Below are 144179 nucleotides of genomic sequence, written 5' to 3'. Positions count from 1 at the left end.
CAATACTCAAGCATATCAATAAGCAACCATGTCTTTCAAAATATCAACACTCACTACTGCAGGATGCTGCTAATGCGACACTACGATCAGAGACCCTTTGAGGAAACTTTGTGCGATGCATTAATCGTAAATGGTGATGTAAAAACGTCAAAAGAGATGCAAAACGTTTGCGATGAAGGATACATCAAACACAGTTCATATTTTAGTAGCGTGTGTGATGCAGGGCAAACGGTTTAGTTGAATTAACTGTTTGCAATGAGGCAGAACAGAAGAAACGGGCAGCCAGATGAAGGCGTGTGTGATATATGGCATACAGTTCACTTGGATAAATTGTTTGTGATGAGGCGGAACAACAGAAACAGGCAGCCAGATGAAGGTGTGTGTGATATACGACATACAGTTCACTCGGATGAACTGTTTGTGATTAGGAAACATAGAAGAAACGGTCAGCCAGATCATGGTGTGTGTGATATATGGCATACGGTTCACTCGGATGAATTGTTTTCGATTAGGCAACGCAACAGAAACGGTTCAGCCAGATCAAGGTGTGTGCAATGGAGGGCATACATTTCATTCCGATAAACTGTTTGTGTTGAGCCAAGAGAACAGAAATGTTTCACATAAACAGGATGTGTGTAATACACGGCAAACATCCAATTACATAGGTGGCTCATACACACATGACATTTCCACACACCAAAGTAAACTATTACATGCATAATTAACTAGGATAAACGATCATGTGATCATCTACTTCTTGTGCTAGCTCGATGTTCCTTCTATGCTAAGTTTCCATTAATTGATGGCGTTTTATGAACACGCCACCATTTCTCGGCATTTCCTCACCGGTTTCTCGCCACCCAGCGATATTGCACATAAACCTAGGCGGCACGCAACGCATGGAGGCAACAAGCGCAGTGTATAGCAATTCCACCTTTTCAAAGCATGCCAACCCACCAAAGCGCCGCCCCTGCCATCAACCTCGTCGATGAGGAAAACAAGAAGGCGCCACGGCCCGTCGAGGCCGAGGCGCTCCCCGGCAACGCTATGGACGACGACGTGATGCGTGTCATCGCCAGGGTTGAGTAGACCCTTGGTGCATGGCGCTTCTGCGCCGCGGATCAAGATAGGCATGTCAGCACCGAGAGGCTGCAGCTCGCCACACAACATGATCGATGGTGCGCCGCAGAGCAAGCTAGGCGAGTCCGTGCCGATAGGCTATGACTCGCTGCACGGCAAGACCGTTGGAGCACCGCAGAGCGATAGGCGCGGTGCACCGCACAGCAAGAGCAGATCCATCGGCGCTTGCCTGTTGTCGACAGGGTGTCGCAGGTGGGTATACGTCCAGTCATTACCCCCATTCCTCGCCAGGAGTGGGCAGAGGCCCTTTGCGCCGTACTTGCACCAGAGGCCGGCCGCGCCGTAGTTTCACCGGACACCCACCGTGCCGTTCGCATGGGTCACGCCGTTCACCTTGTCCGTGGCCCGCTCGATGCCAACGCGCTAGTCGCTAGGCTCGACCGCCTCCTTGGCCTAGGTGTCCACCTGGGCGCAGTAGAGGAACATGGTCGTCGCATCCTCGAACTGGTGATCTCCGATGAAATATCCAACTTGGAGCTCGAGATCGTGCTCCAGATGTATCGCGGGCATGTTGATCGCTTGGACGAACACCTGCACGAGTTCAGGTAGATCCAAGAGCTACCATAGGCAAGGGCTGCTGGTCATGGTCTCATGGACGCACTTTATTTTGTTGTGTCGTTTCGACGTGGATCGATATGTATTCACAACAATCATAATATTGCTCTGTTTCAATGTGTGTACTCTATTTTCCATTCTTATATGTTCTGTTTCAATGTGTGTATTTATGCTTTCCATTCTGTATATGTGGATGATAATAACTAGATACAAATTAGCATACAAAAACAGATAGAAAATGGAATTCATAATATATATTAATTGTTCATTAGTTCATCACAGAATATATATAATATCATCACATATACGTGATGATACTTAACTACTAGGTACAATGCATAAAATTGAAAACGAACAATACTAAAACTAATAATCCCTCATGGGGGCAGTATTCCGGTAGCCCCTCGCCAGCAGCTCCCTGGTGTGCGGCATCTTCCTAGCGCAGAGGCAATACTCCACCTCCTTCGTCTCGCAGCGTTTGACGTACCGATCTGCCTCTTGCTGGTGGACGATCTTGCCATTTCGTTGGGCGCCCACCGGAGCTCCTCGTCGGTGGCACGCTGGAGCTTATCGGCCCACCTCCATGCAGCGATGATGCGCCTAGCGCCTTTGACCTTCCTCGCGAAGTACCCGTCTTCGTACACCTCCTCCGCACGACGAGGCGCCCGCCCCCAAAGCTCCACCGCCTCCTTTTTCCAAGCGGCATCACGGTCTTCACAGGTCGCCTGATACCTGGCTTCCTCCTCCGCCATCTCCTTCTTGTACGCCACTTGCCTGGCTTTCTCAGCCGGCGGCAACGACTTCCGCATACAATGATTGTACTGGCCCAAAAACCACTCCAAAGTTGGGGGGTCCAGTGCAACCTCGTCCGGCAGTGCGTAGGGGTCCTCCTCATCGCTGCTCTTCGACTGAGCGTCCTCGGGCGACGGCACCACCTCATCAGCACGTGGGAAGATCGGCAGCGCCATGGCCGAGATTTGAGAGAGAGAGAGAGAGGGCGAGCGAGGGAAGGATATAGATGAGAATGCAGGCGGGAAGACGTGAGCAATGTAGTATTTATTGGCGGCCGGAATCTAGATCGACGGGAACAGTACACATGCCGGTCGCCGAAATTTACGAGTACTGGTAGTTTGAATTACATGCGATTCCCGCAGCAAAATTCGTGTGTGAACTTAATAGCTGACGGTTTCAAATACATAACCGTGTCTGATTAATAACCCGCGCCACTCACCTTCCAAATAGCGAGGTGCGCAATAGAGTGCCAATCGCATGGGGGTCGGTTGTCTTGCCAGATCTTTACATTTTATTTTTTGAACACTAGATATTTACATCATCTGATGATTTTTCAATTTTTTGGAATTTAAATGCCATGGCACTCCATGCATGTGTCCAGTCCGTGACACCAATATGTTTGAAAATTCGTTCCAATTTACTGCACATGGAATTAACTCGCACACAAGTACACAAATATTTTTTTCAAGCCGTTATGGTTAGCCGATGCATGTAGATGTAGTCCAAATTTGGATTACGGTCATTAAATGGCTAGAAAATCACTTAAATGTCTTAAAAAGGTCAAATGACCCCTGAAATTTCCAAATTTTGACATGACAGTTGTATTAGTGCATGTTAACTGTAGAAATTTTTTGAAGCCCATAAGAGGAAGCTATCGCCCGTTTGTCATCAAACATGCATTGTTCCCCCTCGAAACAACGAGCCTTCTAGTGAGTTGCTCCGGTTTGTGAGGGGTGTGTGTCCAAACTTTCATCAAACATGCCAATTATTTTACCACATCATCTTGGTGGCATGACATTACGTCAAGCAAGGTTTCATGTGTTTTTGATCATTTTTTTAATTTTTTGGAATTTGAATGGCATGGCGCACCATGCATGTGTGTCCAGGCCGTGACACCAATATGTTTGAAAATTCCTTCCAATTTACTGCACATGAAATTAACTCACACACAAGTACACAAAAATATGATTTTTCAAACTGTTATGGTTAGCCGTTGCATGTAGATGTAGTTCAACTTTGAACTACGGTCATTAAATGGCTAGAAAATCACTTTAATGTCTTTAAAAGGTCAAATGACCCCTAGAATTTTCCAAATTTTCACATGATAGTTGTATTAGTGCATGTTAAACGTAGAAAAAAATTGAAGGTCATAAGAGGAAGCTATCTCATGTTGGTCATCAAACATGCATTGTTCCCTCTCGGAACCACGAGTCTTCTAGTGAGTTGCTCCAGCTTGTGAGGGGTGTGTGTCCAAACTTTCGTCAAACATGCCAATTTTTTTACCACATCATCTTGGTGGCATGACATTACATCAAGCAAGGTTTCATGTTTTTCTGATCATTTTTAAATTTTTTTGGTATTTAAATGCCATGGCACTCCATGCATGTGTCCATGTCGTTACACCAATATGTTTGAAACCTTCTAATTTACTGCACATGTACTAGTACAGCGAGGTGCTATACAAACGGTTTTTAACCCCTTTCTGTGATGGCATTTGGAACTGTCGCCTAGTGAGTGACTGCGATAGGGGGTCCTTCCCACACGACCCAGAAACCGTCGAGGATATGCCCTCGTGGCACACACGCTCGGAAAAATGAGGTCGTGTGCGATTGGCGAGCGATCAAATACGGTTATACGTACAGTAGTGCTAAAAAAATCAATTATACAAGCGAAATCATTTCCGGTCATAAGTTCATCCCACATAGTCAGTCCCCGCTAAACGTTTCCGTTCGTATATACATCCCACACAGTTTCTCCAGGGAAAATGTTTCTGTTCGCAGGTATATCACACACAATTTTCCCCGTTAAATCGTTTGTGATAACGTTTCCATTGCACACGGTATTAACAATTTTATCGTTTGGGTTGTTGAATGCATCATACACGGTGCGTAGAAGAAACGTTGTGACAAAGGCTGTCCATCACACACAGTTTTTATGTGGTAAACTTTTGCGCCAGGTGGCCTAACGCAAATAGTTTTCAAGAGGATGTCGTGTGTGATTGTTCATTAATCCAACACGGTTTATTCCAAGAAACTGTGTGCGTTGCCTGAGGTCATCGCCCACGATGTTTTCTCAATAACTGTTTGCAATAGAAAAACCCAATTAGCTGGCTAATTATCCTACTATTAATAATCCATTTATTAATCCAATTGACATTTCATATTAAGCACACAATATATTTCATTTTCATAATTGAAATACATCAGAGTACAACATCATATACCTTCAGCACTCAGCTACCCCATTACACAACTGCACCAACACCAAGTTTCACATGCAACATCTATAACCTTTCAAAATTAGCATCGTAGATGGTACATAGACATATGTATCTCATCTGGAAAACTTTTCAAGCAGAAGGCGAATATTGAGCCTTCATTGATGTTGAAGGTCTTTGCAACTTTAGGCCAGTGCCTGTTGATGATTGACCGTCCATCCTTCGTCCTCTTCAGGAACACTTCAATATTGAACCGTGGGTGTTGTATGAATACCTTCCTCGCCTCCTGACCATACAGGTGGTTTGAGAGGTAATAATCCGTGAACTGCTTTGGAAAGGCCTGAAAACAAGGATGTGCATAAATATCTTCCCTATATTGGAAATGGGGCAAAGGAAAAAAATGCAAGGTATAATAGTTAGTACCATCCTGTAGTGAACAGATGTCTTCTTCATTGTGCAGACAAAGATCTTGCTGTTTTTTGTCGCTAGTTTCTTTATCCTAACAATCTTTCTGAGTTTCTTGACTTGACTGATATTCACGGACAACTCATTTCCCCATATGCAAAAAGGGTTGAACAGTGGGTCAAAACCACTGACAGCAGGACCTACATGTGCAAGACCAAATTGTCAAAAACCTAAATATTAGAATGGTTGCTGCAATTGCACAATAATGTGCTATTAGACAAGGGACCATGCATGTGCAAACCTCGATTGTAGACCTCAGTGCTTCCCATTGTTTCCCTGCAACACATATAAGGTAGTTACTGATCAGGTTAAGTGAGGGTTCACATGCTATTAGTAAAATATGTTGATGAAAAATAAGCACATTGCGGATTCATCAGATTAATTCAAACCACATGGAAAACCCATTTATCCAAACCAAGCATGATTAAGAACTAGGAAATATAGCAATTTTATATGTTTCTCATGTATTAAGTGCAGCCAAATTCGATTATTCCTCACATGCACAACAATACAAAATTCTACCCACGACAATTGGACATCGCATTACAGAATTGAACCAAGCAGTTAACTAAACACCACAACAAATCAACCAAACATTAACTGAGCACCACATTGCACAATATAACATACCCCTAATAGAAGATCAGATAGTTAACCAAACCAAGCATGCTTAACAACTTGGAAATATAGCAATTGTATTTGTTTCTCATGTATTTAGTACAACCAAATTCGATTTATTTCTCACATGGTTTACAATAACAGAATGCACCCACAACAATTGAACATCGCATTGCAGAATTGAACCAAACTGTTAACTAAACACCACAACAAATGAACCAAACGTTAACTGAGCACCACATTGCACAATGTATAACATACTAGAAGATCAAACAGTTAACCAAACCAAGCATGCTTGACAACTTGGAAATATAGCAATTTTATTTGTTTCTCATGTATTTTGTAAAGAAAAATCTGATTTATTTCTCACATGGAAGAAAATACAAAATTTCACCCTGAAGAATTGAACATCACATTTGCACAATTGAACCAAACAGTTAACTGAACACGAGAACTAATTAACCAAACAGTTAATAAGTGAGCGCCACATTCCACGACATATAGAACATATACACTAGAGCAACAAATTGCATGGTAAAAGTAGATAGCACAATTCACTAGAATTTGTTAAGGAAAGGCAATAGCTAGAAAACTGAACATGGGTCCTTATAGTGAGCTAATAAGATAAGCTACTCCTCATTGTCCGAGATATCAATGATGATTGGCTCCTTGGACATGGAAGAGGGCGAGGCCTCCGCATCGTGGGTGCCCTCGTCATAGTGGTGAGTTGCCTGAGCCGCTCCAGGCACCAACATGCTGGCTCTCGAGTTGAGGTAAGCACGTGCACGCTGAGAAAACACCTCATAGTCTTCGTCAAAGGCACCGAGGGTGGCCTCGAGAAAACGCCATGAACTGTCGTTTAAAGCAGCCAACCGCGTTGCGGCGTCGGCGTGCGAGGCATCGACGGTGGCCTCGACAGCGAGGTGCTCCTCCAAGATCTGGGGGTCGGGACGAATGGCAGCCATCGCGACCTCATCCGTGCGTGCGGTCGCGATTTGCTTCTCCGCTGCCAAATGCTCCATGAGCTCCTGGCTATACTGCGTGCCCCATGGCTTAGGGCAGTGCTTATTTGGTGGAGGGGTCCGTGATTTGGGTGGAAGGTGTTGCACCGGCAGTCGAGGCATGTGGGATGTGGAAGGAGGAGGATGGGGGTCGGGTGTGGATTACCTGCCTGGATAGACGAGGCTGAGCAGCGTGAAGGAGGGTCACCAGCGACGAGGCGGCACTGCAAGCAAGGAGTGAAGGTTTCAACTTGGAAGGAAGGCGGAAACAGGGGCAATGTGGCTTTTGGTAAGGGGGAGGGGCGGGGAGGTAGATATTTCTGCGGAAGCCGCAAATTTTGAATCGGTTCAGCGAAAACACTGGCGGGCAAAGTGTCAGAAGACACGGTCCCTTATTCAGAACTGTGTACAATATGTGAACATCACAAACGATTCAGATAGCTTAACCCGTGTGTGATGAGTTTGAACATCAAAAATTTGAACTGTGTACTATACACCGACAGTGCTCCAGGATATTTTGTACTACATCTCACACGGTTGGTGATAATAAATTGTGTGCGATCTACTTGATTTTTCGTCTTGATTTGAATTACATAACGGGGTCATGGCTGCAAAGGATGGTGTTTGAATTGCTAGAACTTTTATCTGCAGTGAACATGCAACTATAGGTGTGTCATAAAAAAATTGGAATTATTTAGGGTTCGTTTGGACATTTTTATACATTAACTTGGTTTTCTAGGCATTTCAGGTGCACAATTCAAAATTAAACTACATGCGCATGCTCCAGTGCACCAAAATGGGTTGTAAAATGATATATGTGTCCATGGGTTGATGCTTATGTCCGATTCAAGAAATGGGGATGAATTTCAAACACCACGGCACCGTGGCTCTCCAGAGCTTCTCTCACAACAAGCCTGATGGTTTCGGTATCAACATGCTGGGGTAAAAAATATTTTTCCCATTTCGGGCAGGTTATGGTATAAGCTTCTCGCAAACCAGAGCTTCTCTCACAACAAGCCTGATGGTTTCGGTAGGGAACGTGCCACCTTGGGGGACGAAACGATATCTGTTGCCTCTTCTTACTTAATTTTTTTTTCTCATGTCAACATAGAACAACAGGAGTGTTGTGCAATTTTTGGGATTTTTCGGGGTTCGCTTGGACATTTTAATACATTAACTGAGATTTCTATGCATTCATGTGCATAATTCAAATTTTAACTACATGCACATGCTCCAGGGCATATAAACGGGTTGAAAATCAAATGTGTGTCCTTCGTTGCAACCTTAGGTCCCATGCAAGAAATGGGAATGAATGTCAAACACCTTTGCCACCGTCACTCGACCACTAACATTGGGATACATGGTTTTAAAATTCTAGTAAATTGAAAACTCGTCTGAAATTCATGAAACTTGACATGCTATCATGGAACGGCATCAACATGCAGTGGTAAAAATATTGTCCCATTTGGGGCAGGTTGGGGTCTAAGCTTCTCACAAACCAGAGCTTCTTGTAACAAGCCTCATGGTTACAGTAGGGAACGTTTCACCTTTCTGGACGAAATAATATCCATTGCCTCTTCTTGATTTCAAATTTTTCTCTAATGTCAACATAGAACAACAGGAGTGTTGTGTTAAATTTTGGAATTTTTTGGGGTTCGTTTGGGCATTTTTATACATTAATTGAGTTTTCAACGCATTTCGGTGCATAATTCAAATTTGAACTATAGGCACATGCTCTAATGCATATAAATTGGTTGAAAATTCAAATCTGTGTCCTTGGTTGCATGCTTAGGTCCCATACAAGAAATGGGAATGAATGTCAAACATCCTGCCACCATCACTCGGCCGCAAACATTGAGATACCTGTTTTTTAAATTCTAGTAAATCCAAACTCGTCTGAAATTCATGAAACTTGGCATGCTAACATGGAGCGGCATCAACATGTTGTGGTAAAAAATTTGTCCCATTTGGGTCAGGTTTGGGTATAAGTTTCACATAAATCAGAGCTTCTCACAACAAGCCTGATGGTTTCGGTAAGGATTTCACCTTTCTGGACGAAACGATATCCATTGCCTCTTCTTGATTTCAATTTTTTCTCAAGTGTCAACATAGAACAACAGGAGTGTTGTGTTAAATTTTGGAATTTTTCAGGGTTCGGTTGGACATTTTTATACATTAATTGAGTTTTCAATGCATTAATGTGCATAATTCAAATTTGAACTACAAGCACATGCTCTAATGCATATAAATTGGTTGAAAATTCAAATATGTGTCCTTGGTTGCATGCATAGGTCCCATGCAAGAAATGGGAATGAATGTCAAACACCCTGCCACCGTCACTCGGCCGCAAACTTTGAGATACCTGGTTTTTTAATTCTAGTAAATCCAAAACTCATATGAAATTCATGAAACTTGGCATGCTATCATGGAGCGGGATCAATATGTCGTGGTAAATTTTTTATCCCATTTGGGGCAGGTTTGGGTATAAGCTTCTCACAAACCAGAGCTTCTCACAACAAGCCTGATGGTTTCGGTAGGGAACGTGCCACCTTTGGGGACGAAACGATATCCGTTGCCTCGTATTGCTTTCAAAAAAATTCTAGTGTCAACATAGAACAACAGGAGCGTTGTGTTAAATTTTGGAATTTTTCGGGGTTCGTTTGGACATTTTTATACATTAACTGGGTTTTCTAGGCATTTTATGTGCATAATTCAAATTTGAACTACATGCACATGCTCGAGTGCATATAAATTGGTTGAAAAAACAAATCGGTGTCCTTGGGTGCATGCTTAGGTCCCATGCAAGAAATGGGAATGAATTTCAAACACCAGGGCACTCTTGATTGCCGGAAAAATGTTGAGATACTTTGTTTTTAAATTCTAGTAAATCCAAAACTCGTTTGGAATTCATGAAACTTGGCATGCTATCATGGAATGGCACCCGACACGTTGTGGTATTTTTTGTGTCCATTTTGAGAGAAGGCACACTCGAATAACAGACAACAAAGGCATTTTGAAACAAATAGCTGCCACTGTAACATCTCAAACGTTTTGTATAATTTAAATCATGTGCGTTTTGTTAACCATTCATCTAACGCCATGCCTCACTCTTTTAATGGCTAGGAGGTGCCGTGCGGACAGGTGCTTGACTAAATGGGAGGCGTGCGAGTTGTACTCCAATGCGCAGGCTCACCGGGTAGCGTGGGAGCTGTATGCCGCGCGGGCTCACCGGGAAGCGAGCCCTTTGACTTCCATGGCCGCCCGCCTTGCTCGCATCCTCTCCATTAATGGCACCCAAGCCGCAGTTTAATATGGTTTTTAAATATAAAACACTCATCACAAATGTTTTAGTTAGAACACCTGTATGCAAACCGACAGCTTCCGCAGGAAGCCAAGGGAAAATGTGTCGAGCAAGATTTGTTCAGCTCTTGATCGCAATCGTTTTAGATAGAACACCCGTATGCAAAGTGAGAGCTATGGTCTTCCCCCCTTAAGTCAAGGGAAAATTTGCAGCGCAGGATTTGTGCATCTCTTCAACACAAACGGTTCAGATTGAATACGATATACAAAGCCAAACTTCGGCGCTAAGCCAGGAGAAAATGTGCCGAGCAGGATTTGTAGATCCCTTCAACGCAAACGGTTATTTTGGATGACCCGTGTGCAACCACGTACAAACAATTTGGTAAGATTTGCATCTATCATATTGGGTATGTTGCCATTTGTCAAACTGGAAAGATTGACATTTGTTGATCTAGTAACATTGCCATTTGTCAATCCTTGTAACACTGCGATTTGTCAAAATATGCAGCTAAAAATCACTAGCACTATATAATTTTTGCAACTAAAATTTAGTAATTAAGCATAGATTTCATTCATAGATTAAGAAGTTGTTCTTAATTTATACAAACAGTTCAACTGGACAGCTGAACCGACCAAACTTTTCCCCAATTGTTGCCAAGCACGCACTGAAATAGCTAGTTCAACTATATATACTAGCTAATTTTAAGTACGTTGTATAGTTCCACCACATCTATAGTCAGATGAACTGAAGAAAATAGTCCCTAAATACTACTACTATGGAGGGGCTTTGTACTACTTCCGGCAGCCTCTCCTCTGCCGACCACGCTCAGTAAGAGGAAGAGGAGGAGGGGCCTACCGACGAGCTGGACAACTGCAATACGGTGCCTGGCGCTGCTGCACCTTCAGCGACGCTCACCTCGAACGCCCTCTGCCGCTCCAGACGACCCCTCTCGAAGCAGCCGGACAGCTCATAGATCTCCTGATTCCTCGCCTCTGCATCAGCGTGTGCTGCGGCCACGACTGCGGTAAGGCTCTTTGCGTGCTCGACAAGGCGCTCCTCCTCCCATAGGAACTCAATGTAGCGCGCAAGGTCGCTGACGCACGTGCGTGCCTCCACCTCCGCCTCCCTCCTTCGGGTGGCGGTGGCAGAGCGGGTGATGATCCCGGCGGTCGACGGTGGGCTGGCGGCCACGGTGGCCGACGATGGGGTGGCGGCCACGACCACCACCTCCCGCCTTCAGGCCGCGGTGGCGGAGCGGGTGATGGCCACGGTGGCCGGCAGTGGGGTGGCGGCCATGACGGCCACCTCCCGCCTTTGGGCCGCGGTGGCAGAGCGGGCGATGGCCTAGGCTTTCGGCGATGGTGTGGCGGAAACGGCGGCCGGCAACAGCCGTCGACGGGTAGCGGCGGCGGAGGGTGTGGTGGGTGTTCCGCGCACACCCAGCAGGGATGCCACACGCACTACACTACGCAGGGGACTGCGCCGCTGCCGCGGTGTAGCCTCCCAGCTGGAGTTGTCCTCTAATGACAGCGGAGTGGTTGAGCGACGAAGATGGGCCGGTGCCATTGGCGATTATGGGAGAAGCAGACGAGATAAGATACAGGGAGGGAGGGGAAAATGTGACGCGGGACTCGCCGGGCATGAGGGTTTATATAGTAGGCTGGTAAGCATTGGGATTTTGGGGGATTTCGAGTCGGGAAGGAAGCTTGCACGGGAACCTGCGCAGGAATGGGCTCACCACCGTTTGGCCAAAAGAACGCCCCCGCATGCTGCTCAAGCTTGCGCTCAAAGCCGTCTGCGGTAGCGGGGTGACAAGACGTGCGAGAGGAGGATGAAAGGACACGTACACATACGGTTAATAAAAAACTTTTGTGATTTAATTACCTACTATACCCCCGTCCTGGTTTATAAGTAGGATTTAACTAATAAAATACGAATGCATGTCGCCAAAGCTTGTATCATTGGATTCGTATTTGAACATAGTTTCCAGTTATATAATTTTTGTAACATGCATTAACATTTTGTTGGTTAAATTTAAGGTTATATACCAGCAAGCATTTGCCCACAACACACACGGCCTATTCCATCACAAACAGCTCGGATGGATCAACTGTATGCCACGTATCGCACATGCAACTCTAATCTTATCGTGCTTGATGTCTCCGACATCGCACGCACAGTTCGTCTTATTTGCCACGTATCACTGTGCCGGCCTCTGCTCGCGTCCCTCGGCAAGCTCTGCTCGCTGTTAGGCGCCGCAGCGTGCTGTGCTCGTCGTTAGGCGCCGCGGCGCGCTCGGCTTGTGGACAGCTTTTCCTTGCATATTCAACTGCTATATGCATATATATATATATATATATATATATATATATATATATATATATATATATATATATGGCTGCTCGCCGTTGAGGCGACCGTGGAGCGCTCTGCTCGCGTCCCTCCGCGCGCGCTCTGCCATCGATTGGGCCTGCACACGATCACGTCAGGGGCCCCATATGCATGCGGTTGCGCCGTGCGCGTTGCCACGTGATGTAGTTACATGCGGAACGATGGAGTTACGTGCTGAAAATTAGAACTGCCATCGGGGCCTGCCGATATTCCAGGCCGTCCGGCTTCCCCTTTAATTCCCGCGGCCATTATAACCTTAGTCTCTTCAACCTTTCAATCGCGCCCCACAACACAACAAGCACACCCATGACGACGCATAGAGAGGGGATGTCTAGCGGCTCTCTAATGGAGTTCGGCGAGCATAAAGTCGAGACCCACGCGAGGGAGACGGATCTCTCGGTGGTGTACACCATCGACCCGGCCGTGGTGGATGACTACATCAACACCGTTGAGCAGTATTGCTTGCTCGAGACAAGTACAAGGTGGTCGGCATCGACCTCCAGTACACCGCCGGTCATCCCAAATAGATCAGAAGGTTGTCATCACCCAGTTGTGTGTGCACCATCATGTCCTCATCTACCACTACTGCATGGCCACAGAGCCTTCAGACCGTTTCGCCAGGTTTGTCAATAGCACCGACTACAAGTTCGCTACGGTGGAAACTACCGATGATGTAAAAGCGCTCAGGGTTACGGGCTTGGCCTGCGAGAACCTTGTCGAAATTCGTGAGCACTATAGGGTCTGGGGCAGCACGAAGAAGGACTCCCTGGTTGAACTCACCTCGGCCATCATCGACCCATACTACAAAAGATGAAGCAGGATGCCAGCAGAACATGTCCCTTATCCTGGCATGGGGCCTGGATGCGGCAACTGGATGAACCTCACCTCAGGTTCGCAGCCAAGAGCATGTACACATGCTACGAGATGCACAGGTGGATTGTTGACATGAGGAAGTGCCTCGTTACCCAAATCGATGAGGCCGGATCGAGCCACAAGCAGAGCAAGCATCACAAGAAGTAGATGATGATCAGATGATCATTTATCCTAGTTAATCATGCATGTAATATATAGTTTACTTTGGTGTGTGGAAATGTCATGTGTGTAGTAGCCACCTATGTAATTATGCATGTAATAGATTACTTTGGAGTGTGCAAATGCCATGGTTGTAATAGCCACCTATATAAGTGGATGTTTAATTTGGTTATGCAACCATGTCCTTATAAGTGTGTGTATATATATATGTTCTTGTTCTGTATGCAATCCCAACGCACAAAACACACGTCTTATTAGCAGCAATCGTCGGTGTTATTATTGGTCTTCGCACACATTTCTGATTACAGACCTGTTTGTCGCGTATCACACACATCTTGTTATATTGAACCATTTCTGTTCTCTTGTCTCAACGCAAACAGTTCATCCGAGAGAACCCCATGCCGTATATCGCACACACCTTGATCTGGCTGACCATTTCTTTTGTGTTGCCTAATCACAAATAGTTCATCCGAGTGAACCGTATGTTGTATATTGCACATACCTTCATCTGGCTGCCCATTTCTTTTGTTCCTCCTCGTCGCAAACAGTTAATTGAACTGAATCGTATGCCCTGCATTGCATACGCAACTAAAATCTGAACTGTGTTTGATGCATCCATCATCGCAAACGTTTTGCACCTTTTTGACGGGTTTTTTACACCACCGTTTGCGATTATTGCATTGCACGCAGTTTCGTTGAAGGGTCTATGATCGTAGTGTCGCATTAGCAGCATCCCGCAGTAGTGATGGAATTAACTCGCACACAAGTACACAAATATGATTTTTCAAACCTTTATGGTTAGCTATTGAAGGTAGATGTAGTTCAAATTTGAATTACGGTCATTAAATGGCTAGAAAATCACTTAAATGTCTTTAAAAGGTCAAATGACCCCTAGAATTTCCCAAATTTTCACATGACAGTTGTATTAGTGCACATTAAATGTAGAAAAAATTGGAAGGCCATAAGAGGAAGCTATCTCCTGTTCGTCATCAAACATGCATTGTTCCCTCTCGGAACCACGAGCCTTCTAGTGAGTTGCTCTGGTTTGTGAGGGTGTGTGTCCAAACTTTCGCCAAACATGCCAATTTTTTTACCAAATCATCTTGGTGGCATGACATTACATCAAGCAAGGTTTCATGTGTTTCTGATCTTTTTTAAATTTTTGGAATTTAAATGCCATGGCACTCCATGCATGTGTCCAGGGCGTGAGACCAATATGTTTGAAAATTCCTTCCAATTTACTGCACATGGAATTAACTCGCACACAAGTACACAAATATGATTTTTCAAACTGTTATGGTTAGCCGTTACATGTAGATGTAGTTCAAATTTGGATTGCGGTCATTAAATGGCTATAAAATCACTTAAATATCTTAAAAGGTCAAATGACCCCTGAAATTTTCCAAAATTTGACATGACAGTTGTATTAGTACTACAAATTTTCTAGTACATTTAAAACACCATCCGTTTCCACTTTACTCCAAATTCATCTTTCACAGCTAATAAAAAATATCAACATCACTCACAGTTTTTGTAGGAACCGTTTGCGATGAAAATTCGTGGGTCTATTTAAGTCTTCCTCCTTAAGCTTCGCCGGCTCGTCTGCTCCAGTGCCGGCAACCCCCATCCATGAAACCCAATCCCCATTCCCGCAACCCCTTCTTGCAAAGATGACGCCGTGGAAACGCTTCGTGAAGGCCCATACGGTGGCCGCGTTCTCCTCGAGCGCTGCCGCCTACGCCGGGAGCGCGGCCGCCTATGCCAAGAGTGCCACCGCATCCGCATTGAGTGCGGTCACATCTGCCGAGAGGGCGTCTGCGGCAGCCGATAGGCAGCCGCAGTAGCCGAGACGGCTGCAGCAGCTGCTGCGATGGCGGCTGCAAACGCCAAGAGCGCTCGAGCTGCCGTCTGTGCCGCCGATGTTGCCCTGGCCCGGGTCAAGGCCATCTACGCCAAAATCGAGGACGCACATGCCAAGATATTCAAAGCCACCTCAGAATCCAGCGGTGGCCATGGAGCACCTACTTCCTCATGAGATCGCTGGGCGGGAGCTGGAGATGCAGGAGGCGGCGGAGATCGAGGAGCGTCAGGAGGAGGAGTTGCACGTGGCCGAGGTCGAGGTAGAGAAGAGTCTGTCCGTCGAGGAATCGGCGGTGGATTACCAACGCGAGCTCTGGCACATCCACTACTACGAGTACTACAACCTTGAGGGCGGCGCCGAGGACGAGGACGAGGACGCGCTCGACTTCAGCAGGGGGGACGCGGAGTCCACCAACGGCAGCATGTCGCCAGGACAAGTCATCGATGTCTAATCTCACACCGGCGATGCATAGGCCGGCACGGCGGCGGCTTTGTTAAAATTATGCGTACTTAGGCTTTGTTTTTAATGCTGGTCTTTTGTTAGAGCAATGTTTAGGTCAACTGGCTCTGTTTAATTACTAAAATTGCTTGATTCAGTAAGTGTGGTGTGTGTGCTATACACTCTTTTGTGTGCCCAAATTAGCAAGCGATGTTAAATTATGCAATGACATGGATGAGGACGGTACCCAGGGAAATTTCCACCAAAATTTGAATTATCAAACTCATAAAATGCGCGTAAAGCAGAAGAATCATTTGTGATGCACACAATCATTCAAAGTGAATGGTGTCCGGCGGCACCGTGCGCAAAGTTTTCCTCCACATTTTGAGACATCGCAACTACGCAAACAAGAATATATTTCTGACGAGAAAAACGGCAAACGAAAAAGAGGGCGAATAAAACGACATTTTTTGTGAAGTGGGGGAGATGAAAACGACAGGCAAATGGCAAATAATGTAAATTGCAAGGAGATGATATTTGTGATTAGGAACCTGATAGATGTAGATGATGTCTCCCTGGCAACGGCGCCAGAAATTCCTTTCGATGTCGCTTGAACTACGTCGGTATTTCCCCAAAGAGGAAGGGATGATGCAGCACAGCTACGATAGGTATTTCCCTTAGTTATAAAACCAAGGTATCAATCCAGTAGGAGAACCAAGCAACACTATGTAAACGGTACCTACACACTAAGAACAAATACTTGCAACCCAGTGCGTAAGAGGGGTTGTCAATCCCTCCATGGTAAAAAGATAGATTGTTTTGTGGTAGATTGGATAAATAGATCTCGATAAAATGCGAAATAAAATAAGTAACAAAAAATTGCAGCAAGGTATTTTTGGGTTTTTGGAATAATACATCTGAAAATAAAAGTGGCAAATAATAGATCGTAAAGCATATATGATAAAGAATAGACCCCGGGGCCGTAGATTTCACTAGTGGCTTCTCTCAAGAAATAGCACACGGTGGGTAAAAAAATTACAGTTGGGCAATTGATAGAACTTCAAATAATCATGACAATATCTAGGCAATGATCAATATAAAGGCATCACGTCCAAGATTAGTACACCGACTCCTGCCTGCATCTACTACTATTACTCCACACATCGACCGCTATCCAGCATGCATCTAGTGTATTAAGTTCATGGAGAAACAGAGTAATGCAATAAGAACGATGACATGATGTAGAAAAGATCTATTCATGTAGTAATAGACCCCATATTGTTATCCTTAATAGCTACGATCAATACGTGTCTTGCTGCCCCTTCTGTCACTGGGAAAGGACATCGCACGATCGAACCCATCACAAAGAACCTCTTCCCATGGCGAGAAAAATCGATCTATTTGGCCTAACTAAACCAAAGATTCGAAGAAGAAATACGAGGCTATAAATAATCATGCATATAAGAGATCAAAGAAGACTCAAATAACTTTCATGGATAAAATAGATCTGATCATAAACTCAAAGTTCATTGGATCCCAACAAACACACTGCAAAAAGAATTACATAAAATAGATCTCCAAGAGACCATTGTATTGAGAATCAAAAGAGAGAGAGAGGAAGCCATCTAGCTACTGCCTACGGACCCGTAGGTCTACAATGAACTACCCACGCATCATCGGAGAGGCACCAATGAGGATGATGAACCCTCTGTGATGGTGTTTACATTGGATCTTGTGGTTCTGGAACTTGCGGCGGCTGGAATTGTGTTTCGTCCACTCCGCTAGGGTTTTCGGAATATTTGGGTATTTATAGGGCGAAGACGCGGTGCGGAGGCCATTGAGGTGGGCACAACCCACCAGGGCGCGCCTGGGCCTTTAGGCGCGCCCATGTGGGTTGTGCCCCCTGGGGGCTCCCCTCTGGTACTTCTTTGACCCATATTGTTCCTTCTGGTCCAGAAAAATTATCCAAAAAGTTTCGCTGCGTTTGGACTCCGTTTGGCATTGATTTCCTACGAAGTAAAAAACAAGCAAAAACAGCAACTGGCACTGGGCACTATGTCAATAGGTTAGTCTCAAAAAATGATATAAAGTTGCTGAAAAATGATTGTAAAACATCCAAGAATGATAATATAACAGCATGGAACAATCAAAAATTATAGATACGTTGGAGACATATCAGTGGCCGTCGTGGCCGCCACCCCACAGTCGGCCATCCTGGCCATCACCCGCTCCGCCACCGCGGCCCCAAGGCGGGAGGTGGTCGTCGTGGCCACCACCCCACCGTCGGCCGCCGTGGCCGCCACCCCACCGTCGACCACCGGGGTCATCACCCGCTCCGCCAACGCTGCCCGAAGGCAGGAGGTGGAGCTGGAGCCCCGCATGTGCGTCAGCGACCTTGCGCGCTACATCGAGTTCCTGCGAGAGGAGGAGGAGTGCCTGGTCGAGCATGCTAAGAGTCTTACCACCACCGTGGTCACAGCACACGCCCCCGCAGAGGCGCGGAATGAGGAGATCTACCAGGAGTCCCGCGGCTTCGAGAGGGGTCGTCTGGGGCGGCAGAGGGCGTTCGAGCTGAGCGTCGCTAAAGGTGCAGTAGCAATAGGCACCGTATTCCAGTTGTCCAGCTCATCGGTAGGCTCCTCCTCGTTTGCCTCTTACTGAGCGCGCTCGGCAGAGGAGAGACTGCTCGAAGTAGTACAAAACCCCTCCGTAGTAGTATTTAGGGGCTATTTTGTTCAGTTCATCTGACTATAGATGTAGTTCAACTATACTACGTACTTAAAATTAGCTACTATATATAGTTGAACTAGCTATTTCAATATGTGGTTGGCAACAATTGGGGAAAAGTTTGGTCGGTTCAGCTATCGAGTTGAACTATTTGTATAAAGAATGACTGCTTAATCAATGAATGAAATCTATACTTATTGAATTTCAGTTGAAAAATTAGATAGTGCTAGTGATTTTTAGCTGCAAATTTTGACAAATGGCAAGGTTACAAGGTTGACAAAGGGCAATCTTACTAGATCAAGAAATGTCAATCTTTCTAGTTTTACAAATGGAATTGTACCCAATATGACATATGCAAATCTTACCAAATTGTCTGTACGTGGTTCCACACAGGTCATTCAAAAAAACCGTTTGCGTTGAAGGGATGTACCAATCCTGCATGCCAGATTTTCTCTTGGCTTAGTGGCGAAGTCTCGCTTTGCATATCGTCTTCAATCTGAACTCTTGCGTTGAAGAAATGCACAAATCCTGCGCGGTGAATTTTCCCTTGGCTTACTGGGGAAGACCATAGCTCTCACTTTGCATATGGGTGTTCTATCTAAAACGTTTGCAATGAAGAGCTGCACAAGTCCTGCTCGGCACATTTTCCCTTGGCTTACTGGGGAAGATGTCGGTTTGCATACGGGTGTTCTATCTAAAACGCTTGCAATGAAGAGATGCACAAATCCTGCTCAGCACATTTTCCCTTGGCTTCCTGGGAAGCTGTCGGTTTGCACACTGGTGTTCTATCTAAAATGTTTGCGATGAGTGTTTTATATTTAAAATCCATTGACTTTTTTAAAATCGTTTGATAAGTCTGTACATTGAGAGAGAGCGAGAAAACGCAAGTTTTTTCAAACCATATCTTTCATTCAATCACACTGCGAATTTATATTCATACAATCGAGATACAGTATTAAACCAAAAAAACAAATTCTGGCGGCGGAGGAGGCGGCCGCCCGGCGTTGTCGTTGTCGTCCTCCGGGACGCCATTGTTGAAGTCTTCAAGGCAGCACATAATGTTCTTCACTTGGGAATGAAACATCCCGTCGTCGCGCGATCGCGGTCGGGGCGCGGAAGGACGGCAACTCATGGCGCTGCGAGGTAGTGCTACTTCTTAAGCTTGCGTTGATTTTTTCCTTGAAGAGGAAAGGGTGATGCAGCAAAGTAGAGATAAGTATTTCCCTTAGTTAAGAACCAAGGTATCAATCCAGTAGGAGGCACAAGCAAGTCTCCAATATATGCATCTGCACAAACTAACAAACACTTGCACACAACGTGAAAAAGGGGTTGTCAATCCCTTCACGGTCACGAACAAGAGTGAGATCTAATAGAGAAAGGTATAAAAGATAAATAAAAGAGCAAACTAAAGTAAATATAAATTAATTGCAGCAAGGTATTTTTGGGTTTTTTGGTCTATAGATCTAAAAATATATGATGGAAAATAGACCCAGGGGCCATAGGTTTCACTAGAAGCTTCTCTATTGAAAGAAAACATACGGTGGGTAAACAAATTACTGTTGAGCAATTGATAGAAAAGCGCAAAGTTATGACGATATCTAAGGCAATGATCATGAATATAGGCATCACATCCGTGACAAGTAGACCGACTCCTGCCAGCATCTACTGCTATTACTCCACACATCGACCGCTATCTAGCATGCATCTAGAATATTAAGCTCATAGGAATGGAGTAACACCTTAAGTAATATGACATGATGTAGAGGGATAAACTCAAGCAATATGATGAAAACCCCATCTTTTTATCCTTGATGGCAACAATACAATACGTGTCTCGCTACCCCTACTAGGTCACTGGGTGAGGACACCGCAAGATTGAACCCAAAACTAAGCACCTCTCCCATTGCAAGAAAAACCAATCTAGTTGGCCAAACCAAACCGATAGTTCGAAGAGAAATACAAAGATATCTTAATCATGCATAAAAGAGTTCAGAGAAGACTCAAATAATATTCATAGATAATCTGATCATAAATCCACAATTCATCAGATCTCAACAAACACACCGCAAAAGAATATTACATCGGATAGAACTCCAAGAACATCAAGGAGAACATTGTATTGAAGAGCAAAGAGAGAGAAGAAGCCATCTAGCTACTAGCTATGGACTTGTAGGTCTGTGGTAAACTACTCACGCTTCATCGGAAGGACAGCAAGGTTGATGTAGTGGCCCTCCGTGATCGAATCCCTCTCCGACAGGGTGCCAGAAAAGGCCCCAAGATGGGATCTCACGGGAACAGAGGCTTGCGACGGCGGAAAAGTATTTTGGTGGACGCTTCTGATGTTTGGGGAATATGTGAGAATATATAGAAGTGATTTTAGGGTTGGAGGACTCCCGAGGGGCCCACAAGCCCTCAGGGCGCGCCCTAGAGGGTTGTGGCCTCCTCGGGGCTCTTCTGGCCCTCTCTCCAAGTCACGTAGGTGTCTTCTGGTCCAAGAAAAATCATCGTAAAGTTTTATTCCGTTTGATATTCCTTTTCTATAAAAGTTCAAAACAAGGGAAAAAACATAACACTGGCACTAGACTCTAGGTTAATAGGTTAGTCCCAAAAATAATATAAAATAGCATATTAATGCATATAAACAATCCAAAACAGATAATATAATAACATGGAACAATAAAAAATTATAGATACGTTCGAAACGTATCAGGTAGCGGTCGACGGCGGCTTCCCATGACGCTGAGGGGGGCAGGCGCACGGGTACGGGCGCGGCGGGTGCAGGCAAACGCACGGGGACCAGCGCCGCGGTGGGTGCAGGGGCGCGTGATACGTCTCCAACGTATCTATAATTTTTGATTGTTCCATGCTGTTATATTATCAATCTTGAATGTTTTCTAATCATTTTATAGTCATCTTATATCATTTTTGGTACTAACCTATTGACATAGTGCCAAGTGCCAGTTGATGTTTCTGCATGTTTTTTACATCGCAGGAAATCAATACCAAACGGAGTCCAAACGCAGTGAAACTTTTTGGAGATTTTTTTGGATCAGAAGACAACTAATGGGCCGGAGAAGCACCTGGGGGCTGCTCCGAGGGGAGCACAACCCACGAGGGCACGCCTGGAGGCCCAGGCCAGCCCTGGTGGGTTGTGCCCACCTCGGGTGCCCCCCGGACCGCCTCTTTACTCTATAAATACCCCAATATTCCAGAAACCCTAGGGGAGTCGAAGAAAATCAATTCCAGCCACCACAGAGTCCAGAAGCACCAGATCCAATCTAGACACCATCACGGAGGGGTTCACCACTTCCATTGGTTCCTCTCGGATGATGCGTGAGTAGTTCATTGTAGACCTTCGGATCCGTAGTTAGTAGCTAGATGGCTTCCTCTCTCTCTCTCTTTTGATTATCAATACAATGGTCTCTTGGGGATCCATATGATGTAACTCTTTTTGCGGTGTGTTTGCTGGGATCAGATCAACTTTGAGTTTATGATCAGATATATCTTTTTATATCCATGGAAGTTATTTGAGTTTCTTTGATCTCTTATATGCATGATTGCTTATAGCCTCGTATTTCTTCGCCGATATTTGGGTTTGGTTTGGCCAACTTGATATATTTTTCTTGCAATGGGAAGAGGTGGTTTGTAGTGGGTTCGATCTTACGGTGCTTGATCCCAGTGACAGAAGGGAAACCGACACGTATGTATCATTGCTACTAAGGATAAAACGATGGGGTCTATTTCTACATAAATAGATCTTGTCTACATCATGTCATCGTTCTTATTGCATTACTCCATTTCTCCATGAACTTTATACACTAGATGCATGTTGGATAGCGCTCGATGTGTGGAGTAATAGTAGTAGATGCAGGCAGGAGTCGGTCTACTAATCTTAGACCTGATGCCTATATAATGATCATTGCCTGGATATCGTCATGATTATTTAAAGTTCTATCAGTTGCCCAACAGTAATTTGTTTACCCATCGTTTGTTATTTTTCTCGAGAGAAGCCACTAGTGAAATATACGGCCCCGGGTCTCTTTCTCATATTATTTTCCTTTGCGATCTATTTTCCTTTGCTTTTAATTTCAGATCTATTAAACCAAAAATACAAAAATACCTTGCTGCAATTTATTCTTATTTATTTTATTTGGCGTTCGATCTATCAATCTACTACAATTTATTCACGTTCGTTTGCCAATTTCTGGCGCCGCTACCCGAAAGGGATTGACAACCCCTTTTACACGTCGGGTTGCGAGTATTTGTTATTTGTTTGCAGGTGTTGTTTACGTTGTGTTGCTTGGTTCTCCTATTGATTCGATAACCTTGGTCTCATAACTAAGGGAAATACCTACCGCCGTTGTGCTGCATCATCCCTTCCTCTTCGGGGAAATACTAACGTAGCTTCAAGCCGCATCAAAGGAATTTCTGGCGCCATTGCCGGGGAGGATCTTTAACATATACCAGGTTCCTAATCACAAATATCATCTCCTCGCAATTTACATTATTTGCCATTTGCCTCTCATTTTCCTCTCCCCCACTTCACAAAACTTTTTGCTCACCCTTGGCTTTGCCTCACCCTCATCTTGGCATCTAGGCGCTTCCTCGGCGGACCAGGAGAGCACCGACACCATCATCGAGGAGGTCGCCATGGATGCTGAGGCCGAAGCCAACAAGATCGCCGCCGAGGAGGCCGCCAAGACCGCCAGCGAGGACGCCGCCAAGGGGCCGGCCGGGGAGACTGGCAAGGCCGCTGCCGAGGAGGCCGGCAAGGGGCCTGTCGGGGAGGTCGGCAAGGCCGCTACCGAGGAGGGGATGGTCGATAGCCAGCCTTCCTCCTCTGCTGCCTCCGGCTCGGGCAGGTACCTGAGGGTGAGCGATGATCTGTTCGTCCACCTCCCAGGGACGGCGAGCACCAGGGCGCCCACCAAAGGGGAGGTGTTCGACGACGAGGTGCTCGCCACCGCCGGGCTTGAGGTTGTTGACGAGCCGAGCGCCGGTGGCGGCGGTTCCCAGGAGGAGGATCTCCTTCGGGCCATTAACGCCAACTTCCAGAAACTCCGGGCGCTCCACCGTGCTCGCCTGGACAAGGCCAAGTCCAGGATGGCGGCGGTGGACAAGGCGGAGGCGGACCTCGAGGGGCGCGTCGCCGAGACGCAGGCTTGGTTTCGCCAAGCCCATGAGGAGCTGAAGGTTTCCCAGGACCTGCTGGCCGAGCGCAAGCTGGAGCTTGTCATGAAGCAGGCCAACATCGAGAACGCCCAGGATGAGGCGAGGGAGCAAGCCACCAAGGACGAGGCTGCCCGGCACCATCACCAGGCCGAACTGAACTCCCAGGAGGAGGATCTTGCCGCCCGTGAGGAGAAGCTTGCCGCCACACTCCGCGCAAGGATGAGGAGATCGGGAAGCTCGTCGCGCAGCGGACCCAGGAGCTGGAGCAGAAGCACAAGGAGGCGCTCGATGCTCAAGCTCTGGTCCATGCCAGCAAGGTGAAAGAGCTAGAGGTGGAACTAGACGGGCTGAAAGAGCAGGCTCTGAAGGTGGCGAAGGAGAAGGACACGCTCAACGGTGCCCTAGTGGAGGCGCAAGGCGCAGTCCTCGGCAAGGCTGAGGAGCTCTCCAAGGCCAACGACTCCATAAAAGACCTTAAGCTGAAGCTAGAGGGTCTCGAGGGGACGCTCTCGAAGGTCAGGGCCCAGGAGGAGACCCTGACCAAAAATCTGGAGAAGGAGAGGCAGCTGCGGAAGAACGAGGCCGCCAACCACGAGGATTTTGTGAAGGGCGAGAATCTCTGGATCAGCTGCCTCGCCGACGTCGCCGGCAGGATCACCACGAAGCTGGCCGCCATGGGGATGCCAAACGTGAGGTACGTCCCGGAGCCGAACATGAGTTCCAACGCCAAGTTGACCCTATTCTTCGAGGGTGTTCTCGGAGCCCTGGAGCAGTTCCGCTCCAACCGGGCGGCCTCTTTGGCCGATGAGGCCCGGAGGCTTTGCCGGGGTGCCATGACCAAGGTCCTCACCAAGGTGGCGTACTGGAACCCCAACCTCGACTTTGACGCCGCGCTGGAGAGCTTGCCGGAGGGCGTGGACCTCGCGGCGCTCGATGAGCGTATCGAGCCCATCATCAGCCGCGTCGACGGAGTTTGGAGGATCGAGGGCCAGCGCCGGGACTAGGCACCCCGTTTCTTATCACCGCTACGAGTTCAAAACTGATACGTCCATTTTGCATCATGCTTTTATATCGATATTTATTGCATTATGGGCTGTTATTACACGTTATGTCACAATACTTATGCCTATTCTCTCTTATTTTACAAGGTTTACATAAGGAGGGAGAATGCCGGCAGCTGGAATTCTGGGCTGGAAAAGGAGCAAATATTAGAGACCTATTCTGCACAACTCCAAAAGTCCTGAAAGTCCACGAAAGTTATTTTTTGCAATAATAAAAAGTATTGAGCGGAAGAAGTACGTTAGAGGGGGCCCCACCTGCCACGAGGGTGGGGGGCGCGCCCTACCCCCCAGGGCGTGCCCCCTGCCTCGTGGGCCCCCTGTTGGCTCTCCGGTTGCCATCTTCTGCTATATGAAGTCTTTCGTCGAGGAAAAAATCATAAGCAACCTTTCAGGACGAGACTCCGCTGCCACGAGGCGGAACCTTGGCGGAACCAATCAAGGGCTCCGGCAGAGCTGTTCTGCTGGGGACACTTCCCTCCGGGAGAGAGAAATCATCGCCATCGTCATCACCAAAGCTCCTCTCATCGGGAGAGGGCAATCTCCATCAACATCTTCACCAGCACCATCTCCTCTCAAAACCCTAGTTCATCTCTTGTATCCAATTCTTGTCTCCAAGTCCGGGATTGGTACTAGTAGGTTGCTAGTAGTGTTGATTAGTCCTTGTAGTTGATGCTAGTTGGTTTATTTGGTGGAAGATCATATGTTCAGATCCTTTATGCATATTAATACCCCTCTGATTATGAACATGAATATGTTTTGTGAGTAGTTACGTTTGTTCCTGAGGACACGGGAGAAGTCTTCCTATTAGTAGTCATGTGAATTTGGTATTCGTTCGATATTTTGATGAGATGTATGTTGTCTAGCCTCTAGTGGTGTTATGTGAACGTCGACTACATAACACTTCACCATATTTGGGCCTAGAGGAAGGCATTGGGAAGTAATAAGTAGATGATGGGTTGCTAGAGTGACAGAAGCTTAAACCCTAGTTTATGCGTTGCTTCGTAAGGGGCTGATTTGGATCCATATGTTTCATGCTATGGTTAGGTTTACCTTAATACTTTTGTTGTAGTTGCGGATGCTTGCAATAGAGGTTAATCATAAGTGGGATTCTTGTTCAAGTAAGAACAACACCCAAGCACCGGTCCACCCACATATCAAATTATCAAAGTACCGAACGCGAATCATATGAACGTGATGAAAACTAGCTTGACAATAATTCCCATGTGTCCTCGGGAGCGCTTTTCTCTATACAAGAGTTTTTCCAGGCTTGTCCTTTGCTAGAAAAAGGATTGGGCCACCTTGCTGCACTTTATTTACTTTTGTTACTTGTTGCTCGTTACAAATTATCCTATCACAAAACTATCTGTTACCATTTATTTCAGTACTTGCAGAGAATACCTTGCTGAAAACCGCTTATCATTTCCTTCTGCTCCTCGTTGGGTTCGACACTCTTACTTATCGAAAGGACTATGATAGATCACCTATACTTGTGGGTCATCAAGACTCTTTTCTGGAGCCATTGCCGGGGAGTGAAGCGCCTTTGGTAGGTGGAATTTGGTAAGGAAAAATTTATATAGTGTGCTGAAATTTACTGTCACTTGTTACTATGGAAAGTAATCCTCTGAGGGGCTTGTTTGGGGTATCTTCACCCCGACCAGTAGAGCAAAGAGTTGCTCCTCAACCTACTGAAAATGAAAATGTTCCCTTTGAAGTTCCTTCGGGTATGTTAGAAAAACTGCTAGTTAATCCTTTTGCAGGAGATGGAACAAAGCATCCTGATGAGCACCTAATCTATGTGGATGAAGTTTGTGGATTATTTAAGCTTGCAGGTATACCCGATGATGTTGTTAAGAAGAAGGACTTCCCTTTATCTTTGAAGGGAGATGCATCGACATGGTATAGGCTATGTGATCATACTGGGTCATGGAACTACAAACGATTGAAATTGGAATTTCTTCAGAAATTTTATCCTATGCATCTTGTTCATCGTGATCGCAATTATATATATAATTTTTCGCCTCGCGAAGGAGAAAGCATTGCTCAAGCTTGGGGGAGGCTTAAATCAATGTTATATTCATGCCCCAATCATGAGCTCTCAAGAGAAATAATTATTCAAAGTTTTTATGCTCGGCTTTCTGATAATAATCACACCATGCTCGATACTTCTTGTGCTGGCTCTTTTATGATGAAGACTATTGAATTCAAATGGAATTCATTGGATAGAATTAAACGCAACTCTGAAGATTGGGATCTCGACGAAGGTAAGGAGTCGGGTATGATACCTAAGTTTGATTGTGTTAAATCTTTTATGGATACCGATGTTTTCCGTAAATTTAGCACTAAATATGGACTTGACTCTGAGATAGTAGCTTCTTTCTGTGAATCTTTTGCTACTTATGTTGATCTCCCCAAGGAGAAGTGGTTTAAATATCATCCTCCCATAGAAGTAAAAGACTATCACTTATAATGATCCTGTTGTTCCTACTTCTTATGTTGAGAAACCACCTTTCCCTGTTAGGATAAAGGATCATGCTAAAGCTTCAACTGTGGTTCGTAAAAGCAATATTAGAACTTATACACCTCCTGAGCAAATCAAAGTTGAACCTAATATTTCTATTGTTAAAGATCTCTTGGCTGATAAAATTGATGGGCATGTTATTTATTTCTGCGGTGAAACTGCTAGAATTTCCAAACCTTGTGCTAAAGATAAACATAGACTTGTGGTAGGCATGCCTGTTATTTCTGTTAAAATAGGAGATCATTGTTATCATGGCTTATGTGATATGGGTGCTAGTGCTAGTGCTATACCTCATGACTTATACAAAGAAATTATGCATGAAATTGCACCTGCTGAGATAGAAGGTATTGATGTTACCATCAAACTTGCTAATAGAGATACAGTATCACCCATTGGAATTGTTAGAGATGTTGAAGTCTTGTGTGGGAAAACTAAATATCCTGCTGATTTTCTTGTTCTTGGTTCCCCACAAGATAGCTTTTGTCCCATTATATTTGGTAGACCCTTCTTGAACACAGTTAATGCTAGGATAGACTGCGAAAAGAGTGTTGTTACTATTGGCTTGGGTGATATGTCTCATGAGTTTAATTTCTCTAAGTTTAGTAGACAACACCGTGAAGAGGAATTACCTAGTAAGGATGAAATTATTGGTCTTGCTTCTATTGCCGTACCTCCTAGTGATCCTTTAGAACAATATTTGCTAGACCATGAAAATGATATGTTTATGAATGAAAGAAGGGAAATTGATGAAGTGTTCTTTAAACAGGAACCCATTCTGAAACACAATTTGCCAGTTGAAATCCTAGGGGATCCTCCTCCACCCAAGGGTGACCCCGTGTTTGAGCTCAAACCATTACCTGATACTCTTAAATATGCTTATCTTGATGAGAAGAAGATATATCCTGTTATTATTAGTGCTAACCTTTCAGAGCATGAAGAAGAAAGATTATTGAAAACTCTGAGGAAGCACCGTGCTGCTATTGGATATACTCTTGATGATCTTATGGGCATTAGTCCCACTCTATGTCAACATAAAATAAATTTGGAAGAAGATGCCAAACCAGTTCGTGATCATCAACGACGGCTGAATCCTAAAATGAAAGAAGTAGTAAGAAAGGACATACTAAAGCTCCTGGAGGCAGGTATAATTTATTCCGTTGCTGGTAGTCAGTGGGCAAGTCCCGTCCATAGTGTCCCTAAGAAGGGAGGTATTACCGTCATTCCTAATGATAAAGATGAATTGATTCTGCAAAGAATTATTACAGGTTATAGGATGGTAATTGATTTCCGCAAATTAAATAAAGCTACTAAAAAGGATCATTACCCCTTACCTTTTATCGATCAAATGCTAGAAAGATTATCCAAATATACACATTTTTGCTTCCTAGATGGTTATTCTGGTTTCTCTCAAATACCTGTGTCAGCCAATGATCAATCAAAGACCACTTTTACTTGTCCTTTTGGTACTTTTGCTTATAGACGTATGCCTTTTGGTTTATGTAATGCACCTGCTACCTTTCAAAGATGCATGATGGCTATATTCTCTGACTTCTGTGAAAAGATTTGTGAGGTTTTCATGGACGACTTTTCCATCTATGGATCCTCTTTTGATGATTGCTTGAGCAACCTTGATCGAGTTTTGCAGAGATGTGAAGAAACTAATCTTGTCTTGAATTGGGAAAGGTGCCACTTATTGTTAATGAAGGTATTGTCTTAGGGCATAAAGTTTCTGAAAGAGGCATTGAGGTTGACAAAGCCAAGGTTGATGCTATTGAAAAGATGCCATGTCCCAAGGACATCAAAGGTATAAGAAGTTTCCTTGGTCACGTCGGATTTTATAGGAGGTTCATTAAGGACTTCTCAAAAAATTCTCGGCCTCTGACTAATTTATTACAAAAAGGTATACCATTTGTCTTTGATGATGATTGTGTAGAAGCATTTGAAATACTTAAGAAAGCATAGATCTCTGCACCTATCGTTCAGCCACTTGATTGGAATTTACCCTTTGAAATTATGTGTGATGCTAGTGATTATCTTGTAGGAGCTGTTCTAGGGCAAAGAGTTGATAAGAAATTAAATATTATTCAATATGCTAGTAAAACTCTAGACAATGCTCAGAGAAATTATGCTACTACTGAAAAAGAATTCTTAGCAGTTGTATTTGCTTGTGATAAGTTCAGACCTTATATTGTTGATTCTAAAGTAACTATTCACACTGATCATGCTGCCATTAAATATCTTATGGAAAAGAAAGATGCTAAACCTAGACTTATTAGATGGGTTCTCTTGCTACAAGAATTTGATTTGCATATTGTTGATAGAAAGGGAGCTGAGAACCCCGTTGCAGACAACTTGTCTAGGTTAGAAAATGTTCTTGATGACCCACTGCCTATTGATGATAGCTTTCCTGATGAGCAATTAAATGTCATAAATGCTTCTCGTACTACTCCGTGGTATGCTGATTATGCTAATTACATCGTTGCTAAATTCATACCACCTAGTTTCACATACCAGAAAAAGAAAAAGTTTTTCTATGATTTGAGACATTACTTTTGGGATGACCCGCATCTTTATAAAGAAGGAGTAGATGGTGTTATTAGACGTTGTGTACCTGAGCATGAACAGGAACAGATCCTACGCAAGTGTCACTCCGAAGCTTATGGAGGACACCACGCTGGAGATAGAACTGCACATAAGGTATTGCAATCCGGTTTTTATTGGCCTACTCTCTTCAAGGATGCCCGTAAGTTTGTCTTATCTTGTGATGAATGTCAAAGAATTGGTAATATTAGTAGACGTCAAGAAATGCCTATGAATTATTCACTTGTTATTGAACCATTTGACGTTTGGGGCTTTGATTATATGGGACCTTTTCCTGCCTCTAATGGTTACACACATATTTTAGTTGCTGTTGATTACGTTACTAAGTGGGTAGAAGCTATTCCAACTAGTAGTGCTGATCATAACACCTCTATTAAGATGCTTAAAGAAGTTATTTTTTCGAGGTTTGGAGTCCCTAGATATTTAATGACTGATGGTGGTTCACATTTTATTCATGGTGCTTTCCGAAAAATGCTTGCTAAGTATGATGTTAATCATAGAATTGCATCTCCTTATCACCCACAGTCTAGTGGTCAAGTAGAATTGAGTAATAGAGAGCTCAAATTAATTTTGCAAAAGACTGTAGGTCTAGAAAGAATTGGTCCAATAAACTTGATGATGCATTAAGGGCCTATAGAACTGCATATAAAAATCCTACGGGTATGTCTCCGTATAAAATGGTTTATGGAAAAGCATGTCACTTACCTCTCGAACTAGAACATAAGGCATATTGGGCTTTTAAAGAGCTCAACTATGATTTCAAACTTGTCGGTGAGAAGAGGTTATTTGATATTAGCTCACTTGATGAATGGAGAACCCAAGCTTATGAAAATGCCAAGTTGTTTAAAGAAAAAGTTAAAAGATGGCATGACAAAAGGATACAAAAGCGTGAGTTTAATGTAGGTGATTATGTATTGCTATACAACTCTCATTTAAGATTTTTTGCAAGAAAACTTCTCTCTAAATGGGAAGGCCCCTACGTTATCGAGGAGGTCTATCGTTCCGGTGCTATACAAATCAACAACTTCAAAGGTACAAATCCGAAGGTATTGAACGGTCAAAGAATTAAACATTATATCTCAGGTAATCCTATAAATGTTGAAACCAATGTTATTGAAACCGTAACCCTGGAGGAATACATAAGGGACACTTTCCGGAACGTTTCAGACTCCGAAAAGGAATAGGTATGTGGTACGGTAAGTAAACCGACTCCAAAACAGTTTTTAAGGCAATATTTCTCCATTTTGGAATATTTAGAAAAATAGAAAAATAAGAAGCAGTCCGGGAAGGACACGAGGGTGGAGGGCGCGCCCTACCCTACTAGGCGCGCCCCCCTACCTCGTGGGCACCTCGTGCGCTCTCCGGACTCCGTTTTCTTGCACGATACGTATTTTGGTCGGTAAAAATTCATTATATAATCTCCCGAAGGTTTTGACTCCTGTATCACGCAAATATTCTCTGTTCTTGTTTCGAGTTGTTGCTGCTGCAGATTAGAGCAAGATGTCTTCTCAAGAGTCAGTCGGGGAGAGCCGGGTGTCTCATCCGGCATCGGAACCAAGGACAAACAGCGATGCTGACCACTTTGGGCCAGCAACGGAGGAAGAGATGGAGGCTGATCTGATGAGGATAGATGCCATGGAGGATCAAGAAGTCACTTCTCGCTTCCGAGCTGGGTTCACAATGGGAGAACTACAGAGCTCAGCCATTCCAAACTCGGTTATCCCTTCCAATGTTAGATTTCTTTCTTATGAAAATATGAAGAAGAGTGTCGCTTGTTCTCCCGCAGCTATGCAACACCCTTGGGTGCAAGGAGCTTTAGCCGTTACAGGAAAGCTTCGTAAGGAAATAATGGACCTCAAGCAGCAAGTCAATAAGCTCGAGGAGGAGATTCGTATCCTGAGAGGCATCATCGCCAAGAATATTACACCATCCCCGAAGAAGGAAACATAATCACATGGGTATGGGCACTCCCCTTGGCAACTTCCAAGCTTGGGGGAGATGCCCCGGTATCGTATCACCATCACACTCCTATCTTTACCGTTTTCCTTAGTTCTATCCTATTAGTAGTATCTTGATCTAGTAGAATAAAGTTTATGGCATGATCTAGTTTTGAGTTTTGCTTTATGATCCCTCTATGTAATCGAGTCCATGAGCTATATAATAAAGATTAGTGTTGAGTCAAGGGCTTGATTATCTTGCTATAATCTTGAGTGAATAAAAGAAAAGATAAAAAGAAACAAAGAGATCATATTGATCTTATCGAGAGTAATGACTTCACATAGAAAGAGTATGATGATTAAAAGTTGTTGGGAGTTGGCAAACATAACCTTGGTCATCGTTGCAATTAATAGGAAGTAATAAAGAAAGAGAGGTTTCACATATAAATATACTATCTTGGACATCTTTTATGATTGGGAGCACTCATTAAAATATGACATGCTAAAGAGTTGATGTTGGACAAGGAAGACAATGTATTGGGTTATGTTTTCTTATATCTAAGATAAAGTATATTGTCATGGATCATCCAACATGTCGAGCTTGCCTTTCCCCCTCATGCTAGCCAAATTCTTAGCACCAAGTAGAGATACTACTTGTGCTTCCAAAAACCCTTAAACCAGTTTTGCCATGAGAGTCCACCATATCTACCTATGGATTGAGTAAGATCCTTCAAGTAAGTTGTCATCGGTGCAAGCAATAAAAATTGCTCTCTAAATATGTATGATTGATTGGTGTGGAGGAAATAAGCTTTATACGATCTTGTGATGTGGAAGAAATAAAAGCGACGGACTGCATAATAAAGGTTCATATCACAAGTGGCAACATAAAGTGACGTTCTTTCGCATTAAGATTTTGTGCATCCAACCCTGAAAGCGCATGGCAACCTCTGCTTCCCTCTGCGAAGGGCCTATCTTTTATTATTATCTTCTACCTTATGCAAGAGTCATGGTGATCTTCACCTTTCCTTTTTACATTTTATCCTTTGGCAAGCACAGGGTGTTGGAAAGATCCTGATAGATATATCTAATTGGATGTAGGTCAGCATGAGTTATTATTGTTGACATTACCCTTGAGGTAAAAGGTTGGGAGGCGAAACTATAAGCCCCTATCTTTCTCTGTGTCCGATTAAAACTCCATAACCACAAGTATTGCGTGAGTGTTAGCAATTATGAAAGATTAAATGATAGTTGAGTATGTGGACTTGCTAGAAAGCTCTGACATAGACTCTTTCTGATGTTATGATAAATTGCAATTGCTTCAATGACTGAGATTATAGTTTGTTAGTTCTCAATAAAGTTTCTGACTCATACTTTTCATTGTGAATAGATTATTACTTGAGCATAAGAAATCATATGATAATATTCATTTATGTTGCTGTTATGAGAATAATCATGATGCCCTCATGTCCGTATTTTATTTTTATCGACACCTCTACCTCTAAACATGTGGACATATTTATCGTTATAGGCTTCCGATTGAGGACAAGCGAGGTCTAAGCTTGGGGGAGTTGATACGTCCATTTTGCATCATGCTTTTATATCGATATTTATTGCATTATGGGCTGTTATTACACGTTATGTCACAATACTTATGCCTATTCTCTCTTATTTTACAAGGTTTACATAAGGAGGGAGAATGCCGGCAGCTGGAATTCTCAGCGGGAAAAGGAGCAAATATTAGAGACCTATTCTGCACAACTCCAAAAGTCCTGAAACTCCACGAAAGTTATTTTTGGAAATAATAAAAAAATATTGAGCAGAAGAAGTGCGTTAGAGGGGGGCCCCACCTGGCCACGAGGGTGGGGGCGTGCCCTACCCCCCAGGGCGCGCCCCCCTGCCTCGTGGGCCCCCTGTTGGCTCTCCGGTGGCCATCTTCTGCTATATGAAGTCTTTCGTCGAGGAAAAAATCATAAGCAACCTTTCGGGACGAGACTCCGCCGCCACGAGGCGGAACCAATCTAGGGCTCCGGCAGAGCTGTGCTGCCGGGGACACTTCCCTCCGGGAGGGGGAAATCATCGCCATCGTCATCACCAACGCTCCTCTCATCGGGAGAGGGCAATCTCCATCAACATCTTCACCAGCACCATCTCCTCTCAAAACCCTAGTTCATCTCTTGTATCCAATTCTTGTCTCCAAGTCCGGGATTGGCTAGTAGGTTGCTAGTAGTGTTGATTACTCCTTGTAGTTGATGCTAGTTGGTTTATTTGGTGGAAGATCATATGTTCAGATCCTTTATGCATATTAATACCCCTCTGATTATGAACATGAATATGTTTTGTGAGTAGTTACGTTTGTTCCTGAGGACATGGGAGAAGTCTTGCTATTAGTAGTCATGTGAATTTGGCATTCGTTCGATATTTTGATGAGATGTATGTTGTCTAGCCTCTAGTGGTGTTATGTGAACGTCGAACTACATAACACTTCACCATTATTTGGGCCTAGAGGAAGGCATTGGGAAGTAATAAGTAGATGATGGGTTGCTAGAGTGATAGAAGCTTAAACCCTAGTTTATGCGTTGCTTCGTAAGGGGCTGATTTGGATCCATATGTTTCATGCTATGGTTAGGTTTACCTTAATACTTTTGTTGTAGTTGGGGATGCTTGCAATAGAGGTTAATCATAAGTGGGATGCTTGTTCAAGTAAGAACAGCACCCAAGCACCGGTCCACCCACATATCAAATTATCAAAGTACCGAACGCGAATCATATGAACGTGATGAAAACTAGCTTGACGATAATTCCCATGTGTCCTCGGGAGCGCATTTCTCTATATAAGAGTTTGTCCAGGCTTGTCCTTTGCTACAAAAAGGATTGGGCCACCTTGCTGCACCTTATTTACTTTTGTTACATGTTGCTCGTTACAAATTATCCTATCACAAAACTATCTGTTACCACTTATTTCAGTACTTGCAGAGAATACCTTGCTGAAAACCGCTTATCATTTCCTTCTGCTCCTCGTTGGGTTCGACACTCTTACTTATCGAAAGGACTATGATAGATCCCATATACTTGTGGGTCATCAAAAACCAAGACAGTTTTATCTCAAGTTACAACCGCAGCGATCATTTGATGTAATATAACTCCGCAGTATCCTGAAAACGATGCATGTTATTTTGCCGTTTGATCTCCCTTTGTATGTCCACCCTACGTTAATCGGGTAGGCTTGCCGGCGCGTAAACCCCGTGGAGCCTTGAGGACGGATCCCCAATAGCCTGCCAGGTGTGCTTGCCGCCAGGCGAACCACCTTACTATTCTTGACGTGGCCGCTCGTGCTGTCGAGCGGACTCGAGACAGGACGAGAGCGTTGCCAATCACAGAAGGCCACCCTGTCGCTCTCGACGCAGCCGCTCGAACTGTTGAGCGGACTCGAAATAGAGGAAGGGCGTTGCCAATAGTGGAAGGGCCCCATCGCGTGCGGGTTTTCCATACACAGGGCCAGATCTTCAGGGACGATAACCATATATATAAAAAGGAATAGCTCAAAGTTTTGCATGACTTAGCTTTTCTGCCGCCGCATGAGCGTTTACTGCATCCGTTGATGATGCCGCTTGTTTGGTCGTCTTCCTCCTTGGAGTGATGACCACGATGAAGCCACTCCTCCAACCAAACCAGATTTCCACAACTGCGCCCCCTACCTGGCGCGCCAAAGATGTCGAGGGAAACGACACCTATGGAATCACTGAGATCCCTTCTACGGTTGGCGGGCGCGGGGTTGTGCAAAGAGCGGGTCTGGTAGTCAGCACAAAGATCGTTTTACCCAGGTTCGGGCCGCGAGGATGCGTAATACCCTAGTCCTTCTTTGGTGTATATATCTGAGTGTTCTTGAGCTCTCGAACTAGCTACGGCGCGTCTCTAGTCCAAAAGATCCGAATCCTTCTCATGGACGCCTCGGGCCTCCTTTTATAGACAAAAGGGGTCGCCACAGTGGCACACAGGAGGTGGAAAGGTGTACAGTGTGCAAGCTTATCGCCTGTCATTACAGGACAAGACGCATTAAATGCGTCCCCTTAGGTGTCATGTTGCTTTATTGGGGATGGCAACGAGGCCCGTCCCGTCCGTCGCCGCCCCGCCTTGCTCCGACACGCGTCCAGGCCAATGATGCATGCAGCGCCATGTAGGCTGGCAGGTTGCTGAGATGGCGTGGTGGTAGGGTCTTCACGAAGATCTGCATGCCACCACGCAGATGCTTGCTGAGCTGGCCTAGAAGCCGCATGTTGCCACGCAGGTGCCTGCCCAGCTAGTGGGGCTGGCACCTGTATGGGAACGGCGGTGGAGTCTTGGCAGACGCGGGCTTGGTTGTGGTCTCGCGAGTGTCCTCGGCAAGGGTCTTGCCGCAGCATCGCGGTCGTCCCCGCCAAGGATCTTGCCGGGGGTCTTGTGGATTTCCTCGGCTAGGATCCCGCCGAGGATCGTCGTCTTCTGGTCCTCATCTGATCTTGTGTGCTTCTGATCTTCACAAAGATCTGCATGCCACCACGGAGGTGCCTCCCGAGCCTTGGGTTCCAGTGTGGTTGATGGTGTTGGAGCCCTTGGCTCAAGGGTGGCGCGCTCTGCTTGCGTTGGGCAAGTTGCCTCGGCAAGGATCTTGCCGGGGCTGCAGAGGCCGCCCCGGCAAGGGTCTTGCCGGGGGAGTCCACCTCGCCCTCTTGCTCTTTGTGTCTCTGTCTTGGCGTTGCTTTGTCCCTGTTGTGCCTTCGGCTTCTCTCCTCTGCCCTTCTTAGTGTGGCCATGGGCGCGGCTCTGACTGCCCGTGCACAAGTAAAGGGGTAAAAATGAGAGCCCCTACTTTTGTACACCGACAGGAGCCCCGGGCCTGGGCCACACATAAGCGTGATGCGTTATCGGGCCGCGCTCAGAACGGTGCGCGGGCAGGCGGGGCAGATTTTTACTGCAGTAATTCCTTCGTTCGCTTGCACTTCCCCAGGACCCGCGTTGAATGCGCGTCGTGGAGGGTCGTGCGTGACGTGGGGGGCATGCATGGGGCGGCCGCTGCCCTCATGCGTCACATCGTGGTAAATGGTAATGAAGCGGCCCGCGCCTTCCCCATAAAAAAGGAGAAACTGCGGGCGCGACGCCCATTTACGCTATGTGCCTTCTCTAATCTCGGAACCGCCATTCCTCCCCTCTTCCTCCTCAAGCTCTTGCTTTCGCTCGCCGCCGCCGCGCCTTCATCGCCCCCAACCTCACCTTCTTCCATGGTTGCCATGGCGCCCAAATCCAGCAAAGGCGAGGGAGTGGTGGAGGACGTTGGGGAGAAGGGGATGCCGGAGAGCGAGCTGGCGGTACTCCGGACGCAGCTCGCCTACTTCCCCAACGGTCGATGCATTCCACCTCAGGGACTACTTCAGGCCCCTGTGGGGGGCGAAGATGGGTGGGAGACGACGGGACATCCGGCCACGCGTATCATCCCTGCCGATTTTGCTGAGGCTGGCCCAAATTGGTATCCCTTCTTCATTGACTACTTCTCCCGCGGCCTCTGCCCCCCCCCCTTCTCCGATTTTTTAATGACGTCATGCACACCTATGGCTTCCACCTTCTGGATTTCACGCCAAATGCCGTGGCTTGCATGGCCCTTTTCGCCCACCTCTGTGAGGGCTTCGCCGGAGTGCTCCCCAACATGGCGCTCTTCCGCCACTACTTCTATCCCCGCATCCAGGCGGGGGGGCGCCATCTCCGGCTGTGTCACTTGGATCCCAAGGACTAAGGAGAAAAGCACGTATCCGGAGGGCGCCCAGCCGGTGGCTGTGGATCGAGGAGGTGGATCCCCAGGAGTTCTGCTGGGTTTGTTAGAGCCCACCAGTCCGTCGTGCGGAATGGAGCGACCTCGATGTCGATGACAAGAAGCTCATGATTGTCACCACCAGAATCCATCGCCTCACCAAGGCCGGGCTCACCCTCGAGATGATTGGGGCTGAGTTCCTCCGTCGCCGAATCGCCCCACTCCATAACAAGGGGAGGCCGGCCTGGCTCTTCAGGAACGCGGCCGACGTCATGAGGCTTCGCACCGGCTTGAAGGACAACTTTACAGTGATGGGGCACGCCCATTTCCGACAGAGGATTTTCTAGCTGGATGTGTTCAGCGACGGCAGGGCCGAGAGAACCGGCAAGGCCGCGAAGGCCAGCAAGGTTATCAAGGGGCCACTGTTTGGGTTGCCGGCGGGAGTGGTCCCGCTGAGCAACAACTCCCGCCAATCCGACATCATTGCCATGATGTCGGACTTCAACGCGTATGGCCTTGACCCAAATTGGGTTGAGCCAGAGGCGGAGCGGGTGCAGGAGCTCTTCAACAGCCTGTCGGAGAGATACGTCCACGACGAGCCGCTGCTTATCCAGGACACTACCAAGGAAGAGCTAGACTACATCGCCGCCAGGGCGGCGGAAGTAGCGCTCGCCATGGAGGCCGGCAGCGCCGGCGCCATGGAGGATGAAGATGGTGCGGCCACGGAGGACGAGGAGCTCGCCTAGTGGGCGGAGTCTGCCGGGGAGGCCAGCAGCGCTGACACCGGGGCCCCCCTTATTGAGGACGTGGTCGAGGAGTCGACCGAGAAGGAGGCCGACGACCCTCCGCCCACGGGGAAGAGACGCACCCTGCGGCGGGCCAGCTCTGGCGAGCCGGTCCGCCCCGGCAGGACTGCGCAACGGCAGGAGGTCCAGGGGAGTCCGTGCGCCAGACGAGGGCCGCGGCAGCGAGGAAAGCAGTGAAGGTCCCGGCGGCGAAGAAGAAGGCGACTGCCTCTTCTTCGTCCAAGCGTCGCCGGACCCCAACTCCTTCCCCTCCTCCCGCAGACGTCGACACGGAGGTCGTCTTTGATTTTGGGTCCCTCAGCCCAAGGAGGAAGAGGAAACTAGTGGAAGAGGAGGAGGTGGATGAAGAGTAAGTATCTTGCCCCACTCCTGCATTATCTCCTGATTTTACTCCTGTGTCATCTTTCCTTGGCCTGGTTTTGTCTGCACAGGGACACGGAGACGCTGGCGCGGAGGGTGGCGAAGAGAGCCAAGGCCTCGACGGGCGACAAGCCCCTGGTGGGTACTTCGAGTATGCCGCTGGTGGTAGGGAGCAGCCCGGAGAGCAAACCTCGACGCAGCCCCCGCTTCAGCCCCCGGCGTGAGTCCACCACTCACTCCTCCATTGATGAAACTTGGGGTGTGAATCGTTGATGCTGATCTTGCCGGGTTTCGCAGGAGAAGAACGGCAGCAGGAGGAGCTGCCGAGGGCCACTCCCAACATGTCGCCCCCCTCGACCACGCCGCCCTGAGGGGCGTCCCCGGCAAGGGAATCCACCACCGAGCCCATGCCTATGGAGGAGGAGAAGACGAACTTGGGCGCCGGTGGTTCCACCCCGGCAACAGACGTTGGCGGGGAGGGAGCCACTTCCTCCCAGCCTGGCATGGTAAGTTTGCTCACTTCCCGTCCCTATCCTTCCTCCTTCTTTTGAACTTTGGTCTTGGCTTTGCCGCACCCTCCTCTTGGCATCTAGGCGCTTCCTCGGCGGACTAGGAGAGCACCGACACCATCATCGAGGAGGTCGCCAGGGATGCTGAGGCCGAGGCCCACAAGATCACCACCGAGGAGGCCGCCAAGACCGCCGACGAGGACGCCGCCAAGGGGCTGGCCGGGGAGACTGGCAAGGCCGCTGCCGAGGAGGCCGGCAAGGCCTCTGCCGAGGAGGGGATGGTCGATGACCAGCCTTCCTCCTCTGCTTCCTCCAGCTTGGGCAGGTACCTGAGGGTGAGCGATGATCTGTTTGTCCACCTCCTAGGGACGGCGAGCACCAGGGCGCCCACCGAAGGGGAGGTGTTCGACGACGAGGTGCTCGCCACCGCCGGGCTTGAGGTTGTTGACGAGCCGAGCGCCGGTGGCGGCGGTTCCCAGGAGGAGGAGCTCCTTCAGGCCATGAACGCCAACTTCCAAAAACTCCGGGCACTCCATCGTGCTCGCCTGGACAAGGCCAAGTCCAGGATGGCGGCGGTGGACAAGGCGGAGGCGGACCTCGAGGGGCGCATCGCCGAGACGCAGGCTTTGTTTCGCCAAGCCCATGAGGAGCTGAAGGTTGCCCAGGACCTGCTGGCCGAGCGCAAGCTGGAGCTTGTCATGAAGCAGGCCGACATCGAAAGGCCCCAGATGAGGCGAGGGAGCAAGCCGCCAAGGACGAGGCCGCCCGGCACCAGCACCAGGCCAAACTAAACTCCCAGGAGGAGGATCCTGCCGCCCGTGAGGAGAAGCTCGCCGCCACACTCTGCGGCAAGGATGAGGAGATCGAGAAGCTCGTCGCGCAGCAGACCCAGGAGCTGGAGCAAAAGCACAAAGAGGCGCTCGATGCTCAAGCTCTGGTCCATGCCGGCAAGGTGAAAGAGCTGGAGGCGGAACGAGATGGGTGAAAGAGCAGGCTCTGAAGGTGGCGAAGGAGAAGGACACGCTCAACGGTGCCCTGGTGGAGGCACAGGGCGCAGTCCTCGGCAAGGCTGAGGAGCTCTCCTAGGCCAACGACTCCATAAAAGACCTTAAGTTGAAGCTGGAGGGTCTCGAGGGGACGCTCTCGAGGGTCAGGGCCCGGGAGGAGACCCTGACCAAGAATCTGGAGAAGGAGAGGCAGCTGCGGAAGAACAAGGCCGCCAACCACGAGGATTTTGTGAAGGGCGAGAATCTCTGGATCAGCCGCCTCGCCGACGTCGCCGGCAGGATCACCATGAAGCTGGGCGCCATGGGGATGCCAAACATGAGGTACGTCCCAGAGCCGAACGTGAGTCCCAATGCCAAGCTGACCCTATTATTCGAGGGTGTTCTTGGAGCCCTGGAGCAGTTCCGCTCCAACCGGGCGGCCTCTCTAGCCGATGAGGCTCGGAGGCTTTGCCGGGGTGCCATGACGAAGGTCCTCACCAAGGTGGCGTACTGGAACCCCAACCTCGACTTCGACGCCGCACTAGAGAGCTTGAAGGAGGGCATGGACCTCACGGCACTCGAGGAGCGTATCGAGCCCATCATCAACCGCGTTGACGGAGTTCGGAGGATCGAGGGCCAGCGCCGGGACTAGGCACCCCGTTTCTTATCGCCGTGCGAGTTCAAAACCAAGACAGTTTTATCTCAAGTTAGAACCGCAGCGATCATTTGATGTAATATAACTCTGGAGTATCCTGAAAACGATGCATGTTATTTTCCCGTTTGATCTCCCTTTGTATGTCCACCCTACGTTAATCGGGTAGGCTTGTCGGCGCGTAAACCCCGTGGCGCCTTGAGGACGAATCCCGCATAGCCTGCCGGGTGTGCTTGCCGCCAGGCGAACCACCTTACTGTTCTTGACGCGGCCGCTCGAGCTATCGAGCGGACTCGAGATAGGACGAGAGCGTTGCCAATCACAGAAGGCCACCCTGCCACTCTCGACGCAGCCGCTCGAACTGTTGAGCGGACTCAAAACAGAGCAAGGGCGTTCCCAATAGTGGAAGGGCCCCATTGATACGTCTCCGTCGTATCTACTTTTCCAAACACTTTTCCCCTTGTTTTGGACTCTAACTTGCATGATTTGAATGGAACTAACCCGGACTGACGCTGTTTTCAGCAAAATTGCCATGGTGTTATTTATGTGCAGAAACAAACGTTCTCGGAATGACCTGAAACTCCACGGAACTTATTTTTGGAAAATATTAAAAATATAGGCGAAAGAATCAAGGCCAGGGGGCCCACCACCTGTCCATGAGGGTGGGGGCGCGCCTGCCCCCCTGGGCGCGCCCCCTGCCTCGTGGGCCCCCTGTTGCTCCACCGACCTCAACTCCAACTCCATATATTCGTGTTCGGGGAGAAAAAAATCAAAGAGAAGGATTCATCGCGTTTTACGATATGGAGCGGCCGCCAAGCCCTAAACTCTCTCGGGAGGGCTGATCTGGAGTCCGTTCAGGGCTCCGGAGAGGGGAATCTGTCGCCGTCGTCATCATCAACCATCCTCCATCACCAATTTCATGATGCTCACCACCGTGCGTGAGTAATTCCATCATAGGCTTGCTGGACGGTGATGGGTTGGATGAGATTTATCATGTAATCGAGTTAGTTTTGTTAGGGTTTGATCCCTAGTATCCACTATGTTCTGAGATTGATGTTGCTATGACTTTGCTATGCTTAATGCTTGTCACTAGGGCCCGAGTGCCATGATTTCAGATCTGAACCTATTATGTTTTCATGAATATATGTGAGTTCTTGATCCTATCTTGCAAGTCTATAGTCACGTACTATGTGTTATGATCCGGCAACCCCGAAGTGACAATAATTGGGACCACTCCCGGTGATGACCATAGTTTGAGGAGTTCATGTATTCACTATGTGTTAATGCTTTGGTCCGATACTCTATTAAAAGGAGGCCTTAATATCCCTTAGTTTCCATTAGGACCCCGCTGCCACGGGAGGGTAGGACAAAAGATGTCATGCAAGTTCTTTTCCATAAGCACGTATGACTATATTCGGAATACATGCCTACATTACATTGATGAATTGGAGCTAGTTCTGTGTCACCCTATGTTATGACTGAATGAACCGCATCCGGCATAATTATCCATCACCGATCCAATGCCTACGAGCTTTTCACATATTGTTCTTCGCTTATTTACTTTTCCGTTGCTACTGTTACAATCACTACAAAACCCAAAAATATTACTTTTGCTACCGTTACTTCCATACTACTTTGTTACTAAACACTTTGCTGCAGATACTAAATTATCCAGGTGTGGTTGAATTGACAACTCAACTACTAATACTTGAGAATATTCTTTGGCTCCCCTTGTGTCGAATCAATAAATTTGGGTTGAATACTCTACCCTCGACAACTATTGCGATCCCCTATACTTGTGGGTTATCAAGACTATTATCTGGCACCGTTGCCGGGGAGCGTAGCTCTATTCTTTGAGTCACTTGGGATTTATATCTGCTGGTCACTATGAAGAACTTGAAAGACGAGAAAACAAAAATTTATCCCTCAACTACGAGAGGAGGTAAGGAACTGCTATCTAGCTCTGCACTTGATTCACCGTCTGTTTTGAGTAAGCTTGCGACACCTAAACCTGTTTCTGCTATTAATTCTGATATGTCGCATGTTATTGATGATGCCACTTCTGCTATGCATGATACTTATGATGAAACTACTTCTATGCTTGATACTACTGTGCCAATTGGTGAATTTCTTGATGAACAACTTGCTAGGGCTAGAGAGAATGAAATTATTGAAACTGATAATATTGATGATAGTGATGATGAAGACTCTCCCCCTAAGAAATATGAATTACCTGTTGTGCTTGAGGGCTATGTTATGGATGAAGAAACTAAAAGAGACTTTCTTGCTTGCAATGATAGAAGTGATCTTAAGAAACTATTAGCTAAGCTTAAACAAAAAACTCTGAATGCTAGAATGAAATATGATCTTGCTTATGCTACTTCACCTATCTTTGTTACTGATAAGGATTATGAATTCTCCATTGATCCTGATATAATTACTTTGGTTGAGTCTGATCATTTTTATGGCTATGAATCTAAAACTGTAGTGGCACATCTTACTAAATTATAAATGATATAGCCACCCTGTTCACTAATGATGAGAGAACTCGCTACTTTTATATTCTTAAAATATTTCCGTTCTCATTAAAGGGTGATGCTAAGATATGGTTTAATTCTCTTGATCCTGGTTGTGTGCGTAGTCCCCAGGATATGATTTATTACTTCTCTGTTAAATATTTCACTGCTCATAAGAAACAAGCTGCTTTAACGAAAATATATAATTTTGTGCAAATTGAAGAAGAGAGTCTCCCACAAGCTTGGGGGAGGCTTCTCCAATTACTTAATGCTTTGCCTGATCATCCTCTTAAGAAAAATGAAATACTTGATATCTTTTATAATGGACTAACCGATGCTTCCAGAGATTACCTGGATAGTTGTGATGGTTCTGTTTTCAGGGAAAGAACACCGGATGAAGCTGAAATTCTATTGAATAATATGTTGACCAATGAAAATAATTGGACACTTCCTGAGCCAACTCCTGAGCCTATTCCTAAACCAACTCTGAAGAAGAGGGGTGTTCTATTTCTCGGTCCTGAAGATATGCAAGAGGCAAAGAAATCTATGAAAGAAAAAAGTATTAAAGCTGAAGATGTTAAGAATTTACCTCCTATTGAATAAATACATGGTCTTAATTCACCGCCTGTTGAAGAAGTATATGGTCTTGATAACCCGACACAGGTAGTAAAGGTAAATTCTCTCTATAGATTTGCTGAAGGTGATATCCCTCGTTATAAGTCTGCTAGACAATGCTTAGATGAGTTTGACAATTTCATTGTTAAACAAGAAAACTTTAATGCTTATTTTGGTAGACAATTGAAATACAATTCCGATATGCTTGAACACTTGGGTGATTATATGTCTAGAGTTAAAGGTGAACTTAAACTCATTAGTAAACATGCTTCTATGGTCACCACTCAAGTAAAACAAGTACTTAAAGCTCAGAATGATTTGCTCAATGAATTGAATAGTAAGAATAATGACTATGCTGTTAGAGTGGCTACTAGAACCGGTAGAATGACTCAGGAACTTTTGTATCCTGAAGGCCACCCTAAGAGAATTGAGCAGGACTCTCAGAGAAATAATATTGATGCACCCAGTCCTTCTAAAAAGAAGAAAAAGAAAAATGATAGGACTTTGCATGCTTCTAATGAACCTGTTGTTGAACCACCTGAGAATCCAAATGATATTTCTATTTCTGATGCTGAAACACAATCTAGTAATGAACATGAACCTTATGAAAATGTTAATGATGATGTTCAAGTTGATGCTCAACCTAGCAATGACAATGATGTAGTAGCTGAACCTGCTGTTGATCTTGATAACCCACAATCAAAGAATCAACATTATGATAAGAGAGACTTTGTTGCTAGGAAACACGGTAAAGAAAGGGAACCATGGGTTCAGAAACCCATGCCTTTTCCTCCCAAACCATCCAAGAAAAAGGATGATGAGGATTTTGAGCGCTTTGCTAAAATGATTAGACATATCTTCTTGCGTATGCGTTTAACTGATATGCTCAAAATGAATCCTTATGCTAAGTATATGAAAGATATTGTTACAAATAAAAGAAAGATACCGGAAGCTGAAATTTCCACCATGCTTGCTAATTATACTTTTAAGGGTGGAATACCTAAGAAACTAGGAGATCCAGGAATACCATGCTCCATTAAAAGAAACTATGTTAAAATTGCTTTATGTGATCTTGGAGCCGGTGTTAGTGTTATGCCTCTCTCTTTATATCGTAGACTTGATTTGAATAAGTTGACACCTACTGAAATATCTTTGCAAATGGCTGATAAATCAACTGCTATACCTGACGGTATTTGTGAGGATGTGCCTGTTGTGGTTGCAAACGTTACTATTTTAACGGACTTTGTTATTCTTGATATTCCCGAGGACGATAGTATGTCTATTATTCTTGGAAGACCTTTTTGAATACTGCAGGGGTTGTTATTGATTGCAACAAAGGCAATGTCACTTTTCATGTTAATGGTAATGAGCATACGGTACACTTTTCGAGGAAACAACCTCAGGTTCATAGTATCAACTCTATTGGAAAAATTCCATCAATTATTTTTGGAGGTTTTGAATTTCCTCTTCCTACTGTCAAAAAGAGATATGATATTCTTATTATCGGGGATGTGCATATCCCCGTTGAGGTAACATAGTGTTATTCGAAATTTCTCCGGTTTCATGCAATTCGGAATGAGTTTGTTAACAAGACTTGATCAACCTTGTTAGTGGATTCCTTTTGATGAGCATGAGATGGATGAAGTTAGAAAGCACAACCTTCTGTACCCTCCTTTTACTTCCTGTTATTTAGTTGAAAAAAGGTAAAAATAGTATTTTCTGTCTGTTTCTTGAATTATCTGTGCAATATAAAAATATCCCGAAAATAAAAGTTCTCCAAATGCCCTGCCAATTTAATATGATTTTTTCTGGAATATTTGAGAATATCTGGCACTGAAAACACAGTAGGAGGGGCAAGCACCTGGCCACGAGGGTCCAGGGCGCGCCCACACCTACAAGGCGCGCCCCCTGCCTCGTGGGCCCATGGTGGCTCCCCTTCACTTATTCCTACACCCACACACTTCTTCTTCCTCCCAAAAAAATCACCATCCAGCTCAAGCACGAGTTCTAGCTCATTTTGCTGCGATTTTCGATCTCCTTGCTCAAAGCACTTCTCACAAAACTGCTTGGGGGATTGTTCCTTGGTATGTGACTCCTCCATTGGTCCAATTAGTTTTTGTTCTAGTGCTTTATTCATTGCAAATTTGTGCTGCCTAGGTGACCATGTTCTTGAGCTTGCATGTCAAATTTATATGGTTCCAAGTAGTACTAATGCATGATATAGGCCCTACGCACTTGTAGGAGTAGTTGAGATCAATTTTGTTGAGCTTGGTTCACTTTTATTTGAAGTTACTAAAATTTTCAGAAATTTTTCAGAGGAAGAAATATGTTCAGGAAAATGTACCAAGGTGGTTCTTCAAGGAAGCAAGGACCCAGGCTTGCAATGCGTGATGCTAACGATGAACCACCAAGGGACGCTCCAGTGCGGCCTTGTGAAGGGCCTTCAGAAGACTTTATGGATCGAGCAGGAATCAAGTAAGAATTTAACGCATATTTGCGTAACGCTGATCTTGTGAGCTTCGAGGCAGAAAAGTGCCGTCAGTACCACTATCTCACTAGTTCCTTTGTGAGGAGGTTTGAATTTTCATCTTCACGTAATTCTCAAACTGTCCTGTTTGCTCTTTATGAAAATTCTTATACTATGGACTTAGAGGATTTTACCACTGCTTGCAAACTTCCACAATGGGGTAGTCCTAGTGAACTTCGCAAATCTGAATTTAGAGATTTTCTTGCTAGTATAACTGTGGGTGAATCTAGAGACATAACACAAGCTACCATAGGGAGTATTCATTTTCCTGCTATACATTATTTTGCTCTCTTCATAGGTAGGTGCATAAATGGTAAGGTGAAGCATGTCACATGTGTGTCCCTGACCTCAGTGTTCTCAGGAGTGCTGTGTTAGGAGACAAACATTAAAATTTAGGAGCCATTGTCGCACGTAGGTTGCATAATAATAAAATTAATGGAGATACCTATACGTGAGTATGATGTTGAGCTTCCTAATGTTTATTTAGATTATAATGCCATGGTTCATCATCGTTTTCTTGAGAGGAACGAGCAGTCCCTCCAGTATCTCGCTTAATCTTTGACAGACGTTGCACTGTCCATATTACTCTCCCTGCCCCTGCCTTCTTTGATTATCAGGCAAAAGGAAGACATGTTATTACCAGAGAGGAGGCAGATGAATACGAGAGGAGGGCGGAGGCAGCTCGCCGCACGCTGCAGCTCAGGAGGCAATAGCCGCTGCATCGCAGTACGACCCCGGTTATAACTTTGGATATCCGCCAGGCCATCCGTGGCAATAAACCAACTTAGGCCAAAAGCCTAAGCTTGGGGGAGTACGTATTTCCCACCGACATTACATTTATGTTCACACACTCATTGCTAGATGTCGGTGCTCATACTTTTTCACTGTAATATCCATGCTAGTTTACTTTCTTTTTCTTGCTTTCTTCTTGTGTGTTTGATAAACCTTAAGAAAAACCAAAAAATTAGTAATAGCTTTTAGCTAGTTTACTTTCTTGCTGTAGTAATAATAATTAAAAAGAAAACCCAAAAATATTTCCCGTTCTTCTTTTGCTTGTTGGGAGCTTTCCCATGTAAATAGTTTTATTTCTTTTCTTTTCTTTGGGGGTCGATAGGAGAAGACCATAATTAAAATGTTGAATTATTGTTGAATTACCCAAGAGCTCGTATTGCCTTGTCTTCTCCTGTTTATTGAATGCTTGTAGATTCCAGCTTAGTCCAATGCACGTGCACTCTTATTATTATTCACTTCGTTCGGTCGTGTAAGTGAAAGGCAATTATGACGATATATGATGGACTGAATGAGATGAGAGAAGCTGGTATGAACTCGACCTCTCTTGTTTTTGTAAATATGATTAGTTCATCGTTCCTGATTTAGCCTATTATGAATAAACATGTTTGCAATGACAATTAGAGATCATAGTTGCTCATGCCATGCTTGATTAGCTATGAGTTATAATGGTTTACCTTGCGTGCCAACATGCTATTAAAATGGTTGTGATGTGGTATGATGGGGTGGTATCCTCCTTTGAATGATTTAAGTGACTCGACTTGGCACATGTTCACACATGTAGTTGAAACAAATCAACACAGCCTTCACGATATTTATGTTCATGGTGGATTATATCCTACTCATGCTTGCACTCAATGTTTTTTATTTTTAATGCATGTTCATGACTGTTGTCGCTCTCTAGTTGGTCGCTTCCCAGTCTTTTGCTAGCCTTCACTTGTACTAAGCGGGAATACTGCTTGTGCATCCAATCCCTTAAACCCCAAAGTTATTCACTATGAGTCCACCAATACCTTCCTATATGCGGTATCTACCTGCCGTTCCAAGTAAATTTGTATGTGCCAAACTCTAAACCTTCAAATGAAATTTTGTTTTGTATGCTCGAATAGCTCATGTATCAACTAGGGTTGTCTGTATCTCCCATGTTAGGCGGGTTATTCTCAAGAGGAGTGGACTCCGCTCCTCACTCACGAGAAAATGGCTGTTCACCGGGATGCCCAGTCCCATGCTTTATGCAAATCAAATCAAAATAATTGCAAACAAAACCCCCCCTGGGACTGTTGTTAGTTGGAGGCACTCGTTGTTTCGAGCAAGCCATGGATTGATGCTTATGGTGGAGGGGGAGTATAAACTTTACCATTCTGTTTGGGAACAGCCTATAATGTGTGTAGCATGGAAGATATTGCCATCTCTTGGTTGTTATGTTGACAATGAAAGTATACCGCTCAAAATATTATTTATCTCTGCTTTAAAATCAAGCTCTGGCACCTCCTGCTTCCCTCTGCGAAGGGCCTATCTATTTACTTTCATGTTGAGTCATCACCCTCTTATTAAAAAGCACCAGCTGGAGAGCACTGCTGTCATTTGCATCCATTACTATTAATTTATATTGGGTATGACTATGACTGGATCTCTTTTACCATGAATTACAATGTTTAGTCAGTCCTTGATCTTTAAAGGTGCTCTGCATTTATGTTTTGCGGTCTCAGAAAGGGCTAGCAAGATACCATCTTGTTATATCATATTATGATTGTTTTGAGAAAGTGTTGTCATCCAAGATTTATTATTATTGCTCGCTAGTTGATTATGCCATTTATATGAGTAAACATAAGACCTAAGAGTTATTGTGAATGTGGTTAGTCATAATCTTTGCTGAAAACTTGAATGCTGGCTTTACATATTTACAACAACAAGAGCAAACAGAGTTTGTAAAAGTTTTTCTTTATCACTTTCAGTTTATCAACTGAATTGCTTGAGGACAAGCAAAGGTTTAAGCTTGGGGGAGTTGATACGTCTCCGTCGTATCTACTTTTCCAAACACTTTTGCCCTTGTTTTGGACTCTAACTTGCATGATTTGAATGGAACTAACCCGGACTGACGTTGTTTTCAGCAGAATTGCCATGGTGTTATTTATGTGCAGAAACAAAGGTTCTCAGAATGACCTGAAACTCCACGGAACTTATTTTTGGAAAATATTAAAAATATTGGTGAAAGAATCCAGGCCAGGGGGCCCACTACCTGTCCACGAGGGTGGGGGCGCGCCTGCCCCCCTGGGCGCGCCCCCTGCCTCGTGGGCCCCCTGTTGCTCCACCGACCTCAACTCCAACTCCATATATTCGTGTTCGGGGAGAAAAAATCAGAGAGAAGGATTCATCGCATTTTACGATACGGAGCCGCCGCCAAGCCCTAAACTCTCTCGGGAGGGCTGATCTGGAGTCCGTTCGGGGCTCCGGAGAGGGGAATCCGTCGCCGTCGTCATCATCAACCATCCTCCATCACCAATTTCATGATGCTCACCACCGTGCGTAAGTAATTCCATCGTAGGCTTGCTAGACGGTGATGGGTTGGATGAGATTTATCATGTAATCGAGTTAGTTTTGTTAGGGTTTGATCCCTAGTATCCACTATGTTCTGAGATTGATGTTGCTATGACTTTGCTATGCTTAATACTTGTCACTAGGGCCCGAGTGCCATGATTTCATATCTGAACCTATTATGTTTTCATGAATATATGTGAGTTCTTGATCCTATCTTGCAAGTCTATAGCCACCTACTATGTGTTATGATCCGGCAACCCCGAAGTGACAATAATCGGGACCACTCCCGGTGATGACCATAGTTTGAGGAGTTCATGTATTCACTATGTGTTAATGCTTTGGTCCGATACTCTATTAAAAGGAGGCCTTAATATCCCTTAGTTTCCATTAGGACCCCGCTGCCACGGGAGGGTAGGACAAAAGATGTCATGCAAGTTCTTTTCCATAAGCACGTATGACTATATTCGGAATACATGCCTACATTACATTGATGAATTGGAGCTAGTTCTGTGTCACCCTATGTTATGACTGTTACATGATGAACCGCATCCAGCATAATTCTCAATCACCGATCCAATGCCTACGAGCTTTTCACATATTGTTCTTCACTTATTTACTTTTCCGTTGCTACTGTTACAATCAGTACAAAACCCAAAAATATTACTTTTGCTACCGTTACCGTTACTTCCATACTAATTTGCTACTAAACACCTTGCTGCAGATACTAAGTTATCCAGGTGTGGTTTAATTGACAACTCAACTGCTAATACTTGAGAATATTCTTTGGCTCCCATTGTGTCGAATCAATAAATTTGGGTTGAATACTCTACCCTCGAAAACTGTTGCGATCCCCTATACTTGTGGGTTATCACCCATCGCGTGCGGGTTTTCCATACACAGGGCCAGATCTTCGGTGACGATAACCATATATATAAAAAGGAATAGCTCAAAGTTTTGCAAGACTTAGCTTTTCTGCCGCCACATGAGCGTTTACTGCATCCGTTGATGATGCCGCTTGTATGATCGTCTTCCTCCTTGGAGTGACGACCACGATGAAGCCGCTGCTCCAACCAAACCAGATTTCCACAACTGCGCCCCCTACCTGGCGCGCCAAAGATGTCGGGGGAAACGACACCTATGGAATCACTGAGATCCCTTCTACGGTTGGCGGGCGCGGGGTTGTGCAAAGAGCGGGTCAGGTAGTCAGCACAAAGATCATTTTACCCAGGTTCGGGCCGCGAGGATGAGTAATACCCTAGTCCTGCTTTGGTGTATATATCTAAGTGTTCTTGAGCACTCGAACTAGCTACGGTGCGTCTCTAGTCCAAAAGATCCGAATCCTTCTCCTGGACGCCTCGGGCCTCCTTTTATAGACAAAAGGGGTTGCCACAGTGGCACACAGGAGGTGGAAAGGTGTATAGTGCACAAGCTTATCGTCTGTCATTACGGGACAAGACGCATTAAATGCGCCCCCTTAGGTGTCCCGTTGCTTTATTGGGGATGGCAACAAGGCTCGTCCCGTCCGTCGCTGCCCCGCCTTGCTCCGACACGCGTCCAGGCCAATGATGCATGCAACGCCATGTAGGCTGGCAGGCTGCTGAGATGGCGTGGTGGTAGGGTCTTCACGAAGATCTACATGCCACCACGCAGATGCTTGCTGAGCTGGCCTGGAAGCCGCACGTTGCCACACAGGTGCCTGCCTAGCTGGTGGGGCTGGCAGCTGTATGGGAACGGTGGTGGAGTCTTGGCAGACGCGGGCCTGGTTGTGGTCTCGCGAGTTTCCTCGGCAAGGGTCTTGCCGCGGCATCGCGGTCGTCCTCGGCAAGGATCTTGCCGGGGGTCTTGTGGATTTCCTCGGCTAGGATCCCACCGAGGATCGTCGTCTTCTGGTCCTCACCTGATCTTGTGTGCTTCTGATCTTCACAAAGATCTGCATGCCACCACGGAGGTGCCACCCTAGCCTTGGGTTCCAGTGTGGTTGCTGGTGTTGGAGCCCTTGGGCTCAAGGGTGGCGTGCTCTGCTGGCGTTAGGCAAGTTGCCCCGGCAAGGATCTTGCCGGGGCTGCGGAGGCCGCCCCGGCAAGGGTCTTGCCGGGGGAGTTGATAAGTCTCCGTCGTATCTATAATTTTTGATTGTTCTATGCCAATATTACACAACTTTCATATACTTTTGGCAACTTTTTATACTTTTCTTGGGACTAACATATTGATCCAATGCCCAGTGCCAGTTCCTGTTTGTTGCATGTTTTATGTTTCGCAGAAACCCCATATCAAACGGAGTCCAAACGGAATAAAAATGGACGGAGAATATTTTTGGAATATTTGTGAAATATGGGAAGAAGAATCAGCGCGAGAAGGTGCCCAAGGGGGCGACGAGGCAGGGGGTGCGCATGCCCCCCCTGGGCACGCCCCTGACTCTCGTGGGCCCCCCGTAAGGCGGTTGCTGCTCTTCTTTGGTGCAAGAAAGCTAATTTTCGGAGCAAAATCTGGGCGAAGGTTTCAATCCAATCGGAGTTACGGATCTCCGGATATATAAGAAACGGTGAAAGGGCAGAATCCGAGAACGCAAAAACAGAGAGACAGAGAGACAGATCCAATCTCGGAGGGGCTCTCGCCCCTCCCATGCCATGGAGACCAAGGACCAGAGGGAGAACCCTTCTCCCACCTAGGGAGAAGGCCAAGGAAGAAGGAGAAGGAGGGGGGCTCTCTCAACCTCGCTTCCGGTGGCCCCGGAACGCCGCCGGGGCCATCATCATCACCGCAATCTTCACCAACAACTTCACCGCCGTCATCACCAACTCTTCCCCTCTCTATGCAGCGGTGTAACCCCTCTTTTACCCGCTATAATCTCTACTTAAACATGGTGCTCAACGCTATATATTATTTCCCAATGATGTATGGCTATCCTATGATGTTTGAGTAGATCCGTTTTGTCCTATGGGTTAATTGATGATCGTGATTGGTTTGAGTTGCATGTTATATTATTGGTGTTGTCCTATGGTGCTCTCCGTGTCACACAAGTGTGAGGGATTCCCGCTGTAGGGTTTTCATTATGTTCATGATTTGCTTATGGTGGGTGGCGTGAGTGACAGAAGCATATACCCGAGTAAGTAAGTTGTTGCGTATGGGATAAAGAGGACTTGATGCTTTAATGCTATGGTTGGGTTTTACCTTAATGATCTTTAGTAGTTGCGGATGCTTTCTAGAGTTCCAATCATAAGTGCATATGATCCAAGAAGAGAAAGTATGTTAGCTTATGCCTCTCCCTCAAATAAAATTGCAATAGTGATTACCGGTCTAGTTATCGATTGCCTAGGGACAAATAACTTTCTCGTGACAAAAAGCTCTTTACTAAAACTAATTTAGTTGTGTCTTTATCTAAACAGCCCCTAATTTTTATTTATGCGCTCTTTATTATCTTGCAAACCTATCCAACAACACCTACAAAGTACTTCTAGTTTCATACTTGTTCTAAGTAAGGCGAACGTTAAGCGTGCGTAGAGTTGTATCGGTGGTTGATAGAACTTGAGGGAATATTTGTTCTACCTTTAGCTCCTCGTTGGGTTCTACACTCTTACTTATCGAAAGAGGCTACAATTGATCCCCTATACTTGTGGGTTATCAAGACCTTTTTCTGGCGCCGTTGCCGGGGAGTCATAGCATGGGGTGAATATTCCCGTGTGTGCTTGTTTGCTTTATCACTAAGTAATTTTTATTTGTTGTCCTAAGTTGTTCTCTATCTTTAGTTATGGATATGGAACACGAAATACCAAAAACATTACGTGTACTTGCTGCTCAAGGAGATGGGGAACCTCCTAAAACCCTCGATGCTTGTTATGTGATAGATATTACGTACTACTTTGATAATCCAGAGAAAACCCCATTCAATTTGGTAATGGGAGACACGTTGGATCACATGAATACTTTAGGGATTATCGCTTGACTCAAAAAGGGAAACTATTATGGGATCAAATTTATATGTTGAAGTGGTATGCTAGGCAACTATGCTTGAGATATGATTATACTTGTTGCTCTAGGATGAAGTCTCCACACCTTCCCTTTTCATGCAAATTTAATGATAATGAAACCTTGGCTTCTTATGCTAGAGGTATATATGATTACTATGATGTGGAACAAATAGAAGAATTTGTTGCTTTTATGGGTGCTTATGAAATTGAATCTGTATTTAAAGAGTGTGAAAATCTTTATGATGCTGTTTATAGACCTGAAAATTTACCTATCCTTAAATATTGCTATGAGAATTATGAATACAATGCCGATATTGATGCATTTATTGAGAAAGTCTCGGCTGTCCAAGAAGAGACTAATATTTTGCAGGAGTCTATGGAAGAAGAAATTGATGAAACTATGAGCTCATTGGATGAAAAAGATGAGGAGGAGAGCGAAGAACAAAAGGAGGAAGAGCGGATTGATCACCCGTGCCCACCTTCTAATGAGAGTAACTCTTCAACTCATACATTGTTTAATTTCCCTTCGTGCTTACCGAAGGATGATTGCTATGATGACTGTTATGATCCCGTTGATTCTCTTGAAATATCCCTTTTTGATGATGCTTGCTATGCTTGTGGCCAAGATGCCAATATGAATTATGCTTATGGAGATGAAATTGCTATAGTTCCTTATGTTAAACATGAAATTGTTGCTATTGCACCCACGCATGATGGTCCTATTATCTTTTTGCATTCTCCAAACTACACTATATCGGAGAAGTTTGCACTTATTAAGGATTATATTGATGGGTTGCCTTCTACCGTTGCACATGATGATTTTGATGAATATAATATGCATGTGCTTGCTGCTCCTACTTGCAATTATTATGAGAGAGGAACTATATCTCCACCTCTCTATGTTTCCAACATGATAAAATTGCAAGAAATTGTTTATACTATGCATTGGCCTTTACTATGTGTGCATGAATTATTCTTTTATGACATGACGATGCATAGGAAGAGAGTTATACTTTTTCATTGCTTGATATATGTTACTTTGTGCTCACTACTAAATGCCAAATCATTGCAAATTAAAATTGGCTTTGATATACCTTGGGATCCGGGTGGATTCACTACTTGAGCACTATATGCCTAGCTTAATGGCTTTAAAGAAAGCGCTGCCAGGGAGACAACCCGGAAGTTTTAGAGAGTCATTTATTTCTGTTGAGTGCTTTTATATAGTTTAAAAACAAAAAAATAAAGAGGGGAACCTAAAACATTTCAAAAAGGAAAGTGAAAGTGAGAAAGACAAGCATTCTTGAAGTGGGAGAGCTCCTTGAACTTTATTCATGCTCACGGAAACTTGTGAATCTTAATTACAGATAATTTTCAATAAAAATAATTATCCCCTTGTACAATTCCATTGTATTATAAAAACAATGTGCCAAGGTTTGCCTTTAGGATGTTTACAATGCTTGTTGGTTTGTGCGGTGCAGGACAGAAACTTTGGCTGTAGTGCGCGATTTTACATTTTTTACTGGAACGTCAAACAGTTATGATTCTTTTTGCACTGTCTTTATATACAAATTTTTTATTTTTCCTAATTGTTTCAGAATTTGTGAAGTACAAAAAGTATGGTTAATGTTCAGATTGTTACAGACTGTTCTGTTTTAGACAGATTCTGTTTTTGATGCATAGTTTGCTTGTTTTGATGAAACTATCAATTTCTATCAGTGGATTAAGCCATGGAAAAGTTATATTATAGAAGCTATAATGCAAAAACAAAATATGAATTGGTTTGCAACAGTACTTAGAGTAGTGATTTGCTTTATTATACTAACGGATCTTACCGAGTTTTCTGTTGAAGTTTTGTGTGGATGAAGTGTTAGATGATCAAGAAGGTCTCGATGTGAGGAGAAGAACGAGAGGCAAGAGCTCAAGCCTGGGGATGCCCAAGGCACCCCAAGTAAATATTCAAGGAGACTAGGGCTTCTAATCTTGGGGATGCCCTGGAAGGCATCCCCTCTTTCTTCAACAAATATCGGTATGTTTTCGGATTCGTTTCGTTCATGCGATATGTGCAAATCTTGGAGCGTCTTTTGCATTTAGTTTTTATTTTTATTTTATGCACCATGCTGGTATGAGATAGTCCATGGTTGATTTATAGAATGATCTTTGCACTTCACTTATATCTTTTGAGTACGACTTTATAGAATGCTTCATGTGCTTCACTTATATCATTTGAAGTTTGGATTGCCTGTTTCTCTTCGCATAGAAAACCGCCATTTGTAGAATGCTCTTTTGCTTCACTTTTACTTGTTAGAGCATGGGCATATCTTTTGTAGAAAGAATTAAACTCTCTTGCTACACTTATATCTATTTAGAGAGATGACAGGAATTGGTCATTCACATGGTTAGTCATAAAATCCTACATAAAACTTGTAGATCAGTGAATATGATATGTTTGATTCCTTGCAATAGTTTTGCGATATAAAGGTGGTGATATTAGAGTCGTGCTAGTTGAGTAATTGTGAAATTGAGAAATACTTGTGTTGAGGTTTGCAAGTCCCGTAGCATGCACGTATGGTGAACCGTTATGTAATGAAGTTGGAGCATGAGGTATTTATTGATTGTCTTCCTTATGAGTGGCGGTCGGGGATGAGCGATGGTCTTTTCCTACCAATCTATCCCCCTAGGGGCATGCGTAGTAGTACTTTGCTTCGAGGGCCAATAAACTTTTGCAATAAGTATATGAGTTCTTTGTGACTAATGTGAGTCCATGGATTATATGCACTCTCACCCTCCCATCATTGCTAGCCTCTTCGGTACCGTGCATTGCCCTTTCTCACCTCGAGAGTTGGTGCAAACTTCGCCGGTGCATCCAAACCCCGTGATACGATATGCTCTATCACACATAAACCTCCTTATATCTTCCTCAAAACAGCCACCATACCTACCTATCATGGCATTTCCATAGCCATTCTGAGATATATAGCCATGCAACTTCCATCATCATCATACATGACTTGAGCATTTATTGTCATATTGCTTTGCATGATAGTAAGATAGCTAGCATGATGTTTTCATGGCTTGTCCATTTTTTGATGTCATTGCTACGCTAGATCATTGCACATCCCGGTACACCGCCGGAGGCATTCATATAGAGTCATATCTTTGTTCTAGTATCGAGTTGTAATATTGAGTTGTAATAAGTAAATAAAAGTGTGATGATCATCATTATTAGAGCATTGTCCCAGTGAGCAAAGGATGATGGAGACTATGATTCCCCCACAAGTCGGGATGAGACTCCGGACGAAAAAAAAGAAAAAAAAAAGAGAAAGGCCCAAAAAAACAAAAAACAAGAACAAAAAATGAGAGAAAAATAGAGAAGGGACAATGCTACTATCCTTTTACCACACTTGTGCTTCAGAGTAGCACCATGCTCTTCATATAGAGAGTCTCTTGAGTTATCACTTTCATATACTAGTGGGAATTTTCATTATAGAACTTGGCTTGTATATTCCAACGATGGGCTTACTCAAATGCCCTAGGTCTTCATGAGCAAGCAAGTTGGATGCACACCCACTTAGTTTTAGTTTGAGATTTCATATACTTATAGCTCTAGTGCATCCGTTGCATGGCAATCCCTACTCCTCACATTGACATCAATTGATGGGCATCTCCATAGCCCGTTGATTAGCCGCGTTGATGTGAGACTTTCTCCTTTTTTGTCTTCTCACACAAACCTCCATCATCATATTCTATTCCACCCATAGTGCTATGTCCATGGCTTGCGCTCATGTATTGTGTGAGGGTTGAAAAGGCTGAAGTGCGTTAAAAAGTATGAACCAATTCCTCGACTTGTCATCGGGGATGTGCATGATATGAATATTTTGTGTGGTGAAGATGGAGCATAGCCAGACCATATGATTTTGTAGGGATAACTTTCTTTGGCTATGTTGTTTTGATAAGACATAATTGCTTGGTTAGTATGCTTGAAGTATTATTATCTTAATGTCAAAAGATAGACTATTGCTTTGAATCACTCGTGTCTTAATATTCATGCCATGATTAGATTATGTGATCAAGATTATGCTAGGTAGCATTCCACATCAAAAATTATCTTTTATATCATTTACCTACTCGAGGACGAGCAGGAATTAAGCTTGGGGCTGCTGATCCGTCTCCGTCGTATCTATAATTTTTGATTGTTCCATGCCAATATTATACAACTTTCATATACTTTTGGCAACTTTTTATACTATTTTTGGGACTAACATATTGATCCAATGCCCAGTGCCAGTTCCTGTTTGTTGCATGTTTTATGTTTCACAGAAACCCCATATCAAACGGAGTCCAAATGGAATAAAAATGGACGGAGAATATTTTTGGAATATTTGTGAAATACGGGAAGAAGAATCAACGCGAGAAGGTGCCCGAGGGGGGCACGAGGCAGGGGCGCGCCCCTGACCCTCGTGGGCCCCCCGTAAGGCGGTTGCTGCTCTTCTTTGACCGCAAGAAAGCTAATTTTCGGAGGAAAATCTGGGCGAAGGTTTCAATCCAATCGGAGTTACGGATCTCCAGATATATAAGAAACGGTGAAAGGGCAGAATCCGAGAACGCAGAAACAAAGAGAGACAGAGAGACAGATCCAATCTTGGAGGGGCTCTCGCCCCTCCCACGCTACGGAGACCAAGGACCAGAGGGAGAACCCTTCTCCCACCTAGGGAGAAGGCCAAGGAAGAAGGAGAAGGAGGGGGCTCTCTCTCCCTCGCTTCCGGTGGCGCCGGAACGCCGCCGGGGCCACCATCATCACCGCAATCTTCACCAACAACTTCACCGCCGTCATCACCAACTCTTCCCCTCTCTATGCAGTGGTGTAACCCCTCTTTTACCCGCTATAATCTCTACTTAAACATGGTGCTCAACGCTATATATTATTTCCCAATGATGTATGGCTATCCTATGATGTTGGAGTAGATCCGTTTTGTCCTATGGGTTAATTAATGATCGTGATTGGTTTGAGTTGCATGTTATATTATTGGTGCTGTCCTATGGTGCTCTCCGTGTTGTGCAAGCGTGAGGGATTCCCGCTGTAGGGTTTGCAATATGTTCATGATTTGCTTATGGTGGGTGGCGTGAGTGACAGAAGCATATACCCGAGTAAGTAAGTTGTTGCGTATGGGATAAAGAGGGCTTGATGCTTTAATGCTATGGTTGGGTTTTACTTAATGATCTTTAGTAGTTGCGGATGCTTGCTAGAGTTCCAATCATAAGTGCATATGATCCAAGAAGAGAAAGTATGTTAGCTTATGCCTCTCCCTCAAATAAAATTGCAATAGTGATTACCGGTCTAGTTATCGATTGCCTAGGGACAAATAAATTTCTCGTGAAAAAAAGCTCTTTACTAAAACTAATTTAGTTGTGTCTTTATCTAAATAGCCCCTGCTTTTTATTTACGTGCTCTTTATTATCTTGCAAACCTATCCAACAACACCTACAAAGTACTTCTAGTTTCATACTTGTTCTAGGTAAGGCGAACGTTAAGCGTGCGTAGAGTTGTATCGGTGGTTGATAGAACTTGAGGGAATATTTGTTCTACCTTTAGCTCCTCGTTGGGTTCGACACTCTTACTTATCGAAAGAGGCTACAATTGGTCCCCTATACTTGTGGGTTATCAGGAGTCCACCTCGCCCTTTTGCTCTTTGTTTCTCTGTCATGCGTTGCTTTGTCCGTCTTGTGCCTTCGGCTTCTCTCCTCTGCCCTTCTTTGTGTGGCCATGGGTGCGGCTCTGACTGCCCGTGCACAAGTAACGGGGTAAAAAGGAGAGCCCCTACTTTTGTACACCGACAGATGTTGTGAAGATGAAATTATTTCCGTTTTTTTTGCATGATTCTGCAAACATTTGGTTCTCTTCTTTGCCTTGCAATAGTATCGATTCTTGGAATAAGTGCAAAGATGCTTTTATCACTAAGTATTTTCCGCCCGCAAAAACTATTTCCCTTAGAACCCAGATCATAAATTTCAAGCAACTTGAACATGAGCATGTTGCACAATCTTGGGAAAGGATGAAAATGATGCTAAGGAATTCCCAACTCATGGGTTAAATCTTTGGATGATCATACAAAAAATTTCTGCGGGATTGAATTTTGTTTCTCGTAATCTTTTAGATTCCGCCGCGGGTGGTACTTTTATGGAAATTACTTTGGGTGAAGCCACCAAATTGCTTGATAATATTATGGCAAATTATTGACAATGGCATACCAAAAGAGCTCCTACTAGTAAAAAAAGTTAATTTGGTTGAAGAAATTTCTTCTTTGAGTGAAAAAGTTGATGCTGTTATGAAATTGGTTGCTAGTAAAAGTGCTTCTATTGATTTCAATGATATGCCTTTGTCTACTTTGATTGAGCAAAATAGTGATGCCGTAGATGTGAATTTTATCTCGCGAAATAATTTTAATAACAATGCTTATAGAGGTAATTTTAATCCTAGGCCTTTTCCTAGTAATTCCTCTAATAATTATGGTAATTCCTATGGAAACCATTCTTATAATAATAATAGGAACACCTCTGATCTTGAGAATAATATTAAAGAATTTATCAACACGCAAAAAGTTTTCAACACTACCATAGAAGAAAAGTTGAATAAGATTGATGATTTGTCTAGAAGTGTTGGTAGAATTTCTCATGATGTGGAAAATCTCAAGATGAAATTTTTTGTGCCTAAAGTTGAGGAATCAATTAAAGCTCTTTATGTTTCCATGGATGAAAGTAGGAAAAGAACCGCTATGCTTAGAGCTAGAAGATAATTTTTAGAAAAAGCTTTTTCTAGTGATTATTCTTGCAAAGATGATGAAGATCTTAAAATTATTGGTGTTTATTCTATTAATTCCTTGTTTAGTAAAGTTAAGATTGATGAAAAATGGACTGGAGAAGAGTCAAATTTAGCTAGAAGGCATCCCGATATTTCATAGGGTGAAAATCTTGTTGAGAAAATTGATAAAAGTGGGTTTGAAGAGGTTAAAACTTTAACTAGTGATGTGCCCACTCTTTTGGATTACAAAGACTTTAATTATGATAGTTGCTCTTTGATTGATTGTATTTCTTTGTTGCAATCCATGATAAATTCACCCCATGCTTATGAACAAAATAGAGCTTTTACTAAACATATTGTTGATGATATGATGAAAGCTTTGGAAGAAAAGTTGGAATTAGAAGTTTCAATTCCTAGAAAATTGCATGATGAATGGGAACCTACTATAATAGTCAAGATTAAAAATTATGAGTGTTTTGCTTTGTGTGACTTGGGTGCTAGTGTTTCTACAATTGCGAAATCTTTATGTGATTTGCTTGGTCTTACCGATCTTGAAGAATGCTCTTTAAATTTGCATTTGGCGGGTTCTACTATCAAAAAGCCTATGGGAAGAATTAATGATGTTCTTATTCTTGCAAATAGGAATTATGTGCCCACAGATTTTATTGTTCTTGATATTGATTGCAATCCGTCTTGTCCGATTATTCTTGGTAGACCATTTTTACGCACTATTGGTGTCGTGATTGATATGAAAGAAGGCAATATTAAGTTCCAATTTCCGTTAAGGAAGGGTATAGAACACTTTCCTAGAACAAGAATTAGGCCTCCATATGAATCAATCATGAGGGCATCTTATGGATATCGAAATAAAGATGACAAAACTTTGATCCTTTGCTTTATGCCTAGCTAAGGGCGTAAAACTATAGCGCTTGTTGGGAGGCAACCCGATAAATAAAATCTATTTTTGCTTTTTGCTTTATGTTCTTGAGTGTTTGCAGAATTATGCTACTGTTATGATTGTGTTTTTTGTGTTTTCATTAGTTTTTGTGCCAAGTAGAACCTTAGGATCTTCTTGGGTGATAGTTTTTTAATCTTGCTGGAAAAAATAGAAAATTTTGCGTCCAGAGTTAGAATTTTTAAAAATCACATAAGCGACGAAAAACTTAAATTTTTACAGTAGATTGATATACAAATTGCTTAGGTCATCCTATTGTTTCAGGATTTTTGGAGTTCAAGAAGTATTCGAACAATTCAGATTACTATAGATTGTTCTGTTTTTGACAGATTCTGTTTTCTTTGTGTTGTGTTCTTGTTTTGATGATTCTATGGTTTTCTTTGATGAGTTTTTACAATAAAAAATTTGGAATATAGTGGATATAATGCAAGAATAAAATATGAAGAGGTTGCAACAGTACTTATGGTAGTGATTTATTTTCTTATACTAACGGATCTCACGAAGATTTTGTTGAGTTTTGTGTGATTGAAGTTTTCAAGTTTTGGGTTATCTTACGATGGAAGAAGGAATGAGGAGTAAGAAGAGCCTAAGCTTGGGGATGCCCCGGAATCCCAAGCTATCATTCAAAGAGAGCAAGCAACTAAGCTTGGGGATACCCCGAGTGGCATCCCCTCTTTCTTCTAACGACCATCGGTATTTTACTCGACGCTATATTTTTATTCGTCACATACTATGTGTTTTGCTTGGAGCGTCTTGTATGATATGAGTCTTTGCTTGTTTTGTTTGCGTTTTAAGTCTTGATTCCTTGCTGGACACACCTGTTTGAGAGAGCCAAAATTATGCCATGACTTGTTAAAATTGCTCTGTATGCTTCACTTAATTTTTTATGAGCTATGGATTTGCTCTACTGCTTCACTTATATCTTTTTTAGCACGGTGTGCTTAGTTATTTTTGAAGAAATGCTCTCTTGCTTCACTTAGATTTATTTGAGAGTTAGTAAAATTTTCAAGAAATTCTCTCTTGCTTCACTTAAATTAATTTGAGAGAAAGAAATATTATGCTCATGATCTTCACTTAAATTTGTATGAGCTTATCAAACGCAACACATGAAAATTAGTTCCAAAATGATAGATATCCAAGTAGGATATAATAAAAGCTTTCATGAAGATCATTGGACAAAATAATTGATTCTTAGTAATAGTTTTGAGATATGATGATGTGATATGTGAGTCATGTTGATGAGTAATTATGCTTTAGTAAGAATATTGGTGTTAAGGTTTGTGATTCCCTATGCAAGCACGAAAGTCAATAGTCATGAAATGAAATTATATCCTACTTGTGGTGCATTATTCGGTGTTAATGACGCTTCATGCTCGCTTATGAGATTATTTGTTTCTTGGTTGGTCGCTTCTCAATCTTTTGCTAGCCTTCATTTTGCACTAAGTATGATCACTACTTGTGCATCCAAAATCCTTTAAACCAGTTTTGCCACATGAGTCCAATATATCTACCTATATGCGGTATTCTTTTGCCGTTCTAAGCAAATTTGTATGTGCCATCTCTAATTTTCAAAATAAACTTCTCTTTTGTGTGTTCGTACCGGTCGCGAAGCGGTGAGGGGTGGCTACTATTTTCCATGCTAGATGTGTTATTCTCATGATGAGTTTTTATTCACTTGTCATTGCACGAGAGTAAGGCAAAGGTATTAGGGATGCCCAGTCCCGAAATGAAAAAATGAATTTACTTTATGTTGTCAAATAATAAATTCCTTGGAAAGTGTTGGTATGGAGGGCACCAGTGGATATGGTTAGCCATGGAAAGTGAAAGTATGGTGGAAAAAGGAATAAACTTTATTTTCTGTTTGGGAACCCCCTATGATATATCTAGCATGGAAAGTGTTGGGAACTCTAAGTCGTTTTCGTTGGTGGGAAAGGCGCACCTCCCAAAATGTTTTTATCTCTCAATTTTTGCTTTGAGCTCTGGCACCTCTACAAATCCCTACTTCCCTCCACGAAGGGCCTTTCTTTTACTTTATGCAATTTTTATTTTCAATTTGAGTCTCCATCTTCTCTTATAAAAGCACCAACTAGGAGGCACTATGATCGTACTTGAGCATTGGGTGTAGCTAATATGCGAGTGTGTTTCATGAATGGATCAATGATTGAGCATGATGGGCTAGGGGTAACTTATTTTAACGTTGATATTTTGAAAGACATGGTTGCTTGTTGGTATGCTTGAGTATTTAAGTTATCATGTCGAAACTAGACTATTGCTTTGAATCACATAAAAGTCCAAATGACCATGCTATAAAGAGAAGAATATGAGATGACATGTTAGGCAGCATTCCACATCAAAAATTCTGTTTTTATCATTTACCTACTCGAGGACAAGCAGGAATTAAGCTTGGGGATGCTGATACGTCCCCAACGTATCTATAATTTTTTATTGTTCCATGCTGTTATATTATTAATCTTGGATGTTTTATAATCATTTTATAGTCATTTTATATCATTGTTTGGTACTAACCTATTGACAGAGTGCCAAGTGCCAGTTGTTGTACAGGAAACCAATACCAAACGGAGTCCAAACGCAGCGAAACTTTTTGGAGATTTTTTTTGGACCAGAAGACAACCAATAGGCCGAAGAAGCACCTGGGGGCTGCTCCGAGGGGAGCACAACCCACTGGACCGCCTCCTTACTCTATAAATACCCCAATATTCCAGAAACCCTTGGGGAGTCGACGAAAATCAATTCCAGCCGCCGCAGAGTCCAGAACCACCAGATCAAATCTAGACACCATCACGGAGGGGTTCACCACTTCCATTGGTGCCTCTTCAATAATGCGTGAGAATTTCTTTGTAGACCTTCGGGTCCGTAGTTAGTAGCTAGATGGCTTCCTCTCTCTCTCTTTTGATTATCAATAAAACGGTCTCTTGGAGATCCATGTGATGTAACTCTTTTTGCGGTGTGTTTGTTGGGATCGGATGAACTTTGAGTTTATGATCAGACCTATCCTTTTATATCCATGAAAGTTATATGAGTTTCTTTGATATCTTATATGCATGATTGCTTATAGCCTTGCATTTCTTCTCCGGTATTTGGGTTTTGTTTGGCCAACTTGATCTATTTATCTTGCAATGGGAAGAGGTGCTTTGTAGTGGGTTCGATCTTACGGTGCTTGATCCCAGTGACAGAAGGGGAACCGACACATATGTATCGTTACTACTAAGGATAAAACGATGGGGTCTATTTCTACATAAATAGATCTTGTCTACATCATGTCATCGTTCTTATTGCATTACTCCGTTTCTCCATGAACTTAATACACTAGATGCATGCTGGATAGCGGTCGATGTGTGGACTGATAGTAGTAGATGCAGGCAGGAGTCGGTCTACTAGTCTTGGATGTGATGCCTATATAATGATCATTGCCTGGATATCGTCATGATTATTTGAAGTTCTATCAATTGCCCAACTGTAATTTGTTTACCCACCGTTTGCTATTTTTCTCGAGAGAAGCCACTAGTGAAATCTACGGCCCCCGGGTCTCTTTCTCATATTATTTGCCTTTGCGATCTATTTTCCTTTGCTTTTATTTTCAGATCCGTTAAACCAAAAATACAAAAATACCTTGCTGCAATTTATTCTTATTTATTTTATTTGGCGCTCGATCTATCAATCTACTACAATTTATTCACGTCAGCTTCCCAATTTCTTGCGCCGCTACCCGAAAGGGATTGACAACCCCTTTTACACATCGGGTTGCGAGTATTTGTTATTTGTGCGTAGGTGCTGTTTACGTTGTGTTGCTTGGTTCTCCTACTGGTTTGATAACCTTGGTCTCATAACTGAGGGAAATACCTACCGCCGCTATGCTGCATCATCCCTACCTCTTTGGGGAAATACCGACGTAGCTTCAAGCCGCATCAGTGCGCATGGGTACGGGCGCTGGTGCTGGCATGTACATGAGCTCGCGCGGGTCCGTGGGGACCTCACTAACGCCCGCGGCTTCCAGCTCTGCGATAGTGCTCGACGACCAGCCCGTCAATGCTACGGGGATGGTCTGGGGCAGCAACCGCCGCGGCCAGCTCGGTCAGCGCCATGTCCATGAGGCCCCATTCCTCCTTATTTTCTATCTTGTCCGGCTTAGAGTCAACTTCACCAAACTAGAAGACTAGTGGCAGATGATCCTTCTACGCCATGGCGTTGGTGGAGGTCTGCGGGAGGGGAATGGGAGGTGAACAGTAAGGCCGCCCGTATTAAACACCGGCTCTGGTGCCATTAATGGACAGGATGCGATCAAGGCGGGAGGCCATGGAAGTCAAAGGGCTCGCCTCCTAGTGAGCCTGCTCAGCATACAGCCCGCACGCTTACCGGTGAGCCTTTGCATTGGAGGACAGCTTGCACGCCTCACGGTCAGCCTGCTTAACGGACTGCGCTCGCACGCCTCCCGTCTACTCAAGCAGCTGTCTGCATGGAACCTCCTAGCCACTAAAAGTGTGACACGTGGCGTCACGTGAATGGTTAACAGAACGCACACGATTTCAATTATACAAATGTTTGAGATGTTAAAGTGGCAGCTATTTGTTTCAAGGTGACTTTGTTGGCTATTATTCGAGTGCGCCTTCTCTCAAAACGGACACAAAAATACCACAGCATGTCGGGTGCCATTCCATGATAGCATGCCAAGTTTCATGAATTTCAGACGAGTTTTGGATTTACTAGAATTTAAAAACAAAGTATCTCAACGTTTTACCGACAAGCAACAGTGCCCTAGTGTTTGAAATTCATTCTCATTTCTTTCATGGGACCTAAGCATGCACCCAAGGACACACATTTCATTTGTTAACCCATTTTTCTTCACTGGAGCAGTTGCATGTAGTTCAAATTTGAATTATGCACATAAAAATGCCTAGAAAACTCAGTTAATGTATAAAAATGTCCAAACAAACCCGAAATTCCAAATTTTAACACAACACTCATGTTGCTCTATGTTGCCACTAGGAGAAAAATTTGAAAATAAGAAGAAGCAACGAATATCGTTTCATCCATGAAGGAGGCACATTTCCTACCGGAACCATGAGGCTTGTTGTCAGAAGCTCTGGTATGTGAGAAGCTTATACCCAAACCTACCCCAAATGGGGCAGTTTTTTTACCACAACATGTTGATGCCGTTCCATGATAGCATGCCAAGTTTCATGAATTTCAAACGAGTTTTGGATTTACTAGAATTTAAAAACCATGTATCTCGATGTTTGCGGTCGAGCGACGGTGGCAAGGTGTTTGACATTCATTCCCATTTCTTGCATAGGATCTAAGCATACAACCAAGGACGCACATTTGATTTTTTTAACCCATTTATACGCATTGGAGCATGTGCATGTAGTTCAATTTTGAATTATGCACATTAATGCATAGAAAACTAAGTTAATGTATAAAAATGTCCAAACGAACCCCGAAAAATTCCAAAATTTAACAGAACACTCTTGTTGTTCTACGTTGATACTAGAAAAAAAATAAAAGCAAGAAGAGACAACAATTATAGTTTCGTCCACAAAGGTGACATGTTCCCTATTGTAACCATGAGGCTTGTTGTGAGAAACTCTGGTTTGTGAGAAGCTTATACCCCAACCTGCCCCAACTGCGACAATATTTTTACCATGACATGTTGATGCCGTTCCATGATAGCATGCCAAGTTTCATAAATTTCAGACAAGTTTTTGATTTACTAGAATTTAAAAACCATGTATCTCAATGTTTGCGGCTGAGCGACGGCGGCAAGGTGTTTGACATTCATTCTCATTTCTTGCATGGGACCTAAGCATGCAACCAAGGACACACATTTGATTTTTCAACCCATTTATATGCACTGGAGCATGTGCCAGTAGTTCAAATTTGAATTATGCACATAAATGCATAGAAAACTCATTTAATATATAAAAATGTCCAAACGAACCCCAAAAAATTCCAAAATTTAACACAACAGTCCTGTTGTTCTATGTTTACACTAGAAAAAAATTGAAAGCAAGAAGAGGCAATGGATATCGTTTCGTCGACAAATGTGGTAGGTTCCCTACCGAAACCATGAGGCTTGTTGTGAGAAGCTCTGGTTTGTGAGAAGCTTATACCCAAACCTGCCCGAAATGGGATAATATTTTTACTATGGCATGTTGATGATGTTCCATGATAGCATGTCAAGTTTCATGAATTTCAGACGAGTTTTCAATTTACTAGAGTTTTAAAACCATGTACCTCAATGTTAGCGGCCGAGCGACGGTGGCAAGGTGTTTGACATTCACTCTCATTTCTTGCATGTGACCTAAGCATGCAACTAAGGACACACATTTGATTTTTGACCCATTTTTATGCACTGGAGCATGTGCCTGTAGTTCAAATTTGAATTATGCACATAAATGCTTAGAAAACTCAGTTAACGTATAAAAATGTCCAAACAAACCCCAAAAATTTCCAAAATTTTACACGACACTCCTCTTGTTCTATGTTGATACCAGAAAAAATTTGAAAGCAAGAAGAGGCAACAAATATCGTTTCGTCCACATAGGTGACATGTTTCCCTACCGGAACCATGAGGCTTATTGTGAGAAGCTTATACCAAAACTTGCCCCAAATGGGACAAACTTTTTTACCCCAACATGTTGATGCCATTCCATGATAGCATGCCATGGTTCATGAATTTCAGCCGAGTTTTGGATTTACTAGAATTACAAAAGCAAGTATCTCAATGTTTGCCTGCGAGCCACGGTGTCGTGGTGTTTGAAATTCATCCCCATTTCTTGCATGGGACATAAGCATCAACCCATGGACACATATATGATTTTACAACCCATATTTGTGCACCATAGCATGTGCATGTAGTTTAATTTTGAATTGTGCACTTGAAATGCCTAGAAAACCAAGTTAATGTATAAAAATGTCCAAACGAACCCTGAATAATTCCAATTTTTTGACGATACACCTATAGTTGCATGTTCACTGCAGATAAAAGTTCTAGCAATTCAAACACCCTCTTTTGCCGATGTGACCCCATTATGTATTTCAAATCGAGACGAAAAATCAAGTAGATCGCACACAGTTTATTATCACCAACCGTGTGAGATGTAGTACAAAATATCTTGGAGCACCGACAGAGTATAGTACATATATGGTTTATGCGAGAAGGTGTGTCGGTTACAGTCCACAGCCGGCATGTCAAGCACACTAGCTCACTCCCCAAATATCATTTCATTGTTCAATCGTCACTAGTGAAAGATGGGGATGTGGACCGGCGTCGGGAGGGCAACTTCGGCAGCCCACTCCGGCGAGATCGTGGCCGCAGTCGCCATGCGCGTGGTAATAAGCTGCGTGAGTTTGGCTGCAATCTGTGACCGGGCGGCCAAGGCGGCCCAAACGGCTGATGTTGCTTCTCAGGTGGCGGCAGCAACATCTGCCTCGGGGATAGCAACTGGCGAGAGCGGCACAGCAACTGGCAAGAGTGGCACAACAACTGTCCCTTCCGCAGCGGCGGCCTTAGCCATGATGGAGGCTTCCCACGACCATGTCGAGGCTGCCCACACCTAGCTCCTAGTGGTCACCGCACAAATCGAACGAAGCTTCTCCGACAACGGTCGGCAACCCACGATCGAAGAGTTGGTAATCGCCGAGAGCGTTCGAGCAGTCATCGGTTCCTTCGCGACATACCTTGCCACGACGGAGCTCGTCCAAGCCCAGATCGCGGCCGCCCATGCCCAGCTCGTGGCGGCCTTTTCCAAAGAGATGGCGGACGCGGATGTTGAGATGCTTGCTGAGTATGGTGCGATGGATGCCATGGAGCCCCTTCCCCGGGAGATCGTCGGGCGCGAGCTGGACATGGAGGAGGTGGCGAAGATTGACGAGCGCCAGCTGGAGTAGTACTCCTTATTTAATTTAGAGCGCCGGTCTTTAATTTGTTAGAGTAATGTTTAGGTCAGCTAGCTCTGTTTAATTGCTGAACTTTCTCGATTAAGAAGTGTGGATGCGTTGTAGGCTCCTTTGTGTACCCAAATTATGCTATGACGTGGATGACCACTATAACCAGGGAAATTCGGACCAAAATTTGCATGTTCAAACTCATCACACACGGGGTAAGCTATATGAATCATGTGTGATGTTCACATGTCGTACATAGTGCTAAATAAGGGACCGTGTATGATGACACTTTGCGCGCCAGTTTTTTCGCTACACCGAGCGACCGAGCCAAAAAAATTGGCTTCCGTGGAAATATCTACCTCCCTGCCCCTCCCCCTTACCAAAAGCCACATTTCCCTTGTTTCTGCCTTCATTTTCAAGTTCAAACCTTCACTCCTTGCTTGCAGCGCCGCCTCCTCGCCGGCGACCCTCCTTCGTGCTGCTCGGCCTCGTCGATCCAGGCAGGTAATCCACATCCGACCACCATTCTCCTCCTCCTCCTTCTACATCCCACATGCCCCGATCGCCAGTGCGACACCTTCCACCCAAATCACCGACCCCTACCCCAAATAAGAGCCACCCTAAGCCATGGTGCACGCAATATAGCCAGGAGCTCAAGGAGCATTTGCCAGGGGAGAAGCAAATCACTACTGCACACGCGGATGAGGTCGCGATGGCTGCCATTCGTGCCGACCCCAGATCTTGGAGGAGCACCTCGCCGTAGAGGCCACCGTCGACGGCTCGCGTGCTGACGCCGCAACTCGGTTGGCTGCTTTAAACGATAGTTCATGGCGTTTCCTCCAAGCCACTGTCGGTGCCTTCGATGAAGACTACGAGGTGTTTTCTCAGCGTGCCTGTGCTTACCTCAACTCGAGAGCGGCAGGTTGGTGCCCGGAGCGGCTTAGGCAAATCACCACTACGAGCAGGGCACCCACGATGTGGAGGCCTCGCCCTCTTCCATGTCCAAGGAGTCAATCATCATCGATTTCTTCGACGATGAGGAGTAGCTTGTCTTATTAGCTCACTATAAGGACCTAAGACTCCGACTATGGTCAGCAAACATGCTAAATTCATACATGGCACTCGATGCGCTCCATGGCAAAAGCAATGAATATGGCAGACTACCAATATGTCCTTGTTCTTTGTAGATACCACCTGCACACAAGATAGTTCTATTTCTTGTCTTTAGTTCTCAATTTGAAGTTTGTTAACTACTTTAGAGTGAAACATTTTATTAATATTTAACATCCCCCTCTTATCAAACAGATAAAGTACATATTGTCCACTCCATTCAGTGATTCAGTTTTCGTCGAACTACCTGGAGAAATATCAGAATACATTGATTCCAAATTCATAGAAATCAGTCTCACACAAGTAAGTTCTCTTGCTGCTTTTGGTCTTTCGAATAACTACAACTTTTCTCTCATTGTCATAGTCAATGTCATGTTGAGTCTTTTTGACAACACATACTCTGTCATTTACAAGATAAGATCATTTTTCAAATAAAGGCTCGAGAATTATATAGAAATATCATTCGGAACTCAACACCTACCCTGAAGAGCTATGTCGATGATACGCATTCTTCATTTCTGAAGATCGGGGCATCTTCCAGCAGTCTAAATCTCCAATTCAAATCAACTATTATGAAAAACGCATTCAAAGTTCCTCCGCCTAAACAGTTCTTGGCTATACAATCACCTCCAAATTTTCTAATGCTAAATGTTCCAACAATCATTGACGAAGATAAATGAGTCAGCAAAGATGAATTTCTTCAGGAATTGGTCAATGATTTTCCTGAGTCTGTGAACATAACAAGTCCCAATTTCTCTCCCTCTTTTCAGGGTAATCTACCATCTTTCAAACAACTTGCTTGCCCGGAGCTATTTGTGAAGACATCAAGTCCAAAAGCAACACCTACCACTGATGTTTCAGCATTGTTACATCGTAAGTTGTTCCTTTTTATCTCTGCATCTAAGCATGTGTTTCTCTCTACCAAAATATATCATGAAATAAATCATAACAAATCATTTTTTCTTCTACATGATGCTTGTCTCAATCAAGATCCGCAAAGAGAAAAGTAGAAGAAACAAAGTTCAGCTTACCATTGTTTGGATTCTTATTACCAGGAGAACGCTTGCAAGGTCATTTTTCTTACCAATTTTCTTTGTCCAAAGAATTTTATGGGCCATGCAGATGAACTGAGGTGTCAAGATTATTGTTTTTAATGTTCTCTTACTGCTTTTGTGGCAACCAGATTATGTTGATCTTGATCCAGACAAATTGATTGCTTGCTGAACAGAATTTCTCAGTTGACAATAGTCTCATCAATACAATGCATGGCAATTCAAATGGAGAGCCTGGTACAAGCACTCAATACGCAGTCACGGATTGTCCTTCTTTTGATGCAATTACCAATTCAATTGACATAGTAGGGATTGTCCCTCTCATTTTTGAGAGAATTACATTAGAACCACCTAGACCCTTTGCATCTGCTTTGTCTTCTAAGCTCACTCTCCCAGCAAATCGATATAACAACCAATATAATAGTAATGTTAACACCAATATTCCTCCAAATGAGAGCCCAATAAGGATAATGAATTTCCTATGACCGACACTCTACCCAACCAATATTGGTACACCCATCGAAGATCCTTTGTTAGTTCAAGCACTCGAACAGCATGAAGCACATTCCAGTAAGTTTTCAGAAGCGGAAGGTTCAACTTGGCAACAACGTGTGAACAAATCTTTCAAATCTAGGACACCAGTAATTCAAGAACAAAAAAGGCAGGTGAGTAGGTCATTTTTTCAAATGGAATAGAGAATGATTTCTACCAATCCTTGTTTGGACTTCTTTCCAAGTTAACTTACAGGTATGTCTACATCATTCGAACATAGAAAAAATATATTCTATCCATGCTTTTTATCATGCTTTTTTATATTACTTTCTTGATGCAGCTATTCTGCCATGAATAGCCTAAGGATATTCGAGATTGAAGGAGTTTGGGTGGACCAGAAAACTATTATTATATCATACAAGACTGGTGGTTGGATAAATCCTCGAGTTGTTGGTTGTTTTGGAAAACTAAAGAATAAAGATCAGCTCAACCCAGGAAGGAAAGGACTTCTACCAAACAGTGAATTAGTAGAACACATAATTAGCATCGATGACATGGTCAGCATATATTTTTTGTGTTCTTTTCCTCTGTTGTCTTTTTCACTTCTACGATCTTTTCCTTTTTCAAACTATCAAACATTTTTTGGGAAACAAGCATGTAGGAGAAGCTAATGAACCCAATGCTAAATCATTCAGATCCTGCAAACAAACTAATCTTACAGGAAACTACTGTTGGCTTCAACTTATTGAATGCTTCCTTCGTAATAACATATTTTATCGAAAGTACTGTCATAGAATTTTAACTTTCACGGAGGTTGGACTTATAGTTTGTTCCTTTCTACAATTTGTAGGTGAAATGCATGTATTCAAGTAAAAACAATGGATATTAATCGTCGCTAACTTGAGAGCCAAAATTTTGATATTATGAACCCTTGTTACAGGGTGATACATATTTACTAACAATTTGTGCAGTAATCTACAACTTCAAGGCTCTGTTTGCTCCTACATACGAAAATACTAGTTCTTTTAATATAGGAAATTTTGAGTCAAGATTTGTACCAACTCCCAAGGTCCAATTCAGGTGCATTTTCCATGGGACTCTTCCATGTGCTTATTGAAGGAAATATGTCCTAGAGGCAATAATAAAGTTATTATTTATTTCCTTATATCATGATAAATGTTTATTATTCATGCTAGAATTGTATTAACCGGAAACTTAGTACATGTTCCTATGGCTATGAGATTATGCAACTCCCGAATACCGGAGGAACACTTAGTGTGCTATCAAACGTCACAACGTAACTGGGTGATTATAAAGATGCTCTACAGGTGTCTCTGAAGGTGTTTGTTGGGTTGGCATAGATCGAGATTAGGATTTGTCACTCCGTGTTTCAGAGAGGTATCTCTGGGCCCTCTCAGTAATGCACATCACTATAAGCCTTGCAAGCAATCTGACTAATGAGTTAGTCATGGGATAAAGCATAACGTAACGAGTAAAGAGACTTGCCGGTAACGAGATTGAACTAGGTATTGAGATACCGACGATCGAATCTCGGGCAAGTAACATACCGATGACAAAGGGAACAACGTATGTTGTTGTGCGGTTTGACCGATAAAGATCTTCGTAGAATATGTGGAAGCATATGAGCATCCAGGTTCCGCTATTGGTTATTGACCGGAGATGAGTCTCGGTCATGTCTACATAGTTCTTGAACCCATAGGGTCCGCACGCTTAACGTTCGGTGACGATCGGTATTATGAGTTTATGTGTTTTGATGTACCGAAGGTAGTTCGGAGTCCCGGATATGATCACGGACATGACGAGGAGTCTTGAAATGGTCGAGACATAAAGATCGATATATTGGATGACTATGTTTGGACATCGGGAAGGTTTCGAGAGAGTTCGAGCATATACCGGAGTACCGAGGGTTACCGGAACCCCCCGGGGAGTATATGGGCCCTAATGGGCTTTAGTGGAGAGAGAGAGGGGCAGCCAGGGCAGGCCGCACGCCCCCTCCCCCTTTGGTCCGAATTGGACTAGGAAGGGGGGCGGCGCCCCCCTTTCCTTACTCCCTCTCTCCCCTTCCTTCTCTCCTAGTCCAACTAGGGAAGGGGGGAATCCTACTCCCGGTGGGAGTAGGACTCCTCCAGGGCGCGCCATAGAGGGTTGGGCCTCTCCCCTCCTCCACTCCTTTATATACGGGGGAGGGGGCACCCCATAGACACACAAGTTAATCATTGATCTCTTAGCCATGTCCGGTGTCCCCCTCCATCATAATCCACCTCGGTCATATCGTTGCAGTGCTTAGGCGAAGCCCTGCGCCGGTAGCTTCATCATCACCGTCATCACGCCGTCGTGCTGACGAAGCTCTCCCTTGACACTCAGCTGGATCAAGAGTTCGTGGGACGTCACCGAGCCGAACGTGTGCAGATCGCGGAGGTGCCATAATTTCGGTACTAGGATCGGTCGGATCGTGAAGACGTACGACTACATCAGCCGCGTTGTCATAACGCTTCCGCTTACGGTCTACGAGGGTACGTGGACTACACTCTCCCCTCTCTTTGCTATGCATCGCCATGATCTTGCGTGTGCGTAGGAAATTTTTTGAAATTACTGTGTTCCCCAACAGTGGCATCCGAGCCAGGTCTATGTGTAGATGTTATATGCACGAGTAGAACACAAATGAGTTGTGGGCGATAATAGTCATACTACTTACCAGCATGTCATACTTTGATTCGGCAGTATTGTTGGATGAAGCGGCCCGGACCGACATTACGCGTACGCTTACGCGAGGCTGGTTCTACCGACGTGCTTCGCACACAGGTGGCTGGTGGGTGTCAGTTTCTCCAACTTTAGTTGAATCGAGTGTGGCTATGCCCGGTCCTTGTTGAAGGTTAAAACAGCACACTTGACGAAAAATCATTGTGGTTTTGATGCGTAGGTAAGAACGTTTCTTGCTCAGCCCGTAGCAGCCACGTAAAACTCGCAACAACAAAGTAGAAGACGTCTAACTTGTTTTTGCAGGCATGTTGTGATGTGATATGGTCAAGACATGATGCTAAATTTTATTGTATGAGATGATCATGTTTTGTAACAGAGTTATCGGCAACTGGCAGGAGCCATATGGTTGTCGCTTTATTGTATGAAATGCAATCGCCATGTAATTGCTTTACTTTATCACTAAGCGGTAGCGATAGTCGTAGAGGCAATAGTTGGCGAGACGACAATGATGCTTTGATGGAGATCAAGGTGTCAAGCCGGTGACGATGGTGATCATGACGGTGCTTTAGAGATGGAGATCAAAGGCACAAGATGATGATGGCCATATCATATCACTTATATTGATTGCATGTGATGTTTATCCTTCATGCATCTTATTTTTCTTAGTTCGGCGGTAGCATTATAAGATGATCTCTCACTAAATTTCAAGGTACAAGTGTTCTCCCTGAGTATGCACCGTTGCGAAAGTTTGTCCTGCCGAGACACCACGTGATGATCGGGTATGATAAGCTCTACGTTCACATACAATGGGTGCAAGCCAGTTTTGCACACGCAAAATACTCGGGTTAAACTTGACGAGCCTAGCATATGCAGATGTGGCCTCGGAACAGTGACACCGAAAGGTCGAGCGTGAATCATATAATAGATATGATCAACATAGTGATGTTCACCATTGAAAACTACTCCATCTCACGTGATGATCGGACATGATTTAGTTGATATGGATCACGTGATCACTTAGATGATTAGAGGGATGTCTATCTAAGTGGGAGTTCTTTAGTAATATGATTAATTGAACTTTAATTTATCATGAACTTAGTACCTGATAGTATTTTGCATGTCTATGTTGTTGTAGATAGATGGCCCGTGTTGTTGTTCCGTTGAATTTTAATGCGTTCCTAGAGAAAGCTAAGTTGAAAGATGATGGTAGCAATTACACGGACTGGGTGCGTAACTTGAGGATTATCCTCATTGCTCCACAGAAGAATTACGTCCTGGAAGCACCGCTAGGTGCCAAACCTGCTGCAGGAGCAACGCCAGATGTTATGAACGTCTGGCAGAGCAAAGCTGATGACTACTCGATAGTTCAGTGTTCCATGCTTTACGACTTAGAACCGGGACTTCAACGACGTTTTGAACGTCATGGAGCATATGAGATGTTCCAGGAGTTGAAGTTAATATTTCAAGCAAATGCCCGGATTGAGAGATATGAAGTCTCCAATAAGTTCTACAGCTGCAAATTGGAGGACAATAGTTCCGTCAGTGAACATATACTCAAAATTTCTGGGTTTAACAATCAATTGATTCAACTGGGAGTTAATCTTCCTGATGATAGTGTCGTTGACAGAATTCTTCAATCAGTGCCACCAAGCTACAAGAGCTTCGTGATGAACTATAATATGCAAGGGATGGATAAGACAATTCCAGAGCTCTTCGCAATGCTAAAGGCTGCGGAGGTAGAAATCAAGAAAGAGCATCAAGTGTTGATGGTCAACAAGACCACCAATTTCAAGAAAAAGGGTAAAGGGACGAAGGGAAACTTCAAGAAGAACGGCAAGCAAGTTGCTGCTCAAGTGAAGAAGCCCAAGTCTGGACCTAAGCCTGAGACTGAGTGCTTCTACTGCAAAGGGACTGGTGATAACCCACAAGTACAGGGGATCAATTGTAGCCTCTTTCAATAAGTAAGAGTGTCGAACCCAACGAGGAGCTAAGGTTAGAACAAATATTCCCTCAAGTTCTATCGACCACCAATACAACTCCACGCACGCTTGATGTTCGCTTTACCTAGAACAAGTATGAAACTAGAAGTATTTTGTAGGTGTTGTTGGATAGGTTTGCAAGAATATAAAGAGCACGTAAATAAAAACTAGGGGCTGTTTAGATAAAGACAAAATAAAGTTAGCATAGCGAGTGTGGAAAAGTGGTGGTAGGAGTTGCGAAATCGTCCCTAAGCAATTGACTACTTTACTAGACCGATAGCAAGTTTTATGTGGGAGAGGCCACTGCTAGCATGTCATCCCTGACTTGGAATTCTATGCACTTATGATTGGAACTATTAGCAAGCATCCACAACTACTAACGTTCATTAAGGTAAAACCGAACCATAGCTTTAAGATATATTGGTCCCCCTTCAATCCCGTATGCATCAATTTCTATGCTAGGTTGAAGCTTTTGTCACTCTTGCCCTCCAATACATAGTCCTATCAACATACAACTAACCCTATGGTGTGATCCACGCGCGCGCTCATATGATGGGCACCAAAGGACAGCAACATAACCACAAGCAAATTAAATCAATCATAGCAATTCATCAACCACCAATAGGACAACGAAAATCTACTCAGACATCATAGGATGGTAACACATCATTGGATAATAATATGAAGCATAAAGCACCATGTTCAAGTAGAGGGTACAGCGGGTTGCGGGAGAGTGGACCACTGTAGATAGAGGGGGGAAGGTGATGGAGATGTTGGTGAAGATGGCAGAGGTGTTAGTGAAGATGGCGATGAAGATGATGGCCACGGCGGTGTTCCGGCGCCACGGGAAGAGAGGGGGAGAGAGGCCCCCTTCTTCTTCCTCTTCCTTGACCTTCTCCCTAGATGGGAGGAGGGTTTCCCCTCTGGTCCATGGTCTCCATGGTGTGGGAGGGGCAAGAGCCCCTCCGAGATTGGACCTGTCTCTCTGTCTCTCTCTGTTTCTGCATTCTGGTATTCTGCCCTTTCACCGTTTCGTATATATATATGGAGATCCGTAACTCCGATTGGATTGAAACCTTCGCCCAGATTTTTCTCCAAAAATTAGCTTTCTTGCGGCCAAAGAAGAGCAGCAACCGCCTTACGGGGGCCCCACGAGGGTCAGAGGCGCGCCCAGGGGGGTGGGGCGCGCCCCCCTGCCTCGTGCCCCCCCCCCTCGGGCACCGTCTCGCGTTGATTCTTCTTCCCGTATTTTCCAAATATTCCAAAAATATTCTCCATCCCTTTTTATCCCGTTTGGATTCCGTTTGATATGGGGTTTCTTCGAAACATAAAACATGCAACAAATAGGAACTGGCACTGGGCACTGGATCAATATGTTAGTCCCAAAAATAGTATAAAAAGTTGCCAAAAAGTATATGAAAGTTGTATAATATTGGCATGGAACAATAAAAAATTATAGATATGATGGAGACGTATCAGCATCCGCAAGCTTAATTGCTGCTCGTCCTCGAGTAGGTAAATGATAAAAAAGATAATTTTTGATGTGGAATGCCACCTAGCATAATATTGATCATGTATCTAATCATGGCATGAATATTAAGACACGAGTGATTCAAAGCAATAGTCTATCATTTGACATAAAAACAATAATACTTCAAGCCTACTAATAAAGCAATCATGTCTTTTCAAAATAACAAGGCCAAAGAAAGTTATCCCTACAAAATCATATAGTCTGGCTATGCTCCATCTTCACCACACAAAATATTCCAATCATGCACAACCCCGATGACAAGCCGAGCAATTGGTTCATACTTTTTAACGCGCTTCAGCCTTTTCAACCCTCACGCAATACATGAGCGTGAGCCATGGACATAGCACTATAGGTGGAATAGAACATGATGGTGGAGGTTGTGTGAAGAAGACAAAAAAGGAGAAAGTCTCACATCGACACGACTAATCAACGGGCTATGGAGATGCCCATCAATTGATGTCAATGTGACGAGTAGGGATTGCCATGCAACAGATGCACTAGAGCCATAAGTATATGAAAGCTCAAACTGAAACTAAGTGGGTGTGCATCCAACTTGCTTGCTCATGAAGACCTAGGACATTTGAGGAAGCCCATCGTTGGAATATACAAGCCAAGTTCTATAATGAAAATTCCCACTAGTATATGAAAGTGATAACTCAAGAGACTCTCTATATGAAGAACATGGTGCTACTTTGAAGCACAAGTGTGGTAAAAGGATAGTAACATTGCCCCCTTTTCTTCTTCTTTTTTCTCTTTTTTTCTTCTTTTTTTGCGGGCTTCTTTGGCCCCTTTTTTTTATTTAGGCTTCCTTGGCCTCTCTCTTTTTTTTTGGATGGGGCAATGCTCTAATAACGATGATCATCACACTTTTATTTACTTACAACTCAATATTACAACTCGATACTAGAACATCAAAAAACGGACAAGCCATGAAAACATCATGCTAGCTATCTTACGATCATGCAAAGCAATATGACAATAAATGCTCAAGTCATGTATATGATGATGATGGAAGTTGCATGGCAATATATCTCGGAATGGCTATGGAAATGCCATGATAGGTAGGTATGGTGGCTGTTTTGAGGAAGATATAATGAGGCTTATGTGTGATAGAGCGTATCGTATCACGGGGTTTGGATGTACCGGTGAAGTTTGCACCAACTCTCGAGGTGAGAAAGGGCAATGCACGGTTCCTAAGAGGCTAGCAATCATGGAAGGGTGAGAGTGCATATAATCCATGGACTCACATTAGTCATAAAGAACTCATATACTTATTGCAAAAGTTTATTAGCCCTCGAACCAAAGTACTACTACGCATGCCCCTAGGGGAATAGATTGGTAGGAAAAGACCATCGCTCATCCCCGACCGCCACTCATAAGGAAGACAATCAATAAATACCTCATGCTCCGACTTCGTTACATAACGGTTCACCATACGTGCATGCTGCGGGAATCACAAACCTCAACACAAGTATTTCTAAAATCCACAACTACCCACTAGCATGACTCTAATATCACCATCTTTATATCGCAAAACTATTGCAAGGAATCAAACATATCATATTCAGTGATCTACAAGTTTTATGTAGGATTTTATGACTAACCATGTGAATGACCAGTTCCTGGCATCTCTCTAAATGGATATAAGTGAAGCAAGAGAGTTTAATTATTTCTATAAAAGATATGCCCACGATCTAACAAATATAAGTGAAGCAAAAGAGCATTCTACAAATGGAGGTTTTCTATGTGAAGAGAAACAGGCAATCCAAACTTCAAATGATATAAGTGAAGCACATGAAGCATTCTATAAAGCCATACTCAAAAGATATAAGTGAAGTGCATAGATCATTCTATAAATAAACCAAGGACTATCTCATACCAGTATGGTGCATAAAAAGAAAAAAAGAAAACTAAATGCAAAAAGACGCTCCAAGATCTGCACATATCACATGAACGAAACGAATCCGAAAACATACCGATACTTGTTGAAGAAAGATGGGATGCCTTCCGGAGCATCCCCAAGCTTAGACGCTTGAGTCTCCTTGAATATTTACTTGGGGTGCCTTGGGCATCCCAAGCTTGAGCTCTTGCCTCTCTTCCTTCTTCTCATATCGAGACCTCCTCGATCTTCGAACTCTTCATCCACACAAAACTTCAACAGAAAACTCGGTAAGATCCGTTAGTATAATAAAGCAAATCATCACTTTAAGTACTGTTGCAAACCAATTCATATTTTGTTTTTGCATTATAGCAACTGTAATATAACTTTTCCATGGCTTAATCCACTAAAATAAATCGATAGTTTCATCAAAACAAGCAAACTATGCATCAAAAATCATCATAAAAATCATCATGTGTAGTAGTAAAAGGCAACCCATCAATATAATCCTTAACAAGCACAAACTTCTCCGATATAGTGTAGTTGGGACAATTCAAAAAGATAATAGGACTATCATGCGTGGGTGCAATAGCAACAATTTCATGTTTAACATAAGGAACTATAGCAAGTTCATCTCTATAAGCATAATTCATATTGGCATCTTGGCCACAAGCATAGTAAGCATCATCAAAAAGGGATATTTCAAAAGAATCAACGGGATCATAACAATCATCATAGCAATCGTCCTTCGGTAAGCACGAAGGGAAATTAAACAATGTATGAGTTGAAGAGTTACTCTCATTAGGAGGTGGGCACGGGTAGCTAATCCGCTCTTCCTCCTTTTGTTCTTCGCTCTCCTCATCATCTTTTTCATCCAATGAGCTCACAGTTTCATCAATTTCTTCTTCCATAGACTCCTGCAAAATATTAATATCTTCTTGGACAGCGGAGGAGTCCTCAATATATGGTTTAACATAAGCATTAGAAGCATAATTATCATAGCAGTATTTAAGTATGGCAAAAATTTCAGATTTGTAAAGAGTAGCATCATACTTTTCAATCAAAGAAGCAATTTCATAAGCACCCTTAAAAGCTACAAATTATTCAATTTGTTGAACATCATAGTAATTATAAACACCCTTAGCATTTGAAGACACAATTCCATTATTGATAAACTCACATTGGTAGGGAAGGTGTTTCTTAGGGTTTTCAAAACAACAAGTAACACCATATATTTCACATAAATTCCAGGCATAGCATTGCAAATGATGAATTTGATCCTGTGAAAGTTTCACTTTTTGATATATGCGGTGTCGCACATAACAAGCATGGCTCATCTAAAGATTTGCCCTCAGCTAAGCTAGTTGGGGTTTCAGCACGAGCACATAGGGATCGAAGATGATCCAAGTAAAAAGCTTCAGGAGTGTGATAGATTTCGAGTGGTTCTTCAACCATTGGTTTAGTAGGTACAACTAATTTTTTTGGTATTTTGCGTTTCCTACCCATAACTAAAGATAGAAAACAAGAGCACAAAATAAAAACTACTTAGTGATAAAGCAAACAAGCACACACGAGAATATTCACCCCACACTATAACTCCCCGGCAACGGCGCCAGAAAAAGGTCTTGATAACCCACAAGTATAGGGGATCAATTGTAGCCTCTTTCGATAAGTAAGAGTGTCGAACCCAACGAGGAGCTGAAGGTAGAACAAATATTCCCTCAAGTTCTATCGACCACGGATACAACTCTACGCATGCTTGACGTTCGCTTTACCTAGAACAAGTATGAAACTAGAAGTATTTTGTAGGTGGTGTTGGATAGATTTGCAAGAATATAAAGAGCACGTAAATAAAAACTAGGGGCTGTTTAGATAAAGACAAAATAAAGTTAGTACAGCGAGTGTGGAAAAGTGGTGGTAGGAGTTGTGAAATCGTCCCTAAGCAATTGACTACTTTACTAGACCGATAGCAAGTTTTATGTGGGAGAGGCCACTGCTAGCGTGTCATCCCTGACTTGGAATTCTATGGACTTCTGATTGGAACTATTAGCAAGCATCTGCAACTACTAACGTTTATTAAGGTAAAACCCAACCATAGCTTTAAGATATATTGGCCCCCCTTCAATCCCGTATGCATCAATTTCTATGCTAGGTTGAAGCTTCTGTCACTCTTGCCCTCCAACACATAGTCCTATCAACATACAACTAACCCTATGGTGTGATCCACGCGCGCGCTCATATGATGGGCACCAAAGGACAGCAACATAACCACAAGCAAATTAAGTCAATCATAGCAATTCATCAACCACCAATAGGACAACGAAAATCTACTCAGACATCATAGGATGGCAACACATCATTGGATAATAATATGAAGCATAAAGCACCACGTTCAAGTAGAGGGTACAGTGGGTTGCGGGAGAGTGGACCGCTGTAGATAGAGGGGGGAAGGTGATGGATATGTTGGTGAAGATGGCGGAGGTGTTGGTGAAGATGGCGATGAAGATGATGGCCACGGCAGTGTTCCGGCGCCACCGGAAGAGAGGGGGAGAGAGGCCCCCTTCTTCTTCCTCTTCCTTGACCTTCTCCCTAGATGGGAGGAGGGTTTCCCCTCTGGTCCATGGTCTCCATGGCGTGGGAGGGGCGAGAGCCCCTCCGAGATTGGATCTGTCTCTCTTTATTTCAGCGTTCTGGTATTCTGCCCTTTCACCGTTTCGTATATATATGGAGATCCGTAACTCCGATTGGATTGAAACCTTCGCCCAAATTTTTCTCCGAAAATTAGCTTTCTTGCGGCCAAAGAAGAGCAGCAACCACCTTACGGGGGGGCCACGAGGGTCAGAGGCGCGCCCAGGGGGTGGGGCGCGTGCCCTGCCTCGTGCCCCCCTCGGGCACCGTCTCCCGTTGATTCTTCTTCCCATATTTTCCAAATATTCCAAAAATATTCTCCATCCGTTTTTATCCCGTTTGGAATCCGTTTGATATGGGGTTTCTGTGAAACATAAAACATGCAACAAACAGGACTGGCACTGGGCACTGGATCAATATGTTAGTCCCAAAAATAGTATAAAAAGTTGCCAAAAAGTATATGAAAGTTGTATAATATTGGCATGGAACAATCAAAAATTATAGATACGACGGAGACGTATCAACTGGTCACTGGAAGCGAAATTGGCCCAAGTATTTGGCGGATAAGAAGGATGGTAAGGTGAACAAAGGTATATGTGATATACATGTTATTGATGTGTACCTTACTAATGCTCGCAGTAGTGCCTGGATATTTGATACGGGTTCTGTTGCTAATATTTGCAACTCAAAACAGGGACTACGGATCAAGCGAAGCTTGGCTAAGGACGAGGTGACGATGCGCGTGGGAAATGGTTCCAAACTCGATGTGATCGCAGTCGGCACGCTACCTCTATATCTACCTTCGGGATTAGTTTTAGACCTGAATAATTGTTATATGGTGCCAGCGTTAAGCATGAACATTATATCTGGATCTTGTTTGATGCGAGACAGTTATTCATTTAAATCAGAGAATAATGGTTGTTCTATTTATATGAGTAATATCTTTTATGGTCATGCACCCTTGAAGAGTGGTCTATTTTTGTTGAATCTCGATAGTAGTGACACACATATTCATAATATTGAAGCCAAAAGATGCAGAGTTGATAATGATAGTGCAGCATATTTGTGGCACTGCCATTTAGGTCATATTGGTGTAAAGCGCATGAAGAAACTCCATTCTGATGGACTTTTGGAAACCACTTGATTATAAATCACTTGGTACTTGCGAACCATGCCTCATGGGCAAGATGACTAAAACGCCGTTCTCCGGAAAAATGGAGCGAGCAACAGATTTGTTGGAAATCATACATACTGATGTATGTGTTCTGATGAATGTTGAGGCTCGCGGCGGGTATCGTTATTTTCTCACCTTCATAGATGATTTGAGCAGATATGGGTATATCTACTTGATGAAGCATAAGTCTAAAACATTTGAAAAGTTCAAAGAATTTCAGAGTGAAGTGGAAAATCATCGTAACAAGAAAATAAAGTTTCTACGATCTGATTGTGGAGGAGAATATTTGAGTTACGAGTTTAGTCTTCATTTGAAACAATGCAGAATAGTTTCGCAACTCACGCCACCCGGAACACCACAGCGTAATGGTGTGTCCGAACGTCGTAATCGTACTTACTAGATATGGTGCGATCTATGATGTCTCTTACTGATTTCCTGCTATCGTTTTGGGGTTATGCTTTAGAGACGGCTACATTCACGTTAAATAGGGCACCATCTAAATCCGTTGAGACGACGCCTTATGAACTGTGGTTTGGCAAGAAACCCAAGTTGTCATTTCTTCAAGTTTGGGGCTGGGATGCTTATGTGAAAAAGCTTCAACCTGATAAGCTCGAACCCAAATCGGAAAAATGTGTCTTCATAGGATACCCAAAGGAGACTGTTGGGTACACCTTATATCACAGATCCGAAGGCAAGACATTCGTTGCTAAGAATGGATCCTTTCTAAAGAAGGAGTTTCTCTCGAAAGAAGTGAGTGGGAGGAAACTATAAACTTGATGAGGTAATTGTACCTTCTCCCGAATTGGAAAGTAGTTCATCACAGAGATCAGTTCCAGTGATTCCTACATCAATTAGTGAGGAAGCTAATGATGATGACCATGAAACTTCAGATCAAGTTACTACCAAACCTCGTAGGTCAACCAGAGTACGGTCCGCACCAGAGTAGTACAGTAATCCTATTCTGGAAGTCATGTTACTAGACCATGATAAACCTACGAACTATGAGGAAGCGATGATGAGCCCAGATTCTGCAAAATGGCTTGAGGCCATGAAATCTGAGATGGGATCCATGTATGAGAAACAAAGTATGGACTTTGGTTGACTTGCTCGACGATCAGCAAGCCATTTGAGAATAAATGGACCTTCAAGAGGAAGACGGACGCTGGTAGTAGTGTTACTATCTACAAAGCTCGACTTGTTGCGAAAGGTTTTCGACAAGTTCAAGTTGTTGACTACATTGAGATTTTCTCACTCGTATCGATGCTTAAAGTCTGTCCGAATCATGTTAGCAATTTTCACATTTATGAAATCTGGCAAATGGATGTCAAAACTGCATTCCTTAATGGATTTATTAAAGAAGAGTTGTATATGATGCAACCAGAAGGTTTTGTCAATCCTAAAGGTGTTAACAAAGTGTGCAAAGCTCCAGCGATCCATCTATGGACTGGTGCAAGCATCTCGGAGTTGGAATATACGCTTTGATGAGTTGATTAAAGTATATAGTTTTATACAGACTTGCGGTGAAGCCTGTATTTAGAAGAAAGTGGGTGGGAGCACTATAGCCTGTCTGATAAGTATATGTGAATGACATATTGTTGATCAGAAATGATGTAGAATTTTCTGAAAAGCATAAAGGAGTGTTTGAAAGGAGTTTTTCAAAGAAATACTTCGGTGAAGCTGCTTACATATTGGGCATCAAGATCTATAGAGATAGATCAAGAAGCTTGATAAGATTTTCAATGAGTACATACCTTGACAAGTTTTTGAAGTAGTTCAAAATGGAATAGTCAAAGAAAGAGTTCTTGCCTGTGTTGCAAGGTGTGGAGTTGAGTAAAGACTCAAAACCCGACCATGGCAGAAAATAGAAAGAGAATGAAAAGTCATTCCCTGTGCCTCAGTCATAGGTTCTATAAAGTATGCTATGCTGTGTACCAGATCTATTGTGTACCTTGCTATGAGTTTGGCAAGGGAGTACAATAGTGATCTAGGGGTAGATCACAGGACAGCGGTCAAAATTATCCATAGAAGACTAAGGAAATATTTCTCGGTTATGGAGGTGGCAAAGAGTTCGTCGTAAAGAGTTACGTCGATGCAAGCTTGTACACCGATCCAGATGACTCTGCGTCTCAATCTGGATACATATTAAAAGTGGGAGCAATTAGCTAGGGTAGCTCCGTGTAGAGCATTGTAGACATAGAAATTTGCAAAATACTTACGGATCTGAATGTGGCAGACCCATAGACTAAAACTTCTCTCACAAGCAAAACATGATCACACCTAAGTACTCTTTGGGTGTTAATCACATAGAGATGTGAGCTAGATTATTGACTCTAGTAAACCCTTTGGGTGTTGGTCACATGGCGATGTGAACTATGGGTGTTAATCACATAGGTGATGTGAACTATTGGTGTTAATCACATGGTGATGTGATCTAGATTATTGAATCTAGTGCAAGTGGGAGACTGAAGGAAATATGCCCTAGAGGCAATAATAAAGTTATTACTCCCTCCGTTCACTTTTCTAAGGCCTGATACGTCTCCAACGTATCTATAATTTTTGATTGCTCCATGCTATATTATCTACTGTTTTGGACATTATTGGGCTTTATTATTCACTTTTATATTATTTTTGGGACTAACCTATTAACCGGAGGCCCAGCCCAGAATTGCTGTTTTTTGCCTATTTCAGAGTTTCGCAGAAAAGGAATACCAAACGGAGTCCAAACGGAATGAAACCTTCGGGAACGTGATTTTTAGGAAGATTATGATCCGGGAGACTTGGACCCTACGTCAAGAAACAAAAGAGGAAGCCATGAGGTAGGGGGCGCGCCCACCCCCCCCCCCCCAGGGCGCGCCCTCCACCCTCGTGGGCCCCCTGTTGCTCCACCGACGTACTCCTTCCTCCTATATATACCTACGTACCCCCAAACGATCAGAGACGGAGCCAAAAACCTAATTCCGCCGCCGCAACCTTCCGTACCCACGAGATCCCATCTTGGGGCCTGTTCCGGAGCTCCGCCAGAGAGGGCATCCATCACAGAGGGCTCTACATCAACACCATAGCCTCTCCGATGAAGTGTGAGTAGTTTACCTCAGACCTTCGGGTCCATAGTTAGTAGCTAGATGGCTTCTTCTCTATTTTTGGATCTCAATACAATGTTCTCCCCCTCTCTCGTGGAGATCTATTCGATGTAATCTTCTTTTTTGCGGTATGTTTGTTGAGACCGATGAATTGTGGGTTTATGATCAAGATTATCTATGAACAATATTTGAATCTTCTCTGAATTCTTTTATGTATGATTGGTTATCTTTGCAAGTCTCTTCGAATTATCAGTTTGGTTTGGCCTACTAGATTGATCTTTCTTGCAATGGGAGAAGTGCTTAGCTTTGGGTTCAATCTTGCGGTGTCCTTTCCCAGTGACAGTAGGGGCAGCAAGGCACGTATTGTATTGTTGCCATCGAGGATAACAAGATGGGGGTTTTTATCATATTGCATGAATTTATCCCTCTACATCATGTCATCTTGCTTAAGGCATTACTCTGTTTTCATGAACTTAATACTCTAGATGCATGCTGGATAGCGGTCGATGAGTGGAGTAATAGTAGTAGATGCAGGCAGGAGTCGGTCTACTTGTCTCGGACGTGATGCCTATATACATGATCATACCTAGACATTCTCATAACTATGCTCAATTCTGTCAATTGCTCAACAATAATTCGTTCACCCACCGTAAAATACTTATGCTCTTGAGAGAAGCCACTAGTGAAACCTATGGCCCCCGGGTCTATCTTCATCATATTAATCTTCCAACACTTAGTTATTTCCTTTGCTTTTTACTTTGCTTTTATTTTACTTTGCATCTTTATCACAAAAATACCAAAAAAATTATCCTATCATATCTATCAGATCTCACTCTCGTAAGTGACCGTGAAGGGATTGACAACCCTTATCGCGTTGGTTGCGAGGATTTATTTGTATTGTGCAGGTACGAGGGACTCGCGCGTAGCCTCCTACTGGATTACTGGATTGATATCTTGGTTCTCAAAAACTGAGGGAAATACTTACGCTACTTTGTTGCATCACCCTTTCCTCTTTAAGGGAAAACCAACGCAGTGCTCAAGAGGTAGCAAGAAGGATTTCTGGCGCCGTTGCCGGGAGGTCTACACAAAAGTCAACATACCAAGTACCCATCACAATCCCTTATCTCCCGCATTACATTATTTGCCATTTGCCACTCGTTTTCCTCTCCCCCACTTCACCCTTGCCATTTTATTCGCCCTCTCTTTTCATTTGCCTTAATGTCTTACTTGGCTCGTTTGCCCGTTTGGTTGAAATAGTTGAGTATTTATTCCTAAACAGAGAAGCTAATATCTATGGATCCTCATCTGCTTGCCAATCTTTTTAAGAGATCCAATTATGATGAACCAATTCCTAGTGATTTGGATGCACTAGATTATCTTTATAAGGTTTTGCTTGAAATTCGTGAATCTGAAAATTGTGATGAAGTGCTTTATGAAGTGATTCACGATAGATCTTTGAATAAAAAGCATGATTGCAATGATTTTATTATAAATTCTATTGATGTAAATTATGCTAATAATATGCAAAACCCTAAGCTTGGGGGTGCTAGTTTTGCTATGTCCACTACCTGTTGCAATAATCATGATTGGGGAGATTCTTCTTATGATCTTGAAAATTTATTTAAGCCCCATGATGAATATAAGATTGATAATAGTGTTTGCAATAATATTGAAAGTGGGTTTGAAAGAGTGTCAACTTTAGATCCCACATATTTGGATAATATTCAATCTTATGAAATTTTTTATAAAAGTGGGCTTGGAGAAATCATGACTTTAGTTAATGATAATCCCACTATTTTGGAAGAGTGTCAACTTCGCATGCATGTGGATCGTGTTGAGAATATGTTATGTGATAGCTATATTGTTGAATTTTCTTATGATCCTACATGTAATTATTATGAGAGAGGAAAATATGGTTGTGAAAATTTTCATGTTACTAAATTACCTCTCGTTATGTTGAGATTGCTATTGTTTCTTTCCGCTTCCTTGCATATGCTAGTTTTTGCTTGCCTTAATTTGTTTGCCTACAAGATGCCTATGCATAGGAAGTATGTTAGACTTATATGTGATTTTCACATGTTTTATGATGCTCTCTTTGTGTTTCAATTACTATCTTTTATGTGAGCATCATCAAATTATCAATGCCTAGCTAAAAGGATTTAAACAAAAGCGCTTGTTGGGAGACAACCCAATATTTTTCCTTGCTGTTATTCAATAAATCTTTGTTCTAGCCTCTGGTTAGATTTTTTTTTTATGTTTTAATTAGTGTTTGTGCCAAGTTAAACCTATAAGATCTTCTTGGATGATAGTTATTTGATCTTGCTGTAATTTTCAGAAACTTTCTGTTCACGAAAACAATTGTTAAAAATCACCAGAACGTGATAAAATAGTGATTCCAATTGCTGCTGATCAATAAACAAATTGCCTAGGTCGTCCTATTTTGGTTGATTTTTTGAAGTTTCAGAAGTTTGCGTTAGTTCCAGATTACTACAAACTGTCTGTTTTTGACAGATTCTATTTTTCGTGTGTTGTTTGCTTATTTTGATGAATCTATGGCTAATAAAATAGTTTATAAACCATAGAGAAGTTGGAATACAGTAGGTTTAACACCAATATAAATAAAGACTGAGTTCATTACAGTACCTTGAAGTGGTCTTTTGTTTTCTTTCGCTAACGGAGCTCACGAGATTTCTGTTGAGTTTTGTGTTGTGAAGTTTTCAAGTTTTGGGTGAAAGATTTTTGATGGATTATGGAATAAGGAGTGGCAAGAGCCTAAGCTTGGGGATGCCCATGGCACCCCCAAAATAATCTAAGGACACCAAAAAGCCAAAGCTTGGGATGCCCCGGAAGGCATCCCCTCTTTCGTCTACTTCCATCGGTAACTTTACTTGGAGCTATATTTTTATTCACCACATGATATGTGTTTTGCTTGGAGCGTCTTGTATGGTTTGAGTCTTTGCTTTTTAGTTTACCACAATCATCCTTGTTGTACACACCTTTTGAGAGAGCCATACATGATTTGAAAATTATTAGAATACTCTATGTGCTTCACTTATATCTTTTGAGTTATATAGTTTTGCTCTAGTGCTTCACTTATATCTTTTATAGCACGGTGGTGGATTTGTTTTATAGAAACTATTGATCTCTCATGCTTCACTTAGATTATTTTGAGTCTTAAATAGCATGGTAATTTGCTTAAATGATCTTAATATGCTAGGTATTCAAGAATAGTAAAAACTTTCTTATGAGTGTGTTGAATACTAAGAGAAGTTTGATGCTTGATGATTGTTTTGAGATATGGAGGTAATAGTATCAAAGTCGTGCTAGTTGAGTAGTTGTGAATTTGAGAAATGCTTGTGTTGAAGTTTGCAAGTCCCGTAGCATGCACGTATGGTAACGTTATGTAACAAATTTGAAACATTATGTGTTCTTTGATTGTCCTCCTTATGAGTCGCGGTCGGGGACGAGCGATGGTCTTTTCCTACCAATCTATCCCCCTAGGAGCATGCGCGTTGTGCTTGGTTTTTATGACTTGTAGATTTTTGCAATAAGTATGTGAGTTTTTTATGACTAATGTTGAGTCCATCACCCTTCCATCATTGCTAGCCTCTTCGGTACCGTGCATTGCCCTTTCTCACATTGAGAGTTGGTGCAAACTTCGCCGGTGCATCCAAACCCCGTGATACGATACGCTCTTTCACACATAAACCTCCTTATATCTTCCTCAAAACAGCCACCATACCTACCTATTATGGCATTTCCATAGCCATTCCGAGATATATTGCCATGCAACTTTCCACCATTCCGTTTATCATGACACGTTCATCATTGTCATATTGCTAGCATGATCATGTAGTTGACATAGTATTTGTGGCAAAGCCACCGTTCATAATTCTTTCATACACATCACTCTTGGTTCATTGCATATCCCGGTACACCGCCGGAGGCATTCATATAAAGTCATACTTTGTTCTAGTATCGAGTTGTAATCATTGAGTTGTAATAAATAGAAGTGTGATGATCATCATTTTCTAGAGCATTGTCCCAAGTGAGGAATAAAAAAAAGGCCATAAAAAAGAGAAGCCCAAAAAATGAGAGAAAAAGAGAGAAGGGACAATGCTACTATTCTTTGCCACACTTGTGCTTCAAAGTAGCACCATAATCTTCATGATAAGGAGTCTCTTGTTTTGTCACTTTCATATACTAGTGGGAATTTTTCATTATAGAACTTGGCTTGTATATTCCAACAATGGGTCTCCTCAAATGCCCTGGGTCTTCATGAGCAAACAAGTTGGATGCACACCAACTTAGTTTCTTTTGTTGAGCTTTTATACATTTATAGCTCTAGTGCATCTGTTGCATGGCAATCCCTACTCCTTGCATTAACATCAATCGATGGGCATCTCCATAACTCATTGATTAGCCTCGTTGATGTGAGACTTTCTCTTTTTTGTCTTCTCCACATAACCCCATCATCATATTCTATTCCACCCATAGTGCTATGTCTATGGCTCGCGCTCATATATTGCGTGAAAGTTTATAGGTTTGAGATTTCTAAAGTATGAAACAATTGCTTGGCTTTTCATCGGGGTTGTGCATGATGAGAGCATTCTTGTGTGACAAAAATGGAGTATGACTAAACTATATGATTTTATAGGGATGAACTTTCTTTGGCCATGTTATTTTGAGAAGACATAATTGCTTAGTTAGTATGCTTGAAGTATTATTATTTTTATGTCAATATGAACTTTTATCTTGAATCTTTCAGATCTGAATATTCATACCACAATTAAGAAAAATTACATTCAAATTATGCGAAGTAGCACTCCACATCAAAAATTATCTTTTTATCATTTATCTACTCGAGGACGAGCAGGAATTAAGCTTGGGGATGCTTGATACGTCTCCAACGTATCTTTAATTTTTGATTGCTCCATGCTATATTATCTACTGTTTTGGACATTATTGGGCTTTATTATTCATTTTTATATTATTTTTAGGACTAAACTATTAACCGGAGGCCCAGCACAGAATTGCAGTTTTTTGCCTATTTCAGAGTTTCGCAGAAAAGGAATATCAAACGGAGTCCAAACGAAATGAAACCTTCGGGAACGTGATTTTTAGGAAGATTATGATCCGAAAGACTTGGACCCTACGTCAAGAAACAAAAGAGGAAGCCACGAGGTAGGGGGCGCGCCCACCCCCCAGGGCGCGCCCTCCGCCCTTGTGGGCCCTCTGTTGCTCCACCAACGTACTCCTTCCTTCTATATATACCTACGTACCCCCAAACGATCAGAGACGGAGCCAAAAACCTAATTCCACCGCCGCAACCTTCTGTACCCACGAGATCCCATCTTGGGGCCTGTTCCGGAGCTCCGCCAGAGAGGGCATCCGTCACGGAGGGCTTCTACATCAACACCATAGCCTCTCCGATGAAGTGTGAGTAGTTTACCTCAGACCTTCGGGTCCATAGTTAGTAGATAGATGGCTTCTTCTCTTTTTTTGGATCTCAATACAATGTTCTCCCCCTCTCTCGATGTAATCTCTTTTTTTTTGCGGTGTGTTTGTTGAGACCGATGAATTGTGGGTTTATGATCAAGATTATCTATGAACAATATTTGAATCTTCTCTGAATTCTTTTATGTATGATTGGTTATCTTTGCAAGTCTCTTCGAATTATCAGTTTGGTTTGGCCTACTAAGATTGATCTTTCTTGCAATGGGAGAAGTGCTTAGCTTTGGTTTAATCTTGCGGTGTCCTTTCCCAATGACAGTAGGGGCAGCAAGGCACGTATTGTATTGTTGCCATCGAGGATAACAAGATGAGGTTTTTATCATATTGCATGAATTTATCCCTTTATATCATGTCATCTTGCTTAAGGCATTACTCTGTTTTCATGAACTTAATACTCTAGATGCATGCTGGATAGCGGTCGATGAGTGGAGTAATAGTAGTAGATGCAGGCAGGAGTCGGTCTACTTGTCTCAGACATGATGCCTATATACATGATCATATCTAGACATTCTCATAACTATGCTCAATTCTGTCAATTGCTCAACAGTAATTCGTTCACCCACCGTAAAATACTTATGCTCTTGAGAGAAGCCACTAGTGAAACCTATGGCCCCCGGGTCTATCTTCATCATATTAATCTTCCAACACTTAGTTATTTCCTTTGCTTTTTACTTTGCTTTTATTTTACTTTGCATCTTTATCACAAAGATATCAAAAATATTATCCTATCATATCTATCAGATCTCACTCTCGTAAGTGACCGTGAAGGGATTGACAACCCCTTATCGCGTTGGTTGCGAGGATTTATTTGTATTGTGCAGATACGAAGGACTCGCGCGTAGCCTCCTACTGGATTGATACATTGGTTCTCAAAAACTGAGGAAAATACTTACGCTACTTTGCTGCAACACCCTTTCCTTTTCTAGGGAAAACCAACGCAGTGCTCAAGATGTAGCAAGGCGCGGAAGAAAATTTCCGACAGCCCCAAAAAATCGGTAATGGACAACAATACCCCTTCCAATCGATCAATTTGAAATTCAAAAAATATCGGAATCACCTCGCCCAGCGCGTCATCGCCCACCTTGCGCCCAGCTTCTCCTCGCCTAGCGTGTCGTCGCCCACCTCGCGCCCGGCTTCTCCTCACCCAGCGCGCCGCTGCCCACCTCGCGCCCAAGATCTCCTTGCTGCTCACCTGGCGCCCAACTTCTCCGCCCAGGATCTCCCGCTCACCGCCGCCCAGGATCTCGTCCTCATCGCCGCCCAGATTCCTGGTCACCGCCGGCCCCAGGACCACACCTCGCCGGCCGCCGGCCACCAGCCCCAGCGCACCTCGCCAGCACTGCCTTCCTTCTTCCCCGCGTCGTCGGCAAGGTGCAGCTAGCCTTGAGCCAGGGGAGCCAGGGGAGAAGGCCAGGAGAAGTTGAGCTCGGAAGCCGGCATAACTCCTCGCCCAGCACCTCGCTGCTCCTTGCCCAGGATCTGCGTATTCCACAACCTCCAGGCTCGGTGATCCTTGTTGGCTTCTCGCCGAAAGCCAGCCCAGCTCCTCGTCCAGCACCTTTGATGGTCCAGCTCCTCACCAACAACATCAGCAGATCTTCAACAGCAAGGAAGAAGCAGATCCTCAACATCAACAGCAGTAGATCATTGGCCCAATTTCAAGCATGGTAGTCCCAGATCTCAATTTCACTCCGCCTGAAGAAGGCAACGAAGAACCTGAAGAAGAAAGCAACAATGCTGGTCAAAATTCAGGTATAATTTCTTCTAATCTTGCATCAAATTATGCCTCGAAAGTAACAGAGAAGGGATTGCTTGAATAGTGCATATGAGGAAGCTTCATTTTGTTCACAGGTTATTCAAACAAGCAACATTTACATTTTCAACAAGCAACAGAGGTCTCCTGGACATTGTAGGGACATTTTCAGTTTTTGTCTCATTTGCTTATAGGCAACTGAACAAACTCCATGTATGTGTGTGTAAATAAACATATACTCTGACAGCATGTATGTGTGTAAGCATATACCCTAACAGCTATGAATGGAAAAGAAATTGCTGCAAGAACAGCGGTGTACCTTAAAATATTTACAGCTCATGTTTATATTTACAAGTTTATATTTACTCCTGGCGGCATATTTACCCTCACAGCTACGAATGGAAAAGAAATTGCAATGTTCGTGGCTCCGTGGCTCCGGAATATAACCTGGCGGCATATTTACCTCTTACAAGTTTGGTTTTTTGTAAGAGGAAATCCAGCAAATCTCCTTGGCTCCGGCTGGCCAGCTGGGAGTACCAATAGATGATTTGTTTGATCTAGACATGTTCTCTATTTTCTGCACGCTGCATCAGCCTGCTTCTACTCTCTGACAAATATGTAGCTGTCCAACCATGGTGCGGAGAGCGGTGCCCACCTACTGCTGATACGTGTTCATGGGACCCCTATCTCCAATTATTTGAAATGCCTTGCCCAAGCTATCAAAGAAGGGTGCACGACACTCATGCGTTAAAACAAAAATGGCTACATAAGTTTCAGTTCAGAACCATGCCAAGAGCATAGCTCCAAATATCTATTTTTAGGCCAAAATGTCCCCTTACCAGGTTACATTCACATATAGACAATTCAGTTCAGCAGGAACAAAGCCTATCTGACCAGTTTCTCTTGAACATATTTACCCTCAAAATAAGCATATACCCTGACAGCTACGAATGGAAACGAAATTGCTGCAAGTTTAGTTTAGTTTATAATCTATTTATATTTACAAGTTTTGAGGTATACAGAACTGAACAGTTTAGTTTATATTTACAAGTTTAGTTTACATTTATATTTTCAGCAAGCAGCATTTATGTTTATATTTACAGCAAGCAAAGCAAGCAATACTCCTATCCTATGGAATTGCTGTTGCTATTGTTGACCTCTTGTTTACATTTCCAACAACCAATTTGTAATATTCTTGCAATAATTAATTTAATTATTCTATTGCTATTGTAGGAGTACAAAGGCAAAGGAATTGACTCACTGATGCGCAGAGATATGCCGCTTACATGTCCTTGGAAACCCTCCATAAGAGTAGAGGAGGCAAGTTCAAGAGAACTGATAAGAAGGACGTGGCTGCAATATTTGGAGCACATGTTCGAGTTATTCAAAGAATATGGGAGACGGCAATGAAACAGAAAGGCCTTGGTCAGGAGGTGGATGTTTCAAACAAAAGAAAGGAAAATTGTGGAAGAAAATCTTATGATTATATCCTATCTCTCATTCCGACAATTCCCTTAAACAAGAGGTCAACTATTCGATCTCTAGCCAAGGCACTAGGTGTAAGCCCTACTACACTATACAAGAAGTTCAAGTTGAATAAGATAAGGAGACACTCCAACAGGGTAAAGCCGGTACTGACAGAGAAAATAAGAGAGATAGGGTGGATTTTTGCCTCTCTACGCTAGATGAGGCAACATTAGGAGATGTAAGCCCAAGTTTCAGGAGTATGCATAGTATTGTTCACATCAACGAGAAATGGTTCTCCATGACCAAGAGAAAGAGGAACTACTATCTGCTGCATGACGAAGAGGACCCAGAAAGACCTATCAAAAACTCTATTGGAAAAGTGATGTTTCTCACAGCGGTCGCAAGACCACGGTTTGATGAAGATGGGAACATGACATTCTCCGGAAAAATTGGGGTATGGCCATTCGTGAGAGTGACTGCAGCAAAAAGAAGCAAGAACAGGGAAAAAGGGACATTGGAAACAAAGCCTGTCATAGTGACGAGGGATGTGATGAGAGAGTACATTATACAGAAGGTTGTGCCAGCGATTCAAGCATTGTGGCCTGCAGATGATGATGGACAACCCATTTTTATCCAGCAAGATAACGCGAGAACACATATCCTACCTAATGATCAAGCATTCGCAGAAGCTGTGGACAAAAGTGGCCTGGACATCAGAATAATGTATCAGCCTCCAAATTCTCCGGACATGAACGCCCTGGACCTTGGGTTCTTCAGCTCGATTCAGTCGCTAACAAACTGAAAAAGTCCAAAAACTATTCCAGGGCTGATTAAAGGTGTTCAAGAGGAGTTCGATGGATATGAAGTTTCAAAACTCAACAGAGTATTCATAACTCTGCAGACTTGCATGGTTGAAGTAATGAAGAATGGTGGAGCCAATAAATACAAAATCCCGCACATGAACAAGGATAGGCTAGAAAGGCTACAACTGCTACCGCCCAGGATCTCAGTTCCTCCTGAAGTGTATGCAATGGCACTAGAGATGCTTGGACGCTGATCCTAATCCAGTTTGTTGTGTAATCTGTGTGTACTTGTTGTGTATTCTACTCCAGTTTGTTGGAGTATTTGTGTATTCCATGCTTACAAGCAAAGGAGTATGTGTTTATGTGTGAACTTGAGGTCTATAATTATTGTTGCCACAGACTATATTGTGCTATATATTGCTATATACTCCAGCTTTTTCTTGGGAGTGCTTGCTGTATATTGGAATATATACTCCAGTATTTATGGTTGGAAAAGAAGAGAACTGAATCACTTGCTATAGATAGGTTGATACCCCAGTACTCCTAGCAAGTTGCAAAACACTCCAACTAGGAGTATATTCTTTACTTGTTTGATAGGAGTATATATTCTCTGCATCAAAGAATATACACTCATAGGAAGTTCCAGATGTACTCCTAGATGCAAACTGAGATGCAAAGAGAGATGCCAAGCTCTTTACTGAATTTTTACTCCAAAAATAGGAGTATCATGCTTGCTTAACTGAACTTTTATTCAATGTACTGTTGGTGAACTACTCCAGAAAAATTCATGTCGATCAACTCATTCGGTTGGGTTAAATTATGGAGAATTTCTAACGAGATCGCATATTTAGCACAAGATATTTAAATTATGGAGTATTTCATTCAGTTGAGTAAAAGGGCAACTACTCCATCTGCAGTAAGTAGATTACCTGAACTTTGGACAGTTCATACCCATTCCAGAAGATATACTCCACCACATCTGTTAATCTGCAAGGCAAATTAGGTGGAGAGGATCAAGTGGTGAACACTAAAGTGGCCTGGACATCATTTGTCTTTGCTTGATTTTCATCCACACACACACACAATCTTTCTCCTTCACTTTTATTTCTCCAAAACAGAGGCAGAGTTGTTTTTCTTTTTTGCAGAAGCAGAGTTTGATGTGACTTACAAGTTTGTACTGTATCATCATCATATTTGTTGCTTTCAGAAGACACTTAATTTGATAACTGCCTCATCTTAGTACACACACATACAAGCAAAGCTAGCTACTCCCCTGCATTTGATTACTGAGGTGTCAATCAGTGCATGCTATGTGCGTGTGGGAGGCCGGCATGTCACTGTCGTTGTAGTACAAGGAGTCGCACCATTTGACAGATCCCTCCATCCATCATGCTTGTGAATCTGATGCTCTGAATCATATCCATGACCAGATGCATTTAACTGAAGGTGAGGTGAGAAGAGCAGAATACAGACTACAGAGGATGAAACAGATGCATTTAACTACAGCGGCTGCGGTAAATCCTCACCTCGGAGACGAGCTTCCTGCTCTGCTCTGCGATGGTTGTACGGCTCGAAGAAGGGCCCATCCGCCCATCCGCCCCTCCCCCTCCCAGCACCCCTGCCGTTGATGCTGAGGAGGAAGAGGAGCGGGAGGGTGACGGCGATGTGGGCATCGCCTGAAGCAGCAGATCCGGGCGGACGACCGGCAGCAGCAGCTCCGGGCAGGCAACCAGCAGCAGCAGCTCCGTCGCGCCGTCTTGATAGTCCAGGCCGCAGATCGAGCACCGCCACTGCAAATCAGAGAGCCGGAGGGGGGGAATCGCATTTTTAACGATGGAGTTGGTGCTGTAGAGCGCCGGCGATGCGGACGAGGGAGAGGGCGCTGACGACGCAGGCGAGGGAGAAGCTCGGGGAGAGGCGGCGCCGGCGATGCGGGCGAGCGTGCGTCAGAGAGGGAGGGATGTGGGCAAGTGTGTGAGGGAGGGGATGCGAATGTTTCGCTACCATGTCCGCGGCCGACACGGGAAAAAAAATGGAAAACACCATTCTCGTGCGCGACCGAGCGAGTGTGCACATGATTTCGCTCCGCCCCTTTACAAAAGTGAAGGGAGGGAGTATTTATTTCCTTATATCATGATGAATATTTATTATTCATGCTAGAATTGTATTAACCGAACAATTAGTACATGTGTGAATACATAGACAAACTGAGTGTCACTAGTATGCCTCTACTTAACTAGCTCGTTAATCAAAGATGGTTAAGTTTCCTACCATAGACATAGTTGTCATTTGATTAACAGGATCACATCATTGGAGAATGATGTGATTGACTTGACCCATCCGTTAGCTTAGCACGATGATCGTTTAGTTTGTTGCTATTGCTTTCTTCATGACTTATACATGTTCCTATGACTATGAGATTATGCAACTCCCGAATACCAGAGGAACACTTAGTGTGGTATCAAACGTCACAACGTAACTGGGTGATTATAAAGATGCTCTACATGTGTCTCCGAAGGTGTTTGTTAGGTTGGCATAGATCGAGATTAGGATTTGTCACTTCGTGTTTCGGAGAGGTACCTCTGGGCCCTCTCGGTAATGCACATCACTATAAGCCTTGCAAGCAATCTGACTAATGAGTTAGTCACGGCATAAAGCATTACGGAACAAGTAAAGAGACTTGCCGGTAACGAGATTGAACTAGGTATTGAGATACCGACGATCGAATCTCGGGCAAGTAACATACCCATGCCAAAGGAAACAACGTATGTTGTGGTGCGGTTTGACCGATAAAGATTTTCGTAGAATATGTAGGAACCAATATGAGCATCTAGGTTTCGCTATTGGTTATTGACCGGAGATGAGTCTCGGTCATGTCTACATAGTTCTCGAACCCGTAGGGTCCGCACGCTTAACGTTCGGTGACGATCGGTATTATGAGTTTATGTGTTTTAATATACTGAAGGTAGTTCGGAGTCCCGGATATGATCACGGACATGACGAGGAGTCTCTAAATGGTCGAGACATAAAGATTGATATATTGGATGACTATGTTTGGACATCGGAAAGGTTTGAGAGAGTTTGGGCATATACCGGAGTACCGAGGGGTTACCGAAACCCCCAGGGGAGTATATGGGCCCTAATGGGCTTTAGTGGATAGAGAGGGGCAGCCAGGGCAGGCCGCGCGCCCCTCCTCCTCTGGCCTGAATTGAACTAGGAAGGGGGGCGGCGCCCCCCTTTCCTTCCTCCCTCTCTCCCTCTTCCTTCTCTCCTAGTCCAACCAGGGAAGCCTTGTTCGATTGCGTGTAGAACCGAGGGGATTGAAGGGGTTTGAGGAGGATTTAAACCTCTTATAAGTCAAAATACATCTCAATCTTTGCCAATTCCCTCCAATCCTCTTAGGAGGAGGATTAACCGAACAAGCCCGGAAAGGGGGGAATCCTACTCCCGGTGGGAGAGTAGGACTCCTTCAGGGCGCGCCATAGAGGGCCGGCCCTCCCCCCTCCTCGACTCCTTTATATACGAGGGAGGGGGCACCCCATAGACACACAAGTTGATCATTGATCTCTTAGCCGTGTGCGGTTGCCCCCTCCACCATAATTCACCTCGGTCATATCGTTGCAGTGCTTAGGCGAAGCCCTGCGCCGGTAGCTTCATCATCACCGTCATCACGCCGTCGTGCTGACGAAGCTCTCCCTCGACACTCAGCTGGATCGAGAGTTCGTGAGACGTCACCAAGCCGAACGTGTGCAGATCGTGGAGGTGTCTTACTTTTGGTACTAGGATCGGTCGGATCATGAAGACGTATGACTACATCAACCGCGTTGTCATAACGCTTCCGCTTACGGTCTACGAGGATACGTGGACTACACTCTCCCCTCTCGTTGCTATGCATCACCATGATCTTGCGTGTGCGTAGGAAATTTTTTAAAATTACTGCGTTCCCCAACACTTATATGACTCATAAGAAACTTCTTTCTTCTATATCATGAAACAATAGATAGAAACTAATTTAAATTCACTGAATTTCCATCATTTTTTTCAGGTATGACTCAAGAATTTTCCTTCTTCAATATGTTAGCAACTACAAAGGTCTCGGAGTGGAGGGTTTCTCTAATGTAAGTACCTACCAGTTTCTACAATTAAGGCACTTCTTTTCCTTTTTGGTCAATCTTCAGAACATAACCAAATTTAAACTGCAATTTATTTCATAAAATGAAGGACCATCTACAAGCTCTACGTGAGAAATTTCTTTTTGAGATTGTGACTTGCAAGGACAATGAAATTTAGCTGCCATTCGTAACGTCTTTCCTGCAGAGACATGTAAGTTCTCTAGTTCTTTTCACCCAACAACACGAGAGAAATATCACTTTTGCTAGGCCTTGCCCTTTGTATTGATCGGTGCATTAATTTCCTTTAATAACATTTATTCTTCAATAGGTTTCCGCATATTCAAGTCAAGCTTAGAAAGCTAATCATATTTCGTTCCGCATATGAACTCAGCTTAGGTAACTTCATGATCTTCCCTGCAAAAAAAAAACTTCATGGTCTGCAGTTTCTGCACTAAATAATACTCCCTCCGTCCCAAAATAAGTGTCTTCAGCTTAGTACAACTTTGTTCTAAAGGTAGTACAAAGTTGAGACACTTACTTTGGGACAGAGGGAGTAATGGATAGTGTAACTGTTTTCACCTAAAGAATTCCAGTGCACAAATTTTTTGCACTTGTATTTTCCTTGGTAGGAAGATGTATCACCATATTTCTTTTTTCCTAAACATTTTACCCATCCAACTTTTTTTCCCCAGTTCAAACTAACATTTTATCCCTTTTATTCTGAATGGTCTCATCGCTATTATTACTTTCAACTTCAAGGGAAATTCCACTGCAAGAAAAGTATTCAGTTGAAAGAAATACTTCCATGGGAAAATGTTACCTTATTGATTCATTTTTATGATTTTCACACTGCCCAAGTGATACTTTCTTGCTTACTTTTAGTTGTAAAGAAGGTTAAAAACAGATGAATCAGTTTGTAAACAGGCTTTGTGTACTGTTTAGATACATTTTTATGGTTTTTTTCACGGTGCCACAGTGATACTTTATTGGTTAATGGCAGTTCCAAAGAAGGTTTAAACAGCAGAACAAGTTTGTAAAGAAGCTCTAACCTTTTCTTACTGTTTGAAAAGTTCAAACAGCATAATACTTTCTTTTATGTACTGTAAAGAAGCTCTAAGCTTTTACATGCCGATGAAGCAGCAGAAACAGCAGAAACATAAAAACAAATCAATGAAACAGTTCGAACCAGATAAACACCCGCGCTAACAAAAGAAACATGCACCAAGCAGCCCACTTAGCCCGCGAACGAAGAGCCATTTGCGAAAGCGCAGCAACTTGACGCAGAATGCATCACATAGGACCTGTAAGAATATTTTATGTGGCCAATGTAAATAATAGTGTGATTTTTATTAAAGGTTCTAATATGATGGTTGCTAGAAATAATAGATTAAAGTCTGGGTTTTAATTCCCTCTTTTCTCACTCTGTTAGTCTTCACAAATTAGAGTGTATGTGTGTACGTGTGGCAAAGTCACATACCTAATGCATGTACGTGTGTTAGTGCTAGTGCATGGATGGTTTGACCAATCAGGCGCACATGCATGGACTAGTGAGAGCAGAGTGCATGTGCCTGTTCGGTAAAAGACGCAGCTGCTGCTCGCGTGTGTTTGAGGACAGTGAGACGCACTGTTCACAAGAGTCTTGAGGCACTACACAAATTAATCGGTGCGTGAGGAAACCGCTGCGTACTCCAAAAAAAATTGTTTGATTCAACCTCTGATGAAGATGACGGAAAAAAAATTGTTTGATTCAACGGGACACATAACTTTCATGTTGGGCATCTTTTCATTTGAGGCCATCTTAAAGATGTTTTGTGCAAGCCAAAACCTGGTGTAAGACAAATCATTACACAATCACAGGATGAGTTGAAGACTGGACAGTCCTAGCTAGATGGGTAATGCTCAGTAGATAATTTTACTTGCACAGCCACTGCCAGCTGGTTCCATATTTTAACTTCTCAGCGTGCTTGCAGCTTATTGGACACCAGCCGCGTTCATGCTTGAACAGACATATATATAGCAGTTAATTATTCTAGACCTCCTGTGTTTTACAAATATAGGGTATAAAAAATATTAGCCACATCTTCATGTTTAAAGCAGCGATTATCTTCTTACTGACCAGGCATGAGGTGGGATCTTGTAAAAACAAGAGCTTTGCTCTGCACATATCACACATTATCTCCTCCTCCCTAGCCACCCCTCCTCCTCCCTCCTCCCTAGCCGCCCCTCCTCCTCTTCCCTGCCTCGCCGCCGCCTGAGGCAGCCGCCGGGCAAGCCCGGGGCGCCAAGGATGGTGGCGGCGGGGCCTCGGTTGCCCTGCCTCTGCGTGGGAAACCCCGGATCTGGAGCGGCGGCTTCATTGGCAAGGCACGGCCGGCTAGCAGTCGTGCGGGCGGTGGATCTGGCGTCCCGCCCGCGCGGGCGGCGGGATCCGGTGGTCGTTGGCTGCCGGCGGCGGTTTCTGCGGTGGCCGGTGCGCGCGATCTGGCACCTCCCCTCCTTTCCTGTTTGGCGTGCGGGCCAACCTCGTCGGGCCGCGCTTCCTTGGGTCGCCGGTTCTGTACAGAAGGCGCTGCTGGTGTCGGGGATCTAGTTCGGGAGAAATCCCTGGTCGGCCATGGCCGGCCGCGTCGACGGCGACGCCTGAGGGCGCCGTTCCCCTCCTTTGAGGCGTCGGCATGGACTGATCCCCTCACTTCCCCTTCCCCTAGGTCTCCCGGGCGAAAGCCCTAACTTTGTTGGGCGGCGACGGCGCTCACGACGCCGTTCCCTTCTTGAATGCGCCGCTTTGGAAACCTTGGGGCTGGGTGGCGCTTGTGAGTGGTGGGCGATGGCGGCGGTGCGGCCCTATCCTAGCATGGATCTGCGTCCGTTGCTTGGACATGGACTCATGCGTAGGTGGAGGTCGTCGTTTGGCGTCATGGTGGCGTCGATGGCGGAGGCACATACCAAGGTTGGCACCTCAATCTGCTCTAAAGATGGACTAGTGGAAGATGGCGGCGACAACACATGTGAGTGCGTCAGACCGGTTTGTGCCCCGGACCCGATATGTGGCTCGGTCGGGGCCTCCGGCTTTAAATGTTAGGCTTAGGTGAGAGGTCTGGGTATTTGGCCCAGGTTGCACCCCTTCATCATACGGATTGGAGTAGCGGCAGATGTTGCCAAGATGACGGATTCAGGCATATTGTTATACTACTTTGTAAGGTCCTCAAGAATAATCAATAAAATAGCCGTATGCATCTCCCAAATGCAGAGGCCGGGGGTCATCATTTTTTTCTAAAAAAAAAACATATCACACGTTATGGTGTATTTATTCTGCGTCTCCTGTGTTTACAAAGGGCATATCAAAATATTGCTGGCAGCTTACTGTCCAAAGCAGTGATTTTATTCGTCAGGGAACCACTTTAATCATCTATTCCTCTTCACTATTTGGATGGTACAAAACCTTACTGCAGAGGCTTATGACGCTTCTATAGCTTCTGTTTCGGCAAATGAAATCAGGGGTTTTATTGCCGCCTGCAAGTGTTTCAGCTTTTATATTTTGAAATGCTAAAAAAAACTAACATTAGATTTTTAGGCATAGCAAATCAAACGTTTTTCATGACAAATTATGTTTGCCGAGGGTGGTAAGTTTAGTTGCCATCCTTGCGCCAACGTAAATTGCCATAAAAACATTCGATTTGCCGTGCCTAAAAATCTGATGTTCCATTGATATTCGGGTCCCTTATATTTGCATAATCTGGAGCTGAACTGGAAGATATAGCAGTTTCCTGGCCTAAGAAGTCCTGCTTGTCATCTAATATCCTACTTGCTTCCCCAATTGCAAGGATTAGCTCAAGTTGCTTTTCTTGTTGTTCCTGCAAGATATATTAACGGGAGACTTCAACAAAAGGTGAAAGAAAAATATAACTCCATACAGGGAAATGCATGAAGAATGAAAAAGCACCCGAGAAAACATTACAGTCCTTAAGAGTTAGTGTCACATGCGATGACTGGTACCGGTCCTAAGACAGATGAACTTCATTGCTACCAGTCTTAAGACCGATGAGCGTGACAATGTTTGGGGTACTCCCTCCGTTCGGAATTACTTGTCTTGGAAATGGATGTATCTAGAACTAAAATACGTCTAGATACATCCATTTTCGCGACAAGTAGTTCTAGATACATTCATTTCCGCGACAAGTAATTCCGAACGGAGGGAGTACATCTCAGAGGAGCGAGGATTGGCTGCCCATGGTGTCGGCAATGAGAGAAGGTTGGGGACGAGGATTGGATTTTTACTAATTATTTTCCTTCAACAGATAATCTGTATGACAACATTAGCTATGGTTATCCCTCAGATAGTGGTATGGGCAGTGATATGGACGCCACTTGTTTTTTTTAGCCTTCTTAAGGCATTTGTTAAATCTTACCTGTCTAAGGTATATTTCAATTTCGTTATTACTTTTATCTTGAACACAAGACCTTTGTATGTGTTCATTAGTTAAATTTGACTCGTTGGAGTCGTTGTATATATATTAACTTGTACGCCCCGGCCATTCAAACCACGATCGAACTCGCTCATTAAGAAAGTGACCACGTCCCAACCCACAGTTTCCACCTGATGGTAAAAGACTCTTGCACATATATGTAACCATGTCCTTACTATCCTAACCCACAAGTTCCTTCAACTAGTAAAATTGACTAATAAATTATAAAAAAATATAAAAGCATTTAGATCACTAAACGCTTTTATATTTCTTTTGGAGCTTTTTCAACGAGTGAGTTGACTAGAAATTATAAAGAAATATAAGAGCGTTTAGTGATCACTTTACTAGTCAATTTAACCGTGCTATATATAGTACCCCCTCCGTAAAGAAATAGGTAATTTTGGAGTTTTTTGGCTTTTGATGAATCAATATAACCTATTTAAGCTTCAAAAACCATAAAAGCTTCAAAAGCACATATTTAGGAGCTTTTATAGCTTTTTGGCCAAAGTGGAAAAGTTGCAAAAGCAGAAGCAAAAGCCCAAACAAAAATGGCCTAGAGATATTACATATTTACTATTACATATTATCTGAAATTTTATTAACAATGTCCATGCATTTACCCAAAAAGGCTTTCACCTCGCTTTATATATAAAGCAACGATTAAGAACCCGGTACAAACGCCCGCCACCACAAGACATACACACCCAAGACAGGATACATAGGCGTTGAGCACAGCCACACCACCCCTGGCACTACAAGAGCAACCGGGGGCTTCAACCATGAATACGCCACCGCGAAGAGATGAAGCAGCATACGACGAATCGTGGGCTCCAAGGCGACGACTTCAAGAAGGTTATGACACCTAAGCGCCGCCACCGCCCGATCCGAGGATCAAAGTTTGCCCTGGAGCAACACGAGGGCAATGAGAGCCAGGACGACGCCTTCAAGAAGGGAACGAGCTTCGCCGCCGCCGGTCCGTTCGAAGATAGAACATGTTTTCACCCTGGCCAACACTCACCGCCACCGAACGCCACAACCCGGCCACCACGACACGGCTATGGCCACCGGGCAACACCAAGCCACAGGATGTGCCCATGAGCACCACGCTACCACCACCAGGGCCGCCGCGCCGGCATCCAAGACCTTGACACCACCTCACCCGAGACCCGCCGCTACCCCAACCAAAGAGACGAGCGGAAAGGCCCCGCCTTTCGCACCCCTGGGCGGCCCCCAGCGTCGAGACCCTATAGGCCGGCCAAAACTAGCCTCCATCGACCCATCCTGCAGCACCGGGCGCAAGACGAGCTCGGTCCTGCCGCCGGGCGCGAGACGAGCTCGGTCCTGCAGCACCGGATGCGAGACGAGCGATGGACCGCAACTAGGAGAAGGCCAACCCTTCGACAAAAGTAGCACCCGAACAACGAGAAGAGATATCAAAGGCCGACAGAAGCCGCCTACGGACGAGTCGACGCTAGTACAAGCCAGCCGCCGCCGCAGCCGACCTGCAAAGCTACCGTGGAGCCATCCACGGCCGGAGCAGCAGCAGCCACACCGGGCCACTGCCCAACCCGCGCCACCCGGCGAGCTCCAAGCGTTGGAGTCGTCGGGCACGCACCGCCACCACGCCGCTACTACCCCCACCCAACAGCGAAGAGGAAACAGCCGACTGTGACCCAAGCCATGCGCAGCCCGTGGCACCAGGGAGACCGCCGACAGCACCAAACGTTGCCCGTCTCCGCCCCAAGCCACCCCACCACCACCGCCACCACAGCGCGGCCCCTACCTACATCAGGGACAAGCCAGCCATGGTCGATGCCGCCCACAGCCCCCGTCGAAGGACGAGCCACCGGCACCGGATCTGGCCCGTGTCGCCCCACGCGCCACCACCTGATGGGGAGGACACACCGCAGCCGCCGCGCGCCGTCCAGGCCCCAGGGCGCTGTCAGGCCGCGCAGCCGCCGCCCCGTGCTCCCAACGCCGCGCCGCCGAGCCCGCGGCCACCCGACTCCCCTGCGTTGTCCCGCGCCAGCCACTGACCACGCCGAGGGGAAGAAGCTCCCCGCCGCCACCTACGTCGGTCGGGCTTTGCCCAACGACGCCTAACGGCAGCAGTAGGGGAGAGAGGCCGGGAGGAGGGGACAGTGCGGAGGCGGCTAGGGTTGCCCCCAAGGACGATTGCGGGAGCGGCTCGGGGGAGGGGGGAGATGCACTAGCCTCTACCATGTCCATGCATCTATGGTAAAGAAGTTACTAACTGTATGTCCATGTGCAGTAAGGCCGTTAGGAAAAAAACGCGAAAAGACACTCGCTGTCACTCATCAAGCACCGCACCGTTTTCGAAACTGCTTTTAAACCGTGAAGAATCTCGAAAAGTGTTCAACATGGCGAAGTTGCACCTAATCCATAGCTTTCCAACGGTACATGACACACCTCATTCCCACAAACAGTTTAAAAATTAAATAAATAACAGTATAAAAAAACCGCGTGCAGTTTTTTGCAACGAAAAGTTCACTCGTCTCAGTATTGCAGTATTCTTACTTCAAAAATGTCGTGCACTTGCGTTGAGCATGCAGTTCGAAAATGTTAGCGCAATATAATTCTGCTAATATTAGCAAATATATATATATATATATAAAACAAATGTTTCCTACCACCAGTGATAGTTACCTTCACGTGAGTTTTGTATGTTGTATGCAGTATCTATCAAAACCGAAAGTATATATACGTGTAATATGTACTCCCTCCGTTCCAAAATAAGTGACTCAAATTTGTATTAACTTTGTACTAAAGTTAGTACAAAGTTGAGTCACTTATTTTGAGACGGAGGGAGTAGTATATAAGAATATCTGGATAATATATATACTACTCTTTAGGTAGTATGTACTATTTTTTTAGTACATTGTTTTATGTCTACAAATATGAAGGTATTCTCAAAATATACAAAAAAACTATGGATTTACATGCAATTTTTTCGTCTATGTTCCTTTAAAATATTTTAGATATAGTATATGAACATATTTAGAATCATAAAGTAGTATATAGTATCACATAATAGTATATGGGACATGTGGGATAACTGCCCCTGGGTGGCCTACGCTCCGGTCTAATTAGGTGGGCGGGTCGCACACAGAAGTAGGTCTCTCCACCGCTGCTAAATAGTTGAGGGTAAAGGTGTTTAAACAAAATAGTAACGGGATTTAATTTGGTTACGATCGATGCTCACGTGCTCCACGACATCCCGCTTCTAAGGTCGCTAATCATTGTTAGTAATGGGTATAGAATAGATGGTAATGCCCATATACACTAGCCACTAGTGTATAGTAACTGCATTACTATTTCGGGTCCTTGGTGTTACGGCTGGCAGTGCCTAGTAATTACATTGCTATATGGTATAATTCATGGAAATCGTTTAAAATAACCTGAAATCTAAAAAGTGCGTACGGACTATTTGATGAAAACGAGCGGCGGGCTCTCACACAAACATGTATGTAGTTTCGTGGTCCAAGTTTTGTCTTTAATCATGACATGACAAGTACTAAGGCTGCTGCCAATGCATGGGTGCTTAGATGAGGTGCTAAGCATATTAAATAGCTTAGCAACTATACTCCCCAATGCATAGGTGCTTAGCTTATTGTTGCTAAGCTTGCTTCATTTAATGATTTAGCAACTAAAGCTCTTCATGTATTGGTGGGTTTCCTTCCTTTAAATGTTTTGCCTAGGTTCACGCGCCTAGCATTGGTTCTTTCTGGGGTCACCACACTCATCTCTCTCCTCTTAAATAACTTGCCACATCAAATTTTTTGCCTACGTGGAAGGCTTAGCACCTGTACAAGGTGGAGCATTGGGAGAGGCCTAATAGGATGGGCACATGGCAAAGTCAGCGCATTAATTTCATGTTTGTTGGATGTGCATATGCATTTATTCAAGTTTACAAATTTTCAAAAAGTCATATCTTTCAAACCGTGCGTCGGAATTCAGATCCGTTTTCACCGTTGAAATCCTCGCGACGAGATCTTCGAAACTAGATCCCGCATGGATATGTTTTGACGAATTTTTTTTTATGCCAACTTTGATACTATATTGTGCAATTCTATTACTACGTAGTGTAATTTTAGTACAACATGGTGCAACTTTTTTCAAAACCATTTTGTAAAGCTACATGATCGAAATTTTTATGAGATTTGCAACTTAGCCGCCATGACAACCATTTTTAGTGATGTGCAACTAGTCTACTACCCGATCAACTACCTAGTAGTCAATGTGCAATCCTCCCATTCCCTATTCATGGATGATATAGGTTTTCACTGCTGTCATACCATGCCCCACTTACCTTATCAGCTATATGTGCAACTTACTCTGTTGTTTCTAACTTCGTAGTAGTCAATGGGCAACTCCTTCCCCTCCATACTTGTCGATATTTAGTTTTAGTTAGCGGAGGCAATAGGCGAAGTTGCACATAATCTGCTAGGCAGTTGGCTGGGGCAGCAGAGAAAGTTGCACATCTCACCGACATGAATTTGTTGGATGGTGAAAAACTGCACATTCATAAGACAATGAGGGTAGAGAAAAGTTGTCTATAGGTGAGACCCTAAAGATGCACATCTCACTAGTTGGGGTGGGTGGGAAGAGATGCTAGCAATGGAAACTACATACCCACGGGTACGGGAAAAAGTTGCACATCGGCCATTAGATAGTTGGCTGGGACAGTTTTCGTAGTTGCACATCCACTACTTGGCAGTTGACCGAGGTAGCAAACAGCAAAAAACTGCATTCCAACTATAGGGAAAAAGTTGCACATCGACTACAAAGAAGTTGACCTGGGCAGCAGACGAAATTGCACATCTCAATTGATAGTGGGTAGTTTGAGGTGAGGTGCCATCAATAAAAATGGACATCCATGGATAGAGAGAAAAGTTGTACATCGACTATTAAGTAGTTGCACATCAACAATTGCACAGTTGCACAGAATGGAGACAAAATTGCACAAACTTTTTTTATCGAAACATACTCATGTGGGATCTAGTTTCAAAGAGCACATCGCGAGGATTTCAACGGTGAAATCGGATCTTAATTTCGATATTCGATTCAAAAGTTATGACTTTTCTAAAATTACAAAATGGACTTTTTCAGTTTTGTTTAAACACGTTGTATGGTCTTTGTCTTTTTCCTATTAGGAGGACAAAATATTTTCTAGTCTGTTTGATTAGGACAAAAATATACTTAAAAAAGGAGGACAGCCCTGGAGTGCTACCGAGCAAACGGCCGCTCGACAGACACGTCCTTAAAATAAACCGGCTGATCAACGCGCTCCGTAAGTCGCCTTTAACGCTCGCCACGCGTATGGTGGGCCCAACGAGGCGCTTATCTCTCCTTCTCCCTTATCCTTTCATTCCCTTATCTCTTTCCTGCAAGCGTTGAGCCACTCGTTTCTTCTCCTCGTTTTTCTTCTTCCTGCGACACAACACAGCCATGGCAGCGCCATCGCCACCGGTGCCGCCACCGCTCGCGTTTCTGCTATGCCTGCTCCTACACGCCATGCTCTTCGCCGCTGCTGCAAACCGCCGTCGCCTTGCGTCGCTGCACCGCTGCTCCACTGCAGCTCCGGCGAAGCAGCCTGCGTCATCGTCATCGTGCGCTGCATCGCAACTTCCGCCATGGCCGCCGCGTGCTGCATCGCAGCATCCGCTGTCATCGCCGGCGCTGCAATGAAGCGCGGTCAGGGCTGCAATGGAACGCCGCCGGGGCCGCATTGGAGCTTCGCCGACGGCTCAGTGCAGCGCCACAGTGGCTCGATGCAACGTCACCGGCGGCTCTCGAGGGAAGCTTTTGGTGTTGCATTGGAGCGCTCGTCGGCGGCTCCATTGCAGCTCCACCGGAGCGCTCGCCGGCCGCTAGACGTAGCGTTTTGGTGTTGCTGTGGAGCTCTGGTCATGGCGGCTCTCCGGTGCTGCGGCGACATAAGGTGCTGTGAGATCGAAGCAGGGGGGCTGGTGAACGCGACGCGAGAGAGAAGGGTCAGCGACTCGGCGTGCGTTGACGTATCCAAGGGTTGGAAAGAATGGATCGCACGGCTGGCAACCCAACTGATTTCGCTCGGATGATTCGTAGTAGTCGCCATAATTCATTTTTTCTTTAGCAACTAAGATGCAAATGAAAACCGTGTAGAAATTAGGGTCGAATTACCCTAGAGTCTAATTGCCTTCACAGAAATCACAAGATTATTTTAGGTTTACTATAGACCTTGTTTTGGTTTACTCTATTTGCACAGAATTGCTCTCGGTAATTGAAATCGTACTATTAATATGTTTACTAGTTACACTTATCTGTTACTAGGTTCCATTAATTCATTAGGTTCCATTAATTCATTACTAGAGGGCAGGCCTGGCGCAGTGGTGAAGTCCTCCCCACTTGTGCCAAGAGGTCCTGGGTTCGAACCAGCCTCTCTGCATTGCACTTTGCAGGGGTAAGACTAGGTTCCTATAATCGCTTCCCAGACCCCACCTTGTGCGGGAGCTTCTATGCACTGGGTCTGTCCATTAATTCATTACTAGATGCAAGTTGGGTTACTAGGTGCCATTACTTCATTACTAGATGCAAGTTGGATTACTAGGTTCCATTACTCATTACTAGATGCAAGTTGCACGTAGCGAGATTTATGCAGCAAGGATCAGGATCTGGTCGACCCTCAGTAATAGGCCGATACGGGATCAGAATCTGGTCGACCCTCAGTAATAGGCAAGGATGCACAAATGATAAATCAAGCGTAATTAGGGAAGGGGCCTAGTAATGTTATTACTGCCACCAGTAATTGGTTGCTACCCCTAAAAAACCAGTAATTGGTTGCTTTTTTTTTTTGCGAGTGAGTAGTTGGTTGTTCACCAGCTTTGTTACTTCATCCGAACAAATTACTACTTTAACCACAGCACATGCCATTTCTTATTTTTACTTCTGTTAACTAGAATGATTACTAGATTACCATAATAATTAGTGTATAGCCAAATAATCCATTTAATTGACACAAAGTCTACTAGATTAACAATTACTATAATGTACACGCTAGTCTCACTAAAGTTTAGACTTGACATATACAATAATCAACTCATCTCTTTTACTTTCCAAGCCTACAAAAAAATTAATCCTTATTAGCTACTCCCTCCGTCCGGAAATACTTGTCCCAAAAATAGATGTATCTAGACGTATTTTAGTTCTAGATACACCCATTTCTATTTATTTTCGTGACAAGTAATTACGGACGGAGGGAGTACCAATTACTATAAGAAAAATATACTCACACATATTGTTTCTGGACTACTCTTCTGCGAGGTGAAATACTGATCTTTGTTTTCTCTATACTTACTAGGATGACCTACACATGGTAATTATACTTCTAATACACAGTAAACAGATTGCTAGAGCATCTGTTTCCAAGAATAAAAGAAAAAAATTAGTTGTAACATTACTATAAATTCAAATTATTTTAAGACATCTATTTCCAAGAAAGAAAGCAACACATTTTTAGTTGTAATATTACTACATGTTAATAATGCTTGCCTTATACCAAATGGTAATGCAATTACTACCTATAGTACATAGTAGCAACTAATAGCCATAGGCTCCTTACCTGACCTTAATACAATTACCATCAAATATGTTTCTCCATTGGAAAATACCATAAATTAAATTAGCATGTACCACGTACACAGGTCAAAAAGTTGTAATGGTTTCATCCTGTTACTATTTTTTGCAAGGACCTTTACTGAAATTAGTACATATGCATAGGAGCCAGTAAAGGCTTTAATCACGTTACCACATAAGCTAGCTTTTCTACCATGCTTAGCGACAAGTGCCACGTGGCAGATGTGCAAAGTGTGGCAGCCAGTAACGAGAATTAATTCAGTTACTATATATTTGTGTGCTTTTACCATAAGAGCGGCTAGCGCGTTTGCAGGAAAACACGCTACTACTATAATTATAACAATGTTGCCTACAGGCTAGATATAATAGTAGCGACCTTCCAAAACACGCGCTACTGCTAAGTATATAGTAGTAGCGCGTTTTCAAGGAAGAGCGCTACTGCTAACTTTGAACCTGCCACATGGCGGGCCCCACATAGCAGGAGCACGCTACTGCTACGATTTTAGCAGCAGCGCGTTTTCCCAACCCTCGCTGCTGCTAAGGCGCAGCAGCCACCTTTTCCTACCCCCTCCCCCATCCTCTCTTCCTTTCACTTTCCCCTAGCTCCCACCTCCTCTCTCCCTCAGTGATCACGACGGTGCATGACTATCTCGGTTACGGATATGTCGCAGGCCAGTTGTGCCACGGATATTGCGGATGCACGTGGTGCATGGATGATACGACGTCTTAGCAGCTAATGTCAACGAAAGATGGCGGGTCTGGGAAAATCGTGTACATGGGGCATCGAAAATGGCTCGAGAAGGACAACCCATGGAGATCTATTCAATGGTGAGGCTGAGCATCGAGGACCTCCACGTAAGCGGAGCGGCGCCGAAATCGATGAGCTGTTAAAAACTGGGAACAGTGCCCTGCGCCGGGAAAGACGATGAAAAAGGTGTCGGAGCCACTGCAAAAGGTATGGAAGACGAGGTCTGTTTTCTGGGACTTGGAATACTGGCACAAACTCGACACGCCTCATTGCCTTGATCAAATGCATATCACGAAGAATGTCCTTGGGAGCTTGCTTGCGACACTGATGAACATGCCGGATAAGACCAAGGATGGGACGAAGGCAAGAAGAGACTTGCAAGATTTGAAAGTCAGGGCAGATCTGCACATACCGCCCCGTAAAATGTCAGAGAGACAGAGACGGAGACGGAGGCGCGGGAGAAGAAGGGCAAAAAAGTGAAGGAAAAGGATTATTGTCCCTCTTCTTGCTCACCTTAAGTCTGGCTGAGATCGATCAATTCTTTAAGTGCCTTACCAGAATCAAAGTTAGTTTCGGTTACTGTGGGAAGATAAACAGATTTCTAGACACGAAGAAAAAAATGTTCAGCGGGATGAAGTCCCATGACTGATGACGCGGATACTACCTGTTGTCCTTAGAGGGATAATGGACAAGCACGTCCGTGACACGCTTATTGGTCTGTGCAACTTTTTTGACGTCATCTCTCGAAAGTTGATCAGTGTGAAGCAGCTCTGAAGGCTACAGAAAGAGATCGTTGTGATACTAAATGAGCTCGAGATGTATTTCCCGCCCGCGTTCTTTGACGTCATGGTGCATTTGTGTGTCCACATTGTGGACGACATAATAGACCTGGGACCGTCATTCCTGCACAACATGAAGCCGTTCGAGAGGATGAATGGGGTCATCAAATGATTCGTTCGTACCATGTCCCGTCCGGATGGAAGCATCGTCCAGGGCTATGTGACACAAGAGTGCATCTCTTTCTGTGAGAATTATCTATATGACGGAGACCGGCCTGGTGTTGGTTTACCTGTTAAGAAGCACCTTGGGAGGCTCGAAGAAGAAGGTCACTCCAACGGTCGCAGGGAACTGCATGTGGGTTACTCGGATCGACGCAACGACTTTGACATAGCAAACTTAGTAGTGCTACATCACCTAGACTTGGTAGATCCTTTCGTGACACTGCACAAAGAAACTATCGCAAAGAAGCATCGTGACTGGGGGCTATGCAGGACGAACGCCGAAGTTACTAGAGAGCACAACTCCACTTTCTTGCATTGGTTCAAAGAGCATATTCTTACTAATCCTCCGGAAGAGGGCTCTACGGACGGATTACTTATATACGCCATAGCACATGGCCCCACGGCCAACCTCGCGACCTATCCGGAATATGATATCAACGGATACACGTTCTACACGGAGGCCAAAGATATAAACAGTGATTTTCAAAACTCAGGGGTGGCGATGGAATGCATGACTGACGACAACGCTGCAACTGAAAGATTCTACGGAAGGATCGAGAAGATCTGGGAGCTTGACTACTCTTGATTGCACAGTGCGACGATGTTTCGTATCAGATGGGCTAAGAATGTCGAAAGAGAAAACCGGTATCGCACTACCGTGTCTATACCTGACGCCAAGAACGCTATCGTGAACGCCATCACAAAAAACGAGCCATGAGTACACGCTAAGCACGTGACACAATGCTTCTTCATAACCGACCGGAGGAATCCCAACCGTGTTGTCGTGAGGAGAGGCAAAAGAAACATCATTGGAATGGATGGAGTCGCCAACGAGGAAGACTACGACCAGTACGGCAACTCGATAAGGGAAGATGATGACGATGAAGCATACGTCAAAAGAAGAATCAATACTACATTACCTAAGAAAGATCATACTCCATGAAAAAGGAAAGGTCACAATGAGGGGTTCAATTATTCGTCAACGAACAAGAAAGGAAAGAAACTCAAGAAACTCAGTCAAAAACAAAAACGTCGACGCTGAGAAACCATGCATCATATATATATATATATATATATATATATATATATATATATATATATATATATATATATATATTTGTGTACGCACTTAATCGTTATCGGTGAAATGATGTGTAATATATATCATCTTAGTTATATACATTAATGTATCCCCTTCCCACCATGCATATGGTTCCGGCTAGCTCGTCTTTTGGAGGAGAAAAAGAAAAGGTAAACAAAGGAAAAGAAAACAACATGAAAAAGAAATAGAATAGTGAATGAAAAGAAATAGAAAAAGGAGAAAGAAAACAAGAAATGAAAAGAAAAAGAAAAAGAAAATGAAAATGATACAAAATAATGAAAAAGGAGCTATAGCTACTTAAGATAGCAGTAGCACGGTTTTGTAACCCGTGTTATATCTACTTATATCTACTTATAGCAGTAGCACGGTTTTGTAACCCGCACTATAGCTACTTAAGATAGCAGTAGCGCGGTTCTGTAACACGCGCTATAGCTACCTAAGATAGCAGAAGCGCGGTTCCGTAACCAACGCTATAGCTATCTAGCTATAGCGCGTGTTACAGAACTAGCTATAGCGCTGGTTACAGAACCGCGCTACTGCTATTTTGACATAACCCCCTGCGCGGGCTTCCTCCTCTGCTTCTTTCCTCCATCCCATTCCCCATTCGATCCCTCTCCTCCGACGCCGTGCCGTCGCCCTTCGCGCGCCCTCTGTCGCCGCCCGTGTCGTCAGTGCTCGCTCCTCCACCCGCACCCGTCTCCCCCGAGCTCCACCTCGGCGCCGGCATCTCCCCCGAGCTCCACCTCGCCGCCGATGTCTCCCCTAGCCCCTTGTAAGTCCTCCACCCCTCCTCTCTCTCTGTCTCTCTGCCTAAGGGTTCTAGGGTTCTAGGGTTTATGTAGTTAGGTTCATGCAGTTAGGTTCTAGGGTTATAGGGTTCATGAAATAGCTAGTTTTAATTTACAATTGAAAAACTGTAGCTTTTTGTGATTTCAAAATTCAGAAAATGATGTTGTGAATTAAAAATTCAGAAAATTGTGAATTCAAATTTCAGAGAATGTGTTGATGAAATAGCTAGATTCTGATGTTCCTACTGTTCATGGTTGTATGCATTTTGTGAATTCTGAATTCAGAATATTCGTAGAAGTTTTATGTCAGAAAATTCAGAAAATAGGTAAAATTATCCATATTATAAAATAGGACAGAAATCAAGTCAATTTTTATGTGTATACTTTCTGTATCAAATTAGGACAGAAATATTATTCTAGAAATTTTTATTGGTATTTAGCTAGGTATCAAATTAGGACAGAAATATTATTCTAGGAATTTTTATTGGTGAAGGTTTAGTAGGCTCGATAGGTGTTTTAGGTGTAGTTAAAAGAATTTAGGTGTTTTAGGTGTAGTTAACAGAACTCTAGGTATTTTAGGTGTTTTAGGTGTAGTTAACAGAATTCTAGGTATTTAACTTTTTTAGTTAAAGCAATTGTTGCTATTTAAAGAAAAAACAGAATTGATTAACACTAGTTTCAAATATTGTGAAGAAAAAGGACTTCTTGCATTTTTCTTCAAGTTCTATATTTTTCTTCTTGTTATATGCAAATTTAAAGTGGACATGTGATATTTGGAATTTGGACATGTGATATTTGGAAAATGATGGTTATGTGTAGGGTAAATGATCCGAGTGGCCTATGTTTCGCCGGAACGTTCATTCATTTCTGTTCCGGTGAATTTCAGACGCATATAACAGGAAGAAAAATATAGAATTTTGATATGTCCACTTTTTAGCAAAGGTCATGCCAAAATTTCCCATGAATTTTGGCATGACTTGTACTAGAAAGTAGGCATATCCGGGATTTGCTACAACGGGAATGAAACGGCATTCCGGCAAACCATAAACCTTTTTCTTATGTCATTACTCATTTTCTTATAGTTTAAGAATTAAACGAGGAGACTTAATCGTAGGAAACATGTCGAACAACGAAGAAACCGGGCCTTCTGACCACGATGCAAACGAGATGGATTATGAGGGTGAACATAACTACCTCGACTTTTTGCCTACTAAACACAGTCAAGGTTTGCAAGGCGGCCTCGATGATGGTACTGACGCAGACATAGACATCGATGGCGGTGCCGAGACCGGCGGGGAAGGTACCGGCGCCGAAGCCGCTAACGAAAAGAAGAAGCAGAGGATACGAAAACCAAACAAACTCGGCATCGGACAACTGCTGATCACAAAGATGGCCCCTGGCAAGTTTGAGCCATTAGAGCCGGATGAACCTCGCAAGTGCTACGTGAACCAACTCGGATGCATCCTACGGGAAACCGCGAGCATCAACGACGATGACTTAAGGGGTAAAAAACATTTGAAGCAGTTGCTCCTAACGAAGTTGCACAAGAGATTCCAGTTCCCCGACCGGGATGACCCCGATCGGGATGACCGCATAGAACACCCGTGGGATGATCCGAAGATGAAAAAGATTAACAATCACGCCATGGACATGTTCAACAATGATTTCGCCTTCTGGAAAGGGAGGGTGAAACGAGCTATTGATGCTAAAGAACCCCTGTCCAAGATTCTGGAGGACAATCCGACATGTACGGAAGAGGAGTTTCAAAAGTTCAAGGACACTTGCGCTATCGACGCAACCAAGGCTAAGGCTAAGAAATTCAAGGGGCTTTAGCAAAGGAACACGGGGAACCAACACCTCGGAAGCCGTGGCTACCTTGGCAAAAGGCCCATATGGGATAAGGACACGGAACGTGAAGCCGTGGGGATCCCAGACCCCTTCGCGAAGTTCACCACCCCTTTGAAGCGTGACTTCATGAGGGCTCGATACAAGTGGGACAAGGAAAAGAAGGTTTTTTACACGGACCCGATCACGAGCAAATTGATTAGAATACTGGTAATTATTCTTTACCACCTTACATTTAGCTTCTGATTAAGTCGACTACACATTCATAAACGGTTCACGTTCCTTTTGCAGGAGAAGCAACACAGGCTTGAAGCCGAAAGCGAGTCTCGTCGATGAGGCCCAAGTGGGACACCCCTCTCAACCCGGCTTTGAACGAACTGAAGGGACTCCCTTTGGACCAGCAGCCGCAATATGGACGTGTGCACGGCTCCGGAGACGGCGCTACGTAGAAGGTCTTTTACAACGAGGGACCGGAGGCCAAGAAGCAGAAAAAGAAGTTCAGTCAGGCGGACATCGACGAGAAGGTGAAGCTTGCATTCAAAAAAAAAGAAGCCGAGGACGCAAAAAAAGCAGCTCAAGAGAAAAATAAGACGGTCCAGCAAGCAGTCGCTGCAGCTGCCTGCAGAAATGATTTTGATACTAACTTGATCCCTGTTGTCATCAACTGGACGAAGGAAAATCCAGACAAGACAGCAGATGATTTTTCCATGCCCAGCTTCGTCGGGAGCAACTCAGTGAACATCAGAACTGTACCATCACCTGCTCACGCAACCGCGCCTGCTCCCGCACCCGCTCATAGCAGCCCGTCCTCGGTCTCTGGCACGCTAGGCGGGCCTTCTTCTTTGGCTGAGCTCGACGCCCTCACGGTAATTACACGTCGCACCAACATATATCTAGAATATTCCGTTTTCGTTGCCTTTCGGATGTTTTACGTCGCAGACATGTCTTTACAGGCCGACGAAACCCCGTGCACCGTACTCTACATGATCAAAGACCAAAAGGTGGACGTGGGAAAGGCGGTGATAGCGAAGCCCTTGGAACTCACGTTCCACTATCAGCCGATCCCCGGTGGCCACTTCAGGGTTACCTTGTCGAGTGTGAAATCGGGGCACGAGGATTTGCCTCCTCCGGTACGGCTCGGGGGAGAGGAGGACAAGACCCCAACGCGGCTTGGAAACTGCAAGGGTTGGATGCTGCTATGGTCAAAGAACTTCTTCGTCTGGAGGTGGCCGAGAGCACACCAATAACCACATATCAGCAAGTAGGTATGAACACCACCACCCCGCCTACGCAATTACCAGCGCCTGTAGTGCCGGGTGAGAGCGGCGGACGACGCGAGGAAGGGGGTCCAATAGTGGCTGATGTAATCGCCCCCGTAGAACAAAGAATGAATGATGAGATGGACGAGGATGACCCTCTTCGGTTCCTCAATACAGGCGCCTTTGACGACGACGTAGAAATGATGAGTCGGTCATGTGATGACTCAGGCTATCAGCATGCTGATGAGGAGATGGATGATGTGCCCGGGCAAGAACGTCCTAGGGTTTTTTTTTAGAATCACCGAGGGGAGTTCCCCACCTGAATATATTACTCAAACGGCCGCAGAAGCAGCGAGTACAGAATTACAGCGGCACGGTGCAGCGTGCAGAGAGGAAGGAACGCCACGAGAAGACGTCCTCCTTGTCACCCATGTCGAGACGGTGTGACCAAAGGTCTAGGTCAGAGATCAGGTTTCTAATTGTTATTACAGAACGTTGATCAATTCTCCTAAATAGCATGTCATTACGCGCTGCCCAAATTTTCCAGAGTAGAGCGAGGAGGACGAAGGACCAAGCCTTCTTGGGTAGGTGTTGAGGCAGCGGGGTGTCCCAAAGCTCATTGATGTCGTCAGACGAGGGCAGGAAGCCTACTCGTTGTCAAATCCTATTGGCAAGAGGACATGTGATGAAGAGGTGAGTGGAGTCTTCAGGTGATGTAGCGCAGCGAGGGCACAGGTTGGAGAAGATTATATGCTTGTGGGCGAGGTTCACTCTAGTATTGAGGCGATCTTTGAAAAGAAGCCAAGCAAAAATCTTGATCTTGCGAGGAGTCTTGGTGCCCCAGATGAGGGGGGCAATGAGATCCGTGTCTGGCTTGGTCATGAGTGTGTCGTATGCTTGCTTGGTGGAGAAGTCATGCCCCTGGAGTAAGAACCGTTGATCTTCCTCAGTCGACGGAGTGAAGTCCTGCAAAACAGCCAAAAGCGAAGCAAGCTCTCGTTCTGCTGTTAGAGAGAGACGATTACAGAGGTTGGCTTCGATACCGAAGCGCAAAATGTTAGCTACTTTAACCAGTTGTAGGGTGGAGTGCGAGCAGAGGTGCGGGAAGGTGGTAGCTAGGGGTTTTGGTGTGAGCCAGGTATCCATCCAGAAGTATGTGTGTGTGCCACTGTTGGTGAGAACAAAGGTGATTGACTGGAGGGTTGGAATCTGTTGGGTTATCGTGCGGCACAAGAAGGAGGTTTGGGGGGCCGAAGAGACGAGGGCGTTTGGGTGTTGGAGGTCTAGCCAATCTAACCACGGTGACTGAACGGAGGAGAGTGCTTTGACGGCAAACTTCATTAGAAGGCAGTTGTTTTGAACGTGAAGGTTTTTGAGCCCTAAACCACCAAATTTTTTAGGCGAGCAAACGTTTTTCCACGCAATCAGACACTGAGCACCCGAGCAGGCATCTTCACCAGCCCAGAAAAAAGACCTCCTTAGAGAGTCAATGACTTTGAGGGTCTTTTCTGGGATACGGAATACAGACATGAAGTATGTAAGGAGGGAGTCGAGGACCGCGGATATGAGGATGAGTCGATCGCCTTTGTCCAAAAGTTTTGCGCGCCAATCAGTTAGTAATTTCCGAGAACGGGCAATCAAGGGAGCGAACGCGTTGGAGGGGGGCTTAGTGGGGGCAAGGGGTAGACCTAGGTAAGTCTGAGGGAAGGGAACGTGCGAGCAGCCCATGGCGAGAGCAGCAGCATCAGCTATGTTTTCATCTGTGTGTAGGGTGGCCATGGTGGTTTTGGAGAAGTTGATGGTGAGGCCGATAGCTTGCGCAAAGTTATCTAGGATTTTTTTGAGGGCTGTGGCAGCAAGGGGGGAGGCGGCTGCGATAATAAGTGTATCATCGACGTATTAGAGAATGGTGGGTGGCAGGTGGGTAAAGATGGGGTGGTGGAGGAGATCTGGCTCGGAGTTTTGGATGATGAGCTGCTGAAGGAGATCGGCAACAATGAGGAACAGGTAGGGCGAGGCTGGGTCGCCCTGCCGCAGGCCTTTCTTGCATTGAATCCAGTGGCCAGGAATGCCATTTAGGAGGATAGCAGTTTTACCCGTGCGTAGGATGTTTTGAATCCAAGATCGAAAGGTTTGAGAGAAGCCGCGGGCATCCAAGATCCTGTCGAGGGCAGGCCAGGCAATAGAATCAAATGCCTTCCTGAAATCGAGTTTGAAAACCATGGTCGGTTTTTTGCGGGAGTGGCAAGAGCTGATTAGGTCGGCCGCAAAGACGTAATTTTCTGCAATATTCCTACCGGTGATGAACCCTGTTTGGTTCCCATGAACTAGGCTAGGAATGAGAGGTTTGAGGCGCGAAGTGATGGCTTTGGCAAAGGCTTTGACGGGGCAGTTTTGTAGGGAGATTGGTCTGAAGGCATCGGGTGAGGAGGTGGCTGCATTTTTTGGGAGGAGGACGATGTGAGCATGATTTAAGCGTTCTGTATCTGCTACACCTTGGTGGAGTTGTTGGAAAAAGGGCAGAATGGCATGTTTAATAGAGGCCCAGAAGGACCTGTAAAAGGAGGGGCCGAAGCCATCTGGCCCAGGGCTTGCTCGTGGGTTCATTTGGAGGAAAGCCAACTTAATTTCGTCTTCGGAGAATGGCACGTCGAGGGCATGTAGTCCGGGCACGTGTTGAGGATATGGGGAATTGAGGTCAAAAGCCCATGAGGTCGTGGTAGGAGAGCCAATGAGTGAGACGAAAAAGTCCCGAAGGATTTCAACTTTGTGGGGATGGGAGGTGAAAACTGTGCCATCGCGTGTGAGGGAGAAGATTTTGTTTTTTCCTAAGACGTTGAGAGGCAGACATGTGGAAGAATTTGGAATTTTCACCGCCGTGGATTGCTCGAGAGACTTTGGCACGCCATTTCCAGTAAGCCATTTTTTCTTGGATATGGCATTTGAGGAGGGACACGATGATTTTGCGAGTGAGGAGTTCGGGCGGCGAGAGAGGCCTGGATTCTTCTGCATGATCGAGGGCGGCGATAGCGGTTTTACATCGAGATTCGCGTAGGGGGGCGGGAATACGAGAGCGGGCCCATTTTTGAGTTCGGCCTGAGTCTTTTTTAGCAGGGAAGCAAGGGTGGCGGCAGAGTTAGTGGTTGTGGTGGGCCGCGAGGGGGCCCAAACGGCGCTGATAATGTCCGCACAAGGCCGCAGATTGGCCCAACTAGGTTCAAATTTGAAAAAATTGGACCGCGGGATCGTTGTGGTGACGTGTATGAGGAGGGGTACATGGTCAGATGTGAAGCGTGTGAGGGAGGAGAGGGAGGAGTTTGGGAAGGCGTCGGCCCATGCTAGGTTGAAGAAGGCGCGATCGATACGTTCTAGGGTGGGTGTTGCTCGATTATTGGACCAAGTATATTGGCGGTCTAGAAGTGGTAGTTCGATGAGGGCGAGATCATCAAGGGTTTGGTTAAATGCATTGGCTTCGGAATGTCTAAACGCGTCATTATTTTTGTCAGAGGGGTAACGGAGAAGGTTGAAATCGCCCACTAAGAGCCAAGGTGAGTCGTCTGGTTGTGAGATAGCAAGTAACTCATCGAGGAAAGATTGTTTGAGGGCACGGGTAGAGGGGGCATAGATATTAGTGATCGCTATGTTACGGTCAGTTGTCGTGGATCGCAAAATCAAGGTTGACGAGAAGGTGAGGTGGTTGTAAGAGATTACTTGGAACGAGGCAGATTTGACGGCGGAGATGGTGCCACCCGCCGTTCCGACGGCAGGTAGGGAGAAAATATGGTCTAACTGCGTGGGCATGAAGGATCGTAGCTTTGTATCCGAGAAACCATCGAGTTTAGACTCTTGTAATAATGCAATGTGAGGCTTGATCGAGATCAGTTCGGAAAGAACGTCAGAGCATTTGGCGTCGTCTCCCAGGCCACGTACGTTCCACGAACAGATAGAGAAAGTGGCATTACTCATGTAGACTAGGCGTACACCAGAGGTTTAAGACAGTGTTACAAATGCATGACAGTAGCAAAAGGTGCAGCGACGCGTTACTACAGAAACGGGCTAGGCTACAGAGGAACGAGAACCAAAAGTACAGCAATACATGTAGGACGATCAAGCTAACTAGAACTGGCGGTGGCAGTACGGTCCACCCTGCCCTGCTTGACAGTGATGGCGAGCTGATCATGGTGCGTCGTCAGCACCGGAGCCGGAACCCTCCGCCTCAAGGATCGCGTCAACGTGGTCGTCGTCCGCACCGCAAAGCAGTGCGATGGTGGCCAGATCTTCAGCGGAGGCGGGAGGGGCATCGGAGACATCGAGGCGGGCGTCGTGGATGGCGCGATCAATGGCCGAGCCCACATCCGCAGCGGAGAGGCGGGCGGCCTTGGCCTTGACAGCCTTGGCGAGCATGGGTGAGTACTTGGCCTCCTTGCCAGCAAGCCGCGCGCTGCGACGCAGCTTGTCCTTGGAGCAGGAGTGATCACGGGCTGTCTTGCGGCGCTCCTTGCGTATGGTGCATTCGTGGGTGTCGAGGTCGTGGAGAGGCAGGTCTGCGTCCGTGTTGGCATGGGTCAGTACGAAGGTGGCAGAAGCTAAGGAAGTGGATTGATTAGGAGACGGGGAGATTGGGGTTTTACCAGATGCACGTGAAGATTCGCCCGCCGTGAAGGTGAAGGCGGGGGGGGGGGGGCTGCAGTGGCAGCAGCCGGAGGCACGAACGCAGAGAAGGCCGAGGTGTCAGAGGGGACCAGAGTGCTGACAGGCGGAGCGGCGTCCGTCGGGCGTGCGGGCGGGGTAGGTGGGAGCACGGCCCCGACAACAGAAGTCGGGCGGACGACAGGTGGGCCCGTCGAGCCGTACGTGGGTGCATGCACCACGTCCAGCGACTCCGTCAGAACGCCATGCAGGAGCGACGCGTGCATGTCTTCGGAGTCCACGGAGTCATCATCAGATATGATAAGAGGCTGGCCTACGGATCCAGGTGGTGGAGAGGGGGAGGCCAGTGCAGAGTCACCGTTGTCGAGGCCAGGAGCAGAAGGGGACGCGCGTGTGGCATGGCTGGCATGGGGGCAACCGGGCGTGTGCCGCCGTACGTGGGGTCAGCGCGCCAGCCAGCACGGACAGCGGAGACGACCGGTGCAATGTGGTCAGGGTGGGTGGGCTGTGGCGAGCCACGTTGGGAGGGAGGAGCAGAATCTCCGTCAGAGTCCCCGCCGAAGGGGTTGGCCCCGTCGCCGTGGTGCCAGCGAGAGACCTCGACCACCTTAGCTATCTTGATGTCATTGATAGGAGGGAGCTGGATGACAATGCCAGGGGGTGTTGGTTTGCCAGATTGCAGCAGAACCAGAGCCCGAACGGAGGTGTAGTCTATGACATGTAGGCAGAAGTCATCGACGGCACACACATCACCAAGGAAGGCCAGGGCGAAGCGGATCAGTGAAGATGGCAATGGAGCGGTCGACGTGCTCGACCGGCTCGATGGTGATGGAGTTACCTTCGAAATCTATGGGGCTGTGACGAATAACGTCATTGCGGGCAGCTGGAGTGTGGAAAGTGAGGCACGCCACCCCGCGCCAAGAACCGCCCATGATGAAGGCAGGGTTTCCGCACGTGTGCTGGATGGCGCGGCGGATGAGAGGGGTGGGGTTGGGGTCGGGAGTGCGGAGGTGAGCGAAAGCGAAACGGCGTGGGCAGTGAACTAGGCAGGGAGGGGCGGCGACGAGCAGCATATCCCCGTAGGGAGGCAGCGATCCAGCCTCGTGAACTGGGCGTGGCAGCTCGTCGTCAGAATCGGTTTCATAGACATGCGAGGTGGTGCGTGTGTATTGAGGTGCGAGGAAGACGTCGGAGAGACGTGCTCGCAGCTCGTGGGTGTCGAAGGGTGAAGTGTTCGAGTGCATGATGTTGTGGGGGGGAGAAGTGGGTGTGGGAGGAGGGGCTGAAGTGCATGGTGGAGATGGTGGAGGGAGGGGGACGCCATTCGCGCCAACGGGGACGCCATGGAGGATGAAAGGTGATGGGACGCAGACGGCGGGGAAGGGCTCCGAGAGGATGACAGGTATCTGGCCGATCATGAGCGTGCGCGGGTCTGCCGTGGGTGCCGAAGACGAGCTGGCCGAGTCCATTCTGCGAAGGCAGAAAGCGGGGTTAGGTCCTATCGAGAATGATTCGGGAAGAGGGGGGAAGAAAGGCCATAGACGGCGGTACCTGCAGTCACCGCTGCGGTGGCCGCACCGCCAACAACGGGCGCAGCGGACGGGGTCGCGGCAGTCCTCCACGCAGTGATCTAGGGCTAGGCAGCGGAAGCAGCGGCGTCACTTTTTGGTGGCTGGAGGAGGAGAATGAAGATGAGGGGGAGGAGAAGGCGTCGGGGTATATATGGAGGGCGGGGCAGCGGTTCACTGTGGCTGCGCATGGGAGAGAGGAGTGTGTCTCGATATGTGCGCGTCGCGATGCAGTTGGACGGGGAGGGCAGCGGATCTGGTGTCAGGATGGCGTGATCCGTTGCGTGTTGCAGCGTTTGAAGCGAGGGGGAGGTTGGGCGTGGTGATCGAGTGGCCGAGTTAGGCTGCAGAGTGGTTTTAGGGGCAATGATGAGGTCTAGATGCGGGGCAGGAGTAGGAGGGGGTGCGGCAGCGGCGAGCGAGCGCCTGGCAGCGCGCGTGGCCGCGCAGGTTCATCAGTTCCCGATGCAAGATTCGGCAACGTTGCGGTCTCAGGGGCGGCACGTGGGGAGACAGAGGGCGGCGGGGGGTGCCCGGATTTGACGCGAGGGGTCATGTGGGGCGTCCAAATTGGGCACAGACAGAGAGACCGGGGTTTTTTTTTGTTGTAGCACTGGCTTCGCGCGCATGCGCAGCGTCGTCCTGAGTGTACGGATCTTTTGGGAGATATGGTGTGTCAGGAGCGGCCGCACGATCATCATTGTGCATGCGTGGGCCAAGGAGGCTTGCATGGCTGACCGACCGGGTGGCGAGGCCGTGCTCGCTGGGTAGATAAAAGGGCCAAGGACGGATTCGGATCTAGGGGGCAGCGGGGAGAAGGCAAAGGTATTATAACAATGGAGGAATCGAGCACAGTGCGATACGGCCGTTTCAAGCTGGTCAAAAAGAAAAAGACGAAACCCTACAAAGTCAAGGGGCCAAAGTTTGAGGATTTGAAATTTTGCTGGGCGAGTGGAGATGCCGGATTTGAAAATGAGATCAATAACCTTGATTGCGTGGAAGTCTTGTTTAACCGAAAAGCAGTGGTTTAGGGCTGACTCAATTAACATTTCATTTGGCCTAACACTAATTGGTAGGAAAGCAATCCAAAAGGGATGCGAGTGATGAGTGTAATGCACATGAGGTGGTGTCTGGTTAAAGCAAGTAGCATTAAGCATTCGGTAAAAAAAGCTAAAACCGGGCCGTTTTCGCCTCACCTTAGGCAGGTCGAGAGGCGAGGACGCTGATGGCAGTGAAGCAGAGACGACCGGCGACGACGAGGGAGACGCGGATTCGTACGACGGAGGCATGGCATCACCAGGGAGCGAGCTTCGGGCAGCACTCGTGCGCATGGGCCAGGGGAAGCGGAGCAGCATGCCGCGCTTGCGGAAGTCTCCCATGGAGGCTATTAGTTTGGCGACGGCAGGCGATGCGACGGTGAAGGAGAAGCATGAATCGCCGTCGTTAGTGGTGTTGAAGTGAAGGTAGCATCCTCCGAACAGGCGGGCGAGGACGAGCGCCATGGACGTGGCGCTGAGGGTGAACGAAAATTGGATGACTCGCGCATACATGCGACAGCCGTGAGGATGGCGGCCGGGGTCGACGGTGACGTATGATCGGAGCTGTGACCAAGCCACAGCTTCAAACTGGAGCCCCAGATCTTCAGGAATTTGGAGCAGGCGGGCAAGCGACATGCAAGAGGCCGCGGTCGATGGTAGAGGTGGTAGGAGAGGTGGTAGGGTTCTGGCGAAGGCGAAAGCATAGTTGCGGTGGCAGACCTTGGACTGGTCGAGGATGATCTCAGCGACGCGTGGAGATGCGACGTGAAAGCGGAAAATGAGTGGGGAGCACATGGCAACGAAGAAGTCGGCGGCACAACCTCCAAGAGCAGCCTGGAGTAGAGCAGCGACGACAATGGTGTCGAGGTGGCGGTTGGAGAAGTCGAAGACGACGTAGAGAGGCGACGCGAGGTGGAGCTCGGGGGTGGTGATGTCGAGGCGAAGGTAGCGGTTGCAGTCGTCCTCGAACTCGAGCCCCATGGCGTTGCCGCAGCCGAGGAAACATCGAAGAGCTACCTGGCCGGCCTTGACGTAGGGCAAGTCGAAGAAGGTGGATGGAGGTGGCGCGACCGCGGGGGTGAGCTCGTCGTTGGGGTGAGTGGTGAGGGTGAGGGGAGGTGGAGGCATATCGGTCGTGGAGGTGGCGAGGGCATTAGGGTGTGGTGGAGGAGGGAGGAGGTCCTCGGCCGCCGGGGTGGCCGCCGAAGCAATCGGAGGTGGTGGAGGGGGGAGCGGGAGCGGGAGCGGCTCGGCCATCCGGGTGCCGGTCTCCGAATTAGAAATTTCTATCTCTCAACGTCCTAGGGTTGATTGCAAAAAGTCTCTCTTCATGCAATCCTCACAGGACACACCTGAAGATGCCGCCTCAACGCAGGCTCACCTAGCCGAGGGTCGTACAGTGCTTAGCCCGACAACACTGGTAGAGGGGTTAAGGAAGGGTCTGGAAGGTCAGCCCAAGAAAAAAGAAAGGAAGAGACCGCCAAAGAAAGGCTTTGCTGCCTACAAACAAGCCAGAGCACATAGCAGCCAGACGGCGGATTTGCAGAGCGTGTACCCGTTAAAGGTGCGGCCATGTTCCATGTCGCGGGCAAGCTGATCCTACCACCGAAACCGTTGGAGGCCATATCAGGGGATCTCAGGAGACTGCACGACCATGTGTTGTCGATTGAGATAATCCTACTAGCCTCGAAGAATCCAGGATATCCGCTATACGCGGTTCATGTGCCTGAGGGGAAGTTCTACGTCGACACACGACCCGCGGAGGTGTTCTTCCTGCGGTTTGAGCATATCTTCGAGATGTTTCTGACAAGGCAACTCGATTTTACAATCGTCCACCCTTTTGCGCTACATATGAACTCCGTCATCACGAGAGAACAAGTCTCGCAAACCTGTGTGGCGAATCCATACTACATGGACGAGTCCTTGAGTCTCGGCGACTTTGAGCGTAAAACTGCTAGGGAGTACCTCAAAAACTTCATGATAAGGAATAAGGACCAGGAAATTGTCCTCCTGCATTATCATCCAAAGTAAGTCAGTGCCGGACAACCCTTTCGTACATTTCAATCATTCCTTCTCGCTCATATGGAGAATAATTTGAGGTGTTTTTTCCCTGCAGCAACGGATGTGCCATCCTTATCGTTCTTTACCCGCGAGTCTCCCACGTCGTGTATTTCGACACTACCAGAAACTACGAGAAGAAGGACTACACCCATGTAATGAATATTCTAGATGATGCTCTCCACGGCTTCAGCTTGAGGGGTGGCCACCTGCAGATCAGGAAACAAAGGAACCACAAGCCGGGTTTCTCGCATAAAACTAACTTCTGCTGCATCCATGTCCCGAAACCAAGCAGGAACGATGGATTCTACCTCCTCCATCTCATGATGGAGTTCAGAAGGGATCACCAACAGCTTCGCATGACAACCAAAAGCGATGATCATATCCGCAAGTGGGTAGAATCCCAAGGAGAAGCGGATTATAAACTTAAAGATGACTTTTTCACATCCAGAGGGACATTGCGACGATCATCATGAAAGAAATCGTCGGAGAGAATGGGGTGTTCCACCACGGCCCTATATCGCGAGCTGACATCCGAACTCGCATAGGCATGCAACGTCAGGACCTCACGCGGTTCAAGAAGCTAGGGTGCATCCTCGATGATATGGATGGATGAAACTTCTAGTGATTTACGATGCCGATGATGATGATATGTGTCGGTTGAACTTGTATATTTTCTATAGCGATGAAACATTGTGATGTCCACGGTCCCTGCCGAACTTGTGTAATGCTACTTTGTTAGTTTGGGTACGATGACCTGCGTACCTCTAGTTAATTAGTTTGCGTACAATGAAACTGCGTTGATTATTTATGTTTACTATATCTTGCATCTATTTGCTAACCCTTTCTTTTCATGTTGCTCAAGTATATTTTGTTGCATATGATTGTACATTCTCTTGATGAAAATGCATCTCTAACAGGTACCTAGATTTTTGATGGCGAAGAAGCAGTGTTATGTCATGTACATAGGGAAGGTTCCGAGAGTGTACGACGAGTGGCCCGAGTGTCAGGCGCAAGTGGAGCGATTCTCGGGCGCCAGACATAAAGGGTTCAAAAGCAGACAGGAAGCAAAAGCTAGTTACTTGAGGTTCACGCTAGCGCGAGAGAGGAATCATGACCGCCGCCTCATATACTGCATAGTTCCGCTCTCACTCATAGTGATAGCTCTTCTCGTCTATATCATTGTTTAGATGGATGACGATGTAGTTGCAAGATTCGAGACATGTCATAACTTGTATCGCTATTTCGAGATGGTGACGAGAGACATCATTTTGTGTTGGATGATGATTATGATGATAACATGATCGATTTGATGAGGCTATTTGTATGTGTATGATATGATCAGATTTGTATGTGTACGATATGCTAGAGACTATTGTATAAAACCTGTACAAATACAAAGGAAAATATGCAGCAGAAAAAAAATTCAGAAACTAATAACAGTAGTGCGGGGTTTGACTTTAGCAGCAGCGAGCATTTAGCAATAGCGCTTTTTAAACTAGGGCGCTACCAGCTATTAGCAGCAGCTCGTTTCTGCAACAAACGCTACTGCTACCCCTAGATAGCAGTAGCACGGGCCAACACGCGCTACTGCTAAAAGTTAGCTGTAGCGTCGTATCAGTAGCGCAGCTACCCGCGCTACTGCTAGGCTTTTCCCTAGTAGTGATGAGTTTTGTATGTTCTATGTAGTATCTATCAAAACCAAGAGTATGTACGTTTAGTATGTAGTATATAAGTATATTTGGGTAGTATATATACTTTTTTTGTAGCATGTACTTTTTTCGTACATATATATATTTGTTTGTTTGTTGCAGGCTGTTGAAGAATTGTGGTGTGATACCTACCATACCACTCACATGGCGTGTATGTTGCGACGTGCACGTTGTGTTTGGTGGGACCGCTCCCGAGGTGTTACAATGACTACGGTCATATTCCTTGCAATAACTTTCGCTTCTCTCTTGGAATTGTAGCTCATAGGTACTCCCCATTCACGACTCATACACGGATCATCCTTGCAAGCTTCTTTCTCCTGACTTGCCAGCAAACTATGTGTCTATAACTTAGATCATCCGCTTTGCTGCCTGATGAACCTTCCTCGTCCATTGATCTGTCCTGATCTCGTAACGTCCCCACGGTCAGCGCCAGCTATCAAGGTATTTTACTTTTACGTCACAGCAGTACTAGAGAGAGTACGTGGAATTTGTAGTTGAGGGGACATCACGTGAGGAAACCAAGGGGTCTTGGACAAAGAACACAAAAGACACAATATATACCCAAGTTCAGGCGTCCAAGATGGATAAAACCCATACTTCCTGCCTTGCTTCTCCTTTATATATGGAAATCTTCCACGTGGTGTAGGCTAAACTAGGCGAAAGGAGCAGATCCCCTTAAATGGTGCCCCTTATATAGCTCCGGTTATGGTGGACTCCATGTCAGTGCACGATGGCATACAGGAATAGGACTCAGGTGTGGTGTTAGTTTACAACACGTATCATTCTATCGTACAGTGTTTTCCTTATCCTTAGTATAGTCCAATCGAAAGTCTCCTCCGTAAGCAGTGGCGCTTCTACTTGGGTCGACGTGCTGTCCTTGGGCCTTGGGGGGCGGGGGGGGGGGGGGGGGGGGGGGGGGGGCATTGGAGTGTGATGAGGGCTAGGCCATGGATAATTTGACTTATCATCGACGAATAGTGATAGTAATAATAAACTATGTTGAAATGAGTATGGAATGGTCTAAAAAGCAAGTTTGCATACTTGTCTGTAAAAAGTTGGTAAGAGATGTCACCTGCATCGCGTATAGAACCTTCTGTATCGAGCCAATTTCTTTCTCGAGAAGATTTCCTTGCGCTGCTAGTATTCGAGTGGCTTCTGAATTCTTTTCGGCTAATGTTGCTGTCTGCAAGAACATAAAACATTAAGTAATGAAGCCAAATATATGCAGACAAAAATCAAGCACATGTCACGAAAAATCAAGATAAATTGAAAATTATCCGCCCTCCAAAATCTTACCAGGCCTGGAGGGAGGTGGGATTCCTTGAACTGATCTCTGGTCGCATTTAGTGGACTAGGTATTACTAATGCATTAAAGGTAGTAGCCATGCTTATGTTTAGCACCTTTCTGAACATGTAGATACATATATGTGACTGTAGGCAGTACAGCACTATCTCAGTAAGAGCAGTATTATGTGGTAACAAAATTCTGAAACACCACATTTTGACAATTAACAAGCTGAAGAAGTAATAACGTCGCCAATGGTATGCTCAACTGTTGCTAGATGCAATTATTGAAAGAACCGGTCAAGAGGACTTAGTGTCCAGTGATGATAATTGCTCAAATTTCCAGGATGCAGTGTACGAGTGTACAATCTTGATAAAGAAAGCACCAGGCACATTAACTGACTATACTAACTATGGATAGTCATACAAAGATTGTAATGCACAATTTGCATATATAGACTGAACAATTCACAGGGAAATGCTATCACGACCGAGCTTGGTAATGTTCACTAACTAATCTGTAATGATCATCTTTGGCAGCACTATATTTACACTCATACTAAAATCGAAGCAAAATTTTCATGGATAATTTCCGTACCTCACTGATAGGATCAGTCACCGCCCTCCGCAGCACCCTAAACCTGACGCCGAGCTTCTCCACTGTTCTCGACAGCACTACAACGGCCGCCAACACACCCCGCACGCTCTCCTCCACCTTCTCGACCCTCCCCACCAAATCCACACCACCTGTGGCCGATACGCTGCCGCCCGCGCCCACCCGGCAAAGTCGCTCCCATTGCTTCCGCCGGACCAGCACCCCGACCGCCACCGCCCCCACCAAGAGAACGTACTGCAAGACGAACATTCTCCCACTCGCTAGAGCAGCGAATGGCTTGACTGGGCCGCCCCGCGAGACGATAAGGCGGACGGTGCAAACCGCAGAGCAGATGGCGGGCGGCGCGAAGCAGAGCAGCTCCGCGCCCGAGAGGAGCGCGTCCAGGGTGGAGCCAGGGGGCTCGGCGCCTCCGCGGATGGATTCGCCTGCGAGAACGAGGAAAACTTTTAGCTCGAACTGAGGCGGGGCATGTGACCCACCGGGTGAGGTGTGGTGTGGTGTGCGGGTTACCGAACGCGCGGGCGCGAAGCGGCGTCGGCCATCGGGGTACGGGAGCTGGCGAGAGGCGAGGTGGTGGCGGGGAAGGAGAGCAAGTGTGACGGAGGTGGGTGGCGAGCGGGAACTGGAACGCGCGGAGCGGCGGGAGGTGAGTGCGGTGCGGCATCAGCAGGGCGACCCTGTCGGAGAGGTCGTGCCTGTGTGGCCGTCGCGGCTAGATGATTGGTTCAGGGCAGATTTTTTTGCGTTGTGTTTATAATTATAACGACGGACGTGAAGTTTCAATTACATTTGTTATTCGCAGCAAGTTATAGTTTTTTATACTTAATTTCTGTTTTTTTATAAAAATATGATACACCTAGACATACTCTTGAAAAAAAATGAAATGAATCTCTGATTCTAAAAAAAGGTAAAATGAAGCTCATCCAGAATCTCTTGATGTCAGAATCAAGAGGAGGTTGGCTCGAGTGGCGGATGACCTAAAGATATGGAGCAGATCTATGTTTGGCAAGATGAAACTGCAGTTCCACATCGCCAATGAAGTGATCCTCAGGCTCGACTCGGCGCAAGAATTCAGGCAGCTCTCCAGTGCAGAATTTCATCTCAGAAAATAGCTGAAGCTCAAGGTGCTAGGCATTGCTGCGATCGAGAGAGCCAGGAAGAAGCAGGCTTCACGGATCGGCTGGCTGCGGGCTAGTGATGCCAACACAAAACTATTCCATGCAAAGATGAGAGCCCGGAGGCGGAAAAACTTCATCCATTCCTTGAGAGTGGGCAACAGAGAATTCTTTGATCATGCGGAAAAAGAAGAGGCTGTGTATGAGCACTTTGCTGCGGGGATTGGTCAGCGAGATCGAAGAGAAAAATCGTTCAACTCGGATGCTCTCAATATCCCTCAGATTGATGATCAGGGCCTATTATCACCTTTCTCTATCGCTGAAGTTTGGGCAGCGATCGTTGCCTCCCCCTCAGTAAAAGTGCCGGGCCCGGATGGTTTCACATAACAATTCTTCAAATCCTATTGGCCAATCATCCAAGACGAGTTCATGGCTACGTTCCATAAATTCCACCAACTAGCTGGTTTTCTCTGAGATCAACAACGCACTCATCACCCTTCTGCCAAAGAAAGACGGTGCGAGTTAGCTCGGACATTGCAGACCGATCAGCCTTATTCACTCAGTGGCAAAGCTCACCTCCATGGTCCTCTCAACCAGGCTGGCGGTTGTTCTGAAAGACATCATCTCTCCGGCGCAGACTGCATTTCAGAAGGGCAAATGCATTCACGATAGCTATCAATATGTGCAAAGTTGTGTCAAAATGCTGCATCGTCACAAGAAGAGTGCTTTGTTCTTCAAGCTAGACATTGTCAAAGCTTTTGACTCCGTCTCCTGGGAATATATGCTTAACCTCATGCAGTAAATGGGTTTTCCCGCGAAATGGAGGGACTGGATGTCTCTGCTATTTTGCTCTGCTTCTTCGTCATGTCTGCTGAACGGAATCCCCGGGCTCTCCTTCGAACATGGCAAGGGGTTGAGGCAAGGCGACTCCCTCTCCCCCTTGTTGTTCATCATGGCAATTGACCCTCTTCATCGTTTGTTGGAGGCTGCTAGCGATCGTGGTGTGTTGGGCCCCCTCCCAGGCTGCGGAATGAGCTTAAGGATCAGTCTACATGCTGATGATGTTGTTATATTTGCAAATCCAGTCAAGTAGGAAGTGGACAATTTGCTCAATCTACTCATTTCTTTCGGGCAAGCTATGGGGCTGAAATTGAACTAGGAAAAATCAAGGGTCATCCCGATAAACTGTGAAAATGTGCCATTGTTGGAAGTGCTACAGGAGTTCAAGGGGCAGACGGCCACTTTTTCGACAACTTATCTGGGCCTACTCATCTCCCCAAGAAAACTGTGACTTGTGCAATTCCAATTCATCATCGATCGTATTCGAGCTCGCCTCGCTGGATGGAAGGGAAAATTGATGAACCTAGCTGGCCGCAGAGTCCTGGTGCATGCTGTTCTCTCAGCGCTACCGACCTTTGCCCTCACGGTGCTACGGGTGCCAAAGAAGATCCTAAAAGAGGTTGACAAGACGCGGCGACGCTTCCTTTGGGCACAGGAGGACTCGCTGACCGGCGGCAAATGCAAAGTGGCATGGAATACAGTCTGCTCACTGATCGAAAGTGGAGGGCTGGGCATCCCATACTTGCAACACTTCGGCATTGCTCTTCGCCTCCGCTGGCTCTGGCTGTCCTGGCAGCAGCCGCAACGGCCGTGGATGGCATTCCCTCTCTCCGCTGACCCTAGAGATCAAGAACTGTTTGCAAGGGCCACCCAGATCACCATCGGCAACGGCCAACCAACGAGCTTTTGGAAATGTTCCTAGCTTGGTCCGGCCCCCCTCTGCTCAATTTTTCCAGCCCTCTTCAACCACACCAGAAGAAAGAACAGAACGGTGGCATCGGCCCTAGTCAATGATCAATGGATCAGAGACTTGCAGCACAGGAACACCATCGAGGTCGCCAATGAATTTCTATAGCTCTGGCGAAAAATTCAGAGTTCGGAGATTGTGATTGCTGCTCAAACCCTGGATCAGATCAGATGGATGGCCGGAGGCGGCAGCTCCTATACTACCCGCTCGGCCTACCGTCATAAATTTAGTCAGGTCCTGCCTGCGGCTGGGTTCAAATCAATCATCTAGAAAGCTTGGGCCCCTGGCAAAGTTAAACTTTTTGCTTGGTTGCTGCACCACAACAGACTATGGGTCAACGATCGACTGCAGCGCAGAGGCTGGCCGAATGGTTACTTCTGCTCCTTGTGCATGAGAAGCCTGGAGACATCCAAACACCTGATGTGGGAATGCCCCTTCTCTGTCGTAATCTGGCAAAGAGTCGCCGCCTGGCATGGTTGCGCCGCGCTTAGCCTCCCGATGGCACCAAACGAAGCTCCATTGCTCACTATTAGAAGATGGTTAATTTGACACCTGAAGCTCGCAAGCGAGGACTCAGATCAATGTTGATGTTGATATCCTGGGAGATCTGGAAGGAAAGAAACAAGTGCGTCTTTTGAGCCAAGTTACCTTCGAGTGATGATGTTATCCATGCCATTCATAGCGATAAGGAACAATGGAGGCTGGCAGGAGCCGTTTGCCTTGAGGCCCCTCTCGGGGATCCAGTCATGAGATAGCTGCCTCAGAGTGGGTTTTTTATTTTTGCCTTGTCTTTTTGTTTCTTTTCTCTGGATCACCTCACCGGTCGCTTAATCACCATGTTTACCGCATGCTTTCTCCTAAATCAATGAAGTCGGCACACCCGGATCTTAAAAAAAACATTAGTATTTCTTCATGTTTCAATGGCCTGAATGTAAAAAATCTTTCATCAACATCGTTACATCCATGTTTTTCATGAAAGAACTGTCACATACGCATCTGCCATTGGTATGGTTTGAAATACATTGCTTGCATGTTATACTGTTCGGTTTTGGTATGTTTATGTATATTGATGATACGTCTCCAACGTATCTACTTTTTCTCACGATTTTCCTCTTGTTTTGGACTCTAATTTGCATGATTTGAATGAAACTAGCCCCGGACTGACGCTGTTTTCAGCAGAACTACCATGGTGTTGTTTTTGTGCGGAAATAAAAGTTCTCGGAATGGAACGAAACTTTGCGAGGATTTTTTATATCAATAATAAGAATTTCTGGAGCCAAGACCCACCAGAGAGGGGCCACTAGTTGGGCACAACCCACTAGGGCGTGCCCCCCTCTCCTGGCGCGCCCAGGTGGGTTGTACCCACCTGGTGGCCCCGCTGACGACCCCTCTGATACTATAAAATCACATTATTCCAGAAAAAAATCAGGGAGAAAGAATTATCGCGATCCACGAGACGGAGCCGCCGCCAAGCCCTGTTCTTCCTCGGGAGGGTAGATATGGAGCCCGTTTGGGGCTCCGAAGAGGGGGGTCTTCGTTCTTCGTTATCACCAACCCATCTCCATCGCCAATTCCATGATGCTCCCCACCGGGAGTGAGTAATTCCTCTGTAGGCTCGCTGGTCGGTGAGGAATTGGATGAGATTCATCATGTAATCGAGTTAGTTTTGTTAGGGCTTGATATCTAGTATCCACTATGTTCTTAGATTGATGTTGCTATGACTTTGCCAGGCTTAATGCTTGTCACTTTGGGCCCGGGTGCCATGAACTCAGATCTGAACCGTTTATGAATTCATCATTATATCCATGTTTTAGATCCGATCTTGCAAGTTATAGTCACCTACTACGTGTTATGATCCGGCAACCCCGGAGTGACAACAACCGGGCCCACTCCCGGTGATGACCGTAGTTTGAGGAGTTCATGTATTCACTATGTGTTAATGCTTTGTTCCGATTCTTTATTAAAAGGAGGCCTTAATATCCGTTAGTTTCGAATATGGACCGCGCTGCCACGGGAGGGTAGGACAAAAGATGTCATGCAAATTCTTTTAATAAAGCATGTATGACTATTTACGGAATACATGCCTACATTATATCGATGAACTGGAGCTAGTGCCGTATCGCCCTAGGTTATAACTGTCACATGATGAACATCATCCAACAAGTCATCGATCCAATGCCTACGAATTTACCTTATATTGTTTCTGCTGAGTTACTACTGCTATCATCACTGTTACACTTGCTACAAAATTACTAGTACCACTGTTACTGTTACCGTTGCTGCTGTCACTACTATCAAAACTATCAAACTACTTTGCTACTGATCACTTGCTATAGATAATTAATCTCTAGGTGTGGTTGAATTGACAACTCAGCTGCTAATACCTTCAAATATTCTTTGGCTCCCCTTGTGTCGAATCTATAAATTTGGGTTGAATACTCTACCCTCGAAAACTGTTGTGATCCCCTATACTTGTGGGTTATCAATTGACACGACCTCTAAAACAAGTCTCAGCCTAGGATTGTCATCATTTATATTATTTAGTTATATAAGAATCTAACCACATAATTGCATAGCACATAACAGTGTTGCTTCTAACTGATGTTGGCATTGATAAAGTTACTAGTGTAACGTGGTGCTGGTTGTAGGGTGTATAGTTTACCTTTTATGAATCATGGCAAGGTTCCATACAAATCTGCTATGTGTTGCAATAATTTACAATATTAGTTGTTTATCTATCATATTTCAATTTGTATATGGGTTTCTCTAACATAACTGTATGCACTGGGAGAAGAGGTCTCCTATTGAGCATTGATCAGTTAGAACAGTTGATGAAGAAGGGTGCCCTTTGGTTGGCATTTCTGATATAACTATTGGAAATATGCCCTAAAGGCACTAATGAAGTTGTTATTATCATATTTCTTGTTCTTGATAAATATTTGTTCTCCGTGCTATAATTGTATTGACCGGAAACTCAAATACATGTATGGATACATAAACAGACACCGTGTCCCTAGTGAGCCTCTACTAGACTACCTCATTGATTAAATATGGTTAAGGTTTCCTAACCATAGACATGAGCTGTCATTTAATAACGGGATCACATCATTAGGAGAATGATGTGATGGACAAACCCAATCGTAAGCTGAGCATATGATCGTATCACTTAGTTTAATTGCTACAACTTTCTTCATGTCAAGTATCTGTTCCTTAGACCATGAGATCGTGCCACTCCCTAATTGTAACATCCCAAAATTCTAAATTTTGGAATGTTATATTAAATAATTAATTATGATTGTTTGTTTGTTGTGTGATTGATTGTGTGAAATTGAGTGGAAATTGAAACTTTTTGAAAGTTGAATGAGAGGGAATAAAAGGACTTTCCCAAAACTTTCATCTTGCATTTTTTTATCTCCATGAATTCAAATTCATTTCATCACAAAACCCTAGAGTGAAGATAATATGACTTCTTCTATTTAAAGAAATGAAAAGGGGTTTTAAAAATGATTTGAATTCCATTTGAAACATTTCAAATTTAGAAATCTTTAAGCAACTCAATGAGTTCATGAGAGGAGATAAAATGACTTCTTCGAATTCAAAGGAAGAGAGTTGGAAGTTTCAAATAAATAATTTGGAAGACACTTTGAAGTTATTTGAAACTTATTTTTCCATTTGAAGTTGTTTGAATTTCCAAGTTTCAAATCCTCTGAAAACTATTCAAAATGAGAGAAGAAATATGACACTTCAAAATTTAGAGGGCATTTGAAATATAACTTGGCCAAGGGAAAACAGAAAAGAAATGAAATTGGTTTGAAATTCAAATTCAAATCCAATTGGGAGTTATTTGGGTTTCTATTCAAATTATTTTTCTCCTAAAAATAAATAAATGGAAATAAGGGTAAAATGATTCCCTTCAATATTAAATTAGGAGAAAATAAGTTTGAAATCATTTTGGTATTTAAAAAATGATTTTTATTGATTTTAAAAGCAACAGTAGCACTGTTTGACTTTTATGAATTTTTGGGGAATTTATTTGAACTTGAAAAATAGTTCATCTTACTATTGGTTTTTCTAAACAATTTGGTATATAATATGCCTATATAAATTTTTTTATTATTTAGTTTGTTTGTTTTCCTCACTGTTAAAAAAAAGAGAAAAATAAAAAAAACCAAAAAATCCGGCCGGCCAGGCCATCGGCCCAGCCAACAGCGGCCAGCCACAGGCCAGCGAGGCGATGGCCTAGCCACAGCACCAGGGCAGCCAGCGGCTAGCCAAGCGAGCGCCAGGATGCCAGCGCTGCATGCACGAGCCGCCTGAGGCCTTACGCCTCGCTCGCCCGCAACCCTTTGTCTCTAACCTCCCGCTCAACCCGCTGGATAAGCAAGCGCCCGAGCTCCTGCAACGAGCGGCGCCATTGCTCTCGGGATAAGCATCATCCCCGCGACTCCGCAGCCCCTCCTCGCGCCTATAAATGCCCCCGACGCCCCTCGTTCGATTCTGCTACTTCGCTCGCCCCCTTGCTCATCACAGCCGCCGCATTCGTCAGTTGGATCTAGCCGGAGCCGGAGGACCTCGCCGTCGTTTTTGTCGTCCGTAGACCACCCCGGCCTCCACTCTCTGTGTTAATCTCATTCTCTCAATCTACCGCATCTCGTTGACATGTTGCTTTGCCCCTAGGTTCGTCGGAGACACCGCCCTGACGAGATGCGTCCTCGCCGGAGCACGGAGCCGCCGTCCCTGCGCAGCACAACCCCGACCACCCCGACGCGCGCTTTCACCACCACCGGACCGCCGACGTCGCGCCCGTCCCGTTCGTCTCCTCCCCCGCCGCCCCGTCCGCCGCTTGACGCCAGCGCCGCCGCCGCCGCCCCCTATTCACCGTCATCGCTCGGTGTAAGCCGACCGCCCCGCCCCACCGGTTCTGTTAGTTTTTTTTGTTTAGATCGATTTTACCGCGGTTTTTTTAAACCGTGCGATTTCAGTGAAAACCGGTCTCCGGTTTTCCTTTTATTTAGCCGCGGTTGCTGTTTTCCCTATTTAGCGGATGTTCGCCCTGTAAGCCTCGCAGCGAACAACTTGGAGCCTATAGAAATCTGCCACGTGGCCAGGACCTGTTCGTGATTACTTCTCTTCACCGTTCAGTCCCTGAAATTAGCATATTAGCCCCTAAACTTAGAATAGCCACAACTTTTTAACCGTAGGTCCAAATTCGATGAATCCAGCGGCAAATTCTTCGTATTGTTTAGATCTATCTAGCAGTATCAGTTTTGTAAACTTTTGTCAGATTCAAATTTGAACTTTATTCAGATTCGAATTCGAACTTCAATTGGCCATATCTCCTAAACCGTAGTTCCCATTAAGTTGATTCTTTTTGCAGTTTGTCACCGTAGCCAAACCCTACCACCTAGACCATTGCCACAATAATTTTCACACACTTAGGATCTGTCCATAGTAGTTTTACTCGTATGCCTTGTATGCACTATGCTTCAGATCACAAATTTTGAACCCCATGCCTATGTTGTGTTGCACTTAGAGAATTTTGTGATAGTTGAGTGTGTTGGATTTTCATTTGGTTTTTCCGAATCTTTTTTGTGTGCATGTTATTTTGGTTCTGTGAAATGATTGCTTATGTGAATGCAATGTTTGACTTTATAGATTTTCATCGGAGAGTGACGAATAGTTCTATTAAGTAAATTTATGAGAGTGACAAGTAGAATGCCCGTGCGTTGCCACGGGCTTCTAAAATAGTTTGCTGAAGTTATATAAAATAGTTTACTGAAGTTATATAAAGATAATGCATGCTAAATTTCACAGGTAAGACAATATAACATGGTCATGATTGCATAATAATTGAAGTCCACTTCACGTGTAATGTAAACTGATAACAAGATAGCAAATTGACAATGTATACATATAAAGTGATGATCCGACTAAAAATCTATTACAAATTATTGAAATCTACTTGATGCGATTAAGAAATTCTCGCACAATATCAGGCAAGTTGTCTTCAGTTTCATTCGCACGATGTTTGAGCAAGTATAATAAAAAAACTACTTCCTGAACTCATACCCATCCTGCAAAAGGAAATATATGTTGTTAGCACGAATATTTCACATGGAAGGTTTGAAAACATGTGTAACACACAAAACTCACCACACAAACTGGCTTCGCCAAGTCTTTACCGTTCCATAAGAGCATAAAGTGAAAGACAAAATAGCCAGACAAATCCCTGCAATTTCCTAAATTGTTGTTGTATTAAATATGATGATAACAAAAATAAATGCTTGTATTATGAATTTATTACCCGTCTACACTCATTGGAATACCATTAAAAATAAACGTTGCCATTTTGATATATTAGAATGCCATCCTGGTTGCTTTATATCGAGTGCTTCTTTGAATTCCCTCACAGGGCATAAATGCCATTCAGGGAGAAAAGAAGATGGTGACGGCTTGCTCTCGCGATGGCGACGGCGACCCGTCCCCGCCCACGGCGCGGGTTCCCCCCGCCGCCTCCTCCGGCCCGGCGCCGCTCCGGCATCCTCGCCCCCTCCTCTGCCGCCGGCGCCGCCGGCGGCGGCCGTGCTGCTGCTCCCCCCGCTCGCCCCCCTACGCCTCGCGTCTAGTGGGCGGACCTCGTTGACGAGGATCCGCTGCCCTCCCCCGCCGGGCACCCCAACCCCTCTCCCACCGCTCCTCGTCGCGCTGCGCAGCCCAGCCGGGCCGGTGGCTCAGCCCCCCAAGTGCGGGGTTCTGCCGCCGGCTCGCGGCTGTTGCGGTCGCCGACGCCGCCCTCGAGTTTCGCTCGGGCCGTTGGGACGCAAGGCGTGGCCTTGAGGGACGGGGGTGCTCGCCGCCGGCGCGTTCGATCCTGGGGCGTGGTCGGCCGCTCTGACCGGGGCTCCGCCCACTCGTCGTGGCACCGCCCGTCAGCTGGCCTGCGCCCAGTGACGGCTCCGGCGTCGCCGGCGACGCGCCATGGCACTACAAAAAAATACACTTCCGTGATGATACGTGTTTGTCACAGTAGGTCACGTTTTCTGTCATGCATGTACATCCATAACAAATTTATGACAGAATCAAGATAGTCATACCTGTGCTGTCGTAGAAGTGTTCCATGACATTACCAAAATTATCATCACGGAAGTGTCCACTTCCATGAGGATAAATCGCGCGTCATAGAAGTGCTTTCGTAAAGGGTGACCGACATGTGGCATCCACCGTAACGGAACGCCGTTAAGCTATCGGGTCCGGTTTTGGATCCGATAACCCGTTAACAGCCCCGACCAATGGGGATTTTCCACGTGTAAAATCATCATTGGCTGGAGGAAACACGTGTCAGCTCACCGTTGGGACAGACGTCATCCACTCATTGGACCCAAGCGCCTATGATACGTCGACACGTGGCACGGCCCAACAGAGGCCCATTCCTGTGAAAAGGCTGGCCCATTTGACTTGGTCAAAAGGTGGCGGGCCGGCCCACAGCAAGCCTGTTAACGGTCTGTTCGCATATAGCCCATTTACAGCCCGCTAACCCAGGGCCTGTTTACGGCCTATCCGAATTAGGCCCAGTAGCGTCATCTGGGCCGTCCAATATAATTCCAGCCCATTTTAACTTCTGGCCCATGTATGGCCCATGACGTCTTTTGGTCCATATGAGGGCCTTAGTGACCCTCGGCCCATTAACGGCCCGTGGTAAAACTGGCCCGTAATGAACAGTGTATCACTTTATACCCATTAACGGCCCATTATTCCGTTGGGCCGTTTCCAGCCCATGTTATCTTTCAGCCTTCTTAGGGCCCATTTATTCTTGGGCTCATTTCCAGCATTCGTTTACTTTCGGCCTGTTACCGTCATTTTCAGCTTGTGGGCCAAATATAGCCCGTGGTTACAGTCGGCCCGTTTGTGGCCCGTTAATACGTTGGGCCGTTTTCATAGCGTCATCAAATACGGCCTATTAACGACGACCCGTTATGGTCGGCCCATGCACGGACGATTTCAACTCTAGCCCATTTACGGCCATAATGTGGTCTGTTATTGGCCCATGTTTGGCCAACTGATCATATGGCCCGTAGAAGGCCCATTGATGATACGACCCGTAGAAGGCCCATTGTGTCTACGCCCCATAGAAGCCCGATTGTGTCTACGCCCCGTAGAAGGCCCGTTGTGTCTACGACCCTTAGAAGGCCTATTGTTTCTACGGCCCGTAGGAGGCCTACAGTAAATATGTAGCCCATTGTTAATGTGGCCTAGTTTAAAAAAATAGGTTATTCCGGTCACTAGAAAACCGCGGAAAAAGAATTGCAATGACTACAAGAAAACAAATAAACAAGACAATGGAAATAAATAGGCAAGTAACTTACGCTAGGCTATCACGGCTATTACACATATTACATCCACTGGGCTTCAAAGTTCGCCACCAGTGGAAATATAGGGAACAAAGCA

At 45.0% G+C, this 144179-nt stretch overlaps 2 protein-coding genes across 2 annotated transcripts; both read right to left on the bottom strand.

The window, feature by feature from the left end:
- Window positions 1-93806: 93806 nt before the first annotated feature.
- On the bottom strand, window positions 93807-99015 carry LOC123165590 (uncharacterized). Its single transcript, XM_044583263.1, has 3 exons — window positions 98458-99015; window positions 97861-97918; window positions 93807-94624 (listed from the first exon to the last, which is right to left on the bottom strand). The coding sequence occupies exons 1-3, from the start codon at window positions 98754-98756 to the stop codon at window positions 94595-94597; spliced, it is 387 nt and encodes a 128-aa protein (XP_044439198.1). The 5' UTR covers window positions 98757-99015; the 3' UTR covers window positions 93807-94594.
- A 5367-nt stretch (window positions 99016-104382) lies between these two features.
- LOC123165527 (uncharacterized) lies at window positions 104383-133540 on the bottom strand. The gene is made up of 4 exons (XM_044583192.1): window positions 133323-133540; window positions 132795-133237; window positions 131985-132095; window positions 104383-104897 (listed from the first exon to the last, which is right to left on the bottom strand). The coding sequence occupies exons 1-4, from the start codon at window positions 133474-133476 to the stop codon at window positions 104730-104732; spliced, it is 876 nt and encodes a 291-aa protein (XP_044439127.1). The 5' UTR covers window positions 133477-133540; the 3' UTR covers window positions 104383-104729.
- Window positions 133541-144179: the final 10639 nt, after the last annotated feature.

This window comes from Triticum aestivum, chromosome 7D (assembly GCF_018294505.1).
Source record: "Triticum aestivum cultivar Chinese Spring chromosome 7D, IWGSC CS RefSeq v2.1, whole genome shotgun sequence".
Lineage (NCBI taxonomy): Eukaryota > Viridiplantae > Streptophyta > Magnoliopsida > Poales > Poaceae > Triticum > Triticum aestivum.
Note: the sequence above shows the minus strand (reverse complement) of the source record. Positions and strands in the feature narration are given on the sequence as shown.

Bases quoted from the DNA above. Each gene is read 5' to 3' on its own strand.
- LOC123165590 (XM_044583263.1), bottom strand. From the start codon at position 98,756: ATGCGATTCCCCCCCTCCGGCTCTCTGATTTGCAGTGGCGGTGCTCGA. The intron at 97,919-98,457 runs GTGAGGATTTAC...TTTGCCTTGCAG, and splicing joins GCAGGAAGCTCGTCTCCGAG to ATTAACAGATGTGGTGGAGT. The intron at 94,625-97,860 runs GTAATCTACTTA...TTTCTTCTTCAG, and splicing joins ATGAACTGTCCAAAGTTCAG to GTTCTTCGTTGCCTTCTTCA.
- LOC123165527 (XM_044583192.1), bottom strand. From the start codon at position 133,476: ATGCCGCACCGCACTCACCTCCCGCCGCTCCGCGCGTTCCAGTTCCCG. The intron at 132,096-132,794 runs GTACGGAAATTA...ATGTTCTTGCAG, and splicing joins TGACTGATCCTATCAGTGAG to ACAGCAACATTAGCCGAAAA. The intron at 104,898-131,984 runs GTGACATCTCTT...TATATCTTGCAG, and splicing joins AGGTTCTATACGCGATGCAG to GAACAACAAGAAAAGCAACT.